Raw genomic sequence first — 144,179 nt, 5'->3', positions numbered from 1 at the left:
GTTGATTTGAAGTAGTATTAGTACTCGTTCAAGTCTCTACGAGTTCCTCCTTTCGATCCGATAGCATTGTTCTAGTTGGCCTGATTCTGTCTCGGGTCAGTCCGATCAATCTGGTTTGTTAGATCTATATTGTCGAATTGAATCGGGGGTTTGTAGAGGCTTATTGCTGGAGTTTTAGCCAGCATTATCTTAAGTAATCTGCCGATTGGTTGGTTAAACTTGCCGATCTTCATGTTTGTATCGCTATATTATACTAAACTTCATACTGTCTTGGTTAGGTCTGATCTATGTATGTTTGGTGTAATCTATCTATAGAAGTCTGTCCGATCGGCTGAGTTTAGTACAACGGTTGGTGGTTTACGCTATTTTGCTATCTCATTATTCGTATGCTATAATATTTATCTGATGTTATGCGTAGTCATGTTTAGGTATGTACTGTCTCGATTGAGTTCGATCTTCTAGGTCTGGATTGGGCACGCATGCCGCCAGGTGTTATTGTTTTATGCGAATAATTAGTATAGCATTTGTCACACCCGGAGTTTCGTCCTAAGCCTAAAATCGTAAAAAGAAATCCGTAAATAACAATTGGCTTAATTAAGTCAGGAAAAATCCCTCTAAAAGAAATTAATTCAATTAAATCGAGGCTCGCAAATCGACTAACTGGATTTAAACTCAAATTGCAGAAGTATAAAATTTGGCCAAACAAATTAACTTAAAACTCGGCAAAAGTGGGGTTTTCCTTTTTCCCTTCCTTCTCAAATTGGGCCGAAGTCCAATTTTCCTCCCTCTCTCTTTTTCCTTTTCTTTTTCTTTTTCTTTTTCTTCCTTCCCGGGCCGGCCCGGCCGAGCCGGCCCATCGTTCCTCCCTTGGCCGGCCCGCAACTGCTCACAAACTTCTGTTGTTACCGCAGCATTGCAGTAATTCTTCCGGCTCAAAGCATCTGCAACTACATTTGCTTTGCCTGGATGGTAATGGATACTTAAATCATAATCCTTGATCAATTCCAACCATCTTCGCTGGCGGAGATTCAGATCCGGTTGTGTAAAGATATACTTTAAACTCTTATGATCCGTATATACTTCACACTTATTACCGATCAAGTAATGTCGCCAAATCTTTAGGGCATGCACGACAGCTGCTAATTCCAAATCGTGAGTCGGGTAGTTACCCTCATGTGGTCTCAACTGACGAGAGACGTAAGCAACCACCTTTCCTTGTTGCATTAGCACACATCCCAGTCCTGATCTGGATGCGTCACAGTAAACCTGGAAGTCCTTCGTTTGATCCGGCAAAACCAACACGGGTGCCGAAACCAACCTTTGCTTGAGCTCTTCAAAACTCCTATCGCACTCACTTGACCACTTGAACTTCTCTTCCTTTTTCAACAACTGTGTCATTGGCTTGGCTATCTTTGAGAAATTCTCAATGAACCGGCGGTAATAGCCCGCAAGTCCTAAGAAACTCCTGATTTGGGAAACCGTCTTAGGCGGGGTCCACTTGATCACTGACTCCACATTACTGGGGTCTACTGCTACACCTTGGGCATTGATCACATGGCCAAGGAACTTCACTTCATGCAGCCAAAAATCACACTTGCTGAACTTGGCATACAACTGGTGTTCTCTTAGCTTCTCTAGCACAATCCACAAATGTTGCTCGTGCTCTTCTTCTGACTTGGAGTAGATAAGAATGTCATCGATGAAGACAACCACAAACTTATCCAGGTATTCCATGAACACCTTATTCATGAGATTCATGAAGAATGCCGAGGCATTAGTAAGTCCAAACGACATTACCATACACTCATACAAGCCATAGCGAGTAGTGAATGCCGTCTTAGGGATATCTTCTTCCCGAATTCTCAACTGGTGATACCCTGATCTCAAATCGATCTTGGAGAAAACTCTGGCTCCCTTCAACTGATCAAATAGGTCATCAATCCTTGGCAGAGGATACTTATTCTTGATGGTGACATCGTTCAAAGCACGATAGTCCACACACATTCTCTTAGTTTTGTCCTTCTTCTCAACAAAAATAACCGGGGCACCCCAAGGCGAGGTACTCGGTCGGATATAACCTTTCTGAAGCTGTTCGTCCACTTGCTTCTTCACTTCTGCCATCTCATTGGCGGCCATCCTGTAGGGTCTCTTATTGATCGGTGCGGTTCCGGGTACCAAGTCGATACGGAACTCGATCTCTCTTTCTGGCGGCATCATTGTGAGATCATCTGGAAACACCTCCGGATACTCACAAACCACTGGTATGTCTTCCAACTTCTTTGGGTCTTTGGCTTTTTCCGAGGGCTGCTCTTCGGTTTCCATCTGATTCAAACAAGTCCTGGTTGCCACTGACTCCGGCGACTGATAAGTCACCACTTTACCTTTTTCACTGGTCAAGGTGATTGTACGCTTGGCACAATCAATCACTCCTTGATGCTTGGTAAGCCAGTCCATTCCCAAAATGACATCTAGGTCTTTAGATTCGAGAAGGATGAGATTGGCTAGAAAGGGTATCCCTTGGATTTCTGTGGGCACATCAGAGCTATAAAGGTCCGAAAACATACTATGCCCTGGAGTATTAACCCGCATCGGGTCTCTTAACTTTTCCCTTTTTAACCCAAGCATTCCCACAAAATTCCTTGAAATAAACGAGTGTGTAGCACCAGAATCAAAAAGTACTGTAGCAGGTACGGAGTTGACAGGAAACGTACCCAGTATTACTTCTGGCGCGGCCTGTGCTTCTTCGGCGGTGACGTGATTCACGCGAGCTTGCACGAACCTTTGCCCACTGCGCTTCGGCTTCGGGCACTTGTCAGCAAAGTGACCTGGGTCGCCACAGTTGTAGCACACCCTAGGCTTTGCACCCGCATCCTTCCTGGCTGGTGGAGGTTGAGCTGTCGGTGGAGGAGCATTCTGTTGCCGGGGAGCTGGTGCAGGAAGAGCACGCTGAGTAGGAGCATGCTGGGATGAACCACTGGAGAAGTTGCTGGGATTGTAAGGACGATGTTGGCGGACAATGAAGGTTGATTGCCCGTGCTGCTGATTCGAAGGATAGGGGCCGGTGTGGAATCGGGGCTTCTGAGGAGGCGGCTGGTTAGACCTGAACTGCGAAGCCTTCCTCTTCTTGTCCATCTAGAGGTGCTGGTCCTCTTGGCGGATGGCCTTGTCTACTAGTCTCTCAAAATCAGCATAGTCGCCCGAGAGCAACTGCTTCTTCAGTTCATCATCCAAACCTCCAAGGAATTTTTCTTGTCTTTCGGCGTCAGTGCGGACGTCCTCGGGAGCATATCGCGCTAGGCGATTGAACTCATGAAGGGACTCAGTCACCGTCTTGGTACCTTGCTGCAAAGCGCGGAACTCACGCTTCTTCTGTGTGACTATCCCGTCGGGGATATGGGCCTTGCGGAAATTAAGACAGAATTCCGCCCAAGTCACTTCCGTGGTAGCGGTGCGGGTAGCCAGGAAATTATCCCACCAAGCAGAGGCGGGACCCATCAGTTGATGTGCGGCGAAGGAAACCTTCTCTTGGTCAGTGCACTGCAGTAGATTGAGCTTCTTCTCAATGGTATGGAGCCAATCACTTGCCTCCATGGGGTTGGTGGTGCTTGAGAAAGTTGGGGGACGGACACGGAGAAACTCGCCTCCAGCTCCTTCTGCTTCCAAGTTAGGAAGGAAACCGGGGATTCCATGCAGCTCCAATCTTACTCGGTGGGGAAACTCGCCTTCCAGAGGATGGATCGTGGTGTACTTCGGCTCATAGGGGTATCCTGCGGTGAACGAGACTCTTGCCAACTCTGCCACGAATCCAGCCATCCCATTTCCACGATGGTACAAAGGGTGGTCAGCCATCTAAAGAGCACAAGGATTTGGAATCAATAGATGCAAAATTTTATTTCAAGATAAATAAACCATAAAAGAAAGAAAGTAAATAAAGTTTTACCCGTAAATCGATTTACTCACACTTTTCAATCAAAGGGGTTTTATCTTTTTAAAACACTCACGCTTTTGAAAAACACCAACCCATTTTCAAAACACTCTAACTTTCGCAAACTATGCACAAACATGAAAAGCAGAGGGCTCTTAGGGTTTCCATTGGGACTCTGCTTCTAGCTCTGGGTTGGGAAAGTTAAGCAAGGCTGAGTACAAACCACCGTACTCAACAAGTAACACAGACAAGGGGAGAACAAATGATGCAACGAGATTTACAAGGACAGGCTAGGGATAGTTGCGATAAAGCAGCAGTTTAAATAAATAACAGAGCTTAAAGAATAAAGGTAATTAAGAACAGTAAAGCATAAATAAAATAAGCAGTTGTAAAGTACCACAACACTGTTCAACGATACAGCACGTTGCAACAGGCCCAACCACTACTCAACGTTACACCACGTTGCAGTAGTCCCGAGTGAAAACCAATTACTCAAGTTATTAAAGGTTCACTAATCACAGTGAAGCTGGGAGTTCGCCCGTAACCGTGGGCATGGCTATTCGAATAGTTTATACTCTGATCAGAGGTGTACTACCGTACCCACAAGACACGACTCCACTACACTTGAACGTGCGCCGACATACCACCATGGTATACCGGAAAGGAGACCGTGATAGGACCCGTTACACAACCCTCCCTATTTAATCGCACCACACTTCAGGTTTCACCCCCTCCTTTACACCAAGTCGGGCAGTCCCCTCTTGTGCCTTGGTAGATCCGGAAGCAGGAGAAGCTTTCGCTACACCACGATTGCCCGTCCTTACTCCATCACACCTACCCTTGCCTGGGTACGTCAAATAGTTCGAAGTCATGCTCCAAATCCCACCTTACCCATTTCGGCATGTGGTTAGCACTTAATTACTTCCAGGGTTTCCCGTGAACCGGTCCTTAATTACCATGGGTGCGACTCTCAAAACCATGCACCCACAGCCCACCATTATCAATATTTTAGTTGACATTAACCCGAACCGGGTAGTGAATCAATATCTCAGCTAAACAGAACTAAGCATGATTAAATGTGATCCCATGAGCTATTTGTTCTAAGCATGGCTAAGCATTAACCTAGGCCTGACTCTAATCAAGTTACCCCTGGTCCAGCAATGAATAAAGTTGGATAAACAACGGCATAATAATAAGGTTTACCCGAAAATAGCATAAAGTAAGTACTTTAATTAAAACAATGCATATTTGAAATAAATAAGCAGGGAATATGTTCAAGGATGAGTGTCACTTGCCTTGCTCTAGCCCTTGGGGAACTTCGGCGACGATCTCGAAGTAAACCGGCTCTTCAGCGGGGTCCGAATCTAAGCGACAAAGCACAAAAATAAATAAAACAGGCACAAACTCTACTGAAACAGCAAAAGAAACTATTTTTAATGGATTCTTGATAATTTTATGAATTTAATGAAATTTAAATGGACCTAAACGGAGACTAGATGAATTACTTATGAATTTTAGAAGTTTTCTGGGTTTTTTAACTAAACAGAAAAGTCCTAAATCAATTATTGCGCAATTAATGGGGCTGCTGACGTCAGCGAGGAGAGAGGAAGCTGACGGCTGACAGGTGTGGACCACCTGTCGGTGAGAGAGAGGGAGAGGGAGAGACTGACACGTGGGCCCGGGGAGGAGAGAGAGGAGGCGGGCGCGGGGACGACTGACGGGTGGGACCCACTCGTCAGCGAGAGAGGAACAGAGCAGAGCGTGGCTCGGGCGGACGGCGGCGACCGGCGGGTGACGCGGCGGCGGCGGCGCACGGCGACGGCGGCGCGACGGCGACGACCGGCGGGCGGCGACGGCGCGACGACGACGACGGCCGAGGCGGCGACGCACGGCGCCGGCGGTTGCGGCGACGGCGCGGAGTCCGGCTCGGATGCGGCGCGGCGCGGGCGCGGCGGGCGAAGCAGTCACTGACAGGTGGGCCCCACCTGTCAGTGGCGCGAGAGAGAGGAGGGAGGCGGCGCGGACTCGCGGCGCGGGCGTCGCGGCGAGCTGGGCCGAGCGGCGGCCCAGGCGGGAGCGCGCGCGGGCGGAGGGAAGAGGCCGGCGCGGCTGGGCTGGCCGAGGAGGAGTGGGCCGGCTCGGCTGGGCCGGCCCGGGAAGAAAAAGAAAAAGAAAAAGAAAAAGAAAAGGAAAAAGAGAGAGGGAGGAAAATTGGACTTCGGCCCAATTTGAGAAGGAAGGGAAAAAGAAAGGAAAAAGGAGGGAAAAAGGAAAACCCCACTTTTGCCGAGTTTTAAATTAATTTGTTTGGCCAAATTTTATACTTCTGCAGTTTAAATTTAAATCCTGTTAGTCGATTTGCGAGCCTCGATTTAATTGAATTAATTCCTTTTAGAGGGATTTTTCGTGAGTTAATTAAGCCAATTGTTATTTACGGATTTCTTTTTACGATTTAGGCTTAGGACGAAACTCCGGGTGTGACAAAACCTTTCTTTTATCTACAATTTGTATGGCACATTTGATCACACTCTCATGAAATAATTTAATGCTCTACCAAGTCTATAAAACTATGAAATAAAAGAGACCAGTAAGAGATACCTTTTATCTCACAGAAAAAAATGAAAACGCTGACATATCATACTTGTAAACTGTGAAATAAAAGATATCATTGAGAATAACCTTAGTGCTCTCGTTGACCTAACACCATACTACTTGAAGTCGTTCCCCTCCAACCTTTCTCTTGCCCGATGTTCACCCCCACGATAAGTTCATGACACAAACATCGATGCTCTCATTAGGCCGCGTTTGGTGTGGGGAAATGAGTACTGCTCCGTCGAAAAAAAAGGATTTCTGGGTTTTGTAGGTCGAGCATTTGACCATCCGTCTTATTTGAAAAGTTTATTAAAAAATTGAAAAAAGTTAGTCGTATGTAAGTAATATTTATGTTTTATCATGTAGTAAGAATAAAAATATTAATCATAATTTTTTAAATAAGACGAGGAGTCAAAAATTCTATCAAAAACACACAAATTCGTTTATATTGGGACCGGGGTTGTATTAGTTATCCGGTACGGAAAACATAGTAATAGATTAATATATGATTAATTCATTATTAATTATAAAAAAATTAAATTAGATAAATATGATTTTTTAAAAAAACAACTTTCCTATAGAAATTTTTCAAAAAATACACCGTTTAGCAGTTCGGGAAGCGTATGCACGGAAAACGAGGAAATATGGGTTAGTAAGCGAGGCAGCCAAATGCGGCCTTAAAGTGGTGCCTAGTATGGTACTGTACTTGTGCCATTCTACTTAAAGTATTTTGCTAGTATAAATCATAATTAAAAAATAAAAAATATTTTTACTTTAGTCAAAAGCTCATTAAGTAAAAAATAAATTATTAGATAAAAAGATTTAAAGCCACGAATATTTTTGTACTGAAATTGATTAACAAGTTTCCACGAATAAAAGCCGTCCGAATAACCTTTTCTTTGTATTTGTATCTTTCTTCGTTTTTCCTGTTTCCTTGGGTCGTGGGCCTCTCTTGGGCTGCCACCGCTCAGCCTGGGCCGTGCTATCCACAGCCATGCGACTCTCTCGGGTAGGTCTAATGGGCGATCGGGCACGGCGGCACTGCCCGAGTGAACAGATTGTCGCTTCTTCTCGTAGGCCAACGACGCTTCATTGGCCCAGCGAAATTGGTCACGCCGGCCGTGCACCAACGAAACATATGGCGCTCTTCTCTCTCTCACACACAAACTACACTCCCTCGCCTTCCAAGACCCATCTCACCTCCTACCCTCCTCACAAGGCTGAAAAACCACTCCCACTCATTTAAAGGCTCATCAAAAGGTTAAATCCGTGGATCAACATCTTTCACGGGCTTTCCCTCATGTCTATCTAAACTCACATCTCGCCTCATAGGAATTGTGCAGTAACACAACAACGAAAATGCATTAACACGACGACTAATTTTTAATAACAACGTCAAAACATACCCATGAGGGATCTACTTTTTAAAACATTTTTTTTTCAAACAATATGATACAAAAGTTCTTAAAAATAATATATGAGTTGAGAGATAAAATTGTTTAAAGTTCGAAATCTTAAGAAATATCTATAAATGCAGTAACAATGCGCCTTCTATATAGTAATAACGCTATGTTGCTATAAAATATATGTATCGTTACTGTACAATTACAGTAACGTTGTGATAGAAGTGTAGTAACATCGTGATATACGTGCAGTAGCATGTGTGTTACACAATTGTAGTAAGTCGTGATAGAAATATAGTAACAACACGATAGAAGTACAACAACATCATGATTGTATAATGTTGCTCCAATACAACTAATGCATGTGAGAGAGCTAAAATATTGTATTCATAATCTTTAGAGAGCAATATCTCATATGTTTTATATTATTTCTTAAAACCGTTTTCACCACATTGGTTAATAAAAGGATATTGCATAACTGACCCTATTTTGAAGGCTACGCATTTGGCCCTCTTTTTTTCACTTTGTAGATTTGACACCAGTTTTCAAAATTAAAGAGACCGACTGACCCTAGTCCATTAAGTGAGCTCAACGGTGTTAAATGAGACATGAATGGATATTTTTACCCTTGCATATTTGACCCTACTTTTAAATGTTTATTGCACATTTGGTCCAATTTTGTACATCTATACTTTGTGATACCCAATTTTGTAAATTTTATCCAGAACAGACCGGATTCGAGAAGGAATCATGAAGACCAAGGCTTGATGGTGTAAAATTATCTATTAGTTAGAGTTAGTTAGAATTTTTATTTTATCTCTAAGGGAGTTAGAGTCTGATCGGGACTTGTTTATCTAAACCGTGTCGTGTTAGAGATATAGTTTGTTATTTCTTTTTATCTATTAGGAGTCGTGTCCGACATGGACCAGCATCCACCCGTGGGTATAAATATGTATGTCCGGGGTTATTATAAATCATCTACATCAATTAATAGATCAATTATTCTCGGCGCATCGTCATCCTCCTAACCGAGGTTTAACCTCCGGCGGAACTTGGCACCTGGCGCGGGGCTGCATCGCTTCGATCTCCGGCGGAGGGGTAAGTCCTACGTTCCGTCGGGCCACGGTAATCGCATCGGCTAGGTTAGGACTGTCTCGATTCAGTCCGATCTTCTAATTTGGTTGTGGGATTGCTAGTTATCGTATCGGTTTTAACTTGAGTTGCCTCTGTATCTTGGGTTGATCTGGTCAACCACTTTGGGTGATTTACATTAGTTTGATATTTACTATTTGATATATTCCATCTAGTACTGTCTCGGTTAGGTCCGATCTAGTAGATTGCGTTTGTCAGATGGTTTATATTAGAACTCATTCTTAAAATAAAGAAGAAGATCATAAGGAAAGAGATAAATTCAGGGAGCAAATGATGGAAATGGTTAGGGGCAAATTTGCAGCAATGACAGAACAGGTAGTGATTTTCAAAATATTTCGTTGTCGCTTCTTTCTTATGATGATGTTTTATATAAATTTGTGGTGCATAGCCTGATACATCTGCCAAAGTTCCAAGTCAGAAGGCTGAACTGCATGGCAAGTAAGAAAAAAGAGGAGCATTGAAAATGATGTTGTTATGTGTGCACTTTTTAGGTCATTCCTAGCCCAATGACTAGAATGGTATCCATAGCAATAAATAAGTTATCACCTAGGATAAAAAATGATGTGGTAAGTGAATAAATGAGAAAAGAGAATGAAACCATGTCTTGCATGAGACATGGTTTCTATACAACGTCTAAGATATCATGTGAGATAAGTAGCATTAAATTGAAGTGTGAAATAGTGACGTTTAAATTGGAAGAGTAGTGTTTAGTACTGGTTTCTTGATGATGAGAAGTCTATAGAAACTATATTAGTATTACCAGTTAGGAATGGCCTTAGGGGACTATAAGTAACAATTATCAACAAATTATTTCCTCGCAACAACTTAGGAAAGTTCCTAAAAATTATAGACAGTCTAGAACGATCAAATCATGTAAGTAAAAACTTGTGAGAGTATAACCTGCTGCAATCTTGTTTCATATAACATGTGAACCTATTCCATCTGATACTGAATATATATGATTAGTGAACTAAAAAGTCTGTATTAGTGATATAAACTCGTATCTACAATGTAGTGTAGTAAACCGTAACATTATACTACATATGGGATATTTTATAAGCTTACTTCTACATATCTAATTTATAATGATCAATAGGGTAGTATCACATTTATTCTTGTACATATTTTATTATTTAACCAAGTCTAGAGTACTTTTTACATGGTGACTTTGATTATTTCATTCAAATATTAGTTAAATACCCGTGCTTTCCTACGAATTTTATGGTGTGTTATCAAATTTTGTTATATAAAATAGTCACCTTAATTTGAATTTATACGTAGATATCAATCTATATTTAACTGATTTTTAATATAAAAAAAATTGAGAGCTAAATTGTAAAATTGTAATGAGGGCAGGTGGTGTAGGTGGTGGTGGCAGATTTGCCACCACCATCACTACTCCTTTTATAGGAGTATAGATGACATATAACTAATCATGGACATGCATTTATACAGGATAAAATGATATGAAAGGAAACCATTCAAGTTTAACAGTATCGAAGAGTTGGAGCGAAGAGGACAAATTTAACGGTATTATTCACACATAGACTGTTTCAATACAAATTGTATCGAGCACTATATCGATATTTGGAATATGTTCGGGCTTATGGACTGTGAATATTGTGTTGTTATAGTTCTTACATATTTTTTTGTACAATAATTATTTTTGTGCCATAAAATGTTCACAATTGTTCCTTTATTTCAATAGTAAGAAACCACAAAGGTATTCTGTTGCCATAATAATCCTATTGCCAATAAAGTTTTCTATACACATAAAAAGAACTGCCACTATTTTTTTGTTGCAAACAAAAACAAATGCCACAATTAACTACTGTGGGAACAAAACAAGCTGCCACGATTTTTTTTTTTTGGCAAATGGAAGTAATTCTACACATAAAGGCGTGGAGATAATTATTTTTTTTTGCAACAATATTAACCATTGCGATAGACTCTTTTGCCATGTTAATTTTGTGGCGTTATACAAAATTTATGTCACAGAATAAAAGCTGTTGCAATGAACGAACACCACCAAAATTACTACCACGGCTAGCAACGCCTTGAGAATGGTTGCAATTGATATTTATTGCAACAATATTAACACTATTGGCACCATTATTTTTGTGGCGACGTCAACTGATTTTTCTAGTACTGGCGCTCAGCAGAGAAATATTGGGAGGGCGAATACCCTCCCAAAATCTGGGTCAGGATGACGCTGGAATTATGTATCCTAAAAGTTGGGATAGATTTTGGTAATCTATTGTAGCCTTTTTTTATGTTAAATTCCCAAAACTTATTTTTAGGGACTGATGTTAGGAAGTTGTTGAAGATGCTCTTGTGCTAGAGTTTGGATTAGGATATGAAGCTGTAGCTACCACTAAGAGCATCACTAACAGACTTAGACTTGGTAAATGAATTCTAAAAGTAGCTAGTGGAATTTTTATGAAAAAAAATCAAATCTAACAAACTTCCTAGTCCTAATAGTTGAGAATATCAAACCCTGTTTTATAAGTATATATATACTTGTAGAGGCGGTTATTCCACTCCACATTAACGAAAAATTTTCTCCCTCGTGCGCAAGTACGGATGGCAATTTTATTCATGGGTTCCGGTCTCCATGGGTACCCTACCTAATGATTATGAGTATAGGGTTAATTTTTTACCCGTGGGTATGTTAGCCTGTAACCCAAAAATATAATAGGTAGTAGTCAGGTTTATATTTTACCTATGGGTAACTCATACCTAATCCAAAATTAATGTAGATGTTGGTTTTGTTCTATCTCTCGTAGCTATTTTCTATTGACTTATCAAAATCTTGAACTTCGATGAAATAATGCTAACTTATTTATAATTTGCATTACGCTTTTAAACCATTGGTAATAATTTTGTAATTTATTTGATTTTATTGATCTTTATTTAATTACCTTTCTATTAAAATATTAATCATATAAAATTTATTGGGTACCCACTGAGTATACCTATATCCAACATGTATGGACGTGGATATGGATTTATACCAACCAATCCTATCGGATATCAACCGGGCGGGCAAAAACGGGTTGCTCTGTCCGTACCCGACCTGACCCCCTGCGACCGTATGCGCAGGGGCTTTGGGGCGGAGCGTGCGAAGTACGTTAATGATATGGCAACAGAATACCTTTAGATTATACCACAATCAATTATACGAAAAAGTTTAGATTTAGTAAATCTATTTATAGATTTACTAAATCTAAACACTTCACTGGCTAAGGTTTTAGCTAACGAGCTTTGCTACGTTTTTGCATGATTCCCGAGCTAATCACTGTTTTTTTTTTTGCAAAAGTCTTAAATATTTTTTGAAAAATTAAAGAAATTTATTTTTAAGTTTATATTAGTTAATATGCAAGACATTTGCAAAAAAAAAATTAGATGTAAGAGAGAGCATTACTATCCCTATAAATCAAAATCTTTATACCCAAGAAATTTGTGGAAGATTAATTGAAAAATAATTAGATGTCTTGTTCTGTAAATGTAAGTAAGAAGGAGACAATTTGCAAATCGAGTGGAAAGTTGGAGAATGGATTAGGATAAAGAAAAAGTATTCGTCTAATCTTGGTTGTACGGGTAACTCATCTAGATAAATCAATCTATGCACTAATTCGGCCAGCTTCCAGTAAAACGTGACGGTGTCGCAATACAAATAGACCTGTGTTATTCATTAGAGAATACAATATATAGCTCCTGAGACTAAACCAAAATTTATTGGTACCATCGATCTGACACGAAATAAAAACAAGAGATTTGTTGCATCATCGATATTCCTCTGACACGTACGTACAGCACAGCGCAAGGAGGAACGGACATTTCCAGAACTCGTAGCGCAGCTAGATGGCTAGCACGTACACCTAACGTGGGCCGCGGGGTGGACGTCGTGTCACCTTCTCGACCGATTGTCTCATCGCAAAACAAACCAATGCACCACGCGGCAGCGCGTGGAAATCAACCCAACACCTGCCGCTCTACGTGTACCTGCACGTACCCCCCACCCCCTCTCGTGTAAAATAAAAAAAAAAGAAAAAAACCCAGCTTATTATTAGCTTGTCGATCGATCTTACCGTGAAAGCAACGACTCCATCCATCGATCGTTCCTCTCGTTGTTTCCACCGAACGCGAAGCATGGCGAAGAGCGGCGCGGAGGAGTGGCGGCGCAACGCCGACACGCACAAGATGAGCGCCGAGGAGGTGCGGGCGGCCGGGGTGGAGGCGTCCATGCGCCCGCCGGGGCGAGGCACCGGCACCGGCGAGGTGCTGCACCAGCGGCGCCGGTTGCCGTACGGCCCCGGCACCATGGCGATGGCGGGCCTCGCCATCTTCGGGGGCCTCGCCTACCTGGTGCTCTACGAGAAGGCGAGGCCCGGCACGCCGCCCTCCGAGGTGGCCAAGGTCGCCGTCGGCCACGGCGACCCCGCTGCCGGCCGCCGCCACGACCACGACGACGCACCTGCTGCAAAGTAACTACTTAGTAGGCCTACGTGCGTACTACTGAGTCCTGACATGCAGCCTACCTCAAAGATTCGTAGTGGGCGTACGCGAGTTGTGTTTTGTTTACGTCCTAGCTCACTGGCCCGGTCGACATGCATCCTTCTTTGTTTGTTTCATCTTTTTTGCGGGTTTTGGTCATGGATCGATCCACCATGCATGCCCGATTTTGTATGCATGGTTTAAAGCATAACGAACCAGTACAAAATAAATAAAAGGCATGTTGATTTACAGTAATTATTCCAGTACTGGTCGCTATATGTTAACTGCCGGATACTAAGTAAATATATATACATGATCGTAGGTAAAAAAGTGTATTCATGATGTTCTTGGGCGTGCCGGGGGGTGAGGGAGCGAGGGAGGGCCAAAGGTGGCCTTCAGATATTATTAGCCCTTCTGGGCTGGGCTCTGCTCTAGTCACCAGAAGAAGGAATCCTGTCTTCTTGCGGAATTCTGCTGCGCTAACAGGGTCATAAGAAAATGTTGTATCCAAGTTTGACTTGGTCAATGAAAGGTGATTAAACGTACGGAGATAAAACAAATTACTCTCAGAGACTTCAATTTATTTTTATTGTTTAGATAACCGAGATGTGATTCATATTTTTCTATAGTTTAGATAACCGAGAGGTGATTAAATGTATGGGGATAAAATAAATTACTAATCTCAGTATAGACTTCAATTCATTTTTATAGTTTAGATAACCGTGTACGCCAATTTTTATCCGTATGAAATTCAGTTCCTCTCCCATCCTCAATTTTACGCCACATGACTGCTTCTTTTAATATGTGGCATCTTATTTAAGATGATTGAAACCCATGAAGCACGCTAAGTGGCCTAAGTACCAAAAGGGTAGTCCCGTATTTCTAAAGCTCTAAATAAATGGTCATAGCTCTGGCAGTCCCTAAATGTTAGCCATATTTCCTTCTATCACGTATTGTTACATTTTTACTTACAAAGGTAAGTAATACTACCTTTGTAAGTATAAATAGATATTTATATAACCAGATTTATTAGCAGTCGTACTTTAGAATCAAACACAAAAATCAAAATCAAAATTTTAAATATAAATTCTGTTTGAAAGAAAATTTAATTTAAGATAACATATGTATATGGAAAATGTAAGACGTCGTCTTACGATGGTAAATACATGGGGAGAAGTCAGACAGAATGGGTGGGGTTGGGTCAAAGGTATAATGAACTGCTCAACAAATACTTTTACATGAAGGATGACAGGAGCGCAAGTGAGATGCTATACGAACATGGACCGTACTCACCGTATAGAGTGGATTATGCGGATTTAGAGTTAGAGATGGGGTGTTAGAGAGTGAATACCGATAGAACCTCAACAACCACAGCGGTAACCTGGAAATCTTCACTTTGAAGCAATGGGACTTCTCACTGATCAAGTAAGTCTTGAAGTAGAAAGATTCCAACCAAAAAAATTAAAGAAAAGTTTGCATGCATCACATGATTTTGACTACAGGAGACAAGCAACAGTTTTTCTGTGGCCTATGCATGAACCATACCTGTTCCCCACTTGTGCAATATTTATTCTCAATATTGTGAGATTTTATCCACTTTTCATCAAACACGATCCAGTGTCCAGGGTCTGTTTGTTCCTGCGACCAATGAAGGCGGAGCCCAGGCGCCTCCACCAACCTGCACGCCCCACTGTTCTCGCCCTAGGGCATGCGCACAAGACAAATTTTAATACTACTTTGGTCTCCATAAGTCGACACTGTTTAGTTTTTATAAACGTTTGATTATTTATCTTATTTAAAAAAATTATCAAATATGTAAAGTTATATATATATATGTATAAAAGTATATTTAACAATAAATAAAATAATATAAAAATAATCAATAATTATGTAAATTTTTATAAAAGACAAATAGTCAAATATGTATAAAAAAGTCAACGGTATCAAACATTTAAGGAAAAATAGAGTATATGATTTGTAAACCAAGGACATAATAATATAATTGTTGCAGTAGCAGCAGAAGCAGCAGTAATAATAATAATAATAATAATAATAATAATAATAATAATAATAATAATAATAATAATAATAATAATAATAATAATAATAATAATAATAATAATAATAATAATAATAATAATAATAATAATAATAATATAGTTTGTAAACCAAGGACATAATAATATAATTGTTGCAGTAGCAGCAGCAGAAGCAGCAGTAATAATAATAATAATAATAATAATAATAATAATAATAATAATAATAATAATAATAATAATAATAATAATAATAATATAGTCTGATTATAAAAGAGAGCAAACCCTATATTATAACTAAAATTTAAAACTGGCTACGTCTTACAAGTTGTAGCTCGCGAACAATCAAAATACGATTTTTTCTTCACCTGAGACTGAGTCATGGGGGCGACAGTGAGTATATTATTTTGGGCTCCAGCTCTTATATATAAAGCCCTAGTATTCCCCAACAGGGGAAATAGGAAATGGGCTGCATCTGCATAGGAGAGGGACGAGGAAGGAAAATCTAAAAACATAGTTCCATTTTAATTATGTTGGTTTTAATTACAAATTTATCCAAATATACTTGTCCCAGTAAATCTTCACATCTCTATAGGGAAGCGATCCAGCAAATAAAATCTTCGGGTGGTATTGGTATGTTTATATGAGTATTACTTCATATTACAGAGTTTTAATTACGCAAAACCCCTTTCAGAAAAAAATTACGCAAACACATGTGCGTTTAAACCTACCTTGTGCATAAAGATTTGTTAATCCCTTGTTCTTCTCTTTGGGCGGCAGAAACCATGCTGATAAAATACCATTTCCGTCTAGAGATGGTCACGATGGTCAGCAGCCTCATTTTTATTTTTGATCCACCCTTGTACGATACCAAGACAATGTAAACAATAATCAACCCCTCCGAACATATCACAACTGCCACTAGCACGGGATTCCTTATCTCTAACGGGCTAAAAGCATCGGGTAGCGCCCCCATCAGACAGCAAAGGTCAATGATGTATGCTAATATCTCAATAGGGCACAAGCCCATCACGGATGGATATTATCTCAATCGAACCGAGTTATATGCCCGTCAGAGATAAGCTTGACCAAACCGTGCGAGTCAGACCTAGCCCATCACGCATATCCTATCTCAATTGGGCTAACATATAAGCCCATCACTGATAAGTACGTATCTCTATTGGGCCAGAAAGGAGCCCGTAATAGATAGATTTGACCCACATGAGGAATCAAAATTAATCTAGCTCGTATGACCTTATCTCTATTGGGCACTAGCCTTAAGCCCGTCACATATGACTACATCTCTACTGGCCTATTCTAGAGCCCGTCACAGATGACTTTATCTCTAACGGGCTTAGGTTGTATGCCCGTCAGTGATCAGTAGGTTAGTAAAAAAATAAAATTTGTATTTTTGGCTAGCCTCAGCCCTTTGCTAGCCATGTCCGCTGCGAAAATATAGATTATACAGATTTATCGATCTCAGCAACCAAGATTTCAGTCCATTCCCATCACATATATATATATACGCATTTCAGCCCACTCACATAATCCATCACGGCAAAAGCAATTCACAAAATACTATAAAAATACATTCACATTCTTTATGGCCCACCAAAGCAGAGTTATAAACTAAAACAAGTTAAGATGTAATCAATTAGTAACCGAGACATTATATAATCTAGAAAAACAAATAATACATATTAGATCAACTTAAGTACAGTTATTGTCAAAGCATTGTAAATTTATGCCGCAAGTATGGACTTAATTACAACTCTTGTTCAACACAATTCAATGATTATATAATTACACAAATAGATGTTTGTCGCAAGCATTGGAAATGTGGAAGTATTCATGGATGAGCTAGCTAGCACTTGACTCTAAACATTCCCTTGCTTGATAAGATATCATCAAGTATGAATCATGCTATCTCTTTTCGAATGATATCGAAGTTGTTTTCCGGCATCTTTGAAAATTTATCCTGCATGCGAGGCATGAAGTTAGTCTACATACGTTGCGAGTTGTCATCCTATGTACCTAATAAACAACCGAAGCACACACCTCAAGGTCGAGCAAGGCCACCTTGTTTGCGGAGCTTCTCATGTTATGGCAGACGTGGAACCCACACTGGTCACCGACTTGTTGGTGTATTGGGAAGTCTTTCTTGTGACCGAGTGTGGGATGCCCGTCCTTATGCCTTTCGCCTTTTGCCATGTACTTGACCCAGGTGTCATTCAAGGCAGCTTCGATCGCCGTCCAATCATATATGTTTTTTTTATGTTGGAGTTAAGGTAGTAAACCAAACTCCACTTCAGCACTATGACCAGAAGAATCCAATGACCCCTATGGCGTAAATAAATTGATAGTTAAGTACTTAGAGATATGCATGTCGTCGCCTTTCATGGTAAGTAGGTTGCACGCTTACTGTTGATTGTAGGCGCACATAAGAAAGTTCTTGTCTTGACTGGACCATAAGCAATCGTACAAATACTCTACCATGCTAGCTCGATCGATCTTCATAGTGGTCTCGTTGACGACAGACGGATCGAGCAAGGCAACATGGGGTGCATGACGATGGACATGCTTCCAAGTCAACTTATATGCAAGACAAGGATCCGAGTAAGCGTAATATATAGTTTGTTATTACCATATTGCATATGCAACAATACTTACAAGGAGTAGCACTTAAAGAGGTTGGTGTCGATCGACCGCAACCTGTAGAGGTCCCATAGATCTCTGAAGTCTACAGCGATGAAGCCCGGAGGCCTAAGGAATGGTTGTATATCATGTTGCTCCGTCATCGAGGTCTCTCTATTCTTCCTCCTTGCATTAGTTTTCTCCATGTAGTACCCGTGCAACTCCTTGCATGTGTCACTCATCTTCGATAACACGTCGTCCCCGACCAATGGCAGGCCTAACGTGAATTCAATTGGAGGGTTTTGACGAGCCGGCGCCTTGCCGAGATCTAGCTTCTTAGGAGCTAGGAGCGTCCCTTCCACCTTGTATCTTTCATTCCCTTTTTTGTGGGTATCAACCAGTGGTGGGGAAGATTTCGCCCTCCTGAGCTTCTTGGCAGGCGGGGAAAGTTGTGCAAGACTGTCTACCTCTGGACCCTCTCCACCAAAATCAGTATCGTACTGCAACTGCGGATCTTCAATGGTAGTAGGGGCAGATAAAAGAGTTGGGCGGGGAGGTGGCGGCGCGGACGAGTACTTGGAGCTGGCCTAGGAGTTACATTGATCTGAATGTTGGCCTTTGGCCATTGAATGAACGTTCCACGTGCAGATCCAAGTGTTAGAATCTCGTCATTCGGTGGTTGCGGGAGAGTGAAGATAACCCAATCGGGCTTCACTAAGTCCACTTGAACTTTGGCATGCCCAGCTAGCAGCTGGGCCCCATGCACTCGGGTCTCTAGCGTAGGTTTGAACACACGACCCTCCGCGGCAGGAATTGCCACTCCTTGTGCCACCATAACGACTAGGGTGCACGGGGTGGGTTCCTACAATACATTTCATACGCAGTATTAGAATATGACATAGTGCATTATACTGCTAAGACACGAAAAGAAATGTATGTTGGTTGTACCGTGATGTTGTCTACCGCCATGGCGGGCGGTGGTGGTTCTGCTGCCGCCTCAGTTGAATCGTAGCTGCTACGCCTCTGCGTGGGGCTCGTCCCTAGTAAGGGGCCGAGAGAGGGCTCGCTTTCCCTTAAGCCTGCCTCGACCCGAGCCTCCACTTGTAGGAGCTTCGAGTTGAACTCTTCTCTAAGCCCGTTTCTAATCTCCTCCCGAAGCTGTTCCTTCAGACGTGTTGCTTTCTCTGCCGTAGAGGTCTTGAGCTTCCTATATTGCCACCTGTATTCAGGAAACCCAAACTTCCATGGAATGGTGGCGCCAATGCCCCGTGTCCTTCCACAGTGTTCTTCCGTTCCCAACGCTTTACTGAGGATGTCATCCTTGCGTCGTTGTGAGGACGTCGATTGAGAGAATTGCCATTCAGCAGACAAGTCCACCTGTAGTAATGTTGGTTTTAATTAAATCAAGAGGACAATACAATGAAATTTAATTGTAGTTATGTCTTAAACATACGATCTTTTGGTACACCGCCTGGTCTTCGGCATTTGGGAACATACGTGTTCCATCCCTATTCTTCTTCACCCTAGCCCTTGCCCAGTTCCTGGCTCGGGTACTCGGGATATCACAAAAAATAGGAGGGGTGTTAGCTTCTGCAGTAGCTTCATCCTCCTTGATCCATTCCGCTGTTTTCCCAGTGTACCCTGCAGTCCCGATCCGATGCGGGTGAATGTTTCTTGCTTGTAGATTCCTATAGGCCGCACTTTTTGCCAGAGACTCAGGTGTTGACTTCGTGGCATGGAACTGTTCCCACGCTTCCTTGGTGATGAACGAGTACTTCGCGTATGGTTCGACCGTGGTGGGGTTCATGACGTCCTCGGTCACCAGTGTTGCCTTGAAGTTTTTCCACAAGTTGCCCATCTTGCGGATAGCCTGCTTCTTGAGTCTAGCCTCGGCCTCACCGGGGTACTCAAAGCTTTCCTTGAATTGCCTCCAGGCCACCTCTTTTTTCGCTGTGGGACCTGGTCAATGTGGTCCTTCATAATTGTGAAGTTTCACCTACCTAGAACTCCTCATATAGTTGAGAACCTCTTGACCGCTTTTGGAGAAGCTGTGGGAAATCCGAAATCATCCACATCCATTATGGTGTAGACTTCCTTAGGAATCCTATTCTGGCTCCTACGAGCCCAGCTCGATGTTGCATTGGACGATTCTTGCTGCGTCATTTTCTGTTTAACTGTTGTACGATAGGAATGTTAAAAACTATTGGACCGTAGTGCGATAAGACCTGGATCTACCTTACTAGGCAAAGTTAAAATGTCGTAAGTATTATCTCGCGACATACTGTTAACACCAAAATTTGGTAAATTCCCGTATTGGATTCGGATAAGGAAATGTGCAATCGCCAATAGAAATTTTATCCGGAAGAGGTTGAACCCGACAGGGAATCGTGAAGACAAGGCTTGACGGCATAAATTTATCTGTTAATTAGAGTTAGTTAGGATTTTATTTTATCTCTAAGAGATTAGAGTCTGATCAGGACTTTTGTGTGTTTTAGGAGTTAGAGATAGAGTCCACATAGGATTAGTTTGTTATTTCTTTTTATCTACTAGGAGTTGTATGTCGTGTCCAACACGGCCTAGCCTCAACCCAAGTATATAAATATGTATGCCCGGGGTCATTGTTTTCCATCTACACATCAATTAGATCAAATACTTTCGGCGCATCGCCACCCTCCTAAACGAGGTTTCAACTCCGGCGAAACTTGGCACTGACGTGGGGCTGCATCGTCTCTATCTCCGACGGAGGGGTAAGTCCTACGTTCCGCGAGGCCACGGTAATTGTTCGGCTAGATTAGAACTGTCTCGGTTCGATCTGATCTTCTAATCTAGTTGCGCGATTGCTAGTTATCGTATCAGTTTCAACTTAGATCACTTTCGTGTTTTGAGTTGATCTGATCGACCACTTTAGGCGATCTATGTTGGTTTGATATTCACTAATTGACATATTCAATCTAGTACTATCTCGGTTAGGTCCGATCTAGTAGATTGCGTTTGTCAGATGGTTTATATCAGATTGATGTATTTTACTCATTGTTTTATCGGAGTACCAGCCGATAAGTTACCAGTCATTGGCTCATTGGCTTGATAGCAATCTAGATCTGCTTAGTATCTATCCTGACATTGCTAGGTTTAATCTTGAATTGTCTCAGTTGGGTCCGATCTTCTATGATTATTGTTAGCAATCTAGGCTAGGTATTTTATGGATCTTGGTTGTTGGTCCGCCGTCTATAGCCGATGATTTTTGCCAATCTACATTCTTATCATATTTACATCAATAGAGTAGCCAATTATTTTACTGCATTATTTCTACATCAATCGACTGGATTTAATTAGATCGGCAATTATTTGTGTTGCATCGGCTTATGAGAATTATATGCAAATTGGTTTTAGCCGATCGTAACATATGATTCATTGTTTATTCCAAGTAATTCATTGGTTTATTTATTAGGCCTATCGATCTTCATGTTTCCTATAATCATATCATGCTCGACTGCATACTGTCTTGGTTAAGTCCAATCTCTGTATATGTCTAGTTCGACCTGGTTAAAGGGTCTTGTCCGATCGACTAAGGTTAATAAGTGACTTGCCGGGTTATGTTGGTCTAATATTTATTTCAAGTTTATTTCTATCGTGTTTCTAGCCGATCCAAGCTTTTCATAGCTGATTGCTCTGCCTATCGGCTAACCGTCGCAGCACCAACATCCGATCGGCTGGATTATTAGTTACCTATTGTCACGCCCAGAAATTTACACCAAATTTCTGAACAATAGCATGTATTAAATCTCGGTCCAGGCATCAGCCCGAGTACACACTATGACAAATTAATACACAGTTCCACGACTTAAAAACAAATAAAAACAATTATCTATCGAAATGCAGCGGAAAAAGAAAACAAGACTAAACCATCTAATATTCAGCTTCAGCTAGCGAAGACGGCTCCACACCACAGGCACTCTCGACGGCGGACTGAACCTCACTTCAACCTTCTGAACAACCTTCTTCTGACACAGGCTCTGGCACTAGCTCTGGTGGGGGAAAAATTAAGCAAGGCTGAGTACAAACCACCGTACTCAACAAGTAACACCCAAGAGGGGGAGAATAATGAATGCAACAGGGTATCAAGGATAGGCTAAGGTTGGATTGCACAAAGCTGCAGTAATTTAGCAAAACAGTAAATAAAATAAACTGAAATAAAAGTAAAGTAACATTTAAAATAATCATCCACTGTCCAACGTTACACCACGTTGCAACAGGCCCAAACCACTGTCGAACGTTACACCACGTAGCGACAGGGTCAACCCTCTGCCCAACGTTAAACCACGTTGCGACATTCCCAAACCACTGCCAACGTTATACCACATTGCGCAGGGTCAAACCAATTCCAAGATTTATAAAATTATTAAAGGGGTTCAACTAATCCCAGTGAGTCTGTCGGTTCGCCCAATAACCGCGGGCACGGCTATTCGAATAGTTTTACTCTGCAGAGGTGTACAACTTTACCCACAAGACATGGCTGCCAAGCATGTTACCATGCCCCAACGTATCACCACGATACCTCAGTACGGAAACCATGATAAGACCTTTCACCCAGCCCTCCCTAGACAATCGCACCACACTTCAGGTTTCACCCCCTCCTTTACACCAAGTCGGGCAGTCCCCTCTTGTGCCTTGGTAGATCCGAAAGCAGGAGAAGCTTTCGTTACACCACGATTGCCCGTCCATACTCCATCACGCCTACCCTTGCCTGGGTACGTCGAATAGGGACAAGCTAGATTACGAGTCTCACCGTTGCCCATTCTGGCTTGTGGTTAGTACGTGTAAGACCTTCAGGGTTTCCTGAGAACCGGTCCTTAATTGCCATGGGCACGACTCTCAAAACCATGCACCCACAGCCCACCATAAGCAATATTTTAGTTGTATTAAACCACATCGGGAGATTATTAATGATTACAACCATTAAAGGTGTATCAAAGTGTAATAGTAATTAAATAATAATTGGTGAGCTAGTTGAACTAAGCATGGCTAAGCATTGACTAACCCTAATTCTAGTCAAATTAACCCTGGGATGACAATAATAAATGGGAATCAACGGATATATTGGTAATTGCCCAATAGATAAATACCATAAATAGGTTTGCATAAAACAATGCATGTTTGAATGTAAAAGCGGGGGATTTTATAAACATAGGTTCAATATGATCAAAGAAGGGTGCCACTTGCCTTGCTTAGACCCACGAGGAACTTCGGCGACGACTTCGAGAACAAACGGCGCTGCGACGGGGGAAAAACCTACGACAAACAAGGCAAAACAAGAAAAACAGGCTAAAAAACTACTGAAACAGAGAAAGAAACTATTTTTAATGGATTCTTGGCAATTTTATGAATTTAATGAAACTTGAATGGACCTAAACGGAGACTAGATGAATTACTTATGAATTTTAGAAGTTTTCTGGGTTTTTAAACTAAACAGAAAAGTCCTAAATCAATTATTGCGCAATTAATGGGGCTGCTGACGTCAGCGAGGAGAGAGGAGGCGCTGACGGGTGGGGGCCACCTGTCGGTGGGAGAGAGGGAAAGTGGGTGGCTGACACGCGGGCCCGGGGAGGAGAGAGAGGAAGGGAGGGCGCGGCGGCGGCTGACGGGTGGGACCCGCTCGTCAGCGAGGCTGGAACAGAGAGAAGGGGAGCGGGGTCCGGCCGGGAGAGGGAGAGGGGCGGCAATGCCCGGGCGGCGGTGGACGGCGACCGGCGGAGGACGGCGCCCGGCAACGAGCGGCGCGAACCGGCGGGCGGCGGCGGATGGCGACGGCAGCCGGGAAGCGGGAACGTCGGCGGTACGAGCGGCGGAGACGGCGAGGGCCGAGGAGAAAGGGGAGGTGGCGATGGCGATGACCGGCGGCGCGAGGGCGTCGACGTCGGCGACATCGACCGGCGACCGGAGGGCGACGACGGCGTCGGCGACCACCGGCGCGAGGCGACGGGCGGCGGCGCACGGCGAGGCAGGGGTCCCGGCGAGCGAAGGGGCAACGGTGACGTCTGGGGCACGCACACGCGTGGCGGCGGCGACGACCTCAGCGACAGCGTGCGGAGGGAAAAAGAGAGGGGAAGGGGGACGGTGACGGCTTCGGCCGGAGCGGAGGAGGGAGAGGGCGGCTGAGCGGCGGCGGTCGGCAACCAGCGATGGCGACGGGGTCCGGTGACCAGTGGTGGCGAATGTGGTGGTGGGCGGAGGCGAAGGTGGTGGTGGGCGGAGGGGCGACGGTGGTGACTACTGGCGGGGAGTTGGCGAACGACGGCCCCAAGCAGCGCGGCGACGGCGTGCGACGCGGCGGCGAGGGTCTGGGAGAAAGAGGAGAAGGGAGACCGGGGCGGCGCCGAGCATAGCCGGGGAGAGGAGGAGGAGCGGCGCGTGACGACGGCTCGTGCGTGGGGAGGCAGAGGAGGATGGAGGGGGGGAACTGTGGCGACGACGGCCGGGAACTGGCGGCGGCGTCGGCGCAACGACGGCTTTGCGTCGCACGGCGCGGAGGAGGTGGTTGTGCGGCACGGACGGGAAAAGCGGCACGGCTGTTGGGCCGGCGCAAGCGGAGCGGCGGGATCGGCGGCGACCGTTGCGAGCGACGGCGCGACCGGGGGAAAGCAGAGCGATGGTTGCGTGTGGGAGGAGGTGGCGCGGTTAGGCGGTAGGCGGCTGGGCGAACGGTGGTCGGCGACGTCGGCGCGACGGCAGCGGACGGCGGCGACGACCGACGGCGCGGCGAGGGGCGGTGCTAAGGATCGGCGGTTAGGCGGGGACCGAGGAAGAGAGGAGGCACATGGCCGACGGCGGCAACGGCACGGGACGGAGGCCGGCGGCCGGCAGCAGGTCGCAGCGGCACGACGGGGACGCCGGGCAGCTCGGGGAGGCAACGACGGCGCGACCAGCGCGGCGGTGCGGCGAAGGGCGGGAACGAGCGGCAAGCGGAGGGGTGACGGCAACGGAGGGGCGATGGCAACGCCCAAGGCACGCGCGCGCACGGCGGCGGCGGCGGTGGCCTCGGCGGCATCCTGCGGAGAGGAAAACAGGGGAGGAGGGGAGCGGAGAGGCTCACCGGCGATGGGAACGACGGCGACAGGTCGGCGAGGAGGCGGGACAGGTGGTGACGTCCGACGGCGCGACGGCGACGACCGGGCGATGGGATTGGGGTGGCGGTGGCGAGGTCGGGAGCGGCGGCGACCGTGTGGCGAGATGATGCGCGGGCGCTGGAGATGCCCGCCGGCGACGACCGGGGCGGTAGCAAGTCGGCAACGGCGAGGCGGAGGTGATGACGCGGCTGGACGGCGACGACGGGTGGCAGAGGGCGCAATCGCACGTCGGCGGCGAACGGCGGGGCACAGCGGCGGCTTGGTGGCGGAGGGGAAAACAGCGGCGACGCAGCGGCAGGGAGGGGACTTATAGTGTGGCGGCGCCGGCTAGGGCGGAGCGGCCGGTGGAGGCCGAGTCGACGACGCGGCGAACTCGGTGGCGGGAGTTGCGGCGGCAGGGGTTGCGGCGGGGCGGCGGCGCGGAGAAGTCGGGGCGGGGCGGACTCGGCCGGCGCGGCGCTGCGCAGGCGCGGGCGCTGGCGAAACCTGGTCGCTGACAGGTGGGCCCCACCTGTCAGTGGCGCGAGGGGAGGAGAGTGGCGGCGCGGACTCACGGGCGCGGGCGCGGCGAGCTGGGCCGGAGCAGCGGCCCAGGCGGGGCGCGCGCGGGCGGAGGAGGCCGGCCGAGAGGAAGTGGGCCGGCTCGGCTGGACCGGCCCGGGAAGGGAAAAAGAGAAAGAAAAAGGAAAAAGAAAAGGGAGGGAGGAAAATTGGACTTCGGCCCAATTTGAGAAGGAAGGGAAAAAGAAAGGAAAAGGAGGAAAAAAAAGAAGAAAACCCCATTTTTGCCGAGTTTTAAATTAATTTGTTTGGTCAAATTTTATACTTCTGCAATTTGAGTTTAAATCCAGTTAGTCGATTTGGAACCTCGATTTAATTAAATTAGGTTCTTTTTAGAGGGATTTTTCCTGAGTTAATTAAACCAATTGTTATTTACGAATTTCTTTTTACGATTTTAGGCTTGGGATAAAACTCCGGGCGTGACACCTATCGGCTTGATAGCCGATTGGCTTGTTTTACTGTTTATCTTGTTAGTTGCAGGATCAAACTAACTAGCACGCCCGTACATCATTCTAAGAATTTAGGTTCTGCACTGGAGCTGCCTAAGATTGACTCCGAGGGCTTCGTGTGTGACACATCAAATCACACTTTTGACGTCTACACATACACACACCTAAAATCCAAAATGATTCATATACATTGTGTACGGTAGTTATTACAGGGTAACTAATGATATCTCTGTGATGGAAATTCAGACCGTGCGCTACTAGGACGTAAATATCACGTCCACCTCATGCGATAGATCCGGATCAATGAGAGTGAGCGTGTGAGGAGGGTGGGCTGGCACCTAAACCCTAAATCAGCCTATCTCTGACAGGCGTCGAGCCAAGCCCGTTAGAGCCTTTTCTATCTCTGACGGGCGTCGAGCCAAGCCCATTAGAGCCTAAGTCATTTCTAACGGGCTTAGCTACACGACCCGTCAGAGATGACCAAACCTCAAACGGTCCTTTTGTCAACGCCCGTCAGAGATAGAGTAACTATTACAATTCATATCATACAAATTGTTAAAATTGCTATTACATGAAAAACAGTTTGTAGAAAACCATTTCTAGTAAAAGTTCTATTAAATTTGTATTAAATTTTACTAACAAAAACAATTTGTTTTAATTTTAGAAAATCATACCTAGACTAAATTTGCTATTAAATTTTTATAAATCACAGAACGATAAAATTTCGTATGTCATATATAGTTTGAAGTTGCTATTACTTTACTGAATTCATATCATTAACGCACAGATGCAAGGTATATTACACATAGAGTTCATTTACAAAGATATGCCTTCTGAATGGTCCGAACGAGCGTACGCCATATCGTCTTCGGGATCGTCTTCGATGTTTATTTGAGGTCTGACATGAAGTTCTTGTCGTATTCTTCCTCATCCACGACGTTGTCAACCCCAACAATTATTCGCTTGCTATCCCTAACAACGTGAAGCTTCTTGTTTGCAGGGTCTTGTACGTAGAAAATATGTTGGACTTGCTTGGCTAACATGAATGGTTCGTCGGCATATCCAATTTTTGCCAGATCGACCAATGTGAATCCTTCCTTGTTGACTTTCACACCTGTGCGGATATTGACCAAGGTACAACGAAACAAAGGCACTTTGAAGTTTACGTAGTTCAGTTCCCAAATTTGCTGAATGCGGCCATAGTATGTGTTTGATCTAGATTGATCCTGATATGCATCTATACGGACACCGCTGTTTTGCACAGTGCTTTTCTCATCTTGTGTAGTGGTGTAGAATGTGTAACCATTGATATCGTAGCCTTGCCATGTATCAACATCCTAACATGGGCCCCTTGCCAACCTTTGCAATAGCTCACTTGGGCCATCGGTCGACCGTGAGATACGATTCTTGAACCATTCGTTGAAGCGAGTACTATGCTCTCTATTGATCCACGTGTCTGACCGACCCATATTCTCTAGTCGGACCTTCTCTAGATGCTTCTCAAAGTATGGGGTCACTTCAGCCATGTGTTGAAGCACAGCGAAATGAGCTTGCGCATAGGAATCTTGATTGGGAACAAATCCTTTTCCTGCCTATTATGCCAACACCTAACAACCGTCCCTCATGACGAGACGCTGGAATTCCGATAGGATCAGCCTCAGACATGTAATCAACACAAAACTCGATAGCCTCCTTGGTCCTGTAACCTTCAATGATGCTTCCCTCTGGTTTTGCTCTGTTTCTGACATATGACTTCTGAACCCCCATGTACCTCTTGAACGACCACATTTCTCTTAGAAATACAGGGCCACATAGTTTTGTTTGCTTCACCAGATGAACAGGCAGATGGATCATGATATCAAAGAAAGAGAATGGAAGGTATATCTCCATGTGACAAAGAATATTGACAATTTCAGACTGCAACTCATCTAGGTCTTCGGGATCTATAATCTTCTGGCCGATTGCATTGAAGAAGGCGCACAGCCATTGGATCGTGTGGTAGAGTTTTGGTGGCAGAATCCCTCTGATAGCAACTGGCAAGAGCTGTGTGATTAGCACATGACAATCATGAGACTTCATCCCAACCAATTTTAGATCGTCTAATTTTACGTACTTGTAGATCCGCGCTGAATACTCGGATGGAACTTTAATATTTGCCAAACATGATAGCATGGCGATCTTCTGATCCTTTGACAGAGTGTGGCAAGCAGGTGGGAGATGCACTCTACCCATCGCTTCATTCGTAACAGGCTGAAGTTCACTACGAATATTCATCTCCTAAAGGTCTAGTCGTGCATTCAGCCCGTCCTTCGTCTTCCTAGGAATATTCAGTAGCAGTCCAACCAAACTCTCGCACACATTCTTTTCCACATGCATAAGATCAATGAAATGACAGACCTCAAGGTCTTTCCAGTACGGTAGCCGCCAAAATATTGATTTTTTCTTCCACATACCCTTGTCCTTTATTTGACCACACTTTCTTTTCTTTCCAAACTCATTAGTTATGTCCTTCACCATGTTGTGGACCTCTTCTCCGGACAAATCCCTTGGAGCAGATTAAAGTTCCCTCTTCCCGTTGAAAATTTTCTTCTTTCTTCTAAATGCGTGACTTAGAGGGAGCCATCTCCGACCCATGTAGACCATCTTTCGTGATTTCTTCAGCCACCGGCTCCGTGTATGTTCCATGCAATCCGAGCAAGCCTTCTTTCCTTTCATAGTTTGTCTGGAAAGATTACCGAGTGCGGGGTAGTCATTAATGGTGCTGAACAGAAGAACTCTTAGATTGAAGTTTTCCTGACTATATGCATCCCATGTTTTCATGCCTTCTTTCCAAAGAATCTCAAGATCATCGATAACAGGCTCCAAGAACACGTCGATATCATTGCCGGGTTGCTTCGGACCATGGATTAACAAGCACAACATAATATATTTTCTTTTGAAGCATAACCATGGAGGGAGGTTATAGTTCGCAATAAGAACTAGCCAAGTGCTGTGCGAACTGCTCATGTCTCCAAAAGGGTTCATGTCATCCGTACACAAAACTAACCCCATGTTTCTAGGGTCGGCAACAAAGTCTTTGTGCTTTCGATCGACATTCCTCTATTGCATCGAATCAGCTGGGTGTCTTAGTAATCTGTCATTCCTTCTCTCTATGGCATGCCAACGTGTTATCTCCGCTTCCTTGGGGTTGGCAAACATTCGCTTGAAACGATCAGCGATAGGCAGATACCACACAACCTTCGCTGGCCCACCCCGCTTTGACTTCTTTCCCTCCGCCACACCTTTCTTTCTCTTGTACCGAGATGCCTTGTAGACAGGACAAGCATCTAAGTCCACGTATTGCTTGTAATACAATACGCAATCGTTTGGACAAACGTGAATTCTACGAATCTCTAACCCCAAGGGACATAGAACCTGCTTTCCTTCATATGTCGTCTTGGGCAATGTGTTCTCTTCGGGAAGCATCGCCTTCATTATTCCCAGTAGTTCTGTAAAAATCTTGTCGGTTCATCCACTACTAGCTTTTAGCTTCATTAGCTCAAAGGTAGCTGACAATTTGGTATGTTTTGGTTTGCATCCGGCGTACTACAAAGGTGTCACCGAGTCACTGACCAACTTGTTGAACTTCATAGAATCTCTCTCGTTGTATGCCAGGTATTCAACGTCACCTAACATGTCTTGCAACAGATCCGGTTCCACATCAACCATTTCACCACCCAATGGAGACGGTATAAACATATCATTCTCATCTTCATCTTTATCTCCTTCTTCATGATTGTCTGTACCACTACTGTCAGGAACTACACCACTTCCTGATTCTTCATGTCCATGCTTCACCCAATGTGTGTATCCCTTCATGAATCCACGACGTATCAAGTGAGAGTGTACGTCTACTCTGCTTTCAAACTTAGACTCATTCTTGCAAACGCTACATGGACACCACATGTATTTGTTGTTTCTTCTTTTCCTATCCTCGTCCGCGGCGTTCAAAAAACTTAATACATCATCTTTGTACTCCTTGCAATGCCGCTTCAAATTAATCGCATACATCCAACTTCGAACCATCGCTAAAAAAGCAAACTATTAGTTAATATTTATTTGCATGCTTGAAATTTTAGAGTGGTTATAATTAAAGAAGGTATTAGTTAACCTTTATACTTACTTTATGATTTTGAGATTCTCTTTAGAAAACAATTATAAAAATTCGCCCCCTTACACCTCCCACCAAAATTGTGAACGGTGGGATAGCCTCAGACATTAGCCGGGTCGAGTATTTATAGAGTGCAAAAAATTATCTCAATCGGGCCACATTCCGAGATCTCTTACGGGCCACCGATTATTTCAATCGGGCGCAGCAAAGGAGACCGTCACTAATGGAAACCATCAGTGACGGGCGCATGGTCATCTCAATCGGGCAATCTCCCGGTCCCGTCAGAGATGATGGTCATCTGTGACGGGCCTGGTAACTCGGCCCGATTGACATGACTTGCACAATCTCAATCGGGCTTACCTTTATGCCCGTCAGAGATAAGTACCATCTCTGACGGGCTCTAACCATACACACCTGACTTACGGCTGTGCGATTACATCTACAACGGGCTTATTTTAGGCCCGATTGAGATGCCTATGTTCCGACGGCCCAAGTAATCTTGGCATATTTTGGGCCGTCACAGATGAGAGGATCTGTACCAGTGTATAGACACTGTCATACGTGACGGTGAATAATTTCTATATGATTAATTACAGCATTATTACCTTAGTCTATACATGATCACCACACAAGATTGAATGGAGACCTAGGGATGAAGCCATAGGTCCTTTCTCCCCCTTCTATCAGATTGATCGCCCGTAATTCACTTGATGTTTGTGGCCTTTGGGACCCCAATGGCACTGGCCCAGGATCGCCTCACAAAGCTCTTCTAGTGCAAGATCGATCGGGAGAGAAATTAGGATTTAGATGGAGTATGCTATTCACCATGAACATCCCGTAGCTGTAACTTTCTTTTATAACACACTGGTGAGCCAAGGGGGTTTCTCCTCGTTTACATGTAGTCCGTTTCCACCGATCACGTAACCGACCATCGCTAATCTCGGTTCTGTTAGGGACAGAGAGATTAGGTGGCTATATCTCTTCTCGTTTCTCACCAAATTAAGCTGATAAATCAACCATCAATGCAACTAGCTAGCATCTTTGTTCTCCGCACGATGAAAAAAACACAAGGTTGACTCAAACCCCACTTTGAGTCCATCCACATGATAGATCAACATCTCCAACATCGGATAGTTGCCCCCAAATCATTTGATAAGAACCAAATCATTCAAAATCATTTAAGTTACCATCCACTGTCGTGGGGAGGCCGTTCGCGTCACTTCACTTATGAGATACCGTCTGTCGCGCTAGATCTGCATGCCATAGTCACCTATTACATCTTAGGGAAGCCACACACTGTAATTGAGGCGAGGGCACCCTTCGTATGCTAGATCTGTGTGCCACCATCGCCTACCGCATGCCACCATCGCTAGAGCCACCGTCGTGGAGAGGAGAATGGTGGAGAGAGACAGAGATATTGAGAGGTGAGAGGGAGGGAGAGGCCATTGGTGTAGGATAGAAGCGGCGAGGAGGCTAGCTAGTAGAGGGGAGGACGACAATGGTGACGAACAGAGGTAAAAGAGGGCGACTACAAGATGTGGCCCGGGGATAGGATAAGAGAGGATAAGTTAATTAGGAAGACGAGAGAAAGTGTGGGAGACTAGGAAGAGAATAAGGTATGGTTGCCGGTGGAGTTAAAAAGTACCCTGCTGCGCCTCGGCTCGATCGGCTTGGTTCTCTATGGGTGTCGAGTTTCTTTCAAAAAAAAAACCGATACATAAAATGTCTTTAAAAAACCGGTATCTAAAATATTCGTATAGATTTTTATTGGAACCAGCACCTATAGTTATACATAGCTGTCGGTACTATAATTTTCAGTTTTCTAGATGCTTGAAACGATTAGCAGATATCGATTTTAAATAAACCGATACCGTTAGAGCCATAGCTTGTTAGTGGTTGTGTACTACACTGTATATTAGTCAAGCAAACACCAATTAATATGACGTACATGTATATGTGTATGGCATATACAGGGTATTGATCCTAGCTGCTTCGACCAAACCCCAACTAGAAAATTATAATATTCCATATATAAATGTGTACAAGAAAATTAAAAACAGGTGGCAACAACAAGAAGTAATTGACAAAAGTGTTGATATCCAAGTTGTGAACGAAGAAAAAACTGACCCCTAAAACATGGCGGACTTGGCCTCTTAAAATTGAGCAAGCAGGCACCCCCCCCACTACAGGTTTACAACTTCAAATTGCGCCTCGAGTAAAACGTGGGAAATGCAAAGTACAACTGATGGAATCTTCCCCTCAAAACAACATTTGATTCCTCGTTGGTTCCTCAAAAACAGAAAGGTTCCAGCTAAAATAATCAAGGACAGTTTGAACGCACACATAATTTTTGCTGCCATCTTATGAATTCTACAAGCTAGGAAGAATATACAACAAATTGGGTGTTTGGTTCCTAATCAACATACCTGCATGCTCGTTTTTCTTTTGTGCAACTGCTTCTGAATTTTATTTGTATTTTGCCCACTTTTCATCAAACATGCTCCGGTGCCTGTTGTCTCCTGTTCCTCCGATCAACCCAACACATCCCACTGTTCTCGGCTGCTAATAGAAACACTTCCTTTTTTTTTTTGCTTCTAGCTATATTTATATATAAGCCAAAATTTAAATTTTTAACATTAAATTTATAATTGATTTTAGGAATTTTTCACCGTAGTTTATTTTGCAGTCTTAGTTGTTAGATCGCTAATAATGCGTATATAAAAGTTTTATGAAAAGTTACTTTCTATTTACAGATATACTGTTTAGAGCCAAACAATCACCACCAAATTTTTAGGCTAGGATGTACAGATCAAAGACACATTATTTAACTTTTGAATTGATAGATCAAAATAACTTTACTCGAGTATAGAAAACAAAATAGTTATAAAATTAAATCCTAAAAATTTAAATTTGTTCTAGCGTATAACTAATTAAACCATAATTCAAAACAGGTAAACACCAAATATTGAATTAAAATACTTTTATGCATGGTTGCTATTTCCATGACATGTACAGTACCTTTATATAAGTATGAATGTAACTTTCAGGACCTTATAATTCATGACCTACTTCCCTGTCTCCTATCCCCGATCGATATATATATAGTTTTCATTACTTCCTTGTTTATAGTATACTCCGTATTAATTAATTTGCTCTCGTGATCCACGAAATTTGTCATGTGGGTTAATTGTTATATGTCTTCTAGATCCTTTTGCACATATTGGCCGGAAAGAACCATTTTGCGGAAGGATAGGCCATATGTAAGGAGGGTCCAATATTAGTTTCATTGTCAACAAATAAGACATCATGTAAGTAAATTTAATAATATCATAACATAATTAAACAGAGGGGTAATAAATTTTATCCAGATAATACAGGGTATGTACTATTGGAGACTATACCGCTATTAAATACGATAGCTAGACTATGAAACTGTACGTGAAATGAAATTATACATTAGAGACCTTATTTTATTTATCAGCTTAAACATTTTTATATAATATTGTATTCTTAGAAACCGTGGAATGAAACTCTCCACCAAAAATGATAGGCTACTCTCTAAGTGCAGGATTTGAGACAACAAGATGACATATGAAGGCATATAGTTCGTTGACCGGGAGCAGCTACATCTACTATAGTCTACAGGAAGCAAGCACCATATTTTTTTGGCCCCGGTAACTTGCTTAAGCCATCATCAAGTAATTTGGGTTAGGTATTCAGGAACAACAAAACAAAATCGATCAGAAAAGAGAATGGGATCAGCTCGATCACATGTGCCCCCCAAAAATATTACACTGGGTTAGGTAACTTGTCTCAGAGCATCTACATTGGCATTTTCAAATGGCTTTTTAAATAAAAAAATTGGTAACCCTTGACCAAAAATAACTAAAAAGACTTATCATCCAACTTACCAAGCCAAATGGATGACCAAATTCGTCAAACATGGGTTTCCCACTACCCTACATATTCTCTTGAGTAGCACGCCGAGCGCATGACGCCACTTAGATGGCGTGCCTCCATCTCCCCACTATAGCCCACCACCGTTGCCTTCGAGGCGTCAGCAAAAATGTTGTTGTCTTCATCTGAGGTCATTGGCCATCATACCCCCACTTCCCACACCACGCACTACACCATGACACGAAATCCCCAACACAGGACCGGTCAGCAAATGCCACATCTAGAGACCAACCATCAGTTGGTAAATGTTTTCCCAACTAACTTGCACAGTCGGAAGAAGTCTGGTTGGCAAAGAGATTTCCTGATCAACATACTTTTACCGACCAACTATCAGACAGTGGTTGGTTAGATTTGCTGACCGACGCTATTTATACCGACTGACATATTTATCCCCACCCACGACAAATTCCCGACCGACGATTCGCTTTCAATGCAAGAATCGCTGATGTCAGCCAAACATAATCATATCAAATTATATACTTGATCATCACAGTTAGGAATTTCAAAAAAGTCATTCAAAAAGAAAACACAAACCAATATTCTCACCAAATTGTTCTCCATAGATTCATTATATTGGACTGAAGACAACAATTCAAATCAAAATAGTGACTAACTTTAATTCATTCACAGATTAATTCAAACATGCATGCATGCAGTACGCAATAGATAAAACAGGTGTCCAAAAGATTTGCATTTCATTCAACTTCCACCATATATCTATCCTGAAGAAATCTCCACTACATGCAGTATGTGGTATATATATCCCTATATCCCAGCAAGTTCACCTTTGTAGCAAACTCCATTACAAAAGGATGACATTGTCTTGCCCCCCGAAACAAAATGTGTGAAACTGAATATCTATTATTAGATAATTACATAATGTCTTCATAAGATTGTTGTCAACAAAAGGAGAGCTTGTCTTCCACCAAAAAACGAAAGGTGTCACACTTCCTAGCTATCTCTGTCTACTAGCCAATTTCCACCTCTATGTCCTTCCAGAACAGCCACCTACAGAAAAAAAATATTATTTTGCAGTAAAAAAATTACTTTACAGACAATGCTCCCTTGTTCTATAATATAAAAAGGCATAAACTCAGACTGTTGAGTATGCATCCAAATAGCATGGACCTTTTCGCATTCTATGCAATTCAGCAACAAATAAAATGCTTGTTGTAGATATGTATTGATTTTTTTCTTTTCTTTGATTTTTTTTTCATGAACTACAATTATAATGTGCACATACTTGTCCTTGAGCGTGGAACTATGCATGCAAATCTGCACAACAGGGGGAAAGAATTTAATTGAAATCATGGGAAAGACATATGAAATACCCTAACAAGACATGGTTTACTGGGAGAGCTACTTTGCATAGTCAATGAATTACTGTCCATATGAATTCTTTGAAGAATCTCATGAATAATACCCTAACAAGACATGATCTAATCATGAATAATCTTGTTTCGGGAATAAAAGAATATGAGTTCAGGTTCGAGTGTAATGAAATCCATCACCATTTGCAAAGAAAATTGTTGAGCAAATCAGGTTGTGTTTATAGCTCACATCTAAATGAATCACATCTAAAATCTTAGTGAACTTGAACAAATCACTTCTAAATAGGTCACAGAGAAATGAGGGATTGGTGCTGGTTTGGTGTGAAATTTTGGCGCTGCCACTGTGCGCACGCGCGAGAGTTGCCCGCACATTTTCTTTGGCCCTCCACTGGCTATTACCGACTGACGAGACGTCGTTATATTTTTACCGAATTGTCCATTTTTAAAGTTTAGTATTTCCGACCGACCGTTTATCAGTAAAAGAGTTACAAAATTACCGACCGACGGTTAGCTAATAAAGTTAGAATTATCAACCGTACATTCGTCGAAAAGTTATACCGACCGACTGTTGATCGGTATATATGGATATTTTCCAACCGAAGTCAGATGGGAATTCTAGGACATGGTGTAGTGACGTGGTACCATTGTCGTTCTCATGCCCAGCTCCCCCTCCACCTTAATCTGTTGTCCCTACCTCTATCACTCCCAATGCTGCTATTCTCATCTCCATCTCCATATCGTTGGAGTGTCGCCATTGCCATCAGTTTTCTCCCCTAGCAATCAGCTTCTTCCTCTCTCACCATTTAGGTTTTGTTGTTGTCACTATCATTGGCTTCTTCCCCTCAATTAAATGCTACTAGTGCCGCCACTGGTTCCTTCCCCTCTTGCCACATGCTGTTGTTGTTGGATTCTCTTTCTTGTCGTTAGCTTCTCCCCCTCGTCTATGTTACATGGATACAGTGATCTCGTCACATGTCTGTTTCCGACACAAAAACATACACAGATACATATCCAACACGTTAAGATAAGTGCTCGACACTTATCCATTGTTTTTCTGTTCTTATATAAATAATCAAACCCCGATATATTACGTTTACGGTTGGATATAGTTCGGATACATCCAAATGCTAAAAAGTCCACTACCTGTGCATCCTATCAAAACCTACACACTGCCTTCACATCTCTCTCCTCTCGACAATCCCATGCGCCCCCGTACACCCTTCATAGTTCACATTGCTACCCCATCGGGCTGTGCCACCACCGTCGCCGATGCCTCTGTGGTGCTGAGGCAGCACCAGTGTCGTTGCCTCTGTAATAGTACATCGCTACCAAGTTGTATCGTCACTGTTGTCGGGCTACGACATTGCCATCGGCCACATCTCCTATACCTTATGTTAGACGCAACAATTAATGTAAGCCGACCATCTCATCTTTTTCTTCTTTTCTAGAACCTAAAGCATTACACTGCAATGCCATGTTTATCTTTTCTTAGTACAATAGTCAGGTATTGTCTTTTTTGTTAGATCCAATAGATTTTGGAACATGAAGCTAAAATGATAGTTCATCTAGCAATCCAAGTGGTAGTAATGTTGCTGATTTATCAAAAGCAACTAGTATGCCAGCAAGGACAATCAACATCTTGTATGTGGCACATGTGATTCCTATAAATAGTAATAAAAGTAAGCCACTGTAGATATGTTGAGCTAATGGAGAAGATAGGGAGAGGTTAAGGAGAAAATGCAAGGCTTAGATTAAGGCTTTGTAGTAACATCATGTATGGGAGTTACACAAGAGTTAATGCACATCTGTTGAAGATGGGATCTAATGGTATAACACCTTGTCCAAAGGTAAAATTTGGTGTTCTTAGTCAGCTTCATGATGAAATGGCTAGGGCTAAACCAATTGCTTAGTGGAACTTGCCTAAAGGCATCCCACAACTAGCAGAGGGTACATGTAAGGGGAAGAGAAGAGTTGTTTTAGCTATTGAGTCTAGCTTCACTTTAGATGCTCATGCAAATCTTGATGATCTGATTGTGAGGATGTTTCTACACGGTATGTTAGAGTTTAGTACGTTTTCTCAATACTAACATTCTCATTACTATAGTTTGCAACTAATATTTGGATATTTGACTGGGTCTGTACGCGTTCCTTTCAATATTTCAATAAATCCATATTTTAGGAAGGCATTTATGTTTGCTTGCACCAATGGGCTCGGTCGCTATGCCCCTCCAAGTTACAACAAGCTACAAACTAATATTCTTATTCAAGAGAACATAAGTTAAGCATATGTTGCATCCCCTCAAGTCAACATGGGCTGCAAAAGGTGTAAGCAGTGTGATCAATAGTGGTCTGATGCTCAAAGATGACTGCTCTTGAATTTTCGAGTAGTGACAAATGATGGACCAATGTTTTTAAGAGCAATCAACACTGAAGGATAAGTCATGGAGAAGGAGTATATTGCTGAGAAGATGTTTGCCATAATTGAAGATATTAGACCACAAAATATCATACAAGTTCTCTCATAATGCTGCTGATTGTTGGGTAGTTGGTTTAATGGTTGAACAAAGGTACACTGATATCATTTTTCTTGAGTGGACGACTACCGGGCAATGTCCCAGTTGTGTATTTTATAAATAAAAATTACAAAGTAGCAAGAATACAAAAGGCCATAGCCCCCCTAAAATCTATAGAGTTTGTAACCAATCAGAAATAGAAATTTTGAGTGTTTCATTCATTCTACACATATGTAGAAGAATATGTACCTCGAAAGAATTCCACCAATCATTAAACAAGGGATCTGAATTTCTAAAGTTTTTTCCATTTCGTTGCTTCCAAATGTGCCAGCAAGCAATGAATGCAATTTCTAAGAAGCCCTTTTTCCTGAATCTCAATCTAGAAAGTACGATCATTTGAAAGTATTCAAAGAGGTGTTCCAAGAAATACCAAGTTTGTTCCAACATCTTCTACTAAATGGGCATTCAAAAAATAAGTTAGATAAGGTTTCCCTCTGGTTTAAAGAACATATTAGGAGGAGTGCACTGTCTCCAATCCAATATGTCCCTTGTGTTCAGCCTATAAAGAAGAGCAGCCAAATGAAAACCTTAATTTTCATTACACATTTTGTCTTCTAGATCCACCGGAATGGTCTTGGGGGTTGCATAGCAGAAAAATTCAACTTGTCAAAAATCTCTAGAGGTGTATGCTCTTTTCCCCCATATGAAAAGCCAATTGTCCCCTTGCTGATTACTCAATAATAGGTCATCTAATTTTCTTCTGAGTTGTAAGAATTCCATATATGCTTCATAGGTTAGAGGTAGCTTAAAACAATCCTCAAAAGGTTTGGAGTAAATATTTGCCAAAGAATCTGCTCTAGTAAAAGCATGGGCACACAGACTCGGATAAGCAGTATTTCTAATTTTGCCATTCCATAGGTCATAAAAAAAAAAAGAGTTGTGGTGCCCAAAGTGACCAAACATTTTACTGTACCTCGAAAATAATCCGAAAGGCTAATGATATCTCTTCACCAAAAGAACCTTTATTAAAGACTTGATGAGGAACCTTGTCCGGATAATATGAATTCCAAATCAACTTTACCCAAGGTAGATTTGCACCCTCGTCTTTGGCGCTGAGACGTTGGACCACGATGAATGATGATGGTGCTCAGCTAAAACATCCATTTTTTAAAATTTTTTTTGAAATGTCTATTTATGATTAAAGTTTTTTAAAAGGACTATGAGTTAAAAATTGCAGCTTTATCCTCCGAATATTCCCATCGGACATTAGAATTTGATCTTGATAATTACATAATTGATGTGTTCTCTTAGCAGCTTTATCCTCCGAATATTTCCTGGCATACATATTTATTAAACTGCTAAATGATCTATGTTTTTAAAAATATATATATTTATATAAGTTTAGTTTTTTCAACTTTATAGTAAGTTCTATTGTTTATATCATTAACTAGGTATTAAAAATTAGATCATATTTTATTTTTTTATCTTTAATCTATAAAAGAACACCACCTATGTGATCAGATATTCGAAGTCATGCATGCAGGGTTCCACATAACACTTACGCTATATTCTTAGTATTTTTTTTGGGTCATTTCTAGTGTTATTTATGCATTTAAATTTATCTATATATTTTGTTAGATAATAGCTCAAATAACTAGTTCTGGTCGAACAGTAGTACGAGTCCTAATTATCTCCTATGATTTTCTTCTCTCTACTTTTTGGAGTTTTTTCCACGTTAAACCATGTCTGTTGATTTATTATCTTTAACATTTTTTCTACTGAATTGTAAGACGGAGTAACTTTCAAATTTAACAGAAAACAAATTAGTAGATAAATATAAAGGGAAAACAAAACAAACATTTAGTATCTCCGGTATGGACCACACATACATACATACATATATATATATATATATATATATATATATAGCAAGACTAATACGCGTACTCTTTAGTATAAGCTATTCTACACCCTCTCTCTTTCAAGACCACTCAAGGCCCATCCCACCTCCCACCCTTTTCCTAGACCCAAAAATCATCTCCACCTCAATTAAAGGTTGGTCAAAGAGTTTCCCCATGGGTCAACCCTCTAATGGGCTTCCCCTTATGCTTATGTAAGCTCACCTCTCGTCTCACAGAAATTTCACAGTAACACGAAGGCAAAAATACAGTAACACGATAACTAATTCGCAATAACAACGTCGAAACATGCCTACGAGAGATCTACTTTTTAAAGCATTTTTTTCTTGCAACGTGGTACAAACGTTTTTAAAAAATAATATACGAGGTGAGAGATAAAGTTGTTTAAAGTTTGAAATCTTAAGAAATATATATAGGATTTGTATTAGTATACACTAATACTATGGCAATAATTGTAGTAACGTTATAATGCCATGTTACTGTAAAATATGTGTATTGTTACTGTATAATTACAGTAACATAATGATATAAGTGCAGTAACATGTGCATTCTTACTGCACAATTGCAGTAACGTTATGATACAAGTACAGTAACATTACGATCGAAGTGCAGTAACACGAGGTGTGACTGCATACTATTGCTATAATACAACTAATACATGTGAGAGCTAAAATATTGTATTTCCAATCTTTAGAGAGCAATATCTCATGTGTTTTATATTATTTTTTAAAATCGTTTTCACTACCGTGGTTAAAAAATTGCGATTTAAAAAATATAAATCCATCATGGTATTATTACTGCATTTTATAAGGCATGTTACTGTATTTTTCCTTTGTGTTACTGCACTTTTTAGATAGACGGGACTGGAAAAAGGTAGGATAGGAAGAAATGTCAAAGAATGGGTTTGACTGGCGGGGAAGAGGTTTGACCAGGGCAGGAGAGAGCTTTTGGGCTCTTAGAAGGAGGTGGGAGGTGGATTTGGGCCTTGTGAGGGGAGGGGGCATAGAATAGTTTATTCTAAGGGCGTGCACATATTAGTTTTTCTATATAGAAAAACTAATATGTGCACGCCCTTAGAATAAGCTATTCTATGCCCTCCTCCCTCATAAAGCCCAAACCCTCTCCCACTCCTTTCCAACGACCCAAAACCCCTCTTTTAGCCCGGTCAAAGCACTCCCCCACCGGTCAAACCCGTCATTTGACTTTACTCCACACCCCACATTTGCCAACTCCCGTCTATTTGAAAAGCGCAGTAACACGAAGCAAAAAATATAGTAACATGTCTTATAAAATACAGAAACAACGTCAAAATATAGTCATGACGGATCTAGTTTTTTAAATCACATTTTTTAACCAATAGGGTGAAAACGGTTTTGAAAAGTAATATAAAACACATGACATATTGCTCTCTAAAGATTTGGGAATACAATATTTTTATCTCCCTCACATGCATTAGTTATACTGTAACAAAAATATAAAGTTATGGTGTTACTATACTTCTATCGTAATGTTACTATATTTTTATCACGACGTTACCGTAACTGTGCAATACACGTGTTACTGCACGTATATAAACAATTCCTGTGAGACGAGAGGTGAGCTTACATAGACATGAAGGGAAGCCCATAAAGGGATTGACCCACGGGATTAACCCTTTGACCAGCCTTTAAACAACGTGAGAGTGGTTTTTGGGTCTTGGGAGAAGGGTGGGAGGTGAGATGGGCATTGGGAGGTTTTGGAAGGGAGAGGACGTAGAATAGCTTATACTAAGGAGGTGCACATATTAGTCTTGTCATATATATATATATATATAAAATTATCACAAAAATGAGCACACAACCTCACCAGAAGGAAAAAAAAACACAAGTACTTATCAAGTTCATTTAATCTTGGATGTATATAATATTATATATATTACTAGCCGGGAAAATGTCCTTGGTGCGCCTATCAGCTGTTACCATCCAGCCGTCTGACCCGACCAGCAACGCTGAAAAAATATATGTGTTTTTGTACAAATCATTAGGTGATTGAATGTACAAATACATCCAAAATCAAGTAGAGCCCCTTTGAATTTATGCAAGTGGAGAGCATCCAAAATCGGTTGGTGGTCCAAGCTAGCTAGCTTACAAAAGTTCAACTTGAATTGTTTGTCCCAGAGCAAGCTAGCTATATATAGCTCGTTGAAAACATGACTTATATTCAGGTATGTGTGGTTAATTAGTTGGACAAGTACTTCAGTAGTTTCGTCGATTGGCTGCAGGTTAATTAGATTCTTCGTCGTCGCACTGCACCAAATTAATAAACGATGCTCAATTTTCGTAGGAACAGTTACCGTTTTCATTGACTTAAGTTGCAGGTCAATTATAACTTTGTAAAGTGAAGAAAGATTCAATTCAAAGTAGCCAGCCCGGCCGGCGCCAGGGCTTTCAGATTCAGTTGATTACTCACGAAACAACATAAAGATTCAATGTATTAATTTCATTTTGAAGAAAAAGATTCCATCCAGCCACTGATGTCGATAGATGCCGCAGTTTCGCTGATATCCCATCGCGCCGTTCCTTATCTTGTTTCGCTCCTTCTTATTCTTATTAACAAAAATTTAAATTTTTAACCTTAATTTTAAGGTTTTCTTTCATCAGAGTTTATATTTTAGCCATTGCTTTTAGACGCTAAAAAGATGTATATATTTCATATGTGAATATATCGTTTATCCTTTTCGAAGAAAAAGAAAAAGCCAAATAATCAGAGTCATAAATTTATTTATGGATCAATAAACATGTTATATATACAGAGAGAGTGCTAGATTATTATCATTTTTACCATATAGAACGAATGGAGCTAATGCTTATTTAGCACTTAACTGATTGATCCTTTTAGGAAGATTCGTTGAGCTCGCGAGTTCTCACATATCGCGGACTTTTATTTCTTTCATGTCTCGATCATCTTAGCCAGCTAGAGCATGTTTCTGCCACAAACGTCACGCAGTAGTTGCACCTGAAACTCAGAACGCAACCTGGAACCTGATTCGTTCACTGCGTTGAAAATAACATTGACGTTTGAAGGTAGTACTAGTACATGATATCTATCTGGCGCAGGGCAAGACGAAGTTGCTCGACAGGTTCTATGCAGCTAGTACTTGTCCCTATCTATTTATTGACCTGCTATCATATCTAGGCACCATTTTTTTTTAAGAAAAATTGGTTAAACAGCATATTTACTAGCAAAAAATAATTTGTAAATAAAATGTTTATATACATATTCTTACTGATATAAAAGCAAAGACAAAAAAAATAAACTATAACGAAAAAAGTATGTAGATGGTATGAAGTTTGTTGAATATTTTGCTTAGCTAATAATTCTGAAGGAGGGTGCTGAAAGTAGTTTTTTTAGGATGGCTGCTATTAATACGTACGGTATCCGCTCTGAAACAGAATGGTTTTTACGAGGCACCAAACATAATGTCTTAATTACCACGATGGTACCACTGATAACAAGACGGTATCATATGATACTCAGTTGATACCAATAGATACTAGGTGGTGTCAATAGATACTCTATCAATATCAACTAATATAAAGATGGTACTAGCAATACTCGTCTGAACAAGGATGATACTCTAAATGTAAATTGTATCTTAAAATATCGTAATTCTAATAAAAAAGAAATTAAAGAAAATGATAAAAGAATCAAAAGATCTAACCCAGAGAACGGATTGAGCGATTACTAGTATAAAAAAAATCTTGTCCCCAAGACGCGCGCAATGCATGCATTCTAGTATTTCTAATTTAACTTATTAAAAAAACTAAAATATAGTCATTTGGCCCTATCTGTATGCTTGCTAATCAAGTCAGTATGAGGTGCACCGCGGAAATCATGAATAGGTAGGGAGGATAATACGTACAGAGGTTGCATTGGTAGCAATTTCATGTGAACATCAGAATGGTAGATCTCTCCTTTTTTTAGTTGAGGTACGATTTGTATTTCTGTGTGATAACTGGGTACGTGCAGGTAACAAGCAAGGGCTGCCGATGCAATTGGGTCACTACTGTAGCAGCGGCCACATGACTTGAGTTCTCTCTAGCCCAGAGAAATGTGTATGCTTGATAATGACGGTTTGATTTTACTTCGATTTGTAAAATCAAAACCATATACGTGCCTGAGATTTTACTTGGATCGAAACCATATACGTACGATGATTCGTTTGTAACTTTAACAAATCGATCATATAAAAATGGGTGGTCAAACTAATGATACCCCGAGGCGCACATTTCCCGTCTTAAAGGAGATCTAACTAACCTGAAATTTCTTTTACGTTGTCTTACAGTAAGTCGGTAACTATAAACCAGAACGTAGCAGGGTTTGTCATACCGTGGCTGGGTACGTTACGGTAAGCGCCGTTACCTCGCAGTAATTACGACAAACCGACAAAAAAAACCATATAAAATTGATAAAAAAAATTCGAAATACTTTTTAAACATACTTGAATTTGGTGGGGGTTATTTGTTAGCAGAATTGTACCTGGGTGGTAACCGTGGGTCTATGGCCGGTACCGCGACGACGATCGGTTCCTAGGCGCTAGCTGGTTCTGGATTTTTCCGACTGATCGTTGGTGCGATCCTGTTTTAACAACTAATCTCTCCAACATATAATTAGTTTTAGAGCACAAGTATATAAGAAAGCTGGTGGCGTAGAAATAGTTATATTTTACGATATATTTCAAATACTAAAGGATACTGTATTTTAGAACGAATAAAGTATAAACCAATACAATATATGGGTTATCTTTTTATTTTTTTTATAGAAAGAACCAAACGGTATATTTGCGAACGAAAAATTATTTATACGTGTTCTCACTGATATGGAAGCATAGGTTGAAAAATAAACTATGACAAAAACCCCCACAAAATCAACTCTAAATTTAAATTTAAAAAATGCAAATTTTTTACCTCTAAGCGTAGCCAGAAATAAAAAAAAAAGAGGGGTGTAAGAAATCTAAAAGGACAATTACACTAAACAATGTGTTATCATAATGCACCTGAACAAATTTTCGTACAAGCTTGCAACTGGATCGAACTTGTTGGTTACGCGTACTTCACCAACCATAAAAAAGTGTGTATTCCTGTACCTGGCCAACTGAGGTGCATGGTTCATGCATTTTCCTAATTAATAGATTGTAACAGTGCATGTTGCATAATAAATACGTACACTATTCTTCAGGGAGGTAGCTAGGTCTTTCTTTGAAGAAGCATACTTGCGTCAAACATCGCATGCTGGCTATCAATTAATATGCTACCAACCACTTGGGAAAAACGAAAGTTTTGGATAGTTTTGAAGAAAACAACGTGATGGCCGTGTTGAAATTGGCACTACATGCTTGTGTGGTGAGGGGTACATACACGCACATGCAGCAAGTGCTCACTTGTGAACAAGAATGAGAGGAATCTAATCATTTTCGTGTTTCGATTGTCTTGGGGCCAGTACCCATCGCATGGTTAAAGTTATTCGCTTCGATTTCTCTTTTATTTTAATTAACGTGGTTAACTTGTACATCTACATTTAACTCTCTGTCGTATTTAAAACTTTTATATATTAACATATAAAATTGTAAATCATACCTATAATGCTTTCAGTAATAAATTAAATCATAACAAATAATATAATAGTATCTATTATATTATAAAGACATCCTTCAAAGGAGGCACCATGTTCACTCTAGAGACTAGAAATTACTACATTAATCACAGAAAAATAAAAAAAAAATCTACACCGTTAGATTTTGAAGTCTTCCGTTATTGAAGTCTTGAACCTCTCCGACTCCGGCTAGGCGACGAGTACTCAACCAGTCACGTGAGCAACCGAGCATGCGCCACCGTTCGGAGAAATTTTTAAGTACTTAATTTAAGTTAAGCATTTAACGGTGTTGCATACTTAATCAATATAATATATATATATATAACATATAAATAAATTAAATCTAGCCACGCAAACTAAAATCAACGGTGTTAAAATAAAAAAATAAAAGATGGAGGAGTATTTCTGAAGTTTGTCGAGTTGTTCAAAGGTTTTTCTTGGATCAATGAGGAGAGGAGTCAAACGATTAACCCCACCCGGATAACTTATATTGAATTGTTCGCCCTAATTAATAATGTTACGGCAGCTTAATTGGTCTTCGAGTTAAACCCAAATGACCCCTTGGCCAGCCCTGATGTTATATGGAGCGGCCCCAAAAGGTAGTAGAATTTAGAGCAATTCAATTCAATTAAACCAAACATCTTTCATCTTGGCTTTTAATTAGATCGGTAAGAATATGTATCCATAAATTAATTATCAAATATAAATATATCATTTGGCTTTTTTCATAAAAAAATCCAAACCAAATAATCACCCCTATATATGATTCTCTTGTTGAATTCATTGGTTGGTCTCGTATATATCGTTTTGGTATAAAAATTGATAGTTATATGTGCTAGTTGAAAACTGGCATGATAACATCAGTACCGCTTTAGGTGTGATACTAAAACCGCATATATGGTGATTGTGACGGTATGTCTTTCAGTACTAGTGTATTATTATGGGTTTTATCAATTCCCTTGCAAGGATAATACAAGAACGTTTGCAGTTTTTTTAACAAGAGATTAAGATTGAGACGAGGGGTTGTGATTGATTTAGAGGAAAATGTATATGTGAAAATAAATTTATGATGATTGTGATCGGTTAAGATCAGAAGATAAACAAAGGTAACTTTATTTGTTTGGGTAATTGTTTTAACGCCGTGTATGCCTAGAGGGAGTGAAAACGATCGATTCCAGTGCCCACATGCTCACAAGCTTGTGTGCACAATCTGAAATTCGATCTAAACCTCTGGGCCAATGCATGAGGCGAGATGACAGAAAAGGGAAACATCTTACCGAAAGATGGAAGGAACTCAAATTTCTGGAGAAACAACTGGAAGAAAGAAAATGAACTCGATCTCCACTTTAATTAGCTTTATCTTGTGCTAATTTTTCCAGGCGTGAATATATTTTAGCGTGCAAGCAATATAAACAAAGTTGTTTTGGTAGTAAAGAGATGGTTTGTTAATTGAGGATTTGTTCATTGCATGCTTCTGCTTCAATATAATTCCTTGCTACCTTTACCCGTTTGAATCGATTTCAACGTACGATTGATTGCTTTCTTGGGTATATGAAGCGTGCTGAGGATGCACTAATTGATGGTCTTAAAGAGATATCGTCCAAGTTGAAAGGAAAATCTCTACTAGTAAAGCTGAAGGCATCCAAGCCTCAATTGTCAAGTTCACATCGTACATATATATGTCGTGCAGGAAATTTGCGCAGTATGTGTGTGTCTACTTTTTCTAGAAGCTTTTCGTCGGCTGATACTTAGTAAGTAGTGTAGTATAGCTTAGGTGAAAAGTGTCTAGCTAGCCACTATATATATCTTCATAATCATGTTCTAACATTAGTGTATACTAACACAAATATTTTTTAAGATTCTAAACTTTAAATAACTTTATCTCTCACCTCATATATTACTTTTTAAAAACGTTTCTACCGAATTGTTAGAAAAAGTGCTTTAAAAAAGTAGATCCCTCATGGTTATGTTTCGACGTTGTTACTGTGAATTAGTTGTCGTGTTACTGTATTTTTTCCTTCGTGTTACTGCAAATTCCTAGCAGACGAGGGGTGGGCTTAGACAGACAAGAGGGAAAGCCCATAAGGGGTTGACCAACGTGGAAACTCTTTGACCAGCCTTTAATTGAGGTGGAGATGATTTTTGGGCCTAGGAAAAAGAGGTGAGAGGTAGGATGGGTCTTGGGAGGCCTCGGAAGTGAGGCTTGTAGAATAGCTTATACTAAACGGGTACACGTATTATAATTAGTCTTGCTATATATATATATATATATATATATGCTGCTGCGCACAAGCTAGCGACCCACGAGTAGACAAAATTTAGAAGTTCAATTTGGATACGCCAAAAAATTCTTGAGAGCAATTAAGCAATAAATTATATTATTATTTCGTTTCTTATGTAGCGGACCAATAACCGCAACTTTAATCTGCGATTTAATTTAGGTGCATGGACTTTATACTTTCTAGGAATTAGGTAAATCCCGTTTCAGCGAATACAATTTTCAGTGGTTCGTCGGAAATACGTGGGTGTATTTTTTTTTGAACTTATTCAACAATTAATCTCCATTTTTTCTTTGCTAAATCCATGGATCCAAATAATTGCACGTGCGTATACTCTTTGACTTTCACGTAATTAAACTATTTAAAGAGGAATTTAATCTGTACATCGTATCTGTTCAGTACGTAATTAAAATGACGAGATGATGCTGTACGATATACGTAGGCACAGTAACACGCAGGAGGAAAAGTCATCGATCTACTGCTTAGCGTATACTTTTCTTTGAGGTCGTCATTGTCTTTTTGCATATGCATATGTATATGTTTCACCTTTTGTTAAGTTTAGTTCCAGAAAAAAATGAGTCCTTTTCATTTCAATTTATTTTTCAGATTTTGTTTTGAGATCGCTAAAAATAAGTATAAAGAATATTTTTATTCTCAAATTATATTCGTTTATAAATATCGCTGGACTATGTTAATTGTTTGAACCAGGAATGCGAGAATATATATTATACCAGGGCGGGGGTAGCTGCGTACCAACTCCAAAAACTGGTGGCCTACGTACGACCCAGCTTATTTTGCCGGCGTCTTCCCTCTGTCCGGACATGCATTACCTATACCTACAGAAGCTTCTGAATCACACATGTAGAATAATTATCACTACTTTTCAATAATCCAACTATCCCCCGACAACTTTTTCTCTAGTGTCGTATATAGAATAACTCCTAATAGCTAGTGAGCGCTACCTCTGCTCTCAAATATATACTTATCAGACACACGCATATTTAAACTTTGAAACAGTTCTCATTTATATAAACTTGCTTATACCTAAAAATATACATGGTTAGAGTACATTTGTTCATAAATAATTATCACCATACAATATTCATATTTAAACTTTGACGGCTCGTTTTTTTATGAAAAAGATAGAAATACTTGAAATAGCGTAATATTATTACATAGTGTTCTATCCTAATTGTAAGCACTAAGCTTATTTTTATCATATGCTAAAATTATTAATAGTCAAAATTAAATAATTCACTATCTCCAACAACTTAAGTTTCCTCTAGTATCACATATAGAATAATTCCTAATATTTTTTTAGCACTCTCTCAAATACTTATCCAAAACATATTTAAACTTTGGGAACAATTCCTATGTTAGAAACTAACTCTTGCATATTTAAAAAGTGTTTCCCGACGATTGTTTATAATTAAAATTTTCCTACTTCTAATTTTTTCTGAAAAAATAGAATATTTGAAATGAGACACAATTTGTCAGCTCCTGACCCTAGGAACCCCCCTAGGTCGGGGCCCATGCTTAGGACATCAAGACACTTCCCGGTCGGTCACCCATTCCAAGATTGCTGCAGACCAGGCACGTTTAACCTTGGAGTTCTCTTGATATAAGCTTCCGGAAAAAAATTACAACTTATTGGTATGAGTATCTATCAAATCCTATTAAGCCTTGGGCTGGGATGTTACATACACCCACCCTCAAAGAACCCGACATCCCCGTTGGTCCAACATACCCACACTTAGGCAAACAACCAGGAACGTTTCCCTCTTGGCCACGTCCGACCCATGTGCCATGCCGTGTCCCCGCAGGGCCCACGCGCAACATGCCCACGCCCCTGCGCCCACACGCGCCCGTGAAACCGCAAGGGTTGGCTCTGATACAATTCAGTCAGGTCGGGCCCATGCTTTAGGAGATCAAGACTTCCCTCACACAACCAACACACATATCTTTCCCATCCCAAGATTGGGGATCTTTTCTTCACACTTTGTCCTCACTCATACACGCACCCAACACACATATCTTTCCCATCCCAAGATTGGGGATCTTTTCTTCACACTTTGTCCTCACTCATACACGCACCCGAGAATGACTTTTCGGTCGGTCACCCATCCCAAGATTGCTTCAGGCCAAGCACGCTTAACCTTAGAGTTCTCTTGAGATAAGCTTCCAGAAAAGAAATTATAACTTGTTGGTATAAGTATCTATCAAATCCTATTAAGCCTTGGGCTGAGATGTTACACAATTATTAATTAATTGTTAAATTTTAAATAGTGTTGGCCAATGGTTATATCTATAGAGAAATGGAGGGAGTTTAAATAGCTAGGTATGTTTCACGCTTAATAAATATGTCGGTGCAATTATTTGTTTATAAAAATCTGATAACATAAAAAGTTTTAAGTGCTCAAAATTATATTGATGAGACGTACTATTTGGGAATGGAGGAGGATGAAGTAATAAATATATATATAAAAAGTTTTCTTACCAACTGCTCCGTGATGGTCTTCCATTATTCAAACGATGGAGTCCTATCTTTTTCTTTTCCAACCGTCTTAACCCACTCTCCCAGCTCCCTCCCTTTCGTCCCTGCGCGTCGAATTCGTCTATAAATACAACCGCAATGCGTGCCTCCTCTTCTTGCACTCATCGATCGATCACCGCTAATTCGATCACCATTGATGTCCTTATTGCCCGGCTAGCTAGCTAGCTAGTGGTCTGTACTTGCTGTTGGTACGTAGCTTGCAACTGTACACGTACGATCGAGAGAGAGATGCCGACGGACGAGACGACGGCTGCGGCGGCGCCAGCGGAGCTGTCCGGCCACGGCCGCACGGTGTGCGTCACCGGCGCCGGCGGGTTCATCGCGTCGTGGCTCGTCAAGCGCCTCCTGGAGAAGGGCTACACCGTGCGCGGCACCGTCCGGAACCCTAGTACGTCGTCGTCGATCTGGCGTCTGCTGTCTCCAACGCTAGCTAGCTTGTTAAACTAAGTCCATTGCTGAACTGACGATGTGTAATGTATGATCTCGACTAGTGGATCCGAAGAACGACCACCTGAGAGCCCTCGACGGCGCCGCCGAGCGCCTCGTCCTCCTCCGCGCCGACCTGCTCGACCCCGACAGCCTCGCCGCCGCCTTCGCCGGCTGCGAGGGCGTCTTCCACGCCGCCTCCCCCGTCACCGATGACCCTGTAAGTACATATATATATATATGTGCAATGAATGGGTCGTCTGGATCGATGGACTGAATATGGAGCGGATGAATTGATCGATCAGGAGAAGATGATAGAGCCGGCGATCAGGGGGACGAGGTACGTGATAACGGCGGCGGCGGACACGGCCGGCATCCGGCGGGTGGTGTTCACCTCCTCCATCGGCACCGTCTACATGAACCCCTACAGGGACCCAAATAAGCCCGTCGACGACACCTGCTGGAGCGACCTCGATTACTGCAAGAGGACCGAGGTATACCTGCCTTGTGTAGATTTTTTAATATTTATCTAATGATCTAAACGATTAAACGAACCACTACAAAACTAAAAATCTATTTTACAAAAAATAAGATGATGAACATCTACATATAAACCTTTTTAGAAAATATATAATACCCTTTAATAGTTTGGAAAGTGTGGGGCAAGTCTAGAAAAATTCTAAGAAAAATCTTGGTTAAAGAATACATCATTTCAGATTCAGATTCAGATCCACATCATAAATACTGCTGCTATATATAGCTTATTACCTTTTTTTTTTCTCTCATAGTTAACCATGTATATATTACTGAGTCCTTAATTCATTTTACGTATTCCGAAAAGAAGAATAATTAAACGACTCGATATATATCTGGAAGTTTCTAGGTTATGTATCTTTACGGCTTGAAAACTTTGAAACTACTACTTAATTATGTGTATGTGCTCAGACGAAGACGAGGATGGTTAATTTGTTACTCGCCCTCTAGATAGATACTTTCCGTCAAAGCTTGTAACGCGTGTCAAGTTTTACCAAACGTGCATAAAGAAAAGGTGACGTTGAGTTCTCAGCTGCCGGCCGTGTGTGGTCTGGTCATCATGAGGGTGTTTCGTAGTCAAGCTGACAAACTACCCCAAATACTTTTGCTCCACCTACTACCGCAGATATATCCAGAGTGCTCCTCCTTTTTGTAGTTGACACTTGCGTTCAGAGTTTATCAACAGAGAATAAATAATTACAACTTACAACACTTAATTATCATCAGACGAAAAATGTTTTCCATAATTAATGTAATAACCAAGTATAACATTATCACACCATCCACCTTAAATTCGTTGATTTTTTCTTAGTTTTTTCCTTAGCATGCATATTTCTTAAACGCCTAAATAACGTGGGTTTATAGTATATATTAGTTAGTTTCATCGTTTACATTATTAAAAATGATCTTTCATCGATAAAAAAATAACAATTTGGGAGGTGAATTTGGAAAATTTGACATGATGGGAAAATAAATTGAGGTTTTGGAAATAATGAAATGAAAATGCAGAACTGGTACTGCTACGCGAAGACGGTGGCGGAGCAAGGAGCGTGGGAGGAGGCGCGGCGGCGGGGGGTGGATCTGGTGGTGGTGAACCCGGTGCTGGTGCTGGGCCCGCTGCTGCAGCCGACGGTGAACGCTAGCACGGAGCACGTCCTCAAGTACCTCACCGGCTCCGCCAAGACCTACGTCAACGCCGCGCAGGCCTACGTCCACGTCCGCGACGTCGCCGAGGCGCACCTCCGCGTCTTCGAGACCCCCTCCGCCGCCGGCCGCTACATCTGCGCCGAGAGCACCCTCCACCGCGCCGACCTCTGCCGCGCCCTCGCCAAGCTCTTCCCGGAGTACCCCATCCCCACCGCCTGCAAGGACGCCGCCGCGCCGCCCGTCAGGGGCTACCTCTTCTCCAACCGCCGCCTCCGCGACCTCGGCATCGACTTCGTCCCCGTCCGCCAGTGCCTCTACGAGACCGTCCGGAGCCTCCAGGACAAGGGCTTGCTGCCCGTCCTGCCACCCGCCGCCGCCGACGACCACCAACCTACGTCGCCATGAGCTTCTTCCCTCCGCCGATCGAGCTTGCTTGCTCCCTCCCTCCGCCGATGATGATCGGTCACTTGATTATTAAGCTCGATCGCCTTGCTGATCATATACATTTGACAGGCCTTTTTTTCTTTTTACGTTCTCCGATCGATCGATGTTTTTTTATATTATATATACTCGATCAAATCGTTCATATATGTATGTGTATGTGTATGTGCTTTAGTTTAATGGATGCATAATGCATGCAGATGCAACTAATGCATGGGCGACGCGTGAGCAAAGTGATCAGTGGCAGTGCTGTGTGACGTGCAAACTGCACTGCACTTAATTAGTACCAGCGTATTAATTATATGTTTGGTGTCACTGTAATATATATTATATTACCCCTCGGTAGCCATGCAAATCATTATGCAGATGTCATGCACCTAAGGAGAGTACTTAATTTTGACATTACCTCTGTATATATGTGGTTTGAACCAACTCCAAGATGTCACCCTTTGTTAAGTTTAATTTCAGAAAGAAAAAAACGTCATCCTGTAGTTTGATATATAGCTAGCTAGTTGCATCAACCTATGGAAAATCTATTGCAAGCTTAAACTGTCAGGTAGACTCCATAAGGCGAAACACAAGTGCAAACTTCAGATATTACGCTTTGGTTGATACAACCATGTACATTCAAATCAAAACTCTCTAGTACATCTGTAAATATATATATCCCATTACTGGTGCCATGCGATGAATCGTCCCACTATAATTAACCATCTATGTTATCATACTGTTGATGCTGAAAATAACAATCAACGATCACATACGTAGGCCTGGGAATTAATCTTATACCATTCCAGTGCAGGACATAATTCTTAGAAATACTGGGCGTGCCAGTCAGTTTGATCCTGTAACTAACAAAATATAATATAGAAAATAGTTAACCCCGAAACCGCTATCGGCCGGATAGCCGATACCGTCCCAAGACCCTAGCCGATAGACCAAGCAATCGGCTCTACAGAAATTTCATGATAACGATCATAAATATGCCCAACCGGCTAAGTCATAAGCAAGATAAATACTGAATAAGCCAATCGGCAAATAAATCTTAAAAGATCGGACCCAACCGAGACAGTCTTAAGATTAATTGACCGATCAGACCACTCCAATACTTATCATCCGCTAAATTGTTAGCCGACGTAAGACTAAACATGGAATTTATAAAGTAAACTAGAATGCTATTCTAATTATTCGCATAAAACAATAACAACCAACGGCATACGTGCCCAATCCAGACCTAGAAGATCAAACTCAATCGAGACAGTACAGTACAGATCTGATCATAACCACGCATAATATCAGATAAATATTATAGCATGCGAATAACAAGACAGCAAAGCAGCGTAACCCATCAACTAATCCATTAAACTCAGCCGATCGGATAGACTTCTATAGACAGATTATGCTGAACATACATAGATCGAACCTAACCGAGACAGTATGCAGTCTAGCACGATATCGCCATAGAAACATGAAGATCAACAAGTTTAACCAACCAATCGATAGATTACTCAAGGTAATGCTAGCTAAAACTCCAGCGATAAGTCTCTACGAACCCCCCGATTCAATTCAACAACATGATCCAACACATCACATTGATCGAACCAAACTGAGACAGAAACAGGCTAGCTAGAACAATGCTGCCAGATTGAAAAAGAGAATTCATAGAGACTTGAACGAGCGCTAATACTACTTCCAGCCAACGCAGATCAAAAGTAATAATAGAACTCACCCGCCGGTCAACCAATCAGAAGATCGGACTTAACCGAGACAGTTCTGTAAGAGTTGATCGACGGGTTTCGACGAACTGGAACTTACATCGCGAAGCTGACAAACCCCACGCCGAAAACTCAAGCAAGTCGAAGATTTGAGGCGATGCGCCGAATTGAATTGATCTGAAGATAAGATACAAAGACCCCGGCACTTATATTTATAGCCCCAGGGAAATAACTAACCAGATACTAATCTGTTATTAACTAACTTATAGTATCCGGACTCTAATTAAATAATAGAATCCTAAACAAACTTTGAGGTAAATCCTAATTAATTTACACGGATTCACCGGTAAACACCGAACCTATCGCCTAGCTTCGCCCCCAATCGAACTCTTATTCCTGTCCGATCTAGTCTCCATCGGCTACAACCACACCGTACCCAATCTCCTGTCTCCAACCGATTCGAGCTTTCCTATCCGGTTCGGTCTTTAACCATGTTTCAATTTATAACGATGATTTGCCAAAATCTAGCGTTAACAGATACCAAAACTAGTAATATGTACGATGATCGCCTGAGACTTCTCCAAGACGAGAAAAAGAATTAACACGAATTAACACATCTCTGTGTTTAAAAATGAAAGAAATTTTAGCTAACTTTTATTGTTGTTTTACCATAATTCAATAGCCCAGATATCGTCTTAAACAAAAACCTCTAGACAAGGTAAGCCGGAACTAGGGGAAGATGAAGATGAATCACATGCAACATACTCACTCCATGTCTAAATGTTTGACACCGTTGACTTTTTTATACACATTTTATTCGTATTATTTAAAAAGTTACATAATTCTTAATTGTTTTTATATCATTTTTTTACTGTTAAATATATTTTTATGCATATATATATAGCTTTACATATTTGAATTTTTTTAATAAGACGAATAGTCAAACATTTATTAAAAAAGTTAACAACGTCAAATATTTAGGGACGAGGTAGCATATCCTTGGCAAGCCTCACGGTGCTCACAATACCTAGTAGGCTTTGCCAATTATGAATTTTGATGTCTAAGGTGGTGTTTGGGATAAGGGACTTATTATTAGTCCCTTGTCCTATCAAATGTTTAGACACTTATTATAAATAGTAAACGTAGATTATTGATAAAACTCATCTATAATTTTGGACTAATTTGCGAGACGAATCTATTGAGCCTAATTAATCCATGATTAGCCTATGTGATGCTACAGTAAACGTGCTCTAATTATGGATTAATTAGGCTTAAAAATTCGTCTCGCGGATTACCACTCATTTATGAAATTAGTTTTTTTAGTCTATGTTCAATAGTTTAAATTAGTGTCCAAATATCCGATGTGACATAAGGCTAAAAAATTTAGTCCTGTCTAAATTACCCTTAAGGCGGTGGAACGAGGTAGGTAATGTGAAAAGAATAACTTTTGAGAGATGATCCAGATAGTGGAATAATGGCAGTAGGCAACGGAGGTGTTCCGTTGGTGAAACGACGGTACTAGAGCAGAGGAGGTGAAGGACCGTGGTGTGTACGTAGGATCAATAGCAACAAGAAATTTTTTTTCTTTTTAGGAAGCAAGGTAAGGACAGTGAATCCAATGTAATGATTTCAGTTGCTGAAGACAATAGAGGAGAGGTGGGTGGTGGAATATCGCCAAAACTTTATCAAAAGGAGGAGATAAATCGGCAGTGGTGAAGTGGGAATGAGAGAGAGAGGAGCGTTGGGAAGGGTTATTTGGTGGGTCTTGTGGGCTCTTTAACAATATATACTTTTGTGGAATTGGCATCAGTATTAGTATATGTGCATTTGTTTCATGGACAAGGTTAGATGGGATATGACGATCCATGCTTTGCTAATATTGTAATCTAAGTGATTATTTGGTTGGGTAGATGAGATGTGCTAGGGTTTTGTTTGGTTCAGTATATAAGGGTGGATGTAATAAAAATAATAAATTATTAATATATCTAAAACAAAATATACTTTATGATCAATAATCCTATAATAATTTATGCTAATTAACAGTAAAATATATTAACTATCCATAATTAATACCAATCTTAAAATGATAATCACTAATTAATAATAAAATATACAAATTATCACTAATTATTTGCTAATGGTCATATCCAACCTAATTGACCGGATTCTTCTATCCAACATATTTGAGCAATATTTGTTGGCTGGCTACCGTATACATCCCTTGTCCACGGATCAAATGCTGCCAAAAACCTAACAACCATATCGATGCAACTAAACGCACCCTAAGGCATCTAATGCATCTAAAAATAACCATAACCAAGATTTATGAACACATATAATTAACAAATACACCGTCCTTTATGATCTCGAACAGCGTTTCTAGATAAACTCCACTAGATGCTTTTCATACCTACTATGTTCACAATATATAACTTTAATTTACTGATGATTTTTTGAGCCACGTGTAAAGTAGTGGTCTTACATATGTGATAAAAAAAATCTTATTACGCTGCCATCCTAAAAGATGCGCTAACATATATTATTAATTAATTATACCCCTATTTGATTGTGTCATCCAACATATCATCCCTTTTGATAAGGATGGATATAGGTCGATCCACATGTAATTTAAGATAAGATCTATTTCAATAAAATAAATTAAGTTTTATCACAAAATAAAATTTAATACATTTACCTCCGGTTAGATGCCATGCCGCATTGCCATGTGGTTGTGTTTTAGCGGGAAGCAGGCAACCACATCTTCCTTCAGCATCGTTATTAAATAGTTGTTTATATGCATGGTGTACATGCATTCTTACCTACTCTCGCTTCTAGTGCGCGTGACATGTAGCACCAGCGGAATCCTATTAACTCAATTGATTAGTGCTACTCTCACATAAGACGATCACACAAAGGAATCCACGATTAGAAAAAAAGGGAAATTTTGAGAGCTGTTGGAAGAACTCTGTAGTACCAGAGGATGGAGAAAATCGTCACATTGCGGAGGAAATTATGGACTGCAGTACGTGACATGTAATATTAAAGGCTGCGTTCAGTTATAAAAATATTTTGGAAGAGATGTCATATCGATCCGTACGGTCATATATTTAAACTATAAAATGTTACAAAACAAATTTTAGATTTTACATGTAAAGCGCGAGACGAATCTATTGAGTCTAATTAATCCGTCATTACCGCGTGTTAGTTACTGTAGCACTTATAGATAATCATGTACTAATTAGGCTTAAAAGATTCGTCTCACGATTTTCTCTATAATTGTGTAATTAGTTTTAATATTCATATATATTTAATACTTCACTTAGGTGTCCAAAGATTCAATGTGATGTTTTTGACAGAAGATTTTGGAAAATATACAGGGCCTAAATATATATACGAGAGATCGTTAATGTGACATGTAATATTGTAAAAATATATGATTATTATATAAAATTTAAATGTGCTTATTATTTTAGATAAAGACTGAATATGTACCTCCTGCCCGGTAGCACAGAAGCATGACACCCTCCCTTGTCCCTATTGGCAAATAAATAATAATTAACTAAATGAACAAAATAAGCTAGCATGCCAGCTTAAACACTGTACCGTTATTTTAAGTCAAGTAGGATAGTGAGTGTGAAAATGAGACTCCACGTATAATAATCAACTAGTGGCCCATTCACTAAAACAAGACATATGTCTATTAATAACCATGCGGTCTGTGTGTTCCGTATAGTACCATACCTCGTGCTAACACCTAGATATCATTCTCCTCTTTTCACTTCTATTTACGTTTATAAATCAAAATTACAATTTTTAATCTTAAATTTAATGTAAATTTTGATTTTTATCATAGTTTAATTTCTCTTTTAGACCGTTAAGAATACGTATAGAAAAACATTACAAATTATCTTTTGAAATACGACAATTCGTGTTGTGTTAAAAAGTCAAACGATAACCATGTAGTTAGTGGAAATACCAAACTATGTAGGCCAACTTATATATCTAGGTCATCATAGTCATAATATCTTTAGATTAATAATTTTACACGAAAATATAAGTGGATGCCTACGTCTTTGCCTTTTTAACTAGTTTGTGGCACTACTAGAAAACTCATTTTTCGCATCGTAGGTGTTTGATTTTCGTAGGCGGGTATGACCAGCCAAAATCCCGCCAGCAAAAAATGTATCCGGGATGGAGGGGGCGGTCCGCCTGCAAAGATAGATCTTTGCAGGCGGGCCATATAAGCGGCGCCTGCGAAGATCTATCTTCGCAGGCGACGCTTATATGGTCCGTCTGCAAAGATGCCCCTACATTTCTTCCTCCTCGAGTCAAGTTTATTCTCCCCGAAGTTTCTCTCTCCTAATGTGACTTAAATATAGGGGGGTTTTGAACTTCAAATCTTCGGGGGATGTTTCTACGGTGCTTAGATGTACTCATTTCCACACTAAGTAGGTAAATTTCAAGCTTATAGACCTCAATTTGTGATGGATTTATGCATGCAAAGATGCGAAGGAAAAGCTCCATGTTTTTTAATTTACGTTCTTTTGATATGTTGATGTTAGATGTATGTGTAATACTTGATGCCTCTTGTTGCAGTGGTTAAATGTGGTAACATAACTTCTCATCTTTTTTATTTTGCTATCACATCCACTCCTAGTTCTAGATCTAGATCTTGTCATATAAACATGAGAGAGAATAAAATTTTTAATGTCTATTTATTTGGTGCAATAAAATAATAATTATATTAGTTTGTAATATGTCGACGATATGATTTGATTAGATTTTTATAATATACTAATTTGGCATGTCTGTGTAAAAAAATTTAAACTAATAATATTAAGGTTTGTATATTTGTATTTACAATTACTATTTTTATTACAACTACTGTAGACATTTTCAAATAACAAAAATAAACTAAAAAAGATTTTGAAATAAATATATTCACATTTGTAACAATCTTTGTAGACGGACGGACCGTTTGTGAAAATAGTTATGCTGTGTAGTGGTTACATCTTCGCAGACGGACGGACCGCTTGCGAAGATAGTAAAAAGGGTTTTCGTAGGCGGGCGGTCCGCCTGTGAAGATCCGCTCGTCTGTGAAGATGATTTTCACAAGCGGACCGCCCGCCTGCAAAGATAGTTTCCCTATATAAGGCCCCACCCACGGCGCCAAAATTTCTAAGTCCAGGCGGGAACCGTAAAAATTTTGGCGCCGTCAGGCTGCCAATTTTTCCGTCGCACGCCGTCCTCCGCCGCCGCCCGCCTGCACCATTGCCCTCTGACTATCGTCCTCCGCCGCCATCCTCCGTGCGCGCCGATCTTCGACCTCCGGCCACCGCCGCCGCCGGCCCATCCACCGCCGTCGGCCTCCAGCGCGTGCGTGCTGGGGGGAGGAGGAGGCGGCGGCGTCGTCGGGCTAAGGGGAGGAGGCTCTCTGCTTCTCCTAATGCTCCCGCCGCCGGCGCGAGGAGGAGGACGACTGCGCAGCCACGACGCCACTGTTTCTCATGACGCCCCGCCTCCTGGCTGCGTACGCCGCCGTCGGGCTCATGACCGGTCTCGATGACCTCCTTTACGCCTACGGCCTGGCCTACCTCCCGGTGTCCACCTCCTCCATCCTCATCTCCATGCAGCTGGTCTTCACGGTCGCGTTCGCGCTGCCGCTCGTGCGCCAGAGGTTCACGGCGTTCTCGGTGAACGCCATCGTGCTGCTCAGCGTCGGCGCCGCCATGCTGGGGATGAACGCTGGGGGACCGGCCAGCGGGGTGTCGCGCGCACAGTACTGCGCCAGGTTCGCCATGACTCTCGGCGCCGTGGCACTGTACGGGCTCGTGCTCCCTGTCATGGAGCTCAGCCAGGCGCGGCACGCCGCCGCGTGCGGCGCCGTCATGTACACGCTCGTCATGGAGATGCAGCTCATCATTGGCTTCATCGCCACGGCCTTCAACGCCGTTGGCATGCTCGTAAGGTTTCGGCCGCTACTCTCACAGCACACTCATTCACTCACTAATCCAAAAAAATCAACAATACTTTTTATTAAAAAAGAGCAAATGCGTGAAAGGTTAGCCACTTAGCCATTCTGTTTGAGTTCATCGGAATGACGTTCAATTTACCCTTTTTCTAGTGTTTTTGAATTGTGTGCATGTACAGGAGTGGAGTTAAATTTTGTCATCGAAGTGATCCGATAAGTGGACTGGTAGTAAAAGGCAATCTACATGGTACAGAGATATTATAAACTAATTAGCCCCACTCAGAAATGAAATTGACTATGTGAATAGATCAGTGCATGTTCAAGCCGTTTTGGAAAGAAGTATAAGTATATTAGAGCACGTTGCTTAAAGATAGGCACAGATAATGACATAATCAAATCACAGCCCGTATAAAATGAGTGAATTGCATTTTGAACCCTTTAGATTTTTTTTTATAGTTTGGGATACTTGTTTCTTTCCTTTTTGCTATTTTGATCAAAATATCACAAAATTACATATTTAATATTAACTTTATCACATAACTATATGTTTAAGGAGAAGTGCCGCAAGGTTATCACAACCTACGGTTTAACTCCAATTTAATCACAAGACTACAATACTTGGAATTAAAAAAAACAATGGTAGTGGAAAATTAAATTATAAAATATCTAGTTTTGTTTTAACTTAACTTTTAAATATGTAGTTTTGCGATACTTCACGTTAAATTCATTGTATTATTATAAAATTGATGTTAGTTTTGTAGTTATATGATTTAACACTTTAAGCATGTAGTCTCGCCAATGGACGACAAGGTGCTCAGCTTTCGGTGCTCCAAGGTCCAAACTGCTCTTGCTGTTGGATATATTAATTGTAAATGTGAATTTGGGAATGTGGGTGATATCTGAATGAAATTGGGGGTTATATATGTGCATGTGGGGGTTATATGTTAATTGTGAATGTGATTTTGGGAAGTGGGTAATATGTGAATGAAATTGGGAGGGTATGTTCAATTTTTGCAGGATATGTCAATTTGTTAGAAAATTTTAATAACATTTGGGAGGGTATGTTCAATTTTTTTTATAACATGTGGAGGATATGGTCACCTTATTAATTTTTTAGCAAATTAGTTTGTACTAATTTATCAAACTTGTTCATACTAATTTAGCCAATTAGTTTGTACTTATTTATTACAATTTACAATTATGTACATAAGTTTTTATTGAAACATTCTACAATTATGCCTGTACTCGTCGCCAAGCTATCCTTGTCCAAGCCCAAGCCCGAAGAGAAGGAGAAAGGGTGACGATGAACAAGGCGACAAAAACTACATTCCCCCTAAAGAAGGGGTACATGAACTTCATATGTAAACTGATCACCGTGATAACTATTAGTTGAGCTAATTCAAAACTTTTATATATATCTTCTCGTAGGAAATGGCGCCACAACGATCAAAACAGTAGCCGAAGATAAAAGATCCTCCAAAGACGACGAGGTCCCAGCTGACATAACCGGCTCCAAGAAAAGCGAATAGTCAGCAAAGGCGAAGAAAAAGGAAGGACGAGAGAAGCGTGAATAAAAAGGATGAAGGTTCCATGTTATTACACATGTATTTGAAGTAACAATGTACAAAAATATTGTAATATATATATTTTGGCAACACTTTTGAGTTATGCAATATATGTAAATTTCTCAGTAACAAATGCTTGATAATCTTCCAATATATGTACATAATAATCTACTTGCAAGAATTTCTATTATCGGGTAAATTATTATTAAATATGAAAAATTTCTACCTATCTTCGCAGACGGTAGTTTCCTATTTTCACAGGCGGACCAACACCCGCCTGCGAAAATTACCTTCGCAGGCGGATGGCTGCCCCGCCTGCGAAGATCGGCGATTTTCACAGTCCTTTTCGTACAGGCGGGCGGCCGCCCCGTCTATGAAGATCATTTTTGGCCACTTGCGATAATGTTTTTTCTAGAAGTGTGGTATTTGAATGCATATCCATGTTTGTTGGTCAGGTATAAGAAAAAGAATTGATCATCCAGGTGTGCCTATTCGGCTTGCCTGGTAGGCTGGCGCATTAGAGTGGCGTAGCTAGGAAATTTATATGTTGGATAGTTGTGTGAAATAATTTGGCAGCACGCAAAGTACAAATAAAGTTTTAATTAATTGCCATATAAAAGTATAAATTTAGTTTAAAAACGATACAATTATACAAAACTAATTGATAATAGAATGGTTAGATAAATATTCCAGTTGGTGAGATGCATGATCACCGGTTGGGGTAGAGACGGAGATGCCGGATGGAGGTCAGGGCAGGCAGCGGCGATAGGCTGATGACCTGACTTGTGACAAACTTCCATATCTACGTTAAGCCTCATCCTCTCACCCTAACGGGCTTTTGTCCTGGCAGAGTAGCAGTATGAAAAGGTCCAACAGAGGTCTAAACTTAAAAGCGAGCTTGATTTTTATCACTGAACCGTAATCCTAGAATTCTGTATCTCTAAACTCATAGAATCCGTTTAAAAAAGGTCCTTATGTACTATTGACCTATTCTTTTACCGGTTTTACTAACGTGGCGTCCGGTGGATCCCATAGTTAGATTTTTTTTTTGTTTTTCTCTCTTTTTCTCTCCCTTCCCCTCCTCTCTCTTCTTCCTAACTTCCCTCCTCCAGAGCGTGCCGGCGGGGGCGGGGGCAAGGCATCACATGACGGTGTTGACTCTGACGATAACAAGCACTAGCCCACGGCAGCGGCGCATTCCGCGACAGAGTGGCTGGACAAAGCTGAGCCACCCAATGACAGGCGCGGAAGAGGACGACGAGTGGCGGGACAATAGGTGGGTGAGGCAGAGGAGGCCGAAGAAGAGCGCCATCACGGTGTCGGCCACCTCCTCAACGCGGTTGGGGTCGACGTGGACTAGGCAAAGCCCGAGCTCCGCGGCCACGATGGTGTCCGAGGCGCGGTCGGGCAACCCGAGGCAAAGGACCAACTGCTAGAAGCGGAGTCGCTGCTGCGCGAGGCCCGGGAGGAACACGAGCGAGGTGACTAGCACGGCGGCGGTGGCCTCCTCGCGCTCGGCGGACAGCGCCGAGAGCGGGGCGTGCTCCACCGCCGCCGCGCCCGCGAGCACCTCTTGTTCCATCGATAGGTCCTCCAAGCAGCCGAGCGTCACCACCAGCGGGTCCCCGCCAGTTGTCGCCCGCCACCACTGCCCGTCAGTGTGGGACCCACCGGATGCCATGTGGATGAGAGAGGAGAAGGAAAAAAAAACAAAAAAATCTAACATGTGGGACCCACCGGACGCCACGTCAGCAAAACCGGTCAAAAATAGGTCAATACCGCATAAGGACCTTTTTTGAATGGATTCTATTAGTAGTTTAGAGATAAACATTTCTGCTATTGCGGTTAAAGATGGAAAACAAACTCGCCTTCAAATTTAGATACCTCTGGTGGATTTTTATTAGTCATTCCTCCTATTGGGCCTTTTTGGCATTTTGCCCTGGCACTCGAGGGGATGCTTCTTTGGGCTGAATTCAGGGTGGTCACACAGGCCCACCTAGACTACTCCTAGTTACGCCATACATACTATCACATGCCCGTGCTTCATCATATCATGTAGATAGAAAAAATTATTCAACGTAAAATTTCACTAAAATATATAATATATATATACCATGTACATAATTTAATGGGTAGTCATGTCCCATAAAACAAATATTTTCTATATATTTTAATAAATAGTGCCTTTAATTTTTTTGGTCATCAATTTATAATTGATGACGGTTATTAAATTCTATATGGGATTACCCACATGAAAATCCAATAACATCATGTCTGTAAAACCTTATTTTCATGTGAAAGACCGTACAGTACAATTAATATTTCTTTCAAGTGTTGACACCGTAGGAGAAATTAATGATACGTACTAAGCCTTAGTTTATACTAAATGTAGAAAATATATACATGCGTAAGACCCCTTGGTTGGTTTATAATATATAAGTACTATCTTTGTCCTAAAAATAATTAATTTTCCTGCCTACAGCATACGCTCGTAAGGTCTCGTATGAAAAAATAACCTACATCTAATTAGGCCGCGTTCGTATGCAGGCACAAGTTAACTAACATCTATATTTTGTAAAAATTTTATATAAAAGTTGTTTTAAAAATTATATTAATCTATTTTATATTTTTTTTTAATAATTAATAATTAATTAATCATATATTAATCTATTAAGCTATTACTCGTATAGTAGTATAGTAGATAAGTTAACTTATCACATCTACGGCCGAACGCGGCCTAAGACATCTTAACTAGATATGTACGTCCAGCCAGACTGGTCGTCTTACATTGGATCTATCAGCTTCATCCAAAAGAGGAGCCGGCCCATACACGGGAATGGGCATACACGTGTATTATTGTATAGGACAGCAAATTAACTAAAATCTTGGCCCATACACGGGAATGGGCCAGGATTGGCCCAGCCAGTTAGAGGGTGTGAGGCGGCCCACAAAGCACCAACACATAGAATTTTTTTATTTTTAATTTTATATAAAAAATATTTACAGAACTATATTTTCATTTCAAAAATTTACAAACCTAATCTCCTCGTGCCGTTCTAGAGAACGGAATATATAAAACGTCATCTAGAAGGATGCGATAGATGACATGTCAAATGACGAGAGGGCCGCGAGTGACGGCCGTCGACGCCGTGGGTGGAATTATGCCATTTGGCCTATTGCCACCCTTACAGAGGGCAGCAACGGGGCTGCACGCAAAAAAGTCAGCCCCTAGCCTTCCCTAGTAGTGCGCAGCTTTTTTGCACTTTGCCCACTAATCGCCCTCAAGGGACTAAAGTACTTACGTTCGCGTGCGACACCTCGTCATTCGTGCGATGCCTCGCCTCCCGCACAACATTTTTGTAGATTGGCCCCTTGCTGCCCTCGACAAGGGGTTAAACTGCTTAATAGCCACCATGCTGGTAACAGCCATTGCCCGCGGCCTCCCTGCTGTTTTCCATTTCAGCTACCGCACTCTTGTAGAGGGCATTGTATATATTCCGCATTTTAAAAGGGTGTGGGGATGTTAGATGTATAAATTTTTGAAATAAAAATATAGTTCTGTAAATATTTTTAAAAATGAATTGAAAATAAAAAATTCCACATAAACACTCCATATTTTCTATGTATAAGTACAAATATAGATAGATGTGTTGGTGTCTCATTTTTACAAAGGAATTGTGCGGTGGCTTTTGCTAGAAAGCAGAGCAGAGTAGCGCAGCAGGCCGGTGACAGGCAAAACAAAACTGAAAACGTAGGGGCCCTAATGGGCCTCTCCCACACGAGAGACCGCACCGTCCGGCTTGATCTGGCCCGCTCCGTAGAGATGGTTTTGGGGCCGCTTTTTCTTAGGCACAGTTCTTTTGTGCACTTAGTAACCGGCAGAAAAAAAAATGAAGTCGCAAACATCCCTCGAAGCTAACCAATTCAGTTCGTAGAAAACAAAAATGATCTATTGTCAGGAAAGGCATTCAGGAAATGTTTCAGTGGCCCATATGCTAACCAATACCATGTGTATTATTGTATAGGACAGGCTGGACAGCAAATTTAACTAAAATCTTGGCCCGTACACGGCAATGGGCCAGGATTTTCAGCCCATGCAACACACAGCCTCAATAGTTTGATCCTCCCCATGAAACAGGGGGGGGGGGGGACAAAGACGACCAGTGATCACGGAACACTTTTGAAGGAAAAGCAGTCAGGTTTTTATTCAGGAATATGCAGAAGATCCGTGTAAAACTCAGACATAGTACAACACAATCTTGTTACTGCAAATTATGCCAAAGTTCGCAAGCAAATATTATGGCAACAAAGTAATGTACTCATATAGTAACAAGATTGAATATCTGTACACAAAAAATTCTATTAGAAATAAATTATGTGGATAAAAGTAACATTCAGATAAATTAATGAATTTTGTATGGATTTGTAAGGGGTTAACTAGTAAAAGTTCTGGACATCATTCACATGCAGAAACCAAAGACACACTTCTCAAGCCCTTTCTAAGCATTTGAATGCACAGTTTGTTCAGCAAACATATCAAGTATTGTGTGCTGAAAGTAAAATATTTGTAATGGGAGCTTGAGACGTCTTTCATTGGGGTCCTGACAGTGTAAACTAATATTCCAGGTTATCAGATTGGATTGATCCCATCTGTTCAATGAGCTTTCATCGCTATATGGGTACAATACTTTCTGTAACATCAAGTGGCATTTTAACTTACACTAACATCGAGTTACTTCCAGCTTCACTAATCACTGGTTCACCTGACAGAACTTTCTGCCTAACCGATACTACCATTTCAACCAGAGGGCAGAATGAAGGCACAGTGTCATTTCAAGCCCAAAAGCCGATGGTACCAAACAAGATCACTACTAGATCATCATCATCTTAGTTGATAAACTAAGAGATACTAGTACTAACAACAGGCAGTTCATAACATTGGATCACCAACATCATCTTAGTAAATACACTAATGCATACTAACCTATAAGCAGTTCATACCAGTGCATATCATTGTATTACCAGCATCATCATCTTACCAAATACACTAATGCATACTAACCTATGAGCAGTTGATGCCATTGCATCATCATCATCAACACCACCATCTTACTAAGAAAGATATTGGATCCTAAACCAAAAGCCCACAGCTCACAAAAGGCCATATCAATATAGCATACAATGAGAGAGGAACGAACTGAGATGCCAGTCGATGATTTTGATTAGCGTACTGGCCACCTTCTTCCTCAGGTTCTGTCGCTTCAGCATCATTGTGATCTCCAGACATCTCTGCTTCTTCGCCACCTCGTTCAATCGGCCGGCCGTAGTGTCATCCATGAACCCTAATCCCCTCTTGAGAGCATCGCCCGCCCTGCCTTGGCACTCTCCTGCGCTGATCCGCTCCACCGCGTCGACGAGGTAGGGGTACTGACGGCGCAGCTTGTCGGGGCTCTTCGCCGGCGCCAGCGCTCGCGCGATGCCCTTGCCCCATATGGCCTTGGAGAGCTCGAACCTCCGGTGCCTTGGCCGGGCGGGGGGTGGAGGGAATCTTCTCGTACCGCTTCCGTAGGCGCCGCACCTTCTCGTAAATCCGGGTGACGGTGAACTCCTCCTTGTCGAGGCCGAGCATCTGGGCGCGGGCCGGGCGCGCGCGGTGCTTCTTGACGTGCTCGGCGAGGCACTCGAGGATGCGGAGTTCATCCGGCTCCGACCAGGCGCGCGCGAAAGGCTTGTTGGCCTGCTCCTCTCCGGCGGCATCCCCCGGTTCGGGAGGCTGGAGGGTGACCCCAGTCCCAGAACCATTCGCCTGCGCGGCCCGGAGCTCGTCGGAGGGGTCTGGATGGGCAGTGCGCCGTCGCGTAGAAACCATCGCCGCCGCCTCGAGGGGAGGGGGTGGGGCGTTGGGACGGGTGTCGGCGATCGAAGGGACGAAGGCACAGCGGAGGTGGAGAGACTCGCTCTCCCTCTTTTCTATTCTATCCGTCGAGGGAGACGAAAAGACTCTCAAATATATACCACTTTATTTTCCTCATCAATTATATCTTGCACACCAACTCATTTTACTCATTATTATTATTATCAACTAGCCTCTCGTTGTACACTGCTCGTTTAACTCACCATTATTATCAGACGATACATCTAACGATATAAAACATTCGCATACGGTTTCAAGTTCTATATCATTGTCACTTTGGCATGTTAGCAGAAATCTTTCATAGAGGTCACACCCTGCCATGGAATCACTAATTAAGTTTTTTTCCTCTAAATCTTTTATACTTAATTAAGATTTTTCTATGTAAGTATCACTAATTTATGATGGATAAGATTTGATATATTATTTACATATTAGAAGAGTTTCTATACATAAGACAAACTATTCTGACTAATAGCTCACACGTCTGCAACAACAAAACACGTCGGTTGTTGGCTAATGCAGCAACACTTTTGTGGCTAACAAGTAGCAGCGCATGTGTACGCGCTGAGTTTTTCGTTAGCCAAAAATAAATTAAATAATCTGTTAAAAATCAGTTTAATTAAGTTCAGGAGAAAATAGTGTATAAATGAATTTAATTAAATTGAAGCGTTTGGAAATATTCTAAAATGTCTCGAAAGCGTTAAAAATAATTAACATGATTTCAATTTAAATTACAGAGTATAAAATTTGCTGGCAGTGAGCGACGACAGCTCGGTGGAGACCGGTGCTGCTCCTTCCCCTCCCCTTCCGCCTCCAACCCTTGCCATGCACCTGGCCTCTTTTGGTGGCAGCAGCGGACCCCTTATATCTTCGTCACCTCAAGTCATGGAGGAGATATACCATCGACCTTCACACCGAGGAAAAGGCCGACATCATTCCTCCACCTCCCCCTCCTACATCCCCACTATGATATTCTTGGCCTCATCTTCGTTAGACTTCTCAATCAGTAGTCGATCATCCTCTCGCCTTGAAGCAATGGCTCGCCCATGCATAAGCGCCATAAGGTTTATGCCTAAGAGCACCTATTTTGTTCGTGATGTAAAAGCTAATGTTAAGTTGAACTTTTGATTTATATTTTGCTTATGATGTAAAAGTGTTGAACTTTTGGTTTACGAACTTGATGATATGCGATGGATGAACTTATGTGATATATCATCCTAAAGATGTGATCGATTGTCCCAAAAATTCGAAGCATAGCATATTGAACATAGGCAGAACATACTTACGTTCTACAATCTACATGCCCTGCTTCGATTTTTTCACATTGCGTATGGTAGGAAGACTGTTTAGTACGCTTGCCTACAAATATTGGACATTGCATGTCGTCTTCTTATGCGGTCACTTGTGGAGACGCACCCGTCATAGTAGGCGGTTGAGTTAAGTGGATCGCATGCATTGTCTCTTCTTACAGGGCGTCGAATGCGCCCCACTCCGGCGAAGCCCATCGTAGGCGATGCGTACTACGAGTCTACGACTCGTCTAGGCACTTGTAGTGGTGAGTGGTGCAAGTTTTCCTAGAGTTTTAATCTCATTAAATACGATATCAAATAGACTAATTTATTAACACATTGATTTATGAAGAGAGAGAAAATCAGTACGTTTCATCTAGAAGAAATTAAACCTGCAAGTATACGTGTTTATCCACACCTTGGAACCACCATGAAACCGCACTGTGATTGAATTGTTTCATTAGAAGTTTCGAGAACAGAATTGAAACAGAGGATTGCAAAAGACAGAAAAAACGTATAAATGACCGTTTGATTGGACCACAGAAAAAACACAGGAATTTGAGTAGAGATATAGACTCAAAGGATTTTTTCCATGAGGTTCAAACTCTTGTTAAATTTCCTCCAAAACTTATATAGGAAGATGTATCCCATAGGAATTTCATAGGGTTCAATCCTTTGATCCAAAGGGCTTTGTAGAAAAATTTTCTATATAGAAATAAAATTCTATAAAATTCCTATGAAATTCCTTTGAATCAAAGGGGGCCTATATATTAGAATGAGCTTAGGATTGTTTTAGGCATTCAATAATTTGAGTTGGGCCGGGTAGGGATGACAGCAAGGCAGGCCTCCATTCCAGTGTGCTCTATCTGGCTATAGGGCCTTTAATTAAATACTCGTGTTTATTTGATGTTTAGGGTTAACAATAAATTTTAGCTAAAAATATTAAACCCTAACGCACATAGCTCTATGTTTACCTGAGAGTCTTGCTAATTGTCCACAGTTGCTTGGATTGGCTCTCGTTGTCAACTTGTTCGTGCAATCACCTTCATGATTACTGCCTGGATTGGATCTGTCAAGTTTGTGCCTTGATTGCATGCAGTCGTTGAGGTCTTGTCCACGGCTAAAAGGTTGCTGCGAGGATTGATCTAGTTGCTATATATATATATATTTTAGATCCTTCAAAAATAATGTTCTTTAGCTGCCGGATTGCCACGTATCACGTGTTGCGCCTCACCTGGCCTGTTGTCAGCAAGATGACTTAATTTCTTTAATTTTTAGATCTCGAGCTCATTCCAGACCCTAAATTTGAAATATACCCTATATATATATATATATAGAATTTTTGTATGAAGTTGATAATTAAACCAGTGAAATCAGGTGCTAATTAATGAAGGTACAAAACCACATGCTTATGTGCTCTTATAACAAGTGGGTAGAGCCCCTAGTTTTACAAAGGGCTCCTAATTAAGAGCAGACACATTCAAATACTCGTACTTACGAGTACTCCCTTCATCTTTTTTTTTATTTAATATGGTTGAAATTTTCGTATTATTCAAAAAATTTATATAAATATATAAAATATGATTAAATGTCAGTATTAGTAAATTAAATCACAACAAATAATTAATATTTTTGTAATTTTTATATAATATAAATGATTAAACGAAAACCTAGCGATCAACAACGTCAAAATAAAAAGAAGTGAAGGACGGTTGGGTTCCTTTTGCGTGAAACAAAAAATATTATTTCTTGGTATTTATCTGCTTATTTTTCGAGCTGCTAAACTATGCGTTTTTTATATAATATATATATATAAGTTTATTATCTTATATATATTTTGAATTAGATTTTCAACTATATATGTATTAATTAATTTTATCATTGACACCATTAAACATCAACTTAAAATTCAAATAATCATTTATCTTTCGTTTTTCAAACATAAAAGAACCCAACCCTAGCATATAGTCGCAATCCACCCTATTTATACTCAGTGCCTATGGATGCTGCAAGTGCAAGTTCGAGTTGGACAGTCCTGTAGTACTGACCACTGAGGCCTGAACGAACGACCACCAGCATGGCCACGTCGCCGTTACCACGTTGGGCGGCAACGCCGAGCCCGTCGCGCCCGCTGTGGCGCTCTTCCGATGGCGGCGGCGGCAGCAACTTCCTGCGTTCCCCATTTGCCGCCGTCGTCGCGGCTCTCCAAGGGCGTGCCGCCCCCCCCTCCACCTCCGGCGCCGACACCACCGCGCCTCCTCCACCTCCGGCGCCGGCGGACCACGTCGCCGCCGGGTTTGATGGCATCGAGCGAGAAGGCGACGACGACGGCGGGCGCAGGATGGAGGAGGAGCGGTTGGGGGACGGCGTGTTCCTGACGTGGGAGGAGGTGTGGGTGACGGCGGTGGACAGCAGGGGGAAGCCGGCCACCATCCTCAACGGCGTCAGCGGCTGCGCGCGCCCCGGCGAGGTGCTGGCCATCATGGGCCCCTCCGGCTGCGGCAAGACCACTCTACTTGACACCTTGGCTGGTTCGTAAACTCACCATTAATTTTTCTCTATATATATTTTTTGAAAAATATTTTTCTCTATATATATCAATGCAAACGACATCTCTCTATTATATGATCAACGGGCAGTTATAGGGGTATCCGCGACTAAAAATAAGAATTTAGTCGGCTCGAATCGAACTGACGCAGCATTTATGGGCCATTTGATTTTGAAACATATCCAATACAAACAAAATGAAATTTTGATTGTTCATCCCTAAGTTAATACTACATCACAATCAATGTCGACACAAAATGAAAATGCCACATATGCTACGTACTCACCCTTGAATATGAAACGTGGGCGAGGAGAGCCCACTAGCTAGTACATAACCGCCATCCATAACGACTCACTTATCCCGAGAAAATACGGTATGTTACGGATAACTCATCTGTAGCGACTTAAATATAGCCCATTTCAGATATCTCACTACGAATTATCTGTAACAGGTATATATAAGGTTATCTATAACATGTCGTAATTATGGGACATCACGAATGATCCGTAACGAGACAGAACCATGAACTATTACAAATGAAAATATATTAATAACGGATGTCGTAGGATGAACCATTATGAGTAACTGACCATATCTGTAATAGGTCAGAATTATGACCCGTTACATATAACTCTTATTTGTAAGGGCGATAATTACGACCCATTCCAAATACGAAATTATCACTAACGAATGGGCGATAATTACGACCCATTCCAAATACGAAATTATCAGTAACGAATGTAGTAGGACAAACTGTTATAGATAACTGACCTCATCTATAACATGTCATAATTAGGCCCATTATGGAAAATAGTTATCCGTAATGGACGGCAGTTATGACCCGGTACGGATGAGAAAAATACACATTTTTAAAATTGTTTTGGGATGAAGATATGCCCAATACGAAAAGTTGTAGATTTTGATAACATCTGCAACTTTGTAATTGACACTATTTTCATTTGTGAATGTTTATATGGTCAAATATACGTTACAAAGTATTAGATCTATTTTGATAAATGGTTTTTTGAATGTGCTCTATAAAGAAATCATAGATCTTGGCTAGATCTATAACTTTGTAATTAATTTTTTCATTTGACATTGTTTACATGTAAAAATTTAAATTTCTCATTGATTGGATCTATTTGAAATACAACTTTGTTTGAAAAACTCAACTGTGGATAGATATGAATAGACGTCTAAGTATATCTAAAATTAGAAATATTATTTTGGAGGTGTTTTTAGTGTATTTCGATGATTAATTATGACCCATTACATATATATATATTATTTGCGTAACAGTTCGGAACTATGATCCATTATATATATATATATATATATATATATATATATATATTATTTGCGTAACAGTTCAAGCATTTAAGAACCGAAGAATTCGAACCATGCATGTGTTCGAGAGTTGACAATGTTGGATTCGTTAGAAAAAACATGACTATATTGGAGGGCGACCCAAAAAACACGAGGGATCAATATATTTGCACGCGACAATCGATGGCCGGCACGAAAGAGCTGACTTTACATTGCTAACGCGCGTTTAACATTAGGATATAACCAACTATAAGAACAAGACGAAAATTAAAACAGAGAAAATGAAAAACACATCAGTGATGAGATAAATATATAGATAGTAAAAAATAGTACAGGCAATGACCTTATTAGCCGTAAAATAGAATTATTACCAATAGTTGGGCTATGTATATGCATCTTTACACCCACTAACGCACCCATATTTATTAGAAATATACTCATATTACAAGCTATATTGTTTTTTTCACGGAAATATACACGTGTTGTTTATGAGATTTGACCCGAAGACCCTGTATTTATCCACACTCATCCTTACCTAATACGAAGCACTTGTGGTTTGAAAGCTATATATTATTTTTTAACTTGATACGTCCTAAACTCCAAATGCTTATAAATGATGTTAAATAAAAAACAATCGATAATAACGTTGTAAATCTAGTCGAACTCTACAATTTTCAGGCAGAACACAACTTCACTGGAGGTTTTTTGAAACACAAATATGATATGTTCTCAAAAAGAAATATATGGCTACAATGCACATTTGGATCGGTAGACGATCTCAAATAAAAAATTGTTGACTATGCAGTTTTATATCTTGACAAGACCTACGATTTTAATATAAGGTTTAACTTTATCCGACTTCATGTAAAAATTAGGTGTAATATGTGTTATTTTGATATTTTATTTTCGTAGATGAACCGTTAGGCTCGTCAGCTAAAATCGATTTTTTAGATGGGCCGCTAAGAGCCCCGCCTACGAAAATAAAGTTCATTTTCTGGGCGATCATTTTATTGGGCTCCAGCCAAGTCTATCTGGAATTTGGAGAGAGAGAGAGTCATGCGCAAATATCATTTTCTAGTAGTGTTCTATTAAGTTATATAACAATAATATGTAGCAAAATTATAATATTACAAAAATACTTATTTTAAAGGCTTTAAAAAGTTTGATTGAATAATTAAAACCGTTAGGTCATATTTGTAAGTACGAGGAGAGATTACTCTATGTCCACCAAGGTATACTGCTGATTGCTTTGCCTCATCTTGCACAATGTTGTTGAAAAGAATATACATTTGACAAAACAGTGCATTAATTGTTACCCAAAAAATATATTTGATATACAAATGTGGCTTCTTGCGATATTGAGGAAACAAAATGGGCTACCGTCTGGAATAATTAATACTCCCTCCATCCATAAATGTTTGATGTTGTTGACTTTTTTATACACGTTTGACTGTTCCTCTTATTTAAAAAATTTACATAATTATAAATTATTTTTATATCATTTCGCGTATTGTTAAATATATTTTTATGCATATATATAGCTTTACATATTTGATAAATGTTTTTGAATAAGACGAATAGTTAAACGCATATAAAAAATTAACGGCGTTTAGGAACGGAGGTAGTTTATACATCAAATCACTTTTATAGTGTAATTTAATTGTCTAGTTGCAACTTAACGCACATACACCTAGTTTGCTGGTGGGTGTATATCAGTAATCTGTCCGCGCACACGAAAATGACATCGATCGTTTAGTTTTTATTGCACCGTAATTTCATTGGGTTAGTTGGGGGGTGAATTAATTTCCAGATGCTGACCGAATTTAACTAAGTGAATGGATTGCCGAATAAATCTACTGGTACTGACTAACAATTAATGTGACACCGATAGAATGTGTTTCATTATTCGAAAGATGGTGACTCACGCTAGCTACACCATGGCACAAAGAAGGACATGTGGGTTTCTATTCATTTTTTCTTTTTAATTTCAAGAGTACAAAATATTACCATTTTCACAATTAAACGAATTCATTAGAATACGAACACCTGACTTGGAATGTTCATTTCTCCAAAATCGTCCAAGAAATTGCGACCAACTTCGGTGGCAACTAGCTAGAACCATGGTCACCCCTACTTTCTTGAAAGAAACACAACTTTATCACTTCCCTAATATGGAGAAAAACTTTGTCCCAGGGGAGCGACCATGGGTGTTTATATGGGACTAAACTTTTTAGCCTCATGTCACATCGGATGTTTAGATATTTATTATAAATATTAAACATAGACTAATTATAAAACTAATTCAGAAATAAGAGCTAATTTGTGTGACAAATTTTTTAAGCCTAACTAATCCATAATTAGAGCATGTTTACTGTAGCATCACATAGGCTAACCACGCGAATTAGTCTAAGATTATGAATGAGTTTTATTAATAATCTATGTTTACTTTTTATAATAAGTATCCAAATATTTGATGGGACAAGTGACTAAAGTTCAGTCCCTCGTCCCAAACACCCCTATTAATCTAATTAGAAATTTAATAGCCCATGATACTTGGTCCCTTTAAATATGTCTGATATTTATATTACTGACAAGGATGAGCATGGGGCTATAGGTCATTTCGAGAGTTGTATGGTGACATAAAACAGAGAGATTTGTAAAGGTTTAAGTAAAAAGCAACTTTAAGAGTCTAGGTAAATCTTACTAGCCAAGTGGACCTATAAGTGCCGAGCTAAAAAACGACTAGCCATTTTTATTCTGCAATCTAAGAAGATATCCAAACACCACTATCCTTGGTTCATACTTTTTGGTGGAAAAAGTTATAAATAACTAGAGATGAAAGATGACTAGCTAGTTTGGATATTCAATTTTGTTTAGATAGCGAACCTATTTGATTGGATAGTGGAACGGCTACGTACCTAAGTCAAATACTACCTCCGTTTCATATTGTAAGACTTTCTAGCCTTACCTAAATTTATCAATTGATGAATGTATATAATCTATATATATATGTATAGATTTATTAGCATACATATGAATCTAAGCAAGGCTAAAAAGTCGTACATTATGAAATAGAGGGAGTAGTTAATTTTTGTTGGAGTGTACTTTTTATACAATAGCTAAAATCTTGGATGGCTTGCATGATGTCTATCTAGTCTCTTGGAGATGCTTTAAAAGAGTGTGTTCTTTTTGCTACACTAGCTAAAATATTAAATTGATAGCTTGATGCCAAGTATGTATGAGATGCTCTAATATGAGGTAATACCCTACTCTAGTTTGATGGATATGGATCAATTGAATTGTATTGCTTATATCGGGGTGTACCCATTCATGATGATCTTTTGTATGTTCACTAGTACAAAACATCCCATCAGTAACGACTCATTTATCGAGGAAAATACGGTCTGTCATAGATAAGTATCTATAACAGCTTAAAATGTAGCCCGTTTCACATATGCCCGCTATGAATAATCCATTACTTATATAAGATTATCTGTAAGAGGTTATAATTATGGATCATTATGGATGATGTGTAACGAGACAAAACCATGACATGTTACAAATGAGAACATATTAGTAATGGGTGTTGTAGGACGATTCATTAAAGATGATTGACCTTATTTGTAACGGGTCATAATTATGGCATCTTACTGAGATGACTCTTATCCGTAACGAGCAGTAGTTAATTATGACCCGTTACTGATGGCACGTTACTAATGACTCTTCCTCGCATTGAATGAGGATACACTCCTGTAAGCAGGTAGAACTTTCTGAAAAGTATAACACAGGAGCTCTGGTGAATAAACAAAATTTCATTTTACTAGTTTTGGTGAAACCAATATCTCCAAATCAACCCATTTGACCATATGGTATGCTCTTCTATTATTAACTCCATGTTCATAATATTATCTCTTATCGAATCCATTTTGTTATGGATACCCTTAAGCACGGATAGCTAAGAAGCAAGAATTAATGTATTTAGCTCTAGCAACATAACTAGTAGACCTGCATTCCACGTACCCATCCTTTTTCAAGTTTCTTAGACAATATGTTGGAATTGAAACAATTATGAAACTACTAGGGCTAATCAGCATGCCCAAATATTTAGTAGGGAAAACTCTGATAGGACATTTTAGAACGGCAACAAATATTTGTTATTCTAGTACACCTAGTTGAATGATAAAACCTAACTCTTGTCATATTTTTTACAGAAAGTGATAATTCACATTCATGCTAGATGGTAAAAAAGAAATTTTACCATCAAGATATGGCAGAAGAGTGGTGCTAGGAAAAAATATCATAAACCAAGCCATAAATGAAACAAACAATCTTAGCACTATCTAGGATGTTTATAAGATCATCATTAACTAGGCTAAAAAAAGGATAGGGGGCCCCATGTCTAAGACCTTTATAGGTTCTAAAGTATTGGCTTATAATTCTCCTTTGTATGACACAAGACTTATCCCACTCAATATATTGTGGTGTGTGTGGGTTGGGGGTGGGGTGGATGGAAATCCATCTTCCTAAGCACCTCAAATAGAGAATCCTAGCTTATTCTATCGTGTTCTTTCTCCAAGCCAATTATTAAGATAATTCCTCCCAAGTTTTCTCTGTTCAATTCATGTAACACCTCATGCAAAATGGTACATCCTTCAGGAAAATCCCATGGGATATAAAGGCAATTTGCGTAGGGATATGTGTAGGCTACAATAGCGTACACAAAAATTTCTACCACATAAACTAGGAACCATGCAAGTAAAGGATTATGGATCGTTATCACATGACACACTGTGCAGTGGAAGAAGGTGCTAAAAAGCCGAAGTAGTATTGGTGATCTGATGCGCGTCGATGTGGAGGAAGTAGTTGATTGTTGTAGCCTGACCTTGTTCATATGCCACCTCATGGTGCAACTTTACCAATCAACATTGTAATTTGGCAGTGCCTCTATTGGTAGCCACACATCCACAGAATGGACGTAGTGTGCGGACGTGCTAGCGTTTGAGTGCGACTAGGGCTTGGCTCAAGAGGATGATGACTAGGGTTTTCTCATGCGACGAACCAACATCTTCACCCCTTTATATATAGGAAAAAGTACGAATTAGCCCCCTGAACTATCGCGGCCGGCCGAATTACCCCCTAAACTCAGAAACCAGACATCCTTTACCCTGAACTTTCAATACCGGACAAATTACCCCCTCAACCCAATTCAAAGCGGTTTTGTCATACGTGGCCGTACACGTGGCAGCCCAGTCAGCATTTTTTATTTTTTTAATGGTGGGGCACACATGTCATAGCTCTCTCTCTCCCTCTTCCTCCCCCTCTCCCTCTCTCTGGCGAACAGGTAAGGCCGCAAGGGCGGTGGGCGCTAGGTACCGTGCGGGGATGGCTGGATGGTGGGCAGGCGCTCGGAGCTGCGTGGGGACGGCCGGACGTTGGGCCGACACCCGTGCCGCGACGAGCAGCAGGATGGCAGCGGCGGCAAAGAGGGCGAAGGCGGTCACAGCAGGCGGGGATGGCTGGACGGACGAAGGATGCTGACAAATGGGTGCGGGCGTGCGGATGGTGGGCGAAGGATGCCAGCGGCGATGAAGCCGAGGACTCGCCGGTGGCGGCAGCAAAGCGGAGGATGATAGTGGTGGCGGCGCCATCGATCTCAGCACGCGGGGATGAGGACGAGGGTGGGCAGGGGCGAGAACGGTGGACTGCGACACGCGGGAGAGAGGACGGCGGACAGTGGCACCTCCGCTTCGCCAACCGCCTGCCCGCTTGCCACTCGCCTGGCTTCCTTCGCTTCGCCGCTGACGCTGTCCTGGTGCTCCACCTCGTCATCGCCCGCACGCCCGCGCCCGCCCGCGCGGCGCCGAGTCGTCGTCGCGGCGCGGCCATCGCCCGCCGCCCACACTCGGCGCTGCCCGCCCACACGCCCGCGCCGAGCCGCCGAGCACCTGTCGTCCTTGCCCTGTTCGCCTGAGAGAGAGAGGGAGGGAGAGGGAGAGGGAGAGGGTATGACATGTGGGCCCCACCATTAAAAAAAGAGAAAATGCTGACTGGGCTGCCACGTGTACGCCACGTGTGACAAAACCGCTTTGAATTGGGTCGAGGGGGGTAATTTGTCCGGTATTGAAAGTTCAAGGTAAAGGATGTGTGGTTTTCGGGCTTAGGGGGGGAATTCGGCCGACCGCGATAGTTCAGGGGGTAATTTGTACTTTTTCCTTATATATGAGACCTGAAACAAGGCCTCCAATGCCCATAGGAGTCCTACTCGGATCCCTATCCGAACTAAGCTTTGTATTGGATCAACGTCCAATTCTCATACACCAGCAAATTAAGTATGCAACCCATAGGTTCATGAATAAAGGGTTGTAACCTGAAAACTCCCTTTTAGACCACATGACAACAGCGGCTACTAGAAGAACATTTTGACTCACTGAGCAAACATAAAGATCGCATTGGTTTAACCTATAGTGTATCTTTGTATTAATCCCTTTGCCTCATGATATTGATTAAGGTCAAAGCTAGATATGTGTCATCCTTTCAATAGCTCAATGTTCACTCGATCATGTAATAGATTACTTAACTTGTGATTGACTCCTCAATCTCCTTTGGCATTACCATGCACATCCGTAATTTATATAGCACCGAGGGGCACAGAGATATATCTCCTGTGGAGGGGCAAATTCCATCTTGATTTTTGACATCGCACTGCAATGTTTCATAGTATACCCGAAGACTACTTTTATAACTACGGAATCGACTGCACCATGATAATCTTAAGTCTAAGAATTATATATCAACACTCAATGAGAACACCGATGACACATCACATACAGCTCGTGCAATGTCTCACATTGGATCTATCCAACTTCTGTCCACGTGATCAATTTGTTATCTTGATACCATGATCCATGAGACATGATCATTAATCAATACATGTGCTGACCATCTAATCACATTTGTTACATATGTGATATTTAATCAGAGAACCTTTGAAGAATATAAACGGATCACATATTCATTAATCAACAATAAGTTATCTATCCCAAAGAACAATACATGATAAATATATAAATATAGTATCTGATACAATCACCTCTATGATTCCTATAGGACATATCACTCGTAGATTTAGCAACTCCAGTTAATCTGTTATTCAGCACCTTGCAAATTAAGTTGATAAAGTCATCCAAGACAACAATTGGCCTATACTCTATGATATTTGTTACGTCACTATTCTTTGGGAATTGGGATAACTGAAATAACTCCATAATTATGTCACATATATAAGGTCAAACTCACCATTATGTAGCATGATAAGCACATCAAATAAGTCATTCATGAACTTGGACCAAAAAGGCTTATGAAATGGTGAAACCATCGTTGCCAGGAGTAGTTGTGGTTTTCAGTTTTGTATCCTTAATAACTTTATCCGATGTCTCAATGATAAATGATAAATGGTGTAATAATGTCTCAATGATAAATGGTGTAATAATGGTGTAATAATGACAATCTGGGAAGTCAGCTCATGTTGGGTCACAATACTACTATCCCCCTCCCATGCAGGGAAGAAATAGTACACTTCCTTTTTCTTGCATTGGCAATCTTATGAATAAAGATGCATTATTTTAGTCTCCCTATATGATCCATTCTTCCCACATGTATTTTCTAATATAACTATTCCATTTACTAGATGTGTTGTAAACATGACTCTATTGTGTATCTCTCATTCCATTGATCAAGAGATAATTCCCTCTCACCGGCAAGCCAATCCAACTTTTCTAACTGACTGGATAACTTTAACTTTATGTTTTGATTAGCAGTGCTCGCATTTGCAGCTCCACCATTAAAAAATGTACTCACATACAAATTTCCTGTTTCAGTAATTTAAAATACATGAATCATCCAGTAGTAACATCCTATCAATTACTACCTCCATTTCATCCATTTCATAATATAAGATGTTTGATTTTTTTGGTTGCAACGTTTGATCATTAGTCTTATTCAAAAATTTAGTAAAAATATAAAAAAATGGAAAATGGTAAGTCATGTTTAAACTTCTTTTGATAAAGTAAGTCACAAGCAAAATAAATGATATTTTCATAATTTTTTGAATAAGACAAATGGTCAAACATTATAAGCAAAAAAATCAAACATCTTACGTTATGAAACGGAGGGAGTACCATCCATTTAAAGGTGGCTCCAGATAGATATTTGTGTTCCTATCTTCTATAATGATTGTATTCCATATTTGACGCTGTAGATGGATTAAAATAAGAAAAACACATCAACAACATAGTCATATATGAGGGGTGGAAATGGGACAAGGCCCGTGGGTTCTTTCACAACCCTATTTAATTTTTAAAAAAAATTAGCTCAAAACTCTATATAATTTTATTTTCAACCCATTTGAACCCGGCTTGAATTTTGTAGGCAAAATGGTTGGAAACATTACCAGCCCTACGTATATCTCGTTGAGCTCTCGAGATCCACGACATTCACGGAAAGTCTGTTTCATCAAAAGTCATTTGAAAATTTTGAATTAGACATATAATGCCGTAGCTTGATTTGGGCATGTTAAAGAATTCCAACGAAGTGGTTTTCATCAAAAGCCATTAGCAAATTTCAAGAAAATCAGTTACGTAAACTATCTAAGATGACAAAGTTATCAATGAAAAAGTTGTAGATCTCATCGAGCCAAACTATATATGAGAACATTATTAAGTTTTTATAAAACAATAATCTGAGTATCACTGTTGGACCATGTGTCGGACTGTTGCAGTATCATTGTTGGTTCTTATCATGAAGCAACAGTGATAATTGCTTCCTATAACTGTTGGTTCGTTATACAAACCTACAGTGGTACTCATAACTATCGGTTCACGCTAATCCAACAGTGATGAGCCAGAAGTAATCACCTTTTTTGTGGTAATCAAGATCCTGACTTTGATGTTTGCTGCAATTCTTTTCATAATGTTGTATTATATATTTATATTGTGGGTTTATTTCTTAATTCTGTCCAATATTACCCCTATTTCATAAATTCATATCAAGTGTGTTATGTTTGTATATACAGGAAGATTGGACTCCAACTTGAAGATGAAAGGACAAATTTTAATCAATGGACGGTCCCAGAAACTTGTCTTCGGAACATCGGTAAATTAAAATCCTGATGTTGAAGCATCTAATTAAAACAAACAAATTATAGATTTCTAGTATATAATAGGTGAACATGTTCCAAATTATAGGTGAACATAATAGGTGAACAAATTATAGATTTCTAGTATATAATAGGTGAACATGTTCCAAATTATAGGTGAACATGTTCACTACCAAAAAGACGAGGACATGTAGATTTCTAGTATATAATAACTAGTTTGTGTGGACCTTTTTGCAATCTACTCTGTTTGAAAACATGCTTTGCAAATTAACTCATAGAAAATTTGTCGCAAAATGCTCAAATGGACCAGTTGCTCTACGCCAAGCTTCTTGCCATCTAATCACTCCTTTCCATATTATAATATTTTTTGGATTTGTCTAGATTCATCTATGTATGGACGTATATGTTTTGTATATTAGTCTAGAATTCATTAGCACGTAAAGGAATCGTAGATAGAGCGAGAAAATCTTATAATATAAAATGGAGAGAATAGATACCAAAGTGGCAGGGAAGCTATACTAGAAACTGGAGTGCAAGGGGATCCGTGTATACTGCTTGGCACTATCAGTCGGCACACTGACCTCTGACAGGGAACTCGATCCCTACTTGTGCAGCCGTTTCTTGCAATTTGTTAAATTTGGCATAAAATTGATGAAATAATATCTTTAATTCCCATTCATTTGTTTTATTCTTATTTATTGGGTTATATTTAAGATTGGGTCAAAGCTTGATCTGTAAGAACTCCACTCCATCCTCCGCCTTCTCTTCATATCGATAAATTAGATTTCACAGTACAATTGACAAAGTGGTGCCAGATATATATCAGGATAAAAACAAACATCTGCAAGAGGTTAGCAGAAATTACGCTAGTATTTGTGATGATCCTGTCCACATAACCTTTCACACTTGATTCTATGCCACCCAAGTGCAAGGTTTTGGTAGTAAGGTTTTTGGAGTTGGCAATGAATGTCATGCTAAAGTTATGAGTAATTTTATCATCCTTGAGTAGGTACCAAAAGGTATCACTGTTTTCTATATAAAATTTGGTACATTGTAGATAGAGATATCAAATTTTACATAGAAAACAGTGGTACCTCTTGGTACTCCTCAAGGATGGGAAAAAAAGCTTTAAGGTTATTGGTGCCGAGTTTCAGGTCGATGTTTAGAATACATTTAAAAGGAATTCATCTATAAACTATGTTTCAGAAACGGATCAAAATGTTAAAATCCAGTACTTTTTGTCCGGATACAAATCTATCCAAGTATGAAATAAAATAATATATTTTTCCTGCAAAAATGAGTTGTACATGTCCAATATATATAGAGACAACTGCTGTGCCACTTCATGTTTTTTTCTGAAAACTACGTATCAGTAACATGCAAGTTACATTGTCTGTTACTAGTTCCATTAATTGTACTTGTATACGTAATTACACTATATATGTAGACTAACATTCATATGATTCTTAGTAGAAATTAAGAAACTGTGATGTGATTAATACGTTGCCCCCGGAGAAAGCTGAAACAAATATATACGAATCCTGATGATCAGGCATACGTTACTCAAGAGAACATGTTAATGGCGACGCTGACGGTGCGCGAGGCCATCTACTACTCAGCCCAGATCCAGCTACCGGACACCATGGCGACGGCGGAGAAGCTCGCGCGCGCCGACGACACGGTGAGGGAGATGGGGCTGAGCAGCGCGCTGGACACCCGGATCGGCGGGCGGTCGAGCAAAGGGATCAGCGGCGGGCAGCAGAAGCGGCTCAGCATCTGCCTCGAGATCCTCACGCGCCCCCGGCTGCTGTTCCTCGACGAGCCCACCAGCGGCCTCGACAGCGCCGCCTCCTTCCATGTCATGAGCCGCATCGCGAGGCTCGCCGCCAGGGAGGGCATGGCCGTCGTCGCCGTCGTGCACCAGCCCTGCAGCGAGGTCTTCGAGCTCTTCCATGGCCTCTGCCTGCTCGCCGCCGGGAACACCATCTTCTTCGGCCCGCCTTCCATGGCTGCCCAGGTTCATATATTCTCGATCGATCTAGTACTGTCGTACTCCCTCTATTTTTTTTATTTTTATGTGACTTTTTAATCTACCTTGGACCCTTCGTCTTATTAAAAAATTATATAATTATTAACTTTTTTATTATGATTTAATTTATTACTAACGTAACATTAACTATGATTTACAATTTTGTATATATTTGATAAAATTTTTAAATAATACGAAGGGTCAAACTGTTGACGTTAAAAATAGAAACAGTTTTGAATTAAATATTAGACCAACTTAATCCGCTGAGTTACCTATTAACATTAGTCGATCGGATGAGCCCCTATAACCAGATCGAACCAAACACACATTGATCAGACTTAACCAAGATAGTATGTAGTCAAGCACGATATAATTATAGGAAACATGAAGATCAATAAGGCTAATAAATAAACCGATAAATTACTCGAAATAAATAATTAATCATGTGTTGCAATCGGCTAAACCCAACTTGCATATAATTATCATAATTAAACCGATGCAACATAAATAACTGTCGATCTAACTAAATCAAGCCGATTGGTATGAAGATAATGCGATAAGACAATCGACTACTCCATTGATGTAAATATAATGAATATGTAGATCGGTAAGATCATCGGCTATAGACGGCGGACAAAAACAACTAAGAATAATCATAGAAGATCAGACCTAACTGAGATAGTTCAAGATTACGTCTAGCAATGTCAGGCTAGATACTAAACAGATCTAGATTGCAATCAAGCCAATGAGCCGATGATTGATAACTTATCGGCTGGTACTCTGATAAAACAATGAACAAGATACATCAATCTAATATAAACTATCTGACAAATGCAATCTACTAGATCGAACCGAACCGAGACAGTACTAGATTGAGTATGTCAAACAATAAATATCAAATTGACGTAAATTACCCAAAGTGGTCGACCAGGTCATAACCAGATTAGAAGATCGGACTGAACCAAGACAGTCCTAATCTAGCCGATACAATTACCATGCCTGGTGGAACACAGGACTTACCCCTCCGTCGTAGATCGAAGAGATATAGCCCCGTCTCTGGTGCCAAGTTCCGCCGGAGTTGAAACCTCGGAAGAGGGTGGCGATGCGCCGAAAGTAGTTGATATAAATTATGATGTAGATGAACTTACAATGATCTCGAGCACACATATTTATACCCTCGGGTGGGTAATAGTCCATGTCGGACAAAATACACGACTCCTAATAGATAAAAGGAAATAACAAACTCTATCCCTAACATGGCGCACGGTTTCTACTAGATAGAAGAAAACAAACAAGTCCCGATCGGACTCTAACTCTCTTAGAGATAAAACAAGAATCATAATAACTTTAATTAATAGATAAATTTATGCTGCCAAGCCTTAGTCTTCACGGTTCCTTCTTGAATTTGGTCTTTTCCGGATAAAATCTCTATCGGTGATTGCATCTTTCCTTATCCAAATCCAATATGAAAATTTACCAAATTCCGGTGTTAACACAAACGTAAATCGAAAAGTCAACGGTGTCAAAAAAACGGAGGGAGTATATAATCAGTCATGTGTATTCGATCTTTGGTACTTGATTTAATTGATTTTTGACACTGTCTTTCACCTGGTATATTAATGTTTTTACAGTTTTTCGCGTCAAACGGCTACCCTTGCCCTCCAATGAGGAATCCATCGGATCATTTCTTAAGGACTGTGAACAAAGATTTTGATAAGGTTAAGTGCAGTGCATGAACATTACGACATGCATGGATAGTTTATGTGCTGATGACAGTATCATGTTATGTGTTTATCTCCAATTCAAGTAGTCTCTCTTTGTTTTTGAGATCTGAAGCTGCCTTTTGTTTTGATGTCACACGTACGTACAGGAGAGTGAAGAAAGACAGAGCTACATGCCAGCTGTTGCAGATGAAGCAATAGACATTTTGGTGAACTCATACAAGTCATCCAACACTTCGGAAGTTGCAAAGCAGGAAATGCGCCACATAAATGAAATGGTTTACCTTCTAAATTAACCTGAACGCAGAATTTTATATATATATACATACAGTTAACCCTTTGTCAATATATATGATCTTAACTATATATATGTGTTCTTCATATATATATATATATATATATATATATATATATATATATATATATATATATATATATATAAGCCTCTATCCTACTACCAGGTGTAGCTACTCCCTTCACGTCTAAGGTGCAGAAACACCTCTATACATATTTTCTTCTCTCTTCCAAAAGAAAGTACAAACTCTATAAATGTAATTATATTATTCACATGAGATTTAATAGTGTCCATACTTTCTGTTGGGTGGGAGCAGAAACAGTTATGAAAATGTTTTTCATCATGGACGTGCAGGGAGTAGCTACACCTGGTAGTAGGATCTAATTTTCATATATATATGACACAAGTTATGCTTATCATACTAATTCTTTTGATTTAGGATCGTGCGATGATTGGAAGAAAGCGAGCTGGTTTTGTTACCAAGACACTTGTTCTTACCAAACGTTCATTTGTAAACATGTATAGAGATATTGGATACTATTGGTTACGATTGGCCATCTATGTTGCCATAAGTGTTTGCCTTGGTACCATATTTTACAATGTGGGCTATGGACCCGATTCAACTCGAGTAAGTGTTGTCCTCACATATATAGATTGCTGATTCAGGCTGATATATCCATTATGCATATGCCAATGAACATATATATTTATTAATTTATTCTATTAATTTCTTATAGGCTAGGTCATCAATGCTAATGTTTATTGGCACCCTGCTAACTTTTATGGCAATTGGAGGGTTCCCCTCCTTTGTGGAGGATATGAAGGTATTTATTCATTTATATCTCATTATATTTATCAAGAGAAGGAGAAAGCATGTATGCATTATTTGATTTGTCACATTCGACTGTTTGGAATCCAAAAATAAAGTGGGTGAACTTAGACACAATGTGTGAAATTGATTAGGGCATTCACAATGTAATGACTAGGATGATGTCTACATAATTAAATAAGTTACCACAAAGATAAAAGATGACGTGGCAAGTGAGTTAATAAAAAAAGAGAAGGAAATCATGACTTGCATGCGACAGTTTCTACGCAACATCTAAGATATGATGAAAGATAAGTAACATTAAATTCAAATGTGAATTAGTACTGTTCGCATTGTAAGAGTAGTGTCTAGTACTAGTTTCTTGGTGATATGGAGGGTATACAGAATCATTAGTGTCTCGCATTAGGATTGCTAGCTCTTATGCATTTCCCTTTTATACATGTATATTCGACCGCAAAATCATGATACTGTACAAAGATTCAACAATTTAAGTATTCTGTTAACAAGATTAAAAATGTCCATACAAGTAAAGGGATAATATGAGAATCTCTAGAAAAGCTGCCAACAGCAACAAATTAACAAGTATACACAAATATCGATTCAAGAAATTATTCATTGAAAATCTGTAGTGACAATTTTCATAATTCAATTAAATAATTTATATAGTTGTAATGCTGCACGAGATGATATATGTATTAAATACATAAATTAGACATTGTTGATTTGTCAAACTTTTTGGTTGATGCCTGATCTTTCATACATTTGCCATGGTCTCTCAGATCTTCGGCAGGGAAAGGCTAAATGGGCACTACGGAGTGACCACATTTGTCATCTCCAATACGCTATCATCAACACCATACCTTCTCTTTCTTGCTGTGGTACCTGGTGCAATTGCATACTATCTCACATGCTTACAACGGCAAATCGACCATTTTGTCTATTTTGCACTAGTGCTGTGTGCATGCACAATGCTGGTTGAAGGCCTAATGATGATCGTAGCAACCATCGTACCAGACTTCTTAATGGGGATTATCACTGGTGCTGGCATACAAGGTGTTATGATGCTCACTAGTGGATTCTTCCAACTTCCCAACAATCTTCCAAAGATAGTGTGGAAATACCCAATATACTACATATCATTTCACAAATATGCACTTCAGGGGTTTTACAAGAACGAGTTCTCAGGGTTAGTTCTCCAAAGTAACCTTGAGGGTCCGAAAATAGTTACCGGTGAAGAAGTTATCGCCGAGTTATTTCAAGTGGAGACAGGACATTCAAAATGGGTGGATCTTGCAATACTTTGTGGAATGATCATCACCTATCGGGTACTGTTTATAGTGATTATCAAGGTTCTTGATATGGTCAAGCCCATGCTTAAGGGGGTGACATTTAGGTGGCGCCCTAAATGTGTTCATGGCATGGAGAACCTTTGCGCTCCTCTATGATGCTTCTGATTCTGATAAAATGGAACTTTTCTAGCTACTATCTTACACATCTATATATCATCTATAGTGGTCAGCAAAAACTTAACATGCATTATATTAGTTGAGCCACCTCATCTAGATGGATATTACTTGAACTAGATGGATACCTAGCACGTTGCCGCGGGAGAACTGTATGATAATACAGTGATATGATTTTTTTAAAAAAATTCTTATCTACTATATGATTTTTTTTCATGTGTTTATATATTTTTGTGCCTTTATCAATTATACATAGGTTATAAATAGTTGGGTTGCATGGTGTATCTTTTGGGGGAAGAGATGCAATTTACACTCTTGATGAATTATCCAAAGGCTAAAAACAATTGAGGTGATGTGAGAGATGCAATTTACACCCTTAATGTATCATCTAAGGCTAAAAATAATTGAGATGATGTGGCTTAATTTACACCCTTCATGTATCATCATAAGACTAAAAACGATTGAGGTGATGTGGCTTTGTGAGAGAATAGAGGATGATATTAAGAAAGTAGGGATTAATGGGTATTCCATGGCTGAAATTACACTGACGAGGAAACCACATTACATTTTATACTCTGGTCATTTCCCGAGAGGATGCAATACGGCAGTTGGTATATATGCCCTTGAATCAATATCGTGCAGACAATTATATATGGGTTAGCTATATATAGCACCTGAAGTATATGTATTATTAGTTAATTTTTCACTTTTTTCAGAATATATATGTGTTGGCCAGCTAGTCAGTCAGATCTACTGTTTTCATATATGCAACGAGTAACTAAATTAATGTCCGTCTGTCTTAATTTGTCCCGGCCTCTTTGATTTACGTACGGATCGACATTTTAATTTCCTTCTCAAAGCTGCTTTTGCATGATGTCTTTCTCTCATCTCATCTCATCTCATTCTCCTGCACGCACTAGCTATATATACATCTACTGAGAATTGTGTGTAGCATGTGTGCAAAAAAATTCACTCAAGTTTTAGGCCGTAGGATTGTAGCACCAGATCGAATTAAGTCTATCAGGGCGGGGCGAATGGTAAAAAGCAAATAGTACGCAGTACTTAGAATAAAAGATACAATTTGGTCTTTAGATTAAGCCGCAACTCTTTGGACGTCACCGGCTGCACTGGGACCGGTCTGGCTGCTCTACCGTCACCGGTCTAACCACTTTGATATTTTTGGTGTCACCGCGTAATTAAAGACATACGGAGAAAAAAAAAATCTCGACCAATACCTAGAAACCCGACAGCTTTCTTTTATCAAGATGTGACTATAAAGTGCATACAAACTCCTCTCTCAACTTTCGACTAAATTTACACCACAATCTAACCCCTAATCTTCCTCTCCAGAAAGTGATACCATTGAGCCCTACACCACCTCTCTGTTTATGCTCTCAAAGTGGCTACACAAAAGCCGTAAATCCTATAGAAAAAAAAACACTTCTAATACCCATCTCTTCCTTATATCTAACTCAAACTTTCCAATTTTGAACTCTCGTGAATTCAACTCCTTTGATATACATACAACTCATCCCGTATAGCATACGGAACCTTCACCTTCACGTCCATTTCTCCCTAGCTTTAGTATCCATGCACTCTCCTTGATTGTCTGAACCTCAACTTCTCTCAAGCCTAGTCTTTATCCATCACTGGCAATACTCCCAAGCATCAAGACACATCTACACACAAGTAAACAAAAAAACCATATCCGACCAAATGTTTTTTCCACAACTTGACTTACACTCGCACACATGTGATATATCATACGCATATGAAACATCTAGAGGTCTTATCCATCAAGAATGCAATAAAAAACACAAAACCAACCCAAAACCAAAACTGTTTTGGACAACTCGGTTTGACCGTCGGACATGCCTATCTAACCAGAGCTCCCACTCCGGTCTGATCGACACTATACATTTGGTCTGACCAGATTTCCTCCACTAACCATGCTTAGTTAATTTAACTCATGTAATTGGGTTGGGACACTATCTTTAGAGGGGTGGCTTCCGTCCACAAGCAGATCTGATGGAAGGGTGAGGCCTAATCCCACGAGTTGTCTCCATCCGACTCATACTCCATCTCTGGAGAGGAATATTAAGAAAGGTTGAGTTCTATTCATAGCACTCAACAAGTCGTACCCAAGGGGAGGATGTGAATACAATTCGTTACCAAGGGTGACTAGGGTTAATTGGCATAAAGCAACAATACAGATAGAATAAAACAGTGAAATAAAGTAAATGGTAAAGTAAACAATAATATCCAACACTGTCCGATTAGAGGTGTACCGCTGTACCCACAAGACATGACTCCATAATACGTTACCATGCGCCGACGTGTCACGATGACCCATTGGAAAGGAACTATGATAGAACTTATTGCATAACCTTTTTCCTATCCAATCGCACCACAATTCAGGTTTCACCCCGCTAGCATGGGATCTGCCATCTCTGACAGGCCGATATCCTTATCAATGTTGTGAAAGGCCACCGTCAGTATGAAGAGGTCACAGATGTGTGAAGTTATCTCAATCGGGCATTTGGCTATCACGGATGACAGTTATCACAATCAGGCCAAAGCTTAGGCCCGTCATGGATGAGTATGCTTCTTGTAACAGCCCTAGGCTCATAACCAGGTATTTAGAAGTGCATGTGTTGTCCTTTAGATTGCATATTTACTATATTGCAATTTGATAATATGCAATAACAAAATTAACTCTAATCGGTAAAATTAAAACCACTTCTAATTGAATAATAACTTGAAAAGAAGTGTAGATGTTTAATAATTTATTCAAATAGTACTTTTTTATCACCAACAAATTTAAAAATTTTGTGGAATTTTAGCTCTCTGTCTCGACCTCCTGAAATTTCAATCTAACTTTCAGCCTAACCAATTTCATCCTTTCACCAAATTTAAAATACTTAGAATTTATGTGTGAAACCTTGAAAAATGGAACCTAGAAACCAACACCTATCACCATACCAAGTTGCATAATTTTTGAACAAGTTTCACCTAGTCAAATCGAATTTACCAATAGAGGGAATGAAAATAGCCCTGAAAATGGCAAAAACGAATCTATACTCAGTTTTTGGCATGTCATTTTGATGCTAATGCAAATATATATAATAAAATTGGACCAGCCTGTTATTATTGTATTAATGTGACATGGATGACGTCGTTAATTATGTGATGTGGCAGAACAGGATAGAAACACGTGGCGATAAATCGTTTAACCAGATGGCACTTTCACACATTGCCATGTGGCTCAATCACATACAAACACGTGGATCAGTTGTATTGTGCCACTTGTCTTCCACATGGCTTGCCACATAACTCGCATGTGTCAGTTATTACCCAGCTGTAAAGCAATTCTATGACATCGCCAAGAAAATTCTAAGACGAACGAGGTTTGTCATAGAATAAGAAGTTCTATGACGAAACACACTATTTTGTCACAAGGAAACTTCTGTGACGCCACTTCTACGACGAAATGAATTTCATCATAAATTCGTCATAAAAGTTTATTAATGACGAATTTTGTATCTTAAAGAAATGTCATGGATATTACATTCTCCACCAACAATCAACATATACAAAGGAGTGCAGTACCTGCTGGGGGTGGTGGAAATAGATGCATGTACGTTGACATTGTATTCTCAAACACTCTCATGTCATGTACAAATCCAGGCCAACCAGCAAGTACAAAAGTGAATCTCATGTCAAAATCACAAACGACCATCACATTTTGTGTTGTCATGCCTTTGCAACTCATGTATTGCTCCACCTTATTACCTGGTACCACACATGGTGTCACGCCCGGAGTTTTACCCCAAGCCTAAATATGTAAAAGAAATTCGTAAATAACAATTGGCTTAAATAACTCAGGAAATATCCCTCTAAAAAGAACCTAATTTAATTAAATCGAGGCTCGCAAATCGACTAATTGGATCTAAATTAAAATTGCAGAAGTATAAAATTTGGCCAAACAAATTAATGTAAAACTCGCCAAAAGTGGGGTTTTCCTTTTTCCTCTTTCCTTTCTTTTTCCCTCCCTTCTCAAATTGGGCCGAAGTCCAACTTTCCTCCCCTTCCTTTTCTTTTTCCTTTTCCTTTTTCCCCTCCTCCTTCCTGGGCCGGCCCAGCCGAGCCGGCCCAACTCCCCGCTCGGCCGTCCCAGCCGACCGGCCTCCTCTTCCCGCGCGCGCCTCCCCTCCGCCTGGGCCGTCGGCCCAGCTCGCCCGCTCGCGCGCCCATGCTCGCCGCGAAGTCCGCGCCGCCTCCCTCCTCCCTCGCGCCACTAACAGGTGGGGCCCACCTGTCAGCGACCGAGCCCTCGCCAGCGCGCCGCGCCACGTCGGCCGAGTTTGAGTTCGCCGCCGCGCCGCAACCGCCGTCGCCGCAACGACCGCCGCCGAGTCCTCGCCGCGCCCGACTCGGTCTCCAACCTCCGCCCCGCCCTAGCCGGCCTCCCCGCACTATAAATCCTCTCCGCCGCCGCGCCGCCGCTCACCTTTTCCCCTCCACCACCGAGCTGCGATCTCGCCCTCTGCCGCCCGTCGTCGCCGTGCAGCCGCGCCGTCGCCTCCGCCTCAACGTCGCCAACCTTCCTCCGGCTCCCGTCACCGCCGGTGAACACCCCGCGCCCTTCGCCGCCCCTTCATCCTCTCCACCGCCGCGCCTCGTCGCCTCGCCGCCGTCTGTCGATCTCGTCACCGCGCGTCACCAGCCGCCACTCGTCTGCGTCACCACCTCTGCCTCGCCCTCGCTGACGCGCCGCCGTCTTCGTCGCCGCTGGTGAGCGCTTCCCCTCCTCCCTCTCCCGTTCCCTCCATCGCCGCCGCCGAGCTCTCCCCTCGCTATCGTTGTCGGACTCCGCGGGTCACCGGCAGTCCCTGCCAGACCGTCGCCCAGCTCCGCCGTTGTCACGCTGTTGTCGCGCCACCCGCGCCTTCCCGCGTGGCCGCTTCCCGCGCTCGCCCGCCGTCGTCGTGCCGCCGCGCCATCGTCGCCGTGCGCCGCGCTCGGCCGCCGCCGCTCGCGCCGCCGACATTCCCGCTCCCCGGCCGCCGTCCCGCGCCGTTGCCGCCGGTCGCGTCGTCGCCGCCGCGTCCACCGTCGTCGCCACTGCCGCTCACGCCGCCGCCGTGTCGCCCGAGTCGTTGCCGCCGGCCACGCTCTCCTCCCCCTCTCTGTCCCCCCTCGCTGACGAGCGGGCCCCACTCGTCAGTCGACCGTTTCCCCCTCCCTTCCTCCCTCTCCTCCCTGGGCCCACGTGTCAGTCTCTCCGTCCCCCTCTCCCTCACCGACAGGTGGTCCCCACCTGTCAGCCGTCAGTGCTTCCTCTCTCCTCGCTGACGTCAGTAGCCCCATTAATTGCGCAATAATTGATTTAGGACTTTTCTGTTTAGTTAAAATTCATCTAGTCTCCGTTTAGGTCCATTCAAGTTTCATTAAATTCATAAAATTACCAAGAATCCATTAAAAATAGTTTCTTTCTCTGTTTCAGTAGTTTTATAGCCTGTTTTTCTTGTTTTGCCTTGTTTGTCGTAGGTTTTGACCACGTTGAAGCGCCGTTCGTTCTCGAAGTCGTCGCCGAAGTTCCTCGTGGGTCTAAGCAAGGCAAGTGGCACCCTTCTTTGATCATATTGAACCTATGATTATAAAATCCTCCGCTTTTACATTCAAACATGCATTGTATTCAAATGTATTTACTTTATTTATCTATTGGGCATTTACCAATATATCCATTGATTCCCATTTATTATTGACATCCCAGGGTTAATTTGACTAGAATTAGGGTTAGTCAATGCTTAGCCATGCTTAGTTAAACTAGCTCACCAATTCTCGTTTAATTACTGTTACAGTTTGATAGACCTTTAATGGTTGTAATCATTATTAATATCCCGTTGAGGATTAATACAACTAAAATATTGCTTATGGTGGCCTATGGGTGCATGGTTTTGAGAGTCGTGCCCATGGCAATTAAGGACCGGTTCTCAGGAAACCCTGAAAGTCTTACACGTACTAACCACAAGCCAGAATGGGCAACGGTGAGACTCGTAATCTAGCTTGTCCCTATTCGACGTACCAAGGCAAGGGTGAGCGTGATGGAGTATGGACGGGCAATCATGGTGTAACGAAAGCCTCTGCTGCTTCCGGATTCACCAAGGCACAAGAGGGGACTGCCCGACTTCGTGTAAAGGAGGGGGTGAAACCTGAAGTGCGGTGCGATTGTCTAGGGAGGGTTAGGTGAAAGGTCTTATCATGGTTTCCGTACTGAGGTATCGTGGTGATACGTTGGGGCATGGTAACATGCTTGGGAGCCATGTCTTGTGGGTAAAGTTGTACACCTCTGCAGAGTAAAACTATTCGAATAGCCGTGCCAGCGGTTATTGGGCAAACCGACAGATTCACTGGGATTAGTTGAACCATTAATAACCTAATTAATCTTGGAACTGGTTTGACCCTGCGCAACGTGGTGTAACGTTGGCAGTGGTTTGGGTCTATCGCAACGTGGTTTAACGTTGGGCAGAGGGTTGACCCTGTCGCTACGTGGTGTAACGTTCGACAGCGGTCTGGGCCTATTGCAACGTGGTGTAACGTTGAACAGTGGATGTTTATTTTAAATGCTTACTTTACTTTTATTTCAGTCTATTTTATTTACTGTTTTGCTAAATTACTGCAGCTTTGTGCAATTTAACCTTAGCCTATCTTTGATACCCTATTGCATTCATTATTCTCCCTCTCATGGGTGTTACTTGTTGAGTACGGTGGTTTGTACTCAGCTTTGCTTACTTTTTCCCCCACCAGAGCAAGTGCCAGAGTTTCAGTCAGAAGGTTGTTCCCAAGGTTGAAGTGAGGTTCAGTCCGTCGTCGAGAATGCCTGTAGTGTGGAGCCGTCTTCGCTAGCTGAAGCTGAAGATTAGATGGTTTAGTTTGTTTTCCTTTTCCGCTGCATTTCGATAGATAATTGTTTTTATTTGTTTTTAAGTCATGGAACTGTGTATTAATTTGTCATAGTGTGTACTCGGGCTGATTCCTGGACCGAGATTTAATACATGCTATTGTTCAGAAATTTGGTGTAAATTTCTGGGCGTGACACATGGTACATGACTCCCATCTATGGCTCCAATGCAATCCTTGAGGTACGGATAAAACCAACGATTCCTTAATCTAGGATGCATCTCCGTGAACTACGGGTCCCATGGCTTAATGACATCACCAGCAAGCCTAGTCACGGACTGTAAAACTTTGTTAAACATGCTGCTAACAGAACCCAAAGACCTCTCAAACATGTCTTCTGCTTGCCTGACAAATTGTGGTGCCCCTACCATCCAAAGGAACAAAACAAGTGCTTCTATGGACGTTGACTTTCCACTAGATTTTAGGCCATAAGACTGGACCAACAGATCATGTAGTCGATAAAACATACTTGGACTCATTCTAAACATGTTGTAACACCTCTGCCTCTCATTCAATTTGTCATTGACCCAATATTTTAGGTGTCCTATATTCGCCTCTATTAAGGTGTTTGTCAATGTGTACAGCAAGGTGGCACATACAGGTCAGCCATGCCGCGTAAGCGTTAAATGTGGTTATGAACGCAGCAACTACCTCCTTGGTGCTATCATCACAGAGATCCTGGTCTTCATCCTCTTCCACTGCATTACTGCGAACATGATGCATTGTAAAATACGTTGAATCAGTACATCGATAGAACAACACATATGCTTGAGGACGAGATATGCACTATTACAAATCAACACCAACTTAGCAAATTCCAAAACCAACTACGCCCATGTTATTGCCATACCACACATAGTTCACACATATGTCCATACATGACAACAACGTATCAAAAGCCCTCATCAACACATAACACATAAATGAGAATAGGAGATCTAGTTGTTGACCCCGACATGTGTCTTGATCATGATAAGTCGTCCTTCGGGGTTAGTGTCAATGAACAAGTCCATGACACTTTTGTTCTTGATAATCTTGACGACCCCAGGGAACAAGGTAGACGTGTGGCTTGGATCAACTCCACACTCCTTGGTCAGCTTGTTGACAAGCTTGACCCTCCACACGGCAAGAAACGTGCTTGTCACATTTGGACCCCCGGTTCTCCAGGATGGTATGCAGGGACTAAAATTGGTTGCGAGCCATCTCCTGGTAATCATTCAAGCTGTTGTACATGGCACGGACAGCTGGACTCTTCCAACTTTTCCTCGGGCTTGAACCAGCTGTACTTGTGCTGGTTGCCCGGTTATGGCCGTGGCTCCTTGGAGTGAGATCTTCGTCTTCATTTTTGAAATTGTCCTCATCATCAGAGCTTTTGCAGTCGACAAGCTCAGTTGCACTTGCAACATAAGAAGTAGATCCATCGACTGCGACTCCCTGAAACATCCTATCCATTTCAGGTAGATAAACGAGAAGACCTGTCTTGAATTTCTTCCAATCGGCCGGGTTGTCCCTGCAAACATGGCAATGAAAGCATTCGTAAAAGCGAAAAGCTGCAAACATGTAATATGCAATTGTCATAAGAACTTCTACCTTCATGTTAGTATCCCACCACTCATCGAAGGTAACAATAGTGCCATCTAGATCCATCCCTAGGCCCGAGCTTGTGCGGAGCTTGTTACAAAAACCCCACCGAGCCTTGAGTTGTCTAAAACGACCCTAGAACTGCTGCTTGTCATGAAGCAGTCAGGTGGAAGAGTAGTCTTGGTTTATAATGTCCTTCCACCAGGAGTTGTTCATGACACCCCTTATGCAGTTCTTGATATCAATTTGATGGCACCATAGCGAACAAAATGTGAATTTGTTCTCGATGGACCAATTTGCCTTCGACTTCCTAACCTAAAGTGGGTATGACATATGCAAAATGGTTGTATGAATCAAATCATATATAACAAGCTACCACCTAAGACAGTTGAATGTGATGCACTGTAGGGACTGCCTTCAGCGTTACCATATTTATTTGCGGTGAGTAAAACAAGGGCGGGGCTACTTACCGAAAGGTTGTCAGTGTCGTCTGCGTAGTCCGTACCCCCAGCATGTCCATGGCTTTGTGCTAGAGGGCAGCGGGGGTGCGTGTTGCGACCCCGTGGTCCACGGCCGCCGCCAAACCCTGGGGTGGCCGAAGCTGACCGTGCTCCCCCGTACGCAGGTCGACGGCCCCCTCCACCGGTGGTACTTCGTGACACCCGGTTTGGCGCGGACCGACCAGCGTCATGTCCCGAAAGTCGATCGACCTCGTAGTGGCATGGGATGAGTTCCCTCCCTAAATGTTGCCATCTCTGCCACGGGGCCGCAATCATTGAGGTCGAGAGACTGCATCCAGAGGTCACCATGGGGGTTTCGTTACTCGAGGCCTCGTGCGGGTTCCAGTTCAGGTTCCAGCTACTCGATCCAGCGTGGGGGTGGGGGCCGATCGCCAAGGACCCCACCCATAACCGGACGCCCGTGGCTCCAAGCCAAAAAAGGCTCCGGGGCCATAGGGCCCGCCGCCGGTCTGGGTGAAGCCTCTAGAGCCTTAGGTGCATGTGAAGGCTCCAGAGCCAGGGCCGCTGTCAGTGTTGCCGTCGAAGCCGCCGTCAAAGCCACCGTCGAACCCACCGTCGATGCCGCCGTCGAAGGCACATAAGGGGTCACCGCTGGTCGGGTCCTCGCACGACATTTCCGAAGTCAGGGCCGGGCGTGTGACAGATAGACTCTGTTTCGGATAGATGTATATTATGAAAGTGTATTAGGAAAGTATATTATTGCAGAATTAACAAAATTAAGTACCAACAAAATAGGTCAACAAGCCGCTATTTGTATAGTACTAAGCTACCCTCAAATTTTCGATCAACTGTACTCTCTGGAACATAGTACTAAGTTACTATTATAGCAAAGTTATGCATTAAATTTGTCTTATGTCGCATTCTTCTCCCCCTCTTAATAACCCATGTTTTACCATCTTTCGCACGTATGCTTACCGAACTGCTAAAAAGTATGTTTTTGTGGATATTTTATATATGAAAGTTGCTTTCAACAATCATATTAATTTATTTTTGAATTTTATATAGCTAATAATTAATTACTCATGTAGTAATCTATTAATATGTTTTTTGCATCATCTTATCTTCCCATCATCACATCATCTACTCATGACAATTTCTACCTAAACATTGTATCATCTCACGAAAATGGCAACAACAGTGTGGAGGACCAACCCTTAGCGGAGAGCTGGGGGAGCGGCATGGACTTGCTACAGGACGGCGCCGGCCTCAGTACGGACCGGCTGTCAGGGCGATGTGGTGCCGAGCTCGGGGAAGCCGGCGTGGTCGGGGAGGAGGCGGCGCCAACGTGGTCGGGGAGGATGTGGCGCCGATCTCGGGGACGGAAACGGCACCAGTGTTGTCGATGAGGAGGCGGTGCCGGTCGGAGCGTTGGCCTCGGGGACGATGGAGTTCGAGGCAGCGGCGGCGGCGATAGTGTGCCTGTGAGAGTGAGCTATAGATGTACGTATAGATCTAGATTTGAAAAAATGCTAGGCTAACACATCTCGGTCGGGCATACACGTCAATCTTATCCGCGCACTTATCTCAATCGGGCCTTCTTTTGAGCCCATCACCGATGACACTCAATCGCGGGCCTACAGTGTTGCTCGTCACAGATGAGTATCATCGGTGATGGGCTATAGTTATGTCCACCTTGTACGAGTCTATGTACGACGGTGTTCATTTAGGCCTATCACGGATCACTTATTAGTGATGGCCCATGAGCTTAGTCATGTGATGGACAGTCACAGATGACCAGATCTGCACTAGTGCCCCTACCTTACACAAAAGGTAGGAAGCCCCTCTCGCGTCTAGGCAAATCCAAAAGCAACATAGGCTTTCGCATGGCTCTTTCATGCTCCATCACACTCACCCTTGTCTAAGTCATACCACAAGTTCCACCATTCTCCATTCTGACTTGTGGTTAGCACTATAATTCTTTCAGGGTTTCCCATGAACCGGTCTTTAATTTTCATGGGTGCGACTAGCAAAACCGTGCAACTATAGCCCTCCATTAAGCAAGGTTTAGTTGCATTAACCCACATGGGGTAATCATTCTCAATCATGATTACTACTAGTAATGACATTAATAATGATACTTCTCATGAGCTAGATGAACTAAGCATAGCAAAGCAATAGCTAGGCCTTCCTCTAGTCATATTACCGTTGGTTGAGCAAGGAAACAATGCAAATGAACAACGGTAATTAATAAGCATTATCCCATAATTAAAGTAAAGGAAAACATGCATTTTGAATATAAAGTGAGAATTTAAAAAAATGGGATCAAGATGATCAATGGAGTGCAACTTGCCTTGCTCTGGACCTGTAGGGACCTCCGCAACAACTTCAAAGTAAACTAGGAAATCGGAAGTACCAATTTCCACATGACAAACAAAACACACAAGCAAAAACACGCTATAGGTCTACTAAAATAGTACATAAAAGTATTTTTAATGGATTCTTAGTACTTTTACGAATTCACCGCAACTTTGAATGGACAAACGGAGCTCAGATGAATTTTCTATGAACTTTAGAAGATTCACTATGTTTTTAAACCAAACAGAAAGTCCTAAATATATTTATTGTGCATTAAATTAGCGTGTTGGCATCAGCTAGAGGAGAGAGTCGGTGCCGATAGGCAGGTCCCACCCTTCAATGGCTTAGCGGCTAGGTCCACCATAGATCCGGACCATGGACGCAGTCCATGGCCAGTCCATGGCTCACACAATGGGGGGAGCTCTGCCTGGCTTGGTCCGGCCAGACCAGCGACGACTCAACAGCGTACGGGCGCAGTGACAGCGATGCCACGGTGGTGGAAGCCAGCAGCGCGCTTGGGATAGTGGCAGGGACGGCATGGGACAAATGCACTCGGCGGGCACGACAGCCAGCAACTCATCGGCGGTGGCTCATCGGCGCACGCACGTGGTTGTGGTCCCCGATGGTGAGGGGCAGCATGAAGTGGTGGCCGAGGCAAGCCTCATCCTTGCAAGGGTGATGACGGTGGTGGCACAGGGTGGCGCAGGGAGAGGTGGTGGTGAGCAGCGACTAGACGGTGAGGCAAGCTGGCGGTGGCGGCGAGCTTGGTTCTATGGCAAGGAGGGTATGAAGAGGAGTGGGAATGGATGGGGTTGGATGGAACAGTGAGAGGAGAGTGGGTTTTTATGGGCGCACGACACTCAGGCGGCCGGTAGAGGGAAAGAGGGGGTGCTGGTGACATGGGAGAGAGATGGACAGAGTCCTCACAACCATTGGCAGGAAGGGGATTGGGGAGCGGGGTAGTGCGGGTGGTCGTGTGGTGGTGGTTGCAGTGCGTGGGCACGGAGTGTGGTGCAAAACGTGGACAGATGGGCATGGGGGAACTGGGCAGCGGTTGTCATCCCTAGGGAAGGCAGCGGGAGGAGGAAGACAACCCTGATAGGTGGGGCCCACCTATCGGTGGCTCGGGGCAGAGGGGCAGAGAGGGAACTTTGGGGCATGACAAACAGTGAAAAGGATAAGCCGATGCTAACAAGCAGGTCCACCCGTCGCTGACTCAGGCGCCTGGTACACCGTGGACCAGGACCATGGGCATGGTCCACCGCTGGTCCACGGGGCCAAAGAGGAGTAGACCGGCACAGGCATGGCAAAGCCAACCCGACTGGCGACATGAACGGCGGTGGCGGTGCACCTAGGCAATGTTGGGAATGGCAGTACATGGGGAAAATGAACAAAAGGGGAGAGAGGAGACAACGGCCAGCTCTCTAGCATGCTCTCGGGAGGGAAGACCTGGCTGGAGGCAACAACTGAGATGAGCCTCGGCCTCGTGAGACCGTGGGCGGCTGAAGCATAGAATGGTGCGAAGCGGCGCGACGCCCGGGCAGTGGCAAGGCAGCGGCGGGCGGAGTGACGCGAGGGCATTTGGGACAAGGGGAACGCAGTGGGTGGGGAGAAAAGGATATGGCTTTGGGGGATTTATGGGCATGGGGTGCTCAGGCTTAGTCGTAATCTCCGGCGGTATGTGGGAGGTAGCGTTGGGTTTGAAAAGCAAAATCCCGCCCTCTCATGGCGTGGAGGGTAGGAACAAGGATGGGGACATGGGGGAGTGGTGGACTTGGCGTGCACGGGTGGCAGTTTGCCGCCCCGAGTCTAGTTGCAGGAGGAAGCCGGCGTCCCTAACCAGGTGGGGCCCACTTGTTAGTGTCCCAGGGAAAAGAGGGAGGGTAGGCAGACCTAGCGGTGGTTGTTGTTGCTGTGTGGCATTCAGCCAGCCCAATAGAGCCAGTGAGAGAGGGCACGGGAGAGATGCGGCCGGCTGGGCCAGCGCAGTGGAGAGAGAGGGCAGTCTGGTTAGAGCAAAAGGGCTGGAAATGACCCGCTTGCCAAGGGAGAAAGGAAAAATTAAATAAAGAAAAAAAAGAGGAAAGTTCTTTAATTCCTATGACCAAAATTTAATTATTAAAATTGTTTTCAGTGCTCTGAAATTTCTCCAAAAATCCTATAGCAAAATGAAGCCTCGGGAATTCAAGAAAATCTCACAAAGTCACTTCCATTTAATTACGAGGATTTATAATTAGGGCTAGATCCAAATTAATTAAGCAATTTCCTTGGGCAATTTGTTGCGTGAATTAGGTTTAGAAGGGAAAAGGAACTTCGTGGCATGACACTACTGTACTCATTCATAACTTACTGTGCCGCAAGCTTGTAACGAAATTAGTTTGGTTTTGCTAGTCGTGCCCATAGCAGTTAAGCACCGATTTTATGCGAAACTTTTGTGAGAAAAATTGTACTTAGCACAATCCAGTGTGGGCAATGGTATGACTAAAAGTATAGTTTTCTCCTCTCCTAAGCATCAAGGTGAAACTAGATGGGATGGAGTTGAGTCGGCCTAAGGGTTGACCGGCTACCGGATCTACCATGGCAAAAGGTGTAGCTTGCCCAACTGAGGTAATGATGTGGGAGATTCAGGACAACATGCGCGAAGAAGCAGGTGTATACGCACTTTGAGCTTCCCCACACCATCGGTCAGTCTAGCCCATCACCGCCTCTTCCTCTCTGCCCTAGTCACCCTTGGCTTTAACCATCATTCACTTTTCCATGTAGATCTGGCAAGGACAACTACAACCCTATGGTCGCATTATCGGGAGTAAAGTGCCATTGAGGAGCTCCCCCAGCATTGCCACCTTCCACGAACTTTGCTGCTCTAGGCCTTTAACTCTCTATTTTGTCGGCCCATCTCACTGTAGCCTTTTGTAGATGCATGCCGCTCTATGCAAGGCCATGAGGTTGTACCACCGATGCCTTTGGAATACCAGGCGTCAGTGCGGCAATGTGCCAGTGGGTGCTTACTAGAGATGTTATGAGAAACGTAAAAGATGAGAAATAAAGAAGGGGTGAAATGTTTCACTAACGTGTGGGATCCACCACATTTTTTTTCTGATTTGAGTGTTATGTAAGTGTCCTATCAACATTGAAGACTATACTAACATGCTCCGCAAGCGTCACGTCAACTGAAACCACTCTTAACATTATCGAGTGATTTGATTTACACTAGTTTTTGAAGTTGAGGGATGCTATATATATGGTTTTACGGTTGATGAATATGACTGAAGCATATATGGTTTTACGGTTGATGAATATGACTGAAGCTCGACTTAGGGTTGAGGGACGTAAAATGAATAATTTTATTTGGAGAGTAAACAACAGAATGGACATGAAGCTGAGATCCGAGGCAACAAGCAATCCCAGATCCAAATGTCGCGTGTGTAGAGTGCGGGAGGTGAGTTAGGAGATCGCAACATGTGTTGTATCGTAGCAGTAGGAATTCGACTGAAGTTTTCTTTCTTTTTTGCAGGGTGCGCATGTCGTTAATATATAGGGGCGATACATTGACAGGTCGTTGATTTATAGGTTTTCTGGTGTAGTATCACCTCATATAGATTTTCTATACATTAATTAATTGCTGCATGGTAACAAAAGAGGTTAATTACTCATTGGATTCACAACGTGATAAACGTGGAAACCGAATGCAATATGTTACTCTCTATCCATTTATTATTAATGGTCGGCACGGTTAGCCACTCGTTGCATCCCCGGATGTCCTAGCCCTCAGGGCTTGGATCTGGACACAAAAAGATTATAGAATCACTCGACTACATGTGGCCACACGCGGCTCTACACGTGGTTATAATTACATGGGAAAATTGTACTTAAAAAAATCCCCAATATCACTCTTAGTTGTTTGAGATTTCCCTATAATAAAGTTGATTTGATGCACATACCTTCCTACTAATTCACTTTGGTTTGAAATTGCTCTGTATTTTAGTCACTCGCTCATTCTTATATATAGCTAGCTCGTTCTATGTATACGCAATCTGAAATGGTTTCTAGCGACAAGTCAACAAAGCTTGCATACGCCAGTGTAGGATGGGTTAGGTAAGCAAGTTAAACGTATTAGCCATTTTATGTTTCTGGGTAAGAACAAAGACTAGCAATCATGCAGGACTGACGATGTTTGTTCTTGACGAGCTTGACATAAGTAAGCTACACAACTCCTACTCTATTGTTGGCAAGTCGACTAAGATGGTCTCTCTTAGTGTTATATTTAAGCACTGGATCCAAAAATAGAATGTGTTCATGGACAATTGCAGCAAGTGTTGTGCATTGAACTTGACCTTAATGAGTGCGTAACAAGGTGAGTAGAGCTCGATCATCTGAACATCACTGTGAAAGTAGCTTCGCATGTGTGATAATCGCATCCAACTCCTACAGCAGCAAAAGCAACAACTACTTGTCATGATTGAGTGAATTATTAAATTGGAGATCGAGTATATGTACAATATTAGGGTACGTATAAAGGGCTCTCATTGTCGTCTCTATCACTGCATGCTCGTTGACATGGAAGCAAGAAAAAATAGGAGAGAGAAAAGTAGTTGTTTTGCATGGAGTTAGTAAAACATCGACTCCTGGCGTATAAAACAAAGGAGACAACCAAAAAATTTGCTTTGTACGTGTGCTGACTCTAATCAGAGACGTTGATCAGATGGAATGCCAACGGAGAATTAATTATCATGTAATTATTAAGAGACCAGCTCGAAAGACTGTCCTTTATATAACGAATTTTTCTACTGACATGGTTTAAGATAGAGCGCATAATGAGCTCTACCATTTAACATGGCCTTAGGTAGCACTGGGGCAGTTAGGCAGACTCCTGATTGTGTGTTTCAATTGATAAAGAATGGAATACGTACGAAAGATTATTAATAGTTATTTAATAATATACTCGACGAAATAAACTATTACATAAAAATATATTTTAGAAATATAAAATGATAAACTTTTATAAAGAATTTTTTACTAATAATGCATAGGTTAATAATCTAGAAAACATTCACATAAAAGTCATGAAAAAAACTGAGAATAGTCCGCCAAAATAACGCAAACTATACCTCTTTAATGAGAAAAAACTAAAAAAATAAACAGCTAACTATATTTATTTTTTGAAGGGTACAACTCGGGACGCATACGAAAATACACCATACTCACACCACAACACAGCATACACACGCGTGCGCGTCCCTACCATATGCTTAGGATTTTGGGGTGCGCACGCGTATAAGGAGAAAATTTCCGGGTGAGGCGTACAAGTTGCGATCCCAGGGATCAAACTCGTGTGGGCTGCTCGCGTGGCTAACCACCCGAGCAAACGCTCGGTTCTCAGCTAACTCTATTTAAACCCTGCTTATGCAAGTGTAAACCCAACCCTGCTTACGCAAGTGTAAACCCGACGGCGCCCGCCAAAACGGAAACGCCCGATAGAGGTTCCAGCTAACCACCGATCGACGTCTGATCACCAGCATGGCGACATCGCCGTTGCCGCGTTGGGCGCCGACACCGAGTCCGTCGCGCCCGCTGCGCCGCCCTTCTGATATTGTCCATGGCGGCCTCCTGCGTTCCCCATTCAGTGCCGTGCTCGCTGCTCTCCGCGGGCGTGCCGCCCCTGACACCGCGCCTCCTTCACCTCCAGCGCCGGCGGACCACGTCGCCGCCCGGTTTGATCATGGCATCGAGCGAGAAGGCGACGACGACGGCGGGCGCAGGGTGGAGGAGGAGCGGTTGGGCGAGGGCGTGTTCCTGACGTGGGAGGAGGTGTGGGTGACGGCGGAGGACAGCAGGGGGAAGCCGGCCACCATCCTCAACGGCGTCAGCGGCTGCGCGCGCCCCGGCGAGGTGCTGGCCATCATGGGGCCCTCCGGCTGCGGCAAGACCACTCTACTTGATACCTTGGCCGGTTCGTAAACTCGCCATTTTTCTCCATCGACGTACTAAAGCTTTATAATTGCTTTGCACGAATTAATTCATAAAAATTAATAAAACCTGCACATGTTCTGGTTGGATCAGGATTCTATGTAGTCGAACTATCGAAGGCACCGTACCTTTTATCACTGACATGCGGGCCCAGGTCCGCTGGACCTATATGTCAGTGACAAATGCACTATGCCCCTTATTTCAATCTGTTCGTGTTCGCCTAGACTAAAGCGCAAACGGTCTAGACCGCATCTAGAGAGGAAGTTATGGTTTAGTTTAGGGTCTAAAATGTAAATTATTTAGTCTTATTTTTTCGCTTATAATTTGAAGTAGATTTTTTTGGAGTTTTTCTTTATAAATTATTTTTTATCCTTGACTTTTACATTGCTAAGAACACGACAATAAAAGTTTTATTTATAAATTATTTTTTATTTGCAAATATATATCATTTGGGTTTTTTCTAATTTCCTCAAACAATCACTGGACGTAAAGTTGGTTAAGGACTGCAATAGACCGTTACTTCGACCACGTTGAGACGAATGTAGACCTGCGTCTAAACTATGGTCTAGTCAATTGACCGATGCAATATCGGTGCGAAGAAGCTAGGATATGTATAAACTAACATACTCGATTTAAAGCTTAAAGAAGATGAAATAGATTAAACCTTAAATCTCACTATTGTCATTATTAAATATTCTATGGAAACATGTCGAGTATATTTAATGTGTCAAGAAATATGCCAATAGTACAGTACGGTATATCGCCTAACATTGGAGTTTAGAACTTTAGGCCGGGCCCTTTGAATCACATGAAAAAAAACAGAGAAATAGGAAAAATATAAGATTATGATAGGAATGTATGTATAAAGCAGAGAATTGCAAAAATATATAAATGACCGTTTGATTGAAACACAGTAATTTAAGGAGAGAGATAGACTCAAAGGATTTTTTTCTATGAGGTTCAACCTCTTGTTAAATTTCCTCTAAAAACTTGTATAGCAAGATGCATTCCATAAAAATTTAATAGGATTTCATAGGATTTATTCCTTTGATTCAAAGAGCTTTGTAGGAAAAATTCCTATAGGAATGAAATCCTCGAAAATTCCTATGAAATTCCTTTGAATCAAAGTGCCTTGGACCATAGCACTGTCTGGTATTCATATATGAAAATGGTTATGTAAACGATTATATGATCACATAACTTAATATCAACTGCACGGAATCTTAATTTCTTCAGTAACCAATGCGAGTAGTACATAATCCCTCTATTTTAAAATATGTCATATTTTATGTATTTAGGAAAAGAATTTTATTCAGTTAATATTTTACTTATGTACATAAGAGTATAGTAATAATTAATTAAGGAAGTAATGTTGATTACGAATCTAATAATATGTCATAAAAACTATATCCTAATAGAAATAAACTATAATCAAACTCTTTTGCTAATAAAAAATGTGCTATGTTTTGAAAGAGTATAAAATATACGAGAATGCAAGCAGGGTAAACAACTAGTCTTCTCCGTACCGAATTTTGTTCGCTTTCAAGACAGGTAGTATTTCACAGTAAAACAAAATACAGCTCGAATTAATTGCATATACTATGTACTACTCCTAATTTCGTAGTTATATATAGTTGCAAAAATAAATATGCATATAGAGTTTAATTATGCGGCAGTTAGTGGTGGAACGTCGTTTTTAACTCGTTTAATGCACGCTGTCCTTTAAAAGATTTCACACATCAAGCCACGTACGCGAAAATAAGGCCTTGATTAGTTCCAAAAAGTTTCTCCAAAAACATCACATCGAATCTTTGGACATTTAAATGAAGCATTAAATAAACCAAAAAGCTAATTACACAGTTATGGGAGAAATCACGAGACGAATTTTTTGAGATTAATTAGGCCATGATTAGTCATAAGTGCTACAGTAACAAATATGTGCTAATGACGGTATAATTAGGCTCAAAAGATTTGTCTCGCAGTTTCTTGGTGGAATCTGTAATTTGTTTTTTCATTTGTGTCCGAAAACCCCTTCCGACATCCGGTCAAACGTCTAACGTGATATTTGTTGCAAAATTTTTTATAATCTAAACGCACCCTAAAATCATTTTCCAATCGGCACCATGTCTGGGACAATTGACGTCTTATCGGATCATGTATTATTAATTCGCACGTCACAAATATTCCCATGTCGAAATGGATGGTCGATCTGGCCCTGTACGATAATCATAGAGTTTGATCGAATTAATGTTCTACAGGCTAGGCTACTGAACAACACACACCTTCGTCGTATCGACATAATTAATATCTCACCATTGCTATACGTACAATTGATTCTCTTATAATTGGGCTTCAAGGCCCTTGAGTGCCGTTACTTTTCTTTCTTGCTTAGGCACCATTAGATCGTACCAACCTCAGAGGCGTATGCGTAACATTTTCCTTAATATCTCGATCTGTTCTACCCATCTTTAAAACAATTTTAAGTGATTTGGAGTATAAATACCTACAGTCAAATTTCTAACAGAGGGAGTGATTATTTAATGTGGTGAAATATAATACTACGCTTGTAAGACTTTCTAGTCTTATATAAATTCATCTATAAATAAATATATATAGGCATGTTTCGATAATGGGTTATAAATGATATATTAGTAAATGAAAATGAATGAAAAGATTATGATGAAATAGTGAGGAGGAAGGAATGGAGGATTGACATTTAAATACACTGTTTGGTAGGTGAGAAATTATTTGCCTAACCCATGTATCAAATAAATCCATTTATATGCGTATATATATTTATTAGTATTTATATAAATCTGAACAAATTTTATTAAACGGAGGGAATCCGGTAAAACGGAGGGATCATTATGCAAATACCCCGATGATCCTTAATTGTACTGTTATATGATTGAGGTTGTTGGAGGGTGAATTAATTTCCTCTTGCCCCATCATGCCGCCCTTAATTGATTACCAGGTAGTGGTACTCCAGTACTACCACTAGGATGTACGGTGAGCCGACACGGATTGTGAAGCGACACATCATGTCAAACAGTGACTCAGGTGTCTCGTGGATTGCTTTTAACTATAGGTGGATAACTAAATAACTCGGCTCACGGCTCGCAGCTCGTTAAGATAACGAGCTGGCTTGGCCTAGCTTAGCTCGTTATAAAGCTCAAGCTGACTCGTTAGATTCGTGAGTCATGCATGAAAAGTTAACCTAAAACAATATTTCAATAGGTTATACAAGCAAATTTTCAGTTTAAACATACAAATCATATGAAATTGTATCTAAATATTAAAGTTTGAACCAACAAATTACATGGTGGACCTATGAAGTACTGAACTCATGCATTCTGGGATAGAATCAATGAACGTCGGCGAATCGCGTGTCTTTGGTCTAGCTCGTTAGGCTCGCGAGCGGTTCATGAGCCAACTCGAGTTAGCTCATTATCTCTAACGAGCTAAAAATGCTAGCTCGACTCGTTAGAAAAATAAAACGAACCGAGTCAACTTTGTCACAAGTACCCTTCTGTCTAGCTCTACTTTTAACTTTTTCCTATTTATTTACGGATCATACGTACTAGAGTACCCTTCGTTCTATAATTCTCGTTGTCTCATATTATAAGATTTTTAGATTTATATGTGTTATTTTATATATATTTTTTCTATATATATATAGACACACGAATCTAGATTAACTTCGAACTCCTATAGGAGGGAGTAACTACCAACTTTCGCATGTCATTTGATATACGCTAATACGCAGTTTAAGCTTGCCTCGTAGAGTATTAGTTGTCTCATCAATCATGTTATATTCAAATATCTATTCATTTTTACCTCTTGCTCCATATAAATTCTTTATTTAATAAGAAATATGTATGTCATTTTGTTGTAACTAACTTATCTATGTGGTGCTAGAAATATACTTAGGCTGCGTTCGCTTGAGGATGATAAGTTAACTTATCATGCCATGGAAAACGTAGTAATAGATTATTACATGATTAATCAATTATTAATTATTAAAAAATATAAAATATATTAATATGATTATTTAAAACAACTTTCCTATAAAATATTTTTACAAAAAATACACCATTTAGCAGTTTAGGAAGCGTGCACGCGGAAAACGAGGGTAAGTTAACCTATGGGGCCCCAAACGAACGCGGCCTTAGATTAGGACGAAAGGAGTCACAATTAGCAAATTTCTCATAGGTTGCAGTCGGTTAAAAACATCTTTCGCGTGTTATACGGAACAAACATTACTATAAATTATGCAATCACTTTCAGTTCTTACCCTATATAGATATGCTCGGCTTCCACTGTCATATCAACATATTTTACTCGTGATGTCATCTTTTTCGCTTATGTTTATACTTATAAGCTAAATTTAATTTTTTAAACTTAAATTTGAAATGATTTTAGGGTTTTTTTATATATCGCTAAAATATATATATATAATTTTTTTTATAAATTATTTTTTTTGTAAATAACTCTTTCTTAGCCAAACGATGAGAGTGTAAATTAATATTCAAAATTTCCTAAAGGCACATTAAACAAACATGGAAAATGTATTTCCGAAAGTTTTCTTGAACAGTTCAATAAAAGGTAGATTAAAATAAAATATAAGTAAATTGTAGGTCTCAATGAGATCCACAACTTTTTAGTCAAACACCTTTTCATTTGAGATTGTTTAGGGTCTAAAAAAATTATTATATTTATTTTACAAAATTTCTGATGTACAATTCAAATAACTTTTGATGGACATATGATCTATATCAAAAAGTTGTAAAGCTCTACGGGATATACAAATTTATAGCTCATGATTTTCTTATTTAAAATCATTTAGGGAGGCAAACAAGTATTTTAAACTTCAAATTATGGAAATTAAAACAATTGCATTCTGAATATAGCCAACAAGTGTTTCGTAATAAGATGGTAATGTGATGCTGGCGTTAAGAGAGAGGTCTTAGGGTTTGAATCATACACATTACATACTTGTGAATTTAATCAAAAAATATTTATATTATTAGTTAGGATGCATAATTGTGTCGTAGATTCCCACTATAATTTGAAATGTTTTTTTTTTCTGATTTTGTTGTCACACCTAAAAAAAATAAAAACTATTGGTTGTGTTATGTCACATGCCAGCAAAAATTAATTTTTACTTGAGGTCGGATAATGCCAACGAACATGGCTGATTTCCATTAACCTTTAACTAGGGGATATCTGACCGCTAGGAAAGATGTGTTTCAGCTATTAGAAAAAAAAATGTTTTATAGTACCTTTGGTTTGATCTCACAATTAGAAGATGTGTTTTTCACCAAGTTTGAAACAACTAGAGCTTAAGAGCTGAACCTGAATACGATCAATGCAAGGTCAGTACCAGGGTTCGCGTTACCGTGCAAACCACCAAAACCACGGCGCTGTGCTCCCGCGGATCTCGCATGGTAATCGTAAAAACCGTGATAAATTTGAATCCAAAAAATTTGAATTTAAACCCGCGCGATTTTCCCAGCTTACCGCGCTGTTTGCCGCATTTACCGCGCGGTTTGCAGCGGTAACCGCGGTAACTACGTGCTGGAACAACGCATGAGAACGGCGGTTACCGTGGTTTCCTGCGTGGTTTTTTAGCCGAAACCGCGGTTACCGCGAGGTCCGTGGGTGTGATGTCAAATGCAAAAAAACTTTAAAAAATCTAAAAACAGTACATGAAAAACAGAAAAATATTTTGTAACAATATTTATGACATAGGAAAAATAGGACATGTTATAGGGAAATCAAGAAAATTTTCACATGACCTTTTCTAAATTCTTGATATTGCAACATACAAACATACACCGTCATATCACACTTCACCAAATAATTCACACCAATAACAAGTAAGAACAACTTTATTTTGATTGCTGCGTGACAACTATACCTACTATCCATTATTACGAATAAAATTATGTATGTACTAACATGCACGTATAATTTTTCTCCATACATATTTTCCATATATCCATCGTTGTATATTTGTATTTCAATATTATATACCCTAGTGTCTAGTGTAAATTAATAATGACTCAACACAAAATATCCTTAACCATCTTTCTATGAAATATTATTTGCAATAGGCTATTTTTTAATTTTGTTTTCCAAAATTCTCGTTCATGATTTTTAATTACGCCTGAAATATATTTTTTTCAAGAATTTCTTTAACAAAACTATTTTATATATCAACATATACCATATATATTTTTTTATTAAATTTTCTCAAATTTTTTAAATTCTCCTCAAATTTAAACTCGGTTACCGTAGGTTACCGAAGCCGTGCCTCCGTGGAGGAATCGGTTACAGCGGCGGTAACCGCGGTTTCGGTAACCCTGGTCAGGTCTAAAACATCACTGGAAAACTGAGATAGCAATCATTATGGAAGCAAAAAGTTAATTATTCCGCTTTATTAACACTCCAATTCTGATGATATAGACCACAAAAGAATATTCTGTTTCATGTATAATATAATATAAGATGTTTGACTTTTTTGATTGCAACATTTAATCATTCGTCTTATTCAAAAATTTAGTAAAAATAAAAAATGACAAGTCGTGCTTAAAGTTTTTTTTATAATAAAGTAAGTCACCAGCAAAATAAATGATATTTCTATAATTTTTTAAATAATATAAATGGTCATGCATTATAAAAAAAAGTCAAACATCTTAAACGGTGGAAGTACATACCAAGCATATAAAGCTGAACAAAAGGATAATTAATAGAATAAAAACATAATAAAATGTTATAAGCTTAGAATATCCTCATGTACAAATGGCCATGTATAATCCAACGTTTTTAACAAACAAACACCCGCATAAATCTCCCACATTTCACACGAGAACGTCTATCTATATAGTTGACTTTTGCTTCTAGCTTGCATTCTGTTTTAGTTTTAGATATTTTCGGTTCATGTCGTTATAAATTCGAAGGATAATGTTTCTTTATAAGATAATTGAAGCATTAGAATGTTTAGAAATAGAGGATTAAAAATCCGAAGTGTAAGAGAGTGCCCTTTCACCAAAGAAATTGTCGCCGGCTGAGCTTAAACCCTAACCCTAGCTACCTTCTCCCCGATCGCCTCTCTCCACTGATTTGAGCGGTGATGGGCGACGGCGTCACCGACGCCGAGCAAAGCGGCGGCGGCCCTAGCCGCGGCGAGCTCCTCCCCTCTTCTGCTCTCCTCTTCTCTCAGACGCACCCTAGAGGGCGAAGGCGATGGCCCCGCGGTCTATCAAGGAGTGTGAGTGGTGATAGATCCGCTAGCAGGTGGGCGGTACGGGCGCTGAGGCCGTGAGGGGAAGACGGCGAGCTCGCGCCGGTGGGCTGTACTGATGCCCGCACGGCAACGTCGGCGATGCCCACTTCCTGGCTAGGCCGCACGGCAGTGATTATCTCTCCGGTGGCTACTCTAAGTCGGTATGATTCTAGTCCGATCTTGGATTGATAATCTTTGCTCAATCTTTTGGGGATTTTAGGGTTTCTGAGTAATACCTTTGAATTAGGATTTTGGTCTTACTTGCCCAATCCTTCCTCTTTAGTGCTATTTGAAGGTAATTAGCCAATAAAAAAAACTTGTCATTAGATCTAAACTATATACGAATAGGGAAAAATGTGAACCCTAGACCTATCTAATTTGCATCTTGCTGAAAGATAAAAGAGATTTATTGGCATCTATCCCTCCTATTAGGTGTTAGGGATGATGGGACCAAGAGCCTAAGATTAGGCTCTGATACCGCAATGTTGGAATTTAATCTAAGTTGGTCAATTCTTAGAATAACGTGATCCTCCCTGGTAATGCAAAATTGAATGATTTCTGACTTGATTTGTGAAGCCATTGAAGCGATGGTCTTACCATTTTGCTTGTTCTCCTGTTCTTCTGCACAGTATTTAGGTATAGGCTCTAGGAACCCCATCCAATGCTTGATATCGATCGGGCTCTCTTTAGGCCTTTAGGGTTTGAGGATTTTTTTCTCTTGCTAAGAGTCTTCGCTTAGTCGTTCCTTTTACCTCCTCTCTTCCCTTCTATATCTAGCACTGGTGGGCCTCGGGGGTGTATCCCGTTATGATTCTAGGTTTCTTACTTCCTATCATGGTATCTCTTATCGTTATTTTATTTGATTCTTGTTAGAGAAGACAACAGTGGACGTTATTCCCTCCCCTAACTATATCGGCATTATCCAATAAAGTAGTGCGCTCGCACCAGGAGGGCCAGGAAGGATGAGTGGGAGTGGTGGTGTCGACTGGAGAGAGGACAAACAAAATTACACCCAAAAAGTTAAATCAGATTGCTTGCTTGAGCGATGACGCACCCGACGCACTATGGGATGATGCAAGCATTGGACGAAATCTCAGGTGGACAAGCAAATTGTGTTCTCTACAGTATGCGACTTTTAGTATTAGTTTTTTAATTCTGGATTAATATATAGTTTTTGGTTTATTTCAGCAGAATATGTCTCATATTTTGTCTTATTTCTCAATTCCTGGCGTAATAGACCATATTTGAAATTATAACTTTTTTACCATGCCAATATACATACGCAGGAAGATTGGACTCCAATCTGAAGATGACAGGACAGATTTTAATCAATGGACGGTCTCAGAAGCTTGCCTTTGGAACATCAGTAAGTTAAACATTGTGAGAATGGGAGCATCTAATTAATATATTGCCAAATTTTCGTCCATTTTGTTTCTTTATGCAAGGAGTCGCCTGTTTAGGAGCTAGAACAAGCTAGTGGACATGGTTAGTTTATCTCCACCCGAAATGAAAAATGTAGACATACAGAATAAGCTTTAGATGAATATATAACTAGTTTAATTTTGTACAGAACAACAATCTAGTCATGTTTGGAAAAATACACTATAATGAGCAACAAAAATAATTTTGAGTTAGGGTAACTGTCTAGTCCTGCACTTTCATTTCTGTACAAATAGTTTAGTGTGTGAAACATTAAGATACATGGATAAAACCAAATTACTAGTGTAAACATATATGGATGGAACAGGCATATGTTACTCAAGAGAACGTGCTGATGACGACGCTGACGGTGAGAGAGGCCATCTACTACTCGGCGCAGATCCAACTACCGGACACCATGACAGTGGCAGAAAAGCTAGCACGCGCCAACGACACGGTGAGGGAGATGGGGCTCACCAGTGCACTGGACACTCGGATCGGCGGGCGGTCAAGCAAGGGCATCAGTGGCGGGCAGCAGAAGAGGCTGAGCATTTGCCTCGAGATCCTCACGCGCCCCCGGCTGCTCTTCCTCGATGAGCCCACCAGTGGCCTCGATAGTGCCGCCTCCTTCCATGTCATGGGCCACATCACGGGGCTCGCTGCTAGGGAGGGCATGACGGTTGTTGCCGTCGTGCACCAGCCTTGCAGTGAGGTGTTCGAACTCTTCCATGGCCTATGCCTGCTCGCCGCCGGGAAGACCATCTTCTTCGGCCCTGCTTCAACAGCTGCCGAGGTTGGTCAATCTAGTGTCATATATACTGTCAGTCATGCATTCTCTGTGTGTGTGGATGTACTTGTTTACCTGATTCTTGCCACTGTTTTTCACCTTTGATATTAATTTTTTTTGCAGTTCTTTGCCTCAAATGGCTACCCTTGCCCTCCAATGAGAAATCCATCAGATCATTTCTTGAGGACCGTAAATAAAGATTTTGATAAGGTTAAGTTGATGACAATTACCAGTATGTCATATTTTATTCTATAATGATAATTTATCCCAACATACAATATAACCACACGTCGTCATGACAATTTAGTTTATGTGTTGACGTTAGCATTATATTAGCATCAAAACACATAACCTGGTACCTAAATGTATCTTATCTGGTACCGAGGTACCAAGCCTGGCACATATGGTATACAAGGTGTGGTACTAGACTAAGGTTGGTACCTAAGTTTAGTGCAAATTTCAGCAAATAAACTATTGCGTTGATCTACCGTGCTCATATTTGCTAGTTATCCTCAAAATTATTGGCAGCTTCCACACGATATGCACATAACCGCACGATAAAAAGACAAGGAAAGAAAAATAAAATGCACAAGAGCCCTTGCATGAAAACTAGATGACATCATACATTTAATTGTTTTTAACTCGACAAAGGAACATACCTAAGCTAAAGTCCAAGTCTTTCTTTGTTTTTTGATATGCTAAGCTGTCCTCTAATTTGCTATCACAGGAGAGTGAAGAAAGACTGTACTACATGCCAGCTGTTGCAGATGAAGCAATAGACATTTTGGTGAACTCATACAAATCATCCAACACTTCAGAAGATGCAAAACAGGAAATGCGTCACATAAATGAAATGGTTTATCTTCTAAACTCGCATGCACATACATTTATATATATGTACAACACTTAGTCAATAGCATCTTAATATAAATTTGTTATACATCTCACATCACAACTTATGTTTAGCATATTCTTTTAATTCAGGATAGCGCGGCGATTGGAAGAAACCGACCTGGTTTTGTTACCAAGATGTTTGTGCTTACCAGACGTTCATTTGTCAACATGTATAGAGATGTTGGATACTATTGGTTGCGATTGGCCATCTATGTTTCCATAAGTGTTTGCCTTGGGACCATATTTTACAATGTGGGCTATGGACCTGATTCAATTCGAGTAAGTGATGATAAAACCTTGGCTATCTTTACAGAAATTGCTGATTTGGTTTGCATGTACCTATATATGAAAATATGCTTATTAACTTCTTTTATTCTTTCAGGCTAGATCATCAATGCTAATGTTTATTGGCACAATGCTAACCCTGATGTCTATTGGAGGGTTCCCATCCTTCGTGGAGGATATGAAGGTATTTATGCATTTATGTGTCAACATGTATAAATTTCTAGATAATGATATGTCAGTACAAAGAGCAAGGGTGTTTTCTGTATATGATTTGTGAAATTTATTACAAAAAATATGACTGGCACATGCATGGTAAAATTAAGTGGGTGAATTTGGACCATGATGTCTTGACTCGATTACACATTTCCACTTTGTGTATACGCCAGTGCAAAATCATGATATACTGTACAAATATTTAACAAACAAGTGTATCAACAGAAACATTTTTTTCCATAAAGGAAAAAGGATAGTGTTATTTAACTGGGAGAGAAAGAACAGAGAAAGTACATTTGCAATTTAGGATTTTCAGACATGATGAGAAGAGTCATATATAAAAGCTTTAAATAAACTCCCATGCACCCTGATAAACTATCTCCATCTCATGGCAGTTTTTCATTTTGGTGGATTTATTTACTAAATTGTAATTCAGCATTAACTAACCATTAACCTGTGCATCGTTCTGCACGGCGCACGTACTATACATATTTTTCACAATCGATATCAGCTCGGCATATACTAAATCAGATTTTTGAATCATTAAACCATGGAAATATTGTAATTGTGATTCCAAACAGTTCGCATAGAACTCATTATTTATTAACTAGCCATCAAACCGTGCAAACATGTGTGAGCTTTTAACTTTGCAACATTGCAATCATAAACAAAATTTCAAATTACATGTAATGGATAAACCTTCCGAATACTAATTCCTAGGAAATCTTACTGAATTGTTACTGTCTCCAGTCTCCAATCTATATAGGTCTTCAGTTGGACTGGGGCGTTCTTTTACTTTTGACAAACCAATTGAGATAAAACAAGTTCGATCTAGTTTTTTGAATGGAAAAAATTGAACAAGACCGATTTGGAGCCCTGAATTTCTGCTCGGACAGGATTAGTAATCATATGTAAGTAATGTTACACAGTAACAGTAATGCTATTTCGTATAGTGTAAGGATATTCTTAGAGTGTAAGGATATTCCTGAGAGCAATCATAGCCATCGGTTACATCTATTATGTACATCAGGCAATCAAGATCTTTTTTTTCACCGATTAATGTGAGATGTTCTTGTTTTATCAATTAAAGAAGAATTTCTAACTGTTTTTGGTTTCTATGATTAACGTGAGGCTTATAGGAGAGCCTAACTATTTTTGGTATCTAGGATTAAAGTGGGGGCTTCTAGGAGAGCCTCCAATTAGTATATATTTCAAAATTATTAGATCATAAAAAATAATGAGATTCCATACGAAGTACAACCCAATATATGGTAAATTAATATTTACTTCTATAAATTCCAAATGTAAATAAATCATAAAAATCTATAATTTAGACTCCAGACCAAATACAAGTTGGTTATTTGTTATTAATTTAATTCTGAATCAGAATTATTAGGTCATGAAATAAATATATTATTGAGACTCAAACTAAGTATACGGCTATGTATTTATTAATTCTGAGTTTTTGTACTTATTACATGATAGTTAAAAAAATAGGATTCAAAACTATGTTTAAGTGGGTATTTATTAACTCAGAATTTAATTAATCTGTATCTATTTGTCTTTGAAGATTACTAGATATGGGTTTGATATGGATGTGGATGATCATCTTTTAAAAAATTAACTTGAGAATTTCTAACTTTTCTAGCATCTGTATCAATATATTGGTGCTTCTAGAAAAGTCTCCAATAAAGATTGATTTATGATTTTTTTTAAATCTCTGATGTGACAATTTTCATAACTTAATTGATTTAAACAGTTGACATATTACATGAGGATACATTTCATGTACATATTAAATAATTAAATTAGAAAGTGTTGAATTATCTAATGTATTTCCATATTTGTGCATCACATTTTGCTTAATAGGTTATCTAATTTACCTGCATTTCTCTTTCTATTACTCAGATATTCAGGAGGGAAAGGCTAAATGGGTACTACGGTGTGACCACATTTGTCATCTCCAATACGCTATCATCAACACCATATCTTCTCCTTATTGCTGTAGTACCTGGTGCAATTGCATACTATCTTACTGGCCTACAAAGCCAAGTAGACCATTTCGTGTATTTTGCACTGGTACTATGTTCGTGCACAATGCTAGTCGAAGGCCTAATGATGATCGTAGCAACCATCGTACCAGATTTCCTGATGGGGATTATCACAGGTGCTGGCATACAAGGTATTATGATGCTCACTAGTGGATTCTTCCAACTTCCCAATAACCTTCCAAAGATATTGTGGAAATACCCAATATACTACATCTCCTTTCACAAGTATGCACTTCAGGGGTTTTATAAGAATGAGTTCTCAGGTTTAGTTCTCCAAACTAACATTGAAGGTCCGAAAATAGTTATCGGTGAAAAAGATATCGCTGAGTTATTTCAAGTGGAAATGGGGTATTCAAAATGGGTGGATCTTGCAGTACTTTGTGGAATGATCATCACCTATAGGCTCCTATTCGTAGTGATTATCAAGGTTTTTGATTTTGTCAAGCCCATGCTTAAGGGGGTGACATTTAGGTGCCACACTAAATTTGTTTATGGCGTGGAGAACCTTTGTGCTCCGTTGTGATGCTTCTGGGAAAACATATTAGCATTGTTGTATATATTGCTTTGTGTACAAAATATATATTTAGAAAAACAATTGTATTGTGAATTGATTATTAAGTCTTTCGTGACTAGCATCAAAGTGATCACGGGACAATTATGTATCACAAACTATGTTTACTGAATAAAGTGTTTCCAAATAGGCTATATTTGTATTACTCAATTAAGTGCGTGAATAATCATTACCTAAAAAGAAGTATGCGACCATTTGGTGAATATATATAATGATCCAGTTTGGAAAAGGATTATTGGCTTTACATTTTATATACTAGTATTGTATCTGTGCTAACGCTTTGGTGTCATGTGCATCTTGATTGATGGCCACCCTAAATTGACCCATCTACCTTTTGTCTATGTTAGAGTTAGTTGTTCTTGTCTCTTGCTTCATAGGTAAGGTTGAAATCACCCATAATGATCCTCGACATGTGTTGACTCGGGTTGAGATCTTTAAGTTGTTGTAGGAAGACAAATTTTTGCGCATCATCTCTTGGGCCATAGACGGGGTGGTTAGGTTGAAGGTGTTATTTGATTCTCGGTGTGTGAGTTGAACACTTGTAGAGAATTGTCTGATATCTGGGTTTAGGATTGCATGATTTGATCATTCCAAAAGATCTCTAGTCCCATTAGCTGCCAAGCAGTGGTAATGCAGCATGGTTGTTCCCCCTAATTTGGTTTGCTATGATTTGGTCAAAGCTAGAAAGTTTAGCTTCTTGCAAGCATAGCAAGGATACCTTTGTGCGTTTGCACTAGCTGTAGGATCGCCTTTCTTTTGGCTGGATTATTAAGACCTCTAGCATTCCAGCATAGAATGGAGAAATTGTTCATCTGCATCGCTGTTTTTTAGCTAGCTGAATCGGGCCCTGGATTGTGAGCATGAAAAGGCTGTTAATTATCCTTCTCTGTTTTTTTTTCCAAAAAGAGGTCACACTGCCTAATATGCAAGGGAGTGGCGCAAGAGGACAGTGATGCACTACTTGAGCTAAAGGAGGCATGGGTGATGTTGATTCTGCCTTACAACCGTTGGTGTGAAGCACGGTGACTAGAGAGAAAGACCTACAGATAGAAAGGAACCGCAATGCCACATCATTTTCGTTTGGCGGCAGAGGCATTGGTTGTTGGGCAGCCTCTGCTGTTCAGTCTCCAAGGTTGTTTCAGCACACGTCGTTAGCCCCTCAGGGCTGGCGAAATCTGGTGCCAGCGAGCGAAGCCATTTCATCTAGGAGGGTTAGGTTGTGGATTCCCTTGATCACATGTGGTGGTACGTAGTGGCCTTTCGATCGAAAGCTCAGACGAAAGCCTTGCTTGCTTTAGTTGTGTCGATGAAGCCCATCTCCTTCAACAGACGTCCCTGCGTTTGCTTGGATACTGGGGCCGCGTTCGGCGGTAGTGGTAAGTTAACTTACCCCTCTCGTTTTCCACGCGCATATTTCCCGAACTGCTAAACGGTGTATTTTTTGGAAAAAAATTTTATAGAAAAATTATTTTAAAAAATCATATTAATCTATTTTATATTTTTTAATAATTAATAATTAATTAATCAGGTATTAATCTATTACTATGTTTTTCGTGCCAGCTAAGTTAACTAACCTCCCCTTAGCCGAACGCGGCCTGGGGCAGAGAAGTCTCACTGCTTGGTGTACACTGTGGCGGGTGGTGACTGAATGCACTCTTGCTCGGCCTCATTGCGCTGCTCCAGGGGGCGGTGGCAATGGTGCACTTAAGATCGGTTGCAGCACAGGGGCGAAAAGCATCCCGGTCGATGTTGATTCCATGGTTCTCTAGGACAGGTCGTGGAGGCCTCTTGGCCCATTGGCTGACGTACCTCCTGGTTCGACAAGATGGGTTGGGCTGCTGGTGGGACTACCTGTCGCTAGAGGAGTGGTCCGGTTGGGCCATCGCCAGTGGCCGGTCTCCTGGGCTTCTGGTATCAAAGCGCCTAGAAGGTCTCACGCCTTCTCTTGGGCCATTCTGGTGTTGTTTAGTCCCACGAAGAAGGTGTCTTGAAGAGGCAAGGTGTGGGGTGGGCAGGGGCGGTACCAGGCACGGGGAAGCTAGGTCTGGAGCCCCACGCCTCGCTCAAAAATCGCATTGGAAAATTACTATTTTTGTTTAAAATTTATTTAAAAGATTTATATTTCATTGTTAAGCATTAGGCTTATTAAATCTCTGGTTTCGCCCCTGGCGATTGGGATTTATTAGCGCGTCGTTATCATCCTCTGGTAGCATGGCCATGAGGGGATAGAGCGCCACTTCCAGCATCATCGGTTCATGGGCAACTGCTTCTGTTCTGCCGGTGCCCTAGGTGGTCCCCACTCACCCTAGCACTGCAGGTATGGGTTCACCTCACGTGGTCCGCTGGCTAGGGTCGTACGGAAAGTGTGGGCCCCCATGAGGAACTGTATTCTGGGGCTGTTAACACCAAAATTTGGTAAATTTTCTTGGTGGATTCGGTTAAGAAAAGACGCAATTAGCAGATAAAAATCTTATCTAGAAGAGACTGGATTCGAGAAGGAATCGTGAAGACCAAGGCTTGGTGGCCTACATTTATCTATTAATTAGAGTTAGTTAGGATTTTAATTTTATCTCTAAGAGAGTTAGAGTCCGATCGGGACTTGTTTGTTAGAAACCATGTCATGTTAGAGATAGAGTTTGTTATTTCTTTTTATCTATTAGGAGTCGTGTCCGACACGGGTTACCATCCACCCGAGGGTATAAATATGTATGCCCGGTGTCATTGTAAACCATCTACCTCATAATTAGATCAACTACTTTCGGTGCATCGCCGCCCTCTTCCGAGTTTTCAACTCCAGCGGAACTTGGCACCTGACGTGGGGTTGCACCGCTTCGATCTCCGGTGGAGAAGTAAGTCCTACGTTCCGCCGAGCCATGGTAATCGCACGGCTAGATTAGGACTGTCTCGGTTCGGTCCAATCTTCTAATTTAGTTGTGTGATTGCTAGTTATCGTATCAGTTTCAGCTTGAGTTACTTCTGTATCTCAAGTTGATTTGGTCGGCCACTTTGGGCGATCTGCGCTGGTTTGATATTTGCTATTTGACGTATTCAATCTAGTACTGTCTCGGTTCGGTCCGATCTAGTAGATTGCATTTATCAGATAGTTCATATCATATTGGCGTATTTTGCTCATCGTTTTATCGGAGTACCAGCCGATAGTATCAGCCATCGGCTCATTGGCTTGATAGCAATCTAGATTTGTTTAGTATCTATCCTATCATTGCTAGGTGTAATCTTGAACTGTCTTGGTTGGGTCCGATCTTCTATGATTATTCTTAGCAATCTAGGCTAGATATTTTATAGATCATGATTATTTGTCAGTCGTCTATGGTTGATGATATTTGCCGATCTACATGTTCATTATATTTACATCTAGAGTAGCCGATTACTTTACTGCATTATTTTTATACCAATCAGCTTGATTTAGTTAGGTTTGCATCGGCTTATAATAATTACATGCAAGCTAGGTTTAGCCGATCATAACACATGATTTATTGTTTATTCCAAGTAATTCGTCGGTTTATTTATTAGCCTTATCGATCTTCATGTTTCCTGTAATTGTATCGTGCTCGACTGCATACTGTCTTGGTTAAGTCTGATCTATGTATGTTGGTTCGATTTGGTTATAGGGGCTCATCCGATCGACTAAGATTAATAAGTAACTTGGCGGATTGCATTGGTTTAATATTTAATTCAAGTCCTTTTCTATCAAGTTTCTAGCCGATCCAAACTGTTTACAACCGATCGTTTATCCTATCGGCTAACTGTTGCAGCATCAACATCTGATCGGCTGGATATTTGGTTACCTATCGGCTCTATAGCCGATCGACTTGTTTTACTATTCATCTTGTCAGTTGCAGGATCAAACTGACTAGCACGCCCGCGCATTCTAAAAATTTAGGTCATGCACTAGAGCTGTCTAAGATTGACTCCCAAGCCTATGTGTGTAACCGTTGATTGTTATTTTCGACGTCAACACATTTTTGGCACGCCCAGTGGGACCACGTGCTATTTTTACTCACAAGCGATCGTCTGAGCATTAGTCGAAGATGTCTTCCGAAGAAATCAATGTCAACAACTTGGTCACAATGGAAGATTTGACGGAAGAACGGAAACAACTGGTGGAGCCAATCTTTGGCGGATTTTCAAAGTTGATGTCTTCAAAGTTTCGTCATGACACCAAAGGATCAGTTCAGAAGACTCAACTCCCGAAGTCGATGGATGAAACACTTCAAGATGCGATTAATGAATCAATTCATCGTGCTTTATTCAGTCAATCTAGATTTTTGATGAATATATTGCAAGATTTGATCAAGACAATGCTTGATGAATATGTTGCACAAGGAGTTCAACTCGGGGGGCAATATCGGCCAAAAGAACCTTATCAGTATCGACGTGGTGAATAAGATGCAAGGGAAGATAAGTTGACCGATAAAGTTGTTGAGATAATGATGGAACAATTTAGGATCAGACCAAAAAGGCATATAGATCTGTATCGGCGACCGTATCCTGACTGGTTCGATAAGGTTCCATTGCCACGCCGATACAGGATCCCTGAATTCTCTTTATTTTCGGGGCAAGATGATGTTTCCACGGTTGAACATGTTAGCCGATTCCTAGTATAGTGTGGAGAGGCATCGGCTCATGACGCTCTGAAGGTCAGGTTGTTCCCGATGTCACTTTCTGGATCGACATTCACGTGGTTTTCATCATTGCTTCCGAATTCTATTAGAAGCCGGGCCGATCTAGAGAAACAATTTCACAACTACTTCTTTGCTGGCACGAGTGAGATGAGACTTACGGATTTAATTCTGGTTAAGCAGCAGGAAGGAGAATCGGCTATGGAATACATACAAAGGTTTCGTAATATTCGCAACCGATGCTATAATTTTAGCTTAAATGATAAACAATTGGCAGAGCTTGCATTCGGAGAATTGCTAGAACCTATCAAAGAAAAATTCTTTTGCCATGAGTTTGCAAGCTTGGCCCATCTTATTCAAACGGTGTCGGTTCATGAAAGCCGATTACAAGAGGAAAAAAATTTGGAGTCGCCAAAGCCGGAGCAGAGAAGATAATTTTGAAGCATGAGTTCTCATACTTCAAAACTAGGAGGGCATGTGTTAACACCAAATTTGGTAAATTTCCTTGGTGGATTCGGTTAAGGAAAGGCGCAATTAGCAGATAAAAATCTTATCCAGAAGAGACTGGATTCGAGAAGGAATCGTGAAGACCAAGGCTTGGCGGCGTAAATTTATCTATTAATTAGAGTTACTTAGGATTTTTATTTTATCTCTAAGAGAGTTAGAGTCCGATCGGGACTTGTTTGTTAGAAACCGTGTCGTGTTAGAGATAGAGTTTGTTATTTCTTTTTATCTATTAGGAGTTGTGTCCGACACGGGTTAGCATCCACCCGAGGGTATAAATATGTAATTCAAGTCTTTTTCTATCAAGTTTCTAACCGATCCAAGCTTTTTACAGCCGACCGTTTATCGTATCGGCTAACTGTTGCAGCATCAACATCTGATCGGCTGGATATTTGGTCACCTATCGGCTCAATAGCCGATCGGCTTGTTTTACTGTTTATCTTATCAGTTGTAGGATCAAACTGACTGGTACGTCCGCGCATTCTAAGAATTTAGGTTCTGCACTGGAGCTGTCTAAGATTGACTCCCAGGTCTACATGTGTGACCGTTGATTGTTACTTTTGACGTCAACAGGGGCCTGTTGTGTGATCCGAGGCCCTATGACGGTGAGCTAACAGCGACCATGTTGGGCGGGATCGTCGGCTGAACCAAGCCGGCGTGACCTTGGCGGGTAAGTGAGCGTCCTCTATGGTGTTTCACCGGCGCATCTTTGCACTGTTGGCAAGTCAGAAGTGTGGAAAATATTGGATAGGAGAGAAAATATATGATCTATCGTGATCTGTTGTATTCTGATGTGTATTTGTCTTCCTCGGTTCCAGCTTCACTGATGTAGGTAGGGCTGGACAAGAAAGGGTCCCCTCTTGCCTATTAGTAAGCGGGCCTTCAATTCCACCGGGGTCTTACGGTCTCATAGAGGCGGGAGAACTACCTAACTAAAGAAGAATAGTGCTCTTTATAAATAAGAGTAGGCATGGAGAGCTTTTTGCGGGGAAACTTGCAAGTCAAGTTTGGGGGGAGGTGGGCGTCGACCCAACCTTATGAGTATTCGGACTATAATAGTTCCGATGAACAGTCACTCACTTTTGACAGTTATACGATTCGAGAAGATGATCCAGAATTGGGTCAATGACGTTTATTAGAAGTTGACAATAGAGTGGTTGTACCAGCCAAAACTCATCTACATATGATTGTAACACCCGCTGATGTACCTCATAGTTGGGCTGTACCTTCCTCAGGTGTCAAATGTGATGTTGTACCTGGTCGTTCAAATCTTACCTCCATCCCGGTACAACGAGAAGGAGTTTACTATGGTCAGTGCAGTGAGATTCATGGAACTAATCATGCCTTTACGCCTATCGTCGTAGAAGCAGTGACTTTGAAAGATTATGCGGATTGGGTATCCAATCAATTAATCCTCCAAACCAACTAAACCGGGGAAGCTGAAGCGGAAATGCAATTCTCGGGTGAGGGAAGCTCTAGGAAGGCTTCGGTTGCTTGCTCAAAAAGCCTCTAACGCTCGTTTACGAGTGGAGTGCATAAGAAGCCCTTATTGAAGTAGGGCGAGGCCTTACTACACGAGCTCGTAAGTCAAGCACGGAACGAGCCTTGTCTACGAAGCTTCGCTTCATCATCTTGCTTGCTTCTGGCGAAGCTTAGCGCACTATAACATAGGCATGCATGATGGTATGGTAGGGGGACTCCTTTTAAGGCCGACCACTACATAGGAGCGATAGGAAGCCAAGCTGTCAAAAGGAAAGGCGAGCAGCCCTTATTGCAATAGCAAACGGCCTACTTATAGCCCTATTTAGACTCTTTCTCGGGGACTTCAACGGGCCTTACATACATAATTTGAATTGCTCTGACATTCCACCTTTATCATGTTCAACGCCCCAAGAGCAAAAATGGATAAAATCAATATGTCCATTTCTTTAGAAGATTTTCTGCTATGTTTGCAAAATGAGTACTCGTGTAGATATTCCCGAATCTTCCATAAAGATAAGTTTTATTCATTAGTTAATTCTTTTTTCAAGGAAATTATGAAATGAAAAAGATGGACAATAACGATATGGGGATTGGTTTTCTTAGCTATCATGACAGATCTCAATTTTTCAATTATCTCTTTCTATACATCCAGGCTAACAACAACCCGTTGAAAAGAAAGTTCTATCATTCAGATTCTATGGACGCTTTTTTTAAAAAAATTGGAGATGGAGAATGAAATAAAGTTCCTTAACTGGCAGAACCGAATAGAGCCGTTAGATGGGGCGGTATGGAGTAACGGTGAGATAGTAAATAATGGCTCAAGCACTGCTTTAAAACAAAACGCTTGGAGGCCAGGAGGGGATTTCGGGAAACGGCGTATCTGCGCCTTTACCAGTCAGGACACATTGATTACTTTGGGTCATCTCCTAGCACAGTGGCAGAAGATTACCGGCCGATCGCCCGACGAATTCATCAAAGGGTTGAAAACCCTTTCGAAGGCTCAGTTAAACAGGACTAAAGCCAGGGTTACATATACTGAGTTAAAAATCCTATGACCTTTTTCACATTGCACAAATGAAAAGAAAGGGGAAAGTGCCTAATATTTTTGACGTTGCCACCCCGGAAGAAAGGCGAGACATTGCACAATTTCTGGCCCGCGAGGGAGTTGGGAGCTATCTTCTTCATACCTTTTTTACTCAGGATGTTCTAGCGGACGCTCGCGTCTTCGAAGAACCTGCTCGCGAGGCAGAGGATGCCCATTTGCCTGAAACAAGCGGGCCTAGTAAAGGCAAAGAGAAAGAGCCGCTACTACTAAAGGATGATAATAAAAGAGAGCCAGAGCCCGCGGGAGAGCGGGAGGCTTTAGATCAAGATCTTAATAAAAGGCCTCGGCTAGAACTAGATCTAAATCTAGATCCCTCTCGGGAGCTGGATGAAAGTGGGGACATCGGAGAATAATAAAAATAAGAAACCTTTGTATTCAGTGAGGCGGTAGAAGTGGGCGGTTTTCTACTTTGGTTCGTTTTTTCAATTCTTCCTGGTCCGGGGTGGCATAGAGCGGTTGGTGTGGGTGGCGGCTAATCGCAATTGTTGTAAGAATGAATGAAGAGAAATACATATCTTTAGGTTAACGCTGCTACGATCAGCGGGGAATGTCGAGCTGCGGACGCCGACACCTCTGTTGTCGTATAGTTGTTGCCTTTTAATGGCTGTGTCTTGGATTGTAGGACTTAAAGGGAAGAAAGGGGATTGTAGTGTAGAAGAGTAGAGGGTCAATTTAGTTCGTTTCAATATATATAGCTAAGCGTTGGTAGCTTTTTTTCTTTTACGGAAATCAGGCGAGGCCCCTACTTACCTCCGGGGTAGGTCTGGGGGAAGGAAGAGTGGGTAAAGGGGCTTTCTTCACTTGAAAGTGGATCAAAGAAAAAAACTTCTTCGTTTCGTTGGTCGAACCCACACCAATATCATATTGACTCTCTCTCTCGTCCAATAAGAGTTTCCGAGAGTTACTTTATTCAAATTCTCTGGCTGGGTCCTTAGGCAACTCGGCAAGACTGGACTAGTGGAACACGGCTATCGAGTGGTTCACTATATATAGGACTTGTACAGCTTGAAAAAAATCTTGTTTTGGTCTTTTGTCTCTTTTCTATTTGGTGTGATAGGCTTAGTTAGGTGGTTTTTGAACTCTTCCCCTTTTACGCTGTTTATTCTTCAGCATTCTTTGTACATTCCCCAACCGGTTGATAAGTGGTGCTTGATTCTCTTTGTCTTGCTTTTGATGGAAAAGTCCTACCACTATGTAGACTATCTTTTCCTAAAATACATGCTGAACAGGTTGATTTGGTTTGGGCATCCCTTTTTCCATCTTCTTTTATCAAGTGCAAATGGCCAAATCTCATATGCCAAGGCCATGCTTCATCTTGCGCTCTTACACTCTGGGGCTTGCCTTCTCTACTCATTATTTGACTCATTATTTTACTTGTCTCCCCTACTGTCCACGACCAAAGCTCCACCTTCCTATGCTATTTATGCCAACCTTGATCTAATAAGTGGTCTTAATTAATATGCAGGATAGGATAATATTTTACAAATGGTTGGTTTTGTTCAATACTTAGGTAGGGCTGACTACGCCACCTCAGCAGCTGGGACTGGAATTGCTTACAATGCATCTGGCCACTGACTGAATTCGAAGTAGGGCCAGTGTATAAGGACCGGCTTATCTCTCTTAAGACTTAGTCCGCTTTCTACTAGAATCAGATTTTCTAGTTTGCAAGCAGGTGTGCCAGCTGTAACAAAAACTTACGGCTTAGGTGGATTTCTTTAGTCAGTCTATAACTCAGGCTTTTCTTTATAGGACTCCCACACAAGTAAGTAGCTAGCTAGCTGGTATTGCCAAAGCCAAAAACACTGCTGCATTCGAAAAGGCGAACCGCGTGGACCCGACTTCTTCCTTTTATGCTGAAACTAGCCGCCAGGGGAAAAGAGCCCGGAAGGGTAAAAAAAAACAACTAGAAGCCATTGGGCTATTACTGCTACAGCGAGATTTGCCTGAAAGAGTTACCAAAAACAGATCTTACACTCTGGGGCTTGCCTTCTCTACTCATTATTTGACTCATTATTTTACTTGTCTCCCCTACTGTCCACGACCAAAGCTCCACCTTCCTATGCTATTTATGCCAACCTTGATCTAATAAGTGGTCTTAATTAATATGCAGGATAGGATAATATTTTACAAATGGTTGGTTTTGTTCAATACTTAGGTAGGGCTGACTACGCCACCTCAGCAGCTGGGACTGGAATTGCTTACAATGCATCTGGCCACTGACTGAATTCGAAGTAGGGCCAGTGTATAAGGACCGGCTTATCTCTCTTAAGACTTAGTCCGCTTTCTACTAGAATCAGATTTTCTAGTTTGCAAGCAGGTGTGCCAGCTGTAACAAAAACTTACGGCTTAGGTGGATTTCTTTAGTCAGTCTATAACTCAGGCTTTTCTTTATAGGACTCCCACACAAGTAAGTAGCTAGCTAGCTGGTATTGCCAAAGCCAAAAACACTGCTGCATTCGAAAAGGCGAACCGCGTGGACCCGACTTCTTCCTTTTATGCTGAAACTAGCCGCCAGGGGAAAAGAGCCCGGAAGGGTAAAAAAAAACAACTAGAAGCCATTGGGCTATTACTGCTACAGCGAGATATTGCCTGAAAGAGTTATCCCAAAAGAAGGTTCTTCAGAAACGAGTGCTCAAGCCAACAAGCAAACGTATACTTGATTTTATTCTTTTCTTGCATTGAATTGCTTATCTTTCTTCGGGTTCCAAGCATCGGCTGTAGTTGGGGAGAAATCCTCATCTCCAAACCCCGGCAGTAGTTCCGAGCTGAAGTTGACTTTCGATACGAAGGGAGCTTGCAGCTTTGCAACCTAAGCGGTATAGCTAAGCTTACTCATCGAGGGCCGATAGATAGAGCAGCTCTTGTTGCTAATGGAGAAAGATTGGAGTGATGGGAAAGACTATCTGTTTCCTGTAGATGAGCTAGGCAAAGAACGTTCTCAAGGAATATATCTATCATATTAATAGCTCGTCTCGTATTGATGGATAAAGATGCGAACCCTTTGCCGAGGAATAAGAGTGCTCTTGGGATCCAGCGAGAGAAGATTGAGCTACACCCTGTACTACGTTACTTCCGGATTCACTTATGGGTGTACTGCTAAACTTTCAAGCTCAGAGTTATGGATGTACTGCTAAACAGCCAAGGTCGGAGCTTTTTTCAATAAGAGTTGAAAGCAAATTGGTAATATAAATGCTATTACTTAATTAACCATTTTTGGATGCAACACATGAAACAAAGAAGTAGTAGTTATCAATGAATGCTTTGACATGAGAATCCCATACCCTTTTGTTCCTTTGCATTGAAGGATCTTTGTTCGGCTAGTGAATTGAAAACTCCTCGCAGTACTTCTTCGCTTATCCAGTGGTGGGTCGATAGTAGGAGATATGGGTGGTAGTCCAAAGATTGGATATGGAATGGGTTTCGAGGATTTCCAATAGCAGATTGACAGGCTAGAAAGTAAGCCTGGCTAGTTAGATCTTCTCTTATAAAGCTTAGGAAAGTGGATAGCAATAAAGCCATTTTACAAGAAAGTCTTTCCCCGATAATCCTTAGTTAGCTGCCCAGAAGGCGACCCAAACAAGAGCAGTATCAGCTCATGGGGATGACCCAGAATCTCTTTCTCTGGTCTGTCGAACCAACCAGCTACCATGTAAACAACTATACCATGACTAGTTGACCCACCCAGTGAGTAACAACTATCGTAGCGAACCTAAAGCATTCAGGCTTACCTCTTGGTAAGCTTTGACTTGACTTTGATATTACGCCTTCCATCCAGTGGCCTTCCACCAGATCTTTCTATATCCGTGGTTATTAGACAGGATTCACTGCTTCTACTTTTAGGCTTGCGTTCACAGACTGAATTCCACTATCTTAGCTCGCTTATGGTGGCAGTGTTCACTCACTATCCTTGGTCCTTGGGTAGGATCTTCTTACCGAGGGTATGACTACAAGAGCACAGCCAGCTGTATTCATGCTCTTCGAAGTACCCCCTTTCTTGTCCACAGCTAGACAGCTCGTACTCATTTGCCCAACAGTGGTCGGGTTCACCCATTCTTTGAACCTACCTATCTGCTTAACCCTAATGACACCTTCCTTCATATCAGAATGGAAGAGTAAACTATATTGTTAGATGCTATGTTTCTAGGATGGAATTCCCTGTACTCAACAGTAAAAATACAAATAGTATCCATGGGATAACCCTGATCGATAGAAGTCACCGCTAAACAAGTTTTGACAAGAGGAATGCTTATTGAATAATAATCATTATTGGCTTTATTTATTGCTACTAGAAAGGTAGATACCGGTGTTATGCGAATAGGAAATAGACTCTAGTGAGTATCTATTTGAGTAGAGAGGTATGCCATTAAAAGCTATTAAATAATAGAAAATGAAGGAGATACTAGGTAATGTGTATGAAGGGGTAGCCTGTATAGCATGGTCTAGGGTTCTGAGAGATAAGAATATAGAGAGAGTGTAATCAAAGCAAGGGATAACGGTCAAGTGCACATTTCATTCATGTCAAGGCTATCTGAAAAGCAAGGGAAATCATGATTCATTGGCAAATCAGACAGATTTCAGAGCTATACTTGGCTAAAGCATAAGACAATACTGCGGTGAAAGCCTTAAGCCAGGAAAATCGATAAATGTTAATTCATTATTGACCCTAGTCCAAAGGTACCAGTATCTTTCCCAAGCACCAACTCGCTTTTGATTTTTTATGTGGGCTCCCTTTTCCTTGTGTTAAAAGTGCCAACTTAGTTTTCGTACTTGAATTCGGAATTGGCAAAACTTGATCCTATTTGACCTACTGTATAGATAGCCCTATCTAATAAGTTTTTCTACCCCTCTTCCCTTTTTCTTTGTATCAACTAAACCGTTGGGTTGTCTTCAATTAGATGGAGGAATCCAATTAATAGCCTCGACTCGTATCCTAGGTCGTCTGAGAGCTAGCTTCGCTTCAACCAATTCTTTCGTACCCTCAGCTCTACTCACGTTAGCTTCGGCTATTTCAAGTGCCTGTTGAGCTTCTTCCGGATCAATGTCACTACCCAGTTCCGCATCATTTCCTAAAATGATGATCTCATTATTAACTATTCTAGCAAAACCGCTCCACAGAACCGCCGTTAACCATTGATCGTTGAGGAGGCGTATTCTCAAGGGACCCATATCTACAGCAGTGTTAATGGGGGGCGTGGTTTGGTAATACGCCAATTTGGCCACTATTAGTAGATAAAATGATTTCTTTTACTTCATAATCCCAAATAATTCGCTTAGGAGTCAGTACATAAAGATTTAATTTCATTTCTTTAATTTGTTCTCCTCTTCTAAGTTTATAGCTTTCGTGCTAGCTTCATTGATGTTACCCACCAAATAAAAAAGCCTGTTCGGGTAGGCTGTCTAATTCTCTGGAAAGGATTAGTTGAAATCCCCTAATTGTTTCTGCAATACCAACATACTTTCCCGGAGAACCGGTAAAAACTTCTGCCACAAAAAACGGTTGTGATAAGAAGCGCTCAATTTTTCGTGCTCTTGCTACAGTTAAACTTTCCTCCTCCGATAATTCATCCAACCCAAGAATTGCGATAATGTCCTGAAGTTCTTTGTAACGTTGTAAAGTTTGCTTAACTCTTTGCACAGTTTCATAATATTCATTGCCAACGATCCGAGGTTGTAACATAGTTGAGGTTGAATCTAAAGGATCTACTGCAGGATAAATACCCTTGGAAGCTAATCCTCAGTTTTCAACCAGTACAAAAGCAAAGCTTGTCCCCGCCTCATTAGAGTGAAAAGAATTAGCCCTGCCTCTGTTGGGTCCGGTTCCTGACTCCTACTTTGGAGGGTGATGCCTCATACTACGTGGCATTGGTAGAGGGAATCCATTGATTGTTCGATTAGGAAACCCACCTATTGAAGTCCCGCTCAACGAGGTCTCAGAACGTTGATCTTGCCCCTCAATACCATCAGCCCTCATATTTGAATTAAGCTCATCTCTACGAGCACCTAAAAGTTGGAAAGAAAGGGCCTGCTATCCCCCGTTCATAATACCTATTAAGTTATGCAGACGATCCCTACCCACAGAAAGCCGTTCATGCCGATCTGCTTCTCCAAGCTAGCAAGCCTATTATTCTGGTGACCGTTCCTGTCCATGAATTGATTCTTTACCTATCCAGGGTATAAGCTTACCCATCTATACTTGACCCAATGCTTTTACTTGACTTAGTCTACTAGGATAGTTATTCCTACTATTTGCATAAATCAACAATAGAATTTCAAAGAAGGATTACGGTGTGAGGATAAGAGTTCTATCCGCTCGTGGATAAGAGAAGACTAGTTCTCAGCTGGCTTCCTTGTTCAAGATGGGTATGTAGAGTGGAAGCTAGATCGAAGGAAGGGAGTAGATAAGCTAGTTCTTGCCTTGCTTGCTTGCATTCCAGTACATGATAGAAGCCCATGACTCTCTATTTGAAAGTGGTCTTGGCCGTAAGCCGATAGGCGTAGTTGTAGCGAAGCGGCGTATATCGTAGTTGTTCGGATAGCAAGCTACCTGACGTGATAAGGCTACTAGTGCCCTCCACTCGTGCCTACTTTCACTAACCTATAGCTATTGCATGCAAGCTCAATCTTCTATCTCGCATTGCTACGTGCTCGAAACAGCCAATTCGCTCGTATAGCTAACGCAACCTATAGAGTTTGGGGAGTGCTGCTATTCTTTCCAAATGGTCTCTGAGTGCGGTCTGTCAATTCCTGTTGTAGACATCTGAGGAGAGGGAAAATTTACTTTCAAACTTTTGCACATAGGGCAATAAGATTGGATATAGTCGGGCCCTCCTCGAGCTGCCATTTTCCCAATAAGACGGAGATAAAGGAACCAATAACACGAAGCAAAGCCATGTTTATGATCGAAATTCAACCCCAAATTTCACTCATTTGCAGCTTAGGATCAAGTAGACACGATAGTTTTAAGCAGAACTCTTTGCGGACACAGGGAAGAGCCCATAACTCCGAAAGACACAGCCCTAAAAATGAGCGAGACCACATCATATATTTAATTCGAAGCTGAACGAGGGACTGACTGCGCGGAGACGATTGAGCGTGGGTGTGGGGCCCTAACGATTTCATTTTAGGAGTGAAGCCTTGTTCCGCTAAGGATGCGTTTAAATCGGCCCTGGCGCTAAATAAATTGCGCTCGCAAGCGCTCGAGTTCTTCACTTTCAGCAAAAGATGGCACACCTCTCATGCTTTACCAAGTAAACTAAATATCCGTTTTTTAATCTCCAAGAGCTCTAAATCAGATAGCAGCTTATTCAAGTTTCTACTAACTTTAGTATTTAAAGTTAGACCTTTTCTTTCCTTTTCGGATCTAACTGCATTGAAATCACCACTACCCAGTCTGTAAAGTAAAATGCTAATCCCCCGTAAGGGGAGTTTGTGGATGGGGAGACACCCATCTCCTCTGATCGTCCGGTAGTACTGGAAGAGAAAGAGGTCCATGAGGCGCCAATGGGGGCTGGTTTTAGCGTGTTGGGTCACGCGGACCAGATATTCCATTGGGATCCTTAGTCTAGGTGCCTGGAACCACAGGTTTTTTAGACTCCTTTGGTTAGTCAACGAGGGTGCCTTCCTACACCTGACACAGGATGTCGGGTGAGTGGAATGGAAATAATCTTGCCGGGCTTCTAAGAAAAGAGTACGGGAGGTTGGAAAGAACAGCGGATGACCACCAAGGAAGAGACAGAATAAGAAAGGAAATAGAGTAGAGTAGATAGTCCATAACTAGATATTCGTCTACTCAAGAATAGGAAAGAGAAAAGTAATTCATGCGTATAATGTCTTTTATATCTATATTGAGGTGTTTCAATATTCATTTTATATATCATAAATAGAAAGAGTAGTGTCGATGCTGTGATGTGAGCGCCAAGCAAGCATCCTTTCATCCTTCTACGGAACAAAGGAAGTGCGGTAAGTCCTCACTCAGTTGCACCCTGCCTTTGTAAACCGTGGTTTTATGTGAGCTGAACACTTGGATGAAACAAAAGAGGAAGTGTTCAATTTAGTCGGTAAATTTTTTCTGTGCAGTCGAATAGCAATCTCTTTGGAACCTAAGACGGATGGTTCTGGCGCCTGCTTTTGTGTATTGGTAGAGTGAAGCTCAGGGATCCTATAGAAGAACGCCTATGCTCATTTGCGTTCCAAAGTGGAAGACGGGGAGTTCACTAGAGTTCCATTGTACAGTTTTAGTCGTGGTCTCAAATAAATCTTAGCTGCAGATCAAATATTTTGAGCCGGCTTTAGAAAAAATGCATAGAAGGGTACATAACCTACCTACCCAGACCAAGGGAAGAAGGTATCAGATCACTGTAGTTCTAGACCCCTTTTTTTCAAATAAAGGAAGTGACAACGTTTGCCCAAAGAGGTTGAATCAATTGTAAGAAGATACCACAGCAATGAAAAAGCAGAGTATATGGGAGGATAGTGGTTAAACTGTTCACTTGAGGAGAGTGGGAAGTGACTAGTCCGATAGGAGAAGAGCAAAAGTGCGATCTTTCGATCCAATCTACGTGGACTAAAACCCATCTCTCACGGGACGAGGGCTATAGAGTTGTGGAGACAGGATACAGAGTTTTCAAAATAATAGTTTAGAGATGGAAAGCCAGTAGAGTATGCCTTGCTTTAAGAGGAGGCATTTGGATAGCTAGGGATAAGGATTCCCCTCACTTGGTAAAGAAGGGTAGATAGCCGACATAGGGATGTAAGGGTGTTGTAGGATGCCTAAGAAAGCATTGAATAAGCGAAGAAGCACGAGGCAAACCTTTCTTCAGAGTTAGCAATGGTAGTGCGGATAGCAAAGCACCAGCAAGCGGAGCGGATAAGGCTAGGCATGTCAGTAATAGGCAGGAAAATAACAAGAAAGCCATGATGCACGCGATTTGGTTGACGAAAGATTTGGAAGATTGGAGTTGGGCGCTCAAAGGAAAGAGCGAGTTCAATTAGCGTTAGGAGCAAAGAACCCCTTCCAATTCATTTTGAATATTTTTTTACAAATAGTAAATCATTAGAATTATTAGAATTACACTTATCTCCAGTGAGTATGGATGCATCCTCTAGTGCTTATCAGATAAAGTAATGCTTCTTATTAGATAAGGAGTTAGGATACAGCACTAATATGTTCAGAAGAAGACAAGAATGATAAGCAAATACGCGTGATATCTATAGCGATATTCTTAATGATGCTCATCCCGCACTTCGTAAGTTCATAGGTGAATCGCTCTATTCAATAGTTGCTCCTCATCTAACACGTAAGCTAATTCAGAAGATTTATATAATAGTCTAGGGTCAGTCTCTATTTAGAGTTCTATTACTTATGTTGAAGAAGCAATGGAGTACTCTATTTCAAGAAGTGATGCAGCAAAAGTAGCTACTGCACTGTACAAGTATTGGGAAGCGGAGCTTTCCTGCTATCCGCAATCTAATGACTTTGGTAAACGAAGTAGGTTGGTTTCCATCATACTTGAATAAAGCAGTTCGGTATAAATCTCATTATTTGAGCAACAGTACAAGATTCTATCCAATCTGACTGAGGAAGTAACTACTGTAATATAAAATTGTGCACTTAAGAAGATAACCCATCCAACCACAAAAAAAAGATCGAGCTAAGAGTAGACATGCTACATTTGCCTTCTTTATCCATCTGCCAGGATGCTGCTATTGCTGGCCCATGTCATTCACTATTGTTTTGATGAGTATACACCTTTCTATACTGTGCATGATTGCTTGATTTCTCCTGCTACTAAAGCTGGATTCCTAGGTAATATTGACTGTTTCTTTTTCTCTTATATGAGAAATCCAATTCACATCATCAATAGATTGCTTCTATCTAATTTGTTTGTGTTGAGTCGAGTATTTCCTCGGTCTTCAGATTGGTCTCAAACTTCATAATTTTCCCTATTCAAAGGGTTAGTTCATTATCACAAGATAGTGTTCACAGGATATGATCATCCCTGTTTGACTGTTGAAGAGATAAGCTCGTACTTAGATAGCTTGGCTCCTAAAAATCTTCCTAAAAAAAGGAGCTGTGGGATAAAGAACTTATTATATCGTACATACGGTAATTATGCTTCTTATGTTCTGAATCAAAATTTCGAAAGCTTGGCCAATCAACAACTTGTTGAGTTCTTGTGCCAAAACCACACCAAACCTACCAATAATTATTGATAAGGATCATCCACAATACCCACCATCCCATACTTGATAAGGTTCCTCCCACCCATTCAATTACACCCCTCTTTAATGATATCCTTTGTACTGATAATCTGCTCCTCGCTTATGATATCTTTTGTACTGGTCACCACCACATCCTTTTACCAGCTTGTCTACCTTTCCATATGGTTAACCTGTTATAGGGCACTTCCTATAACTATGAGACCCCTTGGAACCTTATAACTATAGGTACTATTGCCTCCTATAACTATATAACTATTGGTACTTCTAACTATACCCCTCATGACACTTATGACTATAAACCTATGGTGTAATGAAGGAAACCCTGCTTGGTATATGTGACCTGGACCCCTGGAATGACTAAATTGGTATATGGTACCTAGGACATGGTAATGACTGAATTGGTATATGTGACCTGCACCACGGTAATGACTAAACTGGTATATGGTACCCCGGGAATGAATGAACTGGATATGAAGGAACTGGTATATGGGACCACTGAACTGACGGAACTGGAAATGAATGAAATGGTAAGGAATCACATCACTACACCACGGAAATGTACTGAAATGACTGAACTGGTATGGAATAACTAATACCACGTAAATGAATGGAAATGAATGAACAGGTCACCCCTCACTACACCCATGGTCAGGTCACCCCTCACTACACCCACGGTACTGATTGAACTGGTAACCCCTCCTCACTATACCCACGGAAATTACTTCTATGGTAAGGAATCCCTATACCCAAGGATACAACTGTACTGGTAAGGAATAACTATAACCCCTGTAAACTATATCCTACCCCTCCAATGCATATCAACTGTACCCCCTCTGGCCTACCCCACTGTAACTACCTTCCACTGTATCAAAACTGTACCCTCCACCCGTCCCTGTATAACAACCGTACCCACTAGACCCTGCATAACCCCTGTAAAAACACTTCTACCCTACTACTGTATATGAAATGTATCCCCCTATATCCTACCCACTGTAATCACCTGCTACTGAATAGAAACTGTAACCTCTAACACTTGTATAACCACTTTAACCTCTAACACCTATATATCCTCTGTTTCCTCTAGCCTACCCATCTAATGAATACCTATAAGAATAATACCTATAAGGATAACAGATTAATTCCTCGCTTGTTGGATATACTTTTCCTGAATACCCATGATGTACTGAACCTGAATAACCATGCTTAACAACTGTTCATCCACTCCGTATCATGTGCTTAACAACAGGTTCATCCACTCCATATCATATGCTTAACAACAGGTGAATGAACTACTTATTAAATGCAAATAAACTACAAAGATTACTCTTGCTACACAAAGGACACTTGCACACACTTTACTTACTACTTACCAAATCAACACACTCAGAACCTAGGATGACTTTGAAACGATTATGCTTAACACATGCGAACAAACTCTCGAAAAACAACTTCCATCTATCGAAACAAACTACAACAAAGATACAACATTATGATACTTTTGACACTTGATCGATTGAGGTGAAGTGACACAGACGAAACACTCATCACAAACAGGCAAACTACACCACAAGATACTGACCCTTGACCTTCTTCTTAACACTAACTCAAAGTGCTGAAGAATAGCGAGAAACTGAAAAATAGAACCATCCTTGAACTGAACATACCGAGGCAGAGAATTAAATTGAAGCGGTAAAGAGTATAGTCATAATATGGGGAGGATGGTTCAGGAAAGTTTGCGGCAAAAAGGGCCCTACTATGAAAAATTCCTAAATTTCTTAAGATGGTTTGTAGGTTTCTCATAGGAAATAGAGCTCAACTCGTAAGTTTAGGAAAGCGACCATTCCAAGAACAGAGTCAATAGCAGTAGCAGCTTTACTTTTTCAAGACCAGGGAATTCACCGGGACCAAAGGTGAAAAGTCCAGTCTCTTCTCTTCATATTGTAATATAAGGTGCTAAATCAATCGGAGCCGGAGCTGCAGTAGAGTGAGAGAGGAGAGTTGAAGTTTTCAGTAAAAGACTAGCTCCAATCTATGGGTCAAAACACACTAAGCGTTGGTTCTTCTTTGTACCGAGTGATATTAACTAGGGTATGAAGTTAGGAATGGTTCAAGTTAGTATTCTATACCGGTATCTTCTGTTTCAAATCTTTTCATTGCACTGCTTCGTTTCACTACAGGCTGCTTTGACCACTCAGCTCTTGTTTGCAGCGAGTTGAGATGTCGGAAGGCAGATTTTTTCATGAGTATCCGTTGCCAGTGCTCGCTTAACTTCCCTCCTGGCTAAAACTGCTTGGCTGTCTTATCGTTTTTACTCAGCTCTTTCTGCTTGTTTCACTTCCGTTTGAAACGCTTTTAAAGCAAGGGCATCTGCCTACTTATCTCAATCTGAACAAGTATTAAGTCGAGACAAAGGATGGACTGACTGGAAAAGACCTAGGCTTAGACCTCTGACTGATGAAACTCCCATTTCGACTCTTACCACTGATGAATTTATAGAGAGGCAGAAGCAAACAACGTAGGTTCAGAGTTCTTACTTCAATCTGAATACTGAATAAATGCTTCATGCTTAACTCCTGGTTCGTGCTAAGCTAAGCTTGCACATCAGTTCGAAACACAGCTCCTAACTATTCTAGGCTCAGGCATAATATTTTCAATCAGAGTGCTTTTGCAAGAGCAGTTGGCAAGGAACTAATCTAGGCTAAGCTCAGTGACTCCTTCTTTTATAGAGGATCACCTGCCTTTTGAAAAACTTCTAGTTCGCATCCAGGCAATGCTTTATCGACTTAGAGTTCGACATCAAGCAATGCTTTCTTTTTTCCACCGATACAGACATTTCAAACTTATTCACTCTTTTTGACAGAACAAGTTGAAGTATGGCATTTCAACACAGCAGTAGGGAGGGGATTTCATCAGTTATGCTCATCATCTGTTTTAGAAGAAAAGTTAGGCCGTTGAAAATACAGATGAAGTGCACGGGCATCATGAGCGAGATCAGATTATTCTATATATATGAATGGTGAATGTGAACAAGAAATGTCGAGGAGTACTTATACTTTACTTAGTAGTAGATCAAATGGTTCCAAAGAGAAATATGGGATTTCTTTGTTCAGAATAGAAGGATAAGCAAGGAGCGCGCATCACAATCCATATGAGGGTGGAGTCGTTGGTTCGAACCCAACTTGTATATTCGATATATATAGGAAAGAGGAATCTCTAGAAAGAAAAAGAAGTCTCTTAGTAGAGAAGATAGAGATTTTCTCTATTGATGTGAGCCTATATAGTTGAATAGATTGAAGGCTACCCACAAATCTCATATATAGACGAGTGGAATTCACAAAGTCACTTCGCTTCACTTTACTTCAAAGTCTATTGATCGAAGTAATGCGGTTCACATCCTCATCTTCGGGTTGGTTGCATATTTTTTTTTCCTGTGTCCACCAGGAGTTCTCGCTACCCTTGGTGTGTGTCTTGGTGGAGTTATGGTGGCAAAGAATGCATTCATATAGTTGATGTCTTTTTGGGGAGAGGTGAGATCCCTGTTTTTTGTAGGCTTGGTCTGAGTGAGTCTGAGTTTGAAGAGTAAGCACTCTCGCTTTCAAATAAGAAATATGCCAACCACAAGCAAGTTGATATAGTGGTATGGTACGAACCCGTCGCCTACCGATTTAGAAACTACATCATCCAATACTGAAACACGAATCCATAGGTGAGGTGAGCAATCCAATAAAGTAAAATATACAATTGTATTTATTAAGTAAGCCCCCCTTACTCACTCACCTGTTCGCCTGCTTCAATACCATGGAAAAGGTGTTCAAAGAGCATAGTTCCACATCTACATGGGGTTCTTTCCAATCAAGAGATCAATAAATCACTTATAGATCCATATCTAGTAGCACATCGTTCATAGCGAACGCACTTCCCATGCGCGCTCTACTCTTCACTCTTGTGCACGATAACCAAACCTCTCTTCTTCAACAAGGATTTGCTGTTCCTACCCGTTTTTCCAAGGAGCCGGCCGAATTAAATGGGGCAGCTGTGCCGTTCCTAATGGTTTCATAGCTTTTGCGCGTATCGTAGGATTCGTACGTCTATAAAACATACTCCTCTATGGCTATTCCTGAATCGTGGGAAAAGGGAAATGTTGATCCTTTTGTTTTTGGTATTCAATAGAAGGGACCGCTAAGGGAGGGGGTTCGCAATAGTTGACTGACTATAAGCTTCCTCCGTGGGGAGGGCTCCTTCTTTTTGCAACTAAAACCTATCCGCTTCCTTGATAAATTCAATACCTACTTCGGTACGATACATACGGCCTCGGCAAAGCAGAGAAGGAATAGCGATGCGATTCCTACTAGTACTAACGATTCAAACCTAGCCCCCTAGACTGTTCCTATCACCTGCCCGGGATAGCCGGTGCGGTTGTAGTATTCCGATCCCTAGCTGTTCATATGCTGTAGTTCCTCGGCAAAGGCCATTGATTTCTTTGCTTTCATCAAATGAAAGCAAAGAACCTAAGGAGATACGATTCCTACGCATTGGGAAGAAGTTGTTCGCCAAAGCACATTAGGATTGTGATAATGTCATCTCCACTTCAATACTAATAAGAGGATTAGCGCACGGTACTATCCCCCAGTCCAGGGCAAAGGTACTTCCAACTGCTCCTGTCCGCCCCTTGATTTATCACCCCTTTGGTCTTTTATTGGTCATTGATTTATAGACGGGAAGATAAGTACCCTGGCTCGAGCCCAGATATCGATTTACCATTCCTTTATCGGATCTCCAAAACGGGAAACAAGAAAAGTAATAGAAATCGTGTGCCAGTGGGAGATACGAAATTCACTGGTTTTTACTCTCAATCCACAGGTGGAGATACCTGGGGTGGGTTTTCATGGCCTATAGTCCCCTGCCGCCGAAGCACGAACTACATGAAATCGCGGATCGGCAGCTTCCTGCGACATTTTTTCAATGCAAACGTGGTATTTTTCTACCCTTTGATAGATAGCAAGCAGCCCCTATAACTTGATCGACAGGACCCAACCAACTAAACTATTGATTTTGGCAAAGCTAGACCTTTTGAGGAAAGCAGATGCAGATAACGAAAGGAAGCTACTAGTTTTTCTTGTACTCGACTTGGCTTTTCTTTACTGACCGCTTTCTTAAGGAAAGAAGACAATAGGAAAACCAGGTGAGAAGTTTTAGAGCAACCGATGCCTACCGTCCGGCGATGTCCCTAGGTGGAGCTGGCTTACCACATTCCGATACCTCGGAACCTTCCCTTCGTCAATTTTGAATAACGAAAGTATCAGCCGCTTGCTGGCATGCCAAAACACTTATTATGTTCATGTGAAGTGGATTCATCGGAGGTAAAGCATTTTAATTCTTCGCTTTTGAGCAGTAAGTATTTTGCAAGGCGGCCCGGGGGTCTTCTTCATTTAAGGGGCAGTTGAGCAACCAATCATACTACGTAGTACGGGAATTGTAGTTCACAAGTGAAGCCTCCCATGAGTGACTAGTTGGGTGGTATATTAAAAATGGGTCAGTTATAAACAAATCCGTCTTTTACGGCCGATTGAGACCCTAGAAATAGAACGCTCTTTGACGAGAAAGCCGTCTAGCACCTGTAGCTGGCTTGCTTCACGCCCCGCTGTTTGCTTACGAGGTAGCGAGCCGAGGCAGACGTTTGTAGATCTTGCCTCGAAGCCTCTTCACAGTTGATAGCATCACCTGCGAGGTATCAGCCTTGCCCCTCATCATTCTTTGATAATCATAAGGACCCATTCCGGCAGTGCGAAAATCTGCTGCACTGTCTTTACTGTGTAATAGAAAATAAAATCAACTAGCTAATCGCCTAGGAATTTTCTCCCCACGGAGAGAGATCAGAAAGCTTGGCACCGGATTCCGAAGTACCGAAGAAAGCAAAAGCTTTCGAGAAAACCTGAGCAGCGAAATCACAAACTCGTTTTTATACGAAAAATTCATTGCCAAAAACTTCCGGGTAGGGCAGGAGGGTTCAGTCATTACCCATGAGTCTGCGCTCTTTAATGGAGCAGGCGTATGATCGCAAGACCAGCGAAAAACTTTTTCCATCTAGCCTTTCCTGAATCTCCGGTTACACTACCGGATATCAGCCGGAACAAACAATTGTTTCAATTGTGGGATTGGGCCATACCAACCTTCACTTAGTCTTAATAAAAGATTGCTCTATATCTTCAAGGATTGGGTGGAGGTGGCGTAAAGAGGAATTTGAAATCCATCCCTTCCCACAGAATCATCGGGCTTGACTTTCCTTACTTTCCCAACCCCGCTACTGTAAAAAGAACTC

General features: G+C 41.2%; 4 protein-coding genes and 2 pseudogenes across 8 annotated transcripts; 5 read left to right on the top strand and 1 right to left on the bottom strand.

Annotated features, from left to right (window-relative positions):
• The first annotated feature begins 13,121 nt into the window (after positions 1-13,121).
• LOC121055366 lies at positions 13,122-14,095 on the top strand. The gene has a single exon (XM_040527804.1). The coding sequence runs from the start codon at positions 13,225-13,227 to the stop codon at positions 13,561-13,563; it is 339 nt and encodes a 112-aa protein (XP_040383738.1). The 5' UTR covers positions 13,122-13,224; the 3' UTR covers positions 13,564-14,095.
• Positions 14,096-50,818: 36,723 nt separating this feature from the next.
• LOC102722421 (cinnamoyl-CoA reductase 1-like) lies at positions 50,819-53,699 on the top strand. The gene is made up of 4 exons (XM_006660975.2): positions 50,819-51,095; positions 51,199-51,353; positions 51,439-51,627; positions 52,676-53,699. Exons 1-4 carry the CDS (start codon positions 50,936-50,938, stop codon positions 53,216-53,218), a joined length of 1,047 nt encoding a protein of 348 aa, XP_006661038.1. The 5' UTR covers positions 50,819-50,935; the 3' UTR covers positions 53,219-53,699.
• A 6,690-nt stretch (positions 53,700-60,389) lies between these two features.
• On the top strand, positions 60,390-61,204 carry LOC102722144 (annotated as a pseudogene).
• A 6,112-nt stretch (positions 61,205-67,316) lies between these two features.
• On the bottom strand, positions 67,317-68,468 carry LOC107304961 (annotated as a pseudogene).
• Positions 68,469-71,785: 3,317 nt separating this feature from the next.
• Positions 71,786-89,211, top strand: LOC102721862 (ABC transporter G family member 1-like). The gene is made up of 8 exons (XM_040527751.1): positions 71,786-72,239; positions 82,653-82,732; positions 84,289-84,753; positions 86,397-86,483; positions 86,636-86,764; positions 87,221-87,409; positions 87,519-87,605; positions 88,390-89,211. The coding sequence occupies exons 1-8, from the start codon at positions 71,786-71,788 to the stop codon at positions 89,053-89,055; spliced, it is 2,157 nt and encodes a 718-aa protein (XP_040383685.1). The 3' UTR covers positions 89,056-89,211.
• A 24,219-nt stretch (positions 89,212-113,430) lies between these two features.
• On the top strand, positions 113,431-120,036 carry LOC102709804 (ABC transporter G family member 1-like). Of its 5 annotated transcripts, none has more exons than XM_015843551.2 (9): positions 113,431-113,849; positions 114,623-114,785; positions 114,975-115,054; positions 115,436-115,900; positions 116,018-116,104; positions 116,622-116,750; positions 116,879-117,067; positions 117,171-117,257; positions 119,195-120,036. In XM_015843551.2, the coding sequence occupies exons 2-9, from the start codon at positions 114,734-114,736 to the stop codon at positions 119,858-119,860; spliced, it is 1,755 nt and encodes a 584-aa protein (XP_015699037.1). In that variant the 5' UTR covers positions 113,431-113,849; positions 114,623-114,733; the 3' UTR covers positions 119,861-120,036. The 5 variants fall into 5 exon arrangements, with proteins under 5 accessions (XP_015699037.1, XP_040383733.1, XP_015699035.1 ...); XM_040527799.1 differs by having other exon boundaries at positions 114,620-114,785; XM_015843549.2 differs by having other exon boundaries at positions 114,567-114,785.
• The last annotated feature ends 24,143 nt before the right edge of the window (positions 120,037-144,179 follow it).

This window comes from Oryza brachyantha, chromosome 9, assembly GCF_000231095.2.
Source record: "Oryza brachyantha chromosome 9, ObraRS2, whole genome shotgun sequence".
NCBI classification, from domain to species: domain Eukaryota; kingdom Viridiplantae; phylum Streptophyta; class Magnoliopsida; order Poales; family Poaceae; genus Oryza; species Oryza brachyantha.
The sequence above is the reverse complement of the archived record's forward strand: the minus strand, read 5'-3'. Positions and strand labels throughout refer to the sequence as shown.

Coding starts and splice junctions, on each gene's coding strand:
- LOC121055366 (XM_040527804.1), top strand. CDS start 13,225: ATGGCGAAGAGCGGCGCGGAGGAGTGGCGGCGCAACGCCGACACGCAC.
- LOC102722421 (XM_006660975.2), top strand. CDS start 50,936: ATGCCGACGGACGAGACGACGGCTGCGGCGGCGCCAGCGGAGCTGTCC. Junction 51,096..51,198: donor CGGCACCGTCCGGAACCCTA/GTACGTCGTCGT, acceptor GATCTCGACTAG/TGGATCCGAAGAACGACCAC. Junction 51,354..51,438: donor CCCCCGTCACCGATGACCCT/GTAAGTACATAT, acceptor TTGATCGATCAG/GAGAAGATGATAGAGCCGGC.
- LOC102709804 (XM_015843551.2), top strand. CDS start 114,734: ATGACGCACCCGACGCACTATGGGATGATGCAAGCATTGGACGAAATC. Junction 114,786..114,974: donor AGCATTGGACGAAATCTCAG/GTGGACAAGCAA, acceptor ATACATACGCAG/GAAGATTGGACTCCAATCTG. Junction 115,901..116,017: donor CTGCTTCAACAGCTGCCGAG/GTTGGTCAATCT, acceptor TTTTTTTTGCAG/TTCTTTGCCTCAAATGGCTA.
- LOC102721862 (XM_040527751.1), top strand. CDS start 71,786: ATGGCCACGTCGCCGTTACCACGTTGGGCGGCAACGCCGAGCCCGTCG. Junction 86,484..86,635: donor TGAACAAAGATTTTGATAAG/GTTAAGTGCAGT, acceptor ACGTACGTACAG/GAGAGTGAAGAAAGACAGAG. Junction 86,765..87,220: donor TGCGCCACATAAATGAAATG/GTTTACCTTCTA, acceptor CTTTTGATTTAG/GATCGTGCGATGATTGGAAG.